The sequence below is a fragment of the Trachemys scripta genome, chromosome 1 (assembly GCF_013100865.1).
Source record: "Trachemys scripta elegans isolate TJP31775 chromosome 1, CAS_Tse_1.0, whole genome shotgun sequence".
Classification (NCBI taxonomy): domain Eukaryota; kingdom Metazoa; phylum Chordata; order Testudines; family Emydidae; genus Trachemys; species Trachemys scripta.
The window spans coordinates 295808046-295952224 of record NC_048298.1 but is presented as its reverse complement, the minus strand read 5'-3'; the positions used below and the strand labels follow the sequence as shown (position 1 = coordinate 295952224).

General features: G+C 42.6%; 2 protein-coding genes across 7 annotated transcripts; both read right to left on the bottom strand.

Annotated features, from left to right (window-relative positions):
* Positions 1–28716: 28716 nt before the first annotated feature.
* On the bottom strand, positions 28717–74301 carry LOC117871035 (coiled-coil domain-containing protein 169-like). 3 transcript variants are annotated; one of them, XM_034758609.1, is made up of 8 exons: positions 74092–74301; positions 64043–64125; positions 60917–61027; positions 60764–60825; positions 40734–40832; positions 40479–40532; positions 33248–33324; positions 28717–30128 (listed from the first exon to the last, which is right to left on the bottom strand). In XM_034758609.1, the coding sequence occupies exons 1-8, from the start codon at positions 74166–74168 to the stop codon at positions 30026–30028; spliced, it is 666 nt and encodes a 221-aa protein (XP_034614500.1). In that variant the 5' UTR covers positions 74169–74301; the 3' UTR covers positions 28717–30025. The 3 variants fall into 3 exon arrangements, with proteins under 3 accessions (XP_034614500.1, XP_034614501.1, XP_034614502.1); XM_034758610.1 differs by having other exon boundaries at positions 28717–30125; XM_034758611.1 differs by having other exon boundaries at positions 60764–60804.
* Positions 74302–78916: 4615 nt separating this feature from the next.
* SPART (spartin) lies at positions 78917–102547 on the bottom strand. 4 transcript variants are annotated; one of them, XM_034758607.1, is made up of 11 exons: positions 102470–102547; positions 97324–97440; positions 95147–95979; positions 93787–93984; positions 92636–92740; positions 88746–88875; positions 86718–86912; positions 85670–85828; positions 85487–85577; positions 82563–82623; positions 80649–80788 (listed from the first exon to the last, which is right to left on the bottom strand). In XM_034758607.1, the coding sequence occupies exons 3-10, from the start codon at positions 95975–95977 to the stop codon at positions 82563–82565; spliced, it is 1770 nt and encodes a 589-aa protein (XP_034614498.1). In that variant the 5' UTR covers positions 95978–95979; positions 97324–97440; positions 102470–102547; the 3' UTR covers positions 80649–80788. The 4 variants fall into 4 exon arrangements, with proteins under 4 accessions (XP_034614495.1, XP_034614496.1, XP_034614497.1 ...); XM_034758604.1 differs by lacking the exon at positions 82563–82623 and having other exon boundaries at positions 78917–80788; XM_034758605.1 differs by lacking the exon at positions 82563–82623 and having other exon boundaries at positions 78917–80788; positions 102410–102522.
* Between the last annotated feature and the right edge of the window lie 41632 nt (positions 102548–144179).

The window sequence follows — 144179 nt, the reverse complement described above, 5'->3', positions numbered from 1 at the left end:
TTCACTTTTATAGGTCTTAGCCCGCTTTCCTCCGGCCACCTCAGCTGAAAATCTAGATGCCATTTAAAATTAAGCAGTATGCTAAAACATACTTTGTGTCCTCTTATATGTTTTTTTCTTACAAATTAGGGATTTAAAAATCTGGAGTGATCACTACTTATTTATTTCAATATTCTGGATTAAATATAAACCTGTGTAACTGGTATTTAGAGATTTAGCAAAGAGCACTAACAGCTAAACTAATTACAAGTTTGTAATCCTTAATCCTTCACCCTAAATGCTCTAGTCGATTGTGTAGTGTCAATTATTCTCTACAAGCGACCAATTACCATCATATGAGAATTTTTCATCACCTCCTTCTGGAGTCTTAAATGCTTATATATTTGAGGTACACTGTCTCTGAAAACCAAAGTTTTGTACCAAGTTCAAATACGAGTGCTGATTTACATGACAGTGCTACAAAAGTATTTGAAGACACCGTGAAAGAGCATAAAACTGAACAGCGTTTCTATTCACTCCTTCTTACACAAAAAGGAGACATTCAATTAAATAGAGACACTGTACATTTAAAATAAATAAAGGGAAATACTTTCCTGTAACACACAATTGACCTGTGAAACTTCTTGTCATAAATATTGTTGGGACAAAGACCATAGCAGATTTTTAAAAAAGGATTGGACATTTGGGTGGATGAGGAGAACAACCAGAGTTATACAACTGTAAACATTTTTAAAAGTGCACCATTTTTGGAGGGGATATAAACCCTCACACTTCAGGACATACACCAACTCTTACTGGAATTAGAAAGAAGTTGCTCACTATAGGGCTTCTTAAACATTCTTCTAACCACCCAGAAATGACTGCTGTCAGAGATCAGACACAGGACTAAGCAGGCAACTGGTCTGATCTGGTATGGCAATTCTGACGCTTCTACGTTCCCCTTTGCAGGAAATTTTGTTTAAATAGAAGAGGATAGTTTCTTTATAAAATAGAATGGTGGTCTGAAATATTTTTTCTTGCTTATTTTAAACCACAGAAATGTCCTGTCTTCCCAGATTTTGCTGAAGGATTCTAGATGGGAGCTTTCTTGCCCTTAATTGCAGGAGTGAAAAAGAGTTAAGAGAAACAATCCTTGTGAGACATGTTAAACAAAATAACAACAAAAACCTAGCTTTAAAAACAGACTTAAAAATTCCTCTGCCTCAGTTGTTCAAATTTTGTTGTTCTATATGATGTCAATTCTAATAATCTTATTAGTTTTTTCAGTCACTCCCAAAATCTTCCCGGAAAAACAAGGTGGTTCAGATCAGAGTTTCTTTTAAAAAGAAAAATAAACATATATTTTTTGGGGGGGAGGGACACACTTATTTAAAAAACAAAAATAATTAATAAAAAAAATCCAAAAAACTTCTTCCTTTGCAACTTACCTCTAAGCACAAAACATGAAAAGCCACTCTGACCTGCAGCTATAACTGCACCAGATGTTCTAGTGTATAACAGTCAGAAATGAGACAGAACAATAAATGTGCTATAAACGGGAAGTCAGGGAGCTCATTTGTTTTAAGTCTGATACAAGGAATTAATTCAGTATCCTGTAGCCCTTATTTCTGCTTCCCTGGAGAAATGTAAGATACTGGATCAACTTCTATTTCTTGCATTAATTTAAAACATGAAACTTATAATGGCTACTCCTGTGATATCAAGAGGAAAGAGTAAATGCTGTTCATGTATTTTTTTTCCTTTCTGGGTTGAAGGCTGCCTATTTAATAACCCATTTTCTGAGGAACCGGGGTGGGGGAGGGCATTCTTGTGAAATTAAGAAAGCATAGCACTTAGCGCTGCAGACACTCTTGTATTGAATATATATAGGATCTTCATACCGTTACATGGAGTCTATCACCAATACCTTGTTCCCAAAGGTCCCATTGAAGTCAATGGGCCTACTAATGTGCTAGAAGTTAAGTATGTCTGAAAGTGCTTTACTGAATCAAGGACCAAAATGGAGATCCTGTTTTAATAATAAATATGTGGGAAATTCAGCAGGTATATGAGTAGTAAGATTACCACCTCCAGTTCACACCTGCTCATTTGGGAGGGAAGGGACGAGTCTGGTTTTTCACAATACTTATTCAGTTTGTTCCTACACATTCATACGTGTGTCTCTCTCTCACACACACAAAAACCTCAGGAGTCTAACTCTAACCAAAAGAAGTTTCTTGTTGAACTACCACATAAACCGCATTCTTTCACACACACACACACACACACGATGTTGGCTTTTTTCCAAACCAGCACTTAGGTGAGTGGCAGAGTATTATTCAGAACTGTACAGCACTCATTAAACTAGAGCAGTCTCTGAACTTGTATGGGCACCAGATATCTACTTTCCATTTTAAAATACAGGGGTGGGCCGGAGTAAAGACAAATAACTAACCAACGGATCTTGGTACAGTTGTACTTCATGCTTGAATTACAAGACTGCCCTAGTGGCAGGTTATGATATCCTAAGTTTCCATTCTCATCTAAAAGCAGAAGAAGGAAAAAGTTGTAAGCTGATTAAAAAAAAAGAAAGAAATTAAAGGAATTCTGGAGGAACCAACATTAACAAAATATTTGGGAAGTGAATTGGGGCAGTTTACTCAACATATTAGAATAAAAAAGGTTGGTTTTTTTACCTAATTAGCAAAATAAATGAAGGAGGACAGAGGATGCAATCATCTTGATCAGGCAGAGGAATTCAAATCCAGGAGTACAAAGGCATGAGGGATTTGCTTCTTACCGGGTAACCTTTGGATGGTGCAGTCATGGTACATAAACCCCTTGCATATGTGCACCAAGAAAATCCAACTCCATGATCCTGGGGCCTTTTTTAGGGTGGTGGTGGAGGTGAAGAATAGAGAAAGGAGAACAAAATAGAAAAGACATTTCATAGGTATTTATTTATTTCATCTCTTTTTGAAATCATAACTGCTTTCACAGTTTTGTATTGACAGCTTTAAAGATATTGAAGTATGGTTCTACTCTAAGTAACTATGCAAAATTGGCACCTTCATACACTGACATGCTCTCTGTCTATTCAGAGCCATATCTGTTCACGTTAACAGAAAAATAAAAGATTTTTAAACTGTTTTTTATTCTAATGAGTCCAGTAGAAAACAATCAACACAGCTAAGAGAAAGCGAACTGTATTCTGTTGCTTCATGTGACTCAATTATACCTGTTGTATAATGTGTTGTCATTAGCCTCAATGAGGACAAAATTTGGCCTGTGGAATCTTTATTACTGGCAATATGCAAGATGACTGATAGCAAGCTGAGTGTGCAAAACTGGAAACTAGGAGGGGAAATTAAAAGCTTCTATTTGAGAAATGAGTGCAAATGATACAGAAGTTATCGAAACACACAGATACAGTCCTATGCCTTTTCCTTTAAAATAAAAAGTCACTTTTCAGAGTTGTACCATGCTTAACGCTTATTCAGGTGAACAGGATATTTGCAGTGTGCATATACAGTATCTTTAAAAAAAGTCAAGTCACTATAGTTTTTCCTCAAAATATTAAAAGGTCCTGATTTCTATTGAGGACTAATGTCCTTTAGAGATTTGTTTACCCAAGGAACTCTCATCACATTGAGAGAAAGGCCTAAATTACATCTCTAAATAATAAATTCCTCCCTTACTGCCTTCATAAAAAAAGACTTAAAAGATGGTTTTTGTAAGACTAATTTTCTCTTAGTTCTGAAAGTATGTGCTAATTGATAACTATATTAGAAAAACACTCAAGATGAAAACTGAGGGTTTACCTGTATTAAATTATTACATTTTTTAAAGGTCTAGATTATTTTTCACTGTTTGTGCTGGTTGCTTTTGCACTTCACTCTGTTTAGACAAAGAAACTAGATAAATTAATTTCACTTTCTGAGTCTCATGCACAAAAACAAAGTAAAAAAAAAAATCACATTTCTCCCTCAAGGGTTTTTCTTGTGTCTACTATTGTAAGAAATAGACTATCTAAAGAATACTATAAATGGGAGAGATTAGAAGGGGAAAAAAGTTTATTTCCATCAGTGTGCTTATTTTGTGCATCTGACAGCACTGTGTGTGTGTGTGTGTGTCCAATCAAGTCAGTTTCATTTCCCTTTTTGTTTGTGAGGCTTTCTCAAAGCAAAAATAGAAGAAAAAGAAAACATATAAAAGATAGGACAGGGTTTCAATATAACAAAATTTGGCAGGGGGATTCTGGCAGTTTAAGTTCCCCAAACTGGCAGATGAGGTAAAAAAGAAGTCTCAATTTAAATTAACAAGAATCTAACAAAAAACTCTTCAAAAGCCAATATATTACCCATAGTTTGGATACAAGAAGGAATCAAGAGACTGAAGAATCCACATGCTGCAGACAATATGTAGAAACCAAAACATACGTGCACCTGGGATGAGAATCCCATTCCAGTAACTCTTCATTTAAAAAACCAAAAAGTCAAATATACAAGCTGAAGGAGGAGCCTCCTGATTTAGTCCCATGCAGGTGGACCCCTGCACTCACACAGTGTTCCTCTTTGAAGTAATGGATCTGCCCAGGCAGTTCTTAGTGCAGAATCAGGAACTGAGCTGATAGCAGTATCAGTTCTCTCATCCTTTCTAGAGGGCAATATCACACACGCACTGTACATTACAGCCATCAGAAAGTTTAACAATCTCTTGCCAATGTCCCTGAAAAAGTTGGAATGAGGGTTATTTCTCTAACAGGTTTTAATAGAACATCATAGATTCTTAGGAATTAGTGGAAATCTCAAAGCTACCTAGATGATCAATAGTTATCTAGTTTTATAATCAATACAAAAGTGTCAAATCTTGCTGATACTATAGCTAAATATTGCTATTATGCTATAAATTGAATTTTTATTCACCACTATCTCAGAAAGAGGATGTCCAGCATTTGCCTACAATATCCAGTTTACTTGTTGTGAATGGTTCAATTAAAATAATATCAGCTCCATGTCTTGAAACACAATCTAAGGAGACATCTGATTAAATATTGATCTTATACTTTTCACTTAGTGGGTAAGTGAACAGAAGGTGCACACACCTTCAAAATTCTCAGCAATTATAACAATGAACAGCAAGTTCATATTTCTCTTTTAGGTGAATCTGGAGAAGATTTGTTTCAGGCTAAAAAACAACTACTTTGACAATCAAGAATTAAAATGGCCAAGTTAAAGATGACCCACAAAAGGAAATAATATAGGTTTATTTTGCCTGTTTCTTTATGATGCACAAACACAGCCTGAAAGTTTTGTTGGTGGTTGTTTTTAAGTCTACCTTTGGTTTATAAACTTTTCACAAGTATATATCTGGCATTTGAGAGAAAGAGGTGTTAATGGAAACAAACAAAAACAAGTTTTTAAAGTGAATGAATGAATGTCACTTTTCCACTTAATCAGGTTTCACTGACTTGGTATCTACATTGTCCTAAAGTTACCAGACCTCCAGTTGTCCATGAGTCTTCCACAAAAAGAAGGGTAGACAAGAGAGCAAAATTTACCTTTTGGGAAAAGATAACCCACCTTTCAGATCTGCTTTATAGAAATAATCAACAAAACAAGACAAAGCAAAACAAAACAATAAAAAAAAAACATGCAAGCATCTAGCATCCTCTCCCCCAAATTTTCAGATCACCTTTTAAAAAAATTAGTTAGTGATAAACTAGCTGGCAACAGAAGAATGTTGTTTTACATAAAAACATACTAATTTAATGAGTTTATTTTTAAAAAAAATCAAAGTATATTCACAAGGTTGGCCACTTCATATGTGACAGACAATGTTGGAGATAATTTTCAGCAAGATATTTAAATAAAAAAACTATTTTAAATATTTTTCATATACAGTTCAAAGTTCACAACAAGAAATGTCTCTCAAAACAATGTAGCAAACAAAATGGCTAGCTCTTGTTAACAGAGGCAATATGACACTGTTAATTTCTCTTTCCCCAGCTCATATTTTTGTATATCAGTTCCTTTTTGATCATTTTCTCTCAAAGAATATTGTTACTCCTGACCTTTAAATGTCAATATCCACTTGACTGAGGCCTACTGTGAACTTTAATCATACACCACAATAATATATGCATAGCTCAAGTATATGAGAATCCAGTCACGTTTAGCAATGCACGGCTAAGCTTATGAATACAATTTATTATTCCTAATGCCTTCCACCAAAATACAAAAACAAAAAAGCACTCAGGAGAACAGTGATGGTCCTCGTGCATAGGGAGCATTGCCTAGTGGTGAGAGCTTAGGTACTTGTACCTGCAGAGGGGGTTTTGGTAGGGGAGCCCAGGCCCTCTCACTAAATAGGGCTCCAGCCCAGGGCCCTGTGAGAATGACAAAAGGGTCTGACACTAAGGAGTGCCTTAAGGCTGCCCTCCTTGGGCCACTTCCTTACCCCCCCCATTGTCCACAGTTCACAGTCTGTGCAGAAAAGCATAAAGAGGGTCAGCTCAGTGTGTGACACCTCTTCGTGGCCAGGTGTGGTGTGGTAATTCTTTCCCTCTTGGAGCAGCGGCTGCCTCCTCTTGTGCCTTAGCCCACCAGCCAGGTTAGTTCTGAATCTGTCCTTTTCCGGCGTAATCCATAAACGAAACACAGGGAATCAATGCAAATAAACTGGGTTAGTATGTGGGAGGGGGGAAATGCCTCCCTCTCAGGGTCTATCGGAAGCTGGCCCTTCCATCCCTCAGGGAGAGACCTTCAGGTATCTGTGGATAGAAGAGATCCACCCTTCCCTCAATCCTTTCTTCAGGAGCTGCAAAGTAAAGGTCCTTTCTCTTCCCTAGCCTGCCTCTAAGCAAGCTGTTCTGCTTCCTTTTCACTCCTTCTCCAACCTGTGCATCTCTTGCAGGTGTGTGGCAGGACAGGGCTGGCTGAGCCCAGAGCAGCTCCTTAACTCCTTGTTGCCCAGTGTGTTACCCCATCACAAGAACCTATTTCTCACCTTCAACCAACTGCCACAGTTTTAAAAAAAGAAATGGAGGGTTTATACAAGGCGTATGTGGGTGTTGATAGATATATAAGTAAAGTCTGCTAAATACTTCTCCAGCTAAGGGTCTCATTCTGCAAGCTGTTATGAGTGGGTGGAACCTTGCACCCACACAGAGAAGCTTGTAAGATTGGGACCTGAATAAGTAAATTTTAATCCATAAATTGTAACTTTTTACTTTAAAGGATGCTGTCAAATTAAGCATTTAAAATGTCAAGATTTCCTTACCAGTTGTAATCACCATTTTCTATTTGCTTTCTCTCACTTTCAGTGTTCAAGTACTTTTTACCTTTTATGTTTGTTTGTTTTTTGTGCTTCACTCAATTTGGTTGCCTGGTCTCTGTTCACCTCCATCCTCTGTCAATCTGCCAAGCTGACAATTGGCTATAGGTGCCCAGCACATCGACTATGGCCATTAGAAGAGGCCTTCCAGGCAATTAACTTTGAGGCCACAGCCTGCTAGTGCAGCGATAAACTCACTCGTAATCAGCTGAAATGAAAGTTCAATGTCCTGGCACTTTGCAATCACGAGGCTGTGACAGGTTCTGCCCGGGGTGCCACTTGGAACTTGAATATCACTGAACCCACCTGTCCCACCAGCCTGGGTTTCCCTTACTCTGCGCTCCTATGACAGGCTCTCAATCCCCTTTCCAGCACACACATGGGTAGGGACACGCCCAACTGTAGAATCACACAGAGTCTGTGATCAGCTCTCTGTGGGAGGACTCAGCTAGGGGATTGCCCAGCACCCCTTTGCACATACCCAAAATTGTATTGTCTTGCACTGCACAGAGAACTGTACAGCATAAGCTAATTGAAATTCACCCTCTTCCTCAATTTGGACAGAGATATGCACAGCTTCCCACCCCCTGAGTTATGAATTGCACAAACTGGGTTTTAGAAAACAAAACACGTTTATTAATTATAAAAGATGAATTTTAAATGATAATAAGGGATAGCAAACAGATAAAAGCAGATAACCTTAGTAAATAAACAAAAACCACAAACTGAGCTTATCACACTAGACAGGTAGGATATAAATTAGCAAATTCTCACCCTGAGTGATAAACAGGCTGGCAGATTCTTAAGGCACAAGTTGCCTTGGCTTTCCCAGGTTTTCATACACATGCTAAAGATCCTTCTAGCCTGGGACCATCACTTCCCACAGTTCAGTCCTTGCCCCTCAGATCTTTCCACGGGTGTGTTGTTGCAGAAGAGTTAGCACCTCTCAATATGTCATTTCCCTCCTTTTATATCTTCTCTCCACTTGCTGGAAAGCTCTTTTGCTGTGACCTGTGTAGTGCTATCTCTGAGAAGTTTCTATTGTACACAGTTCCTGGGGTAATCCTTGTGCTTGTGTGCATTTCCTCAATAAGTCATTAACATTGTTTGGCCTTTTGACTGTCCTACCTGAAAGGCTGCTTGTGGGTGTTTTCAACTCACTACATGTTTCAGTAACACATACATAGCCAAACTTCCTAACTTCACATAGGGCAATAGCACATACAGTCCAACGAAATATTACTGTCTAGCAGATCAGAAGGACACCTCACAAGACATACTTTGTACAAAACATATCATAATTACATGACAGTGGTGAATATTGGGGTATCAGGGTGTCACTGTGGCATATGAAGTTGAACTTGGCTTAGCCAGGGGAGATTTAAAGCTGGCATTCTGTGTGATCCGCAACCTCAGCGGTCAAGAGGTAGTTGCTACAAACAGCATCCTGAACGACTGCCAAGGCCGTCCAGGTAAATCAGATGATGACATCCTCTCATGCTGGGTGCAACATTATCACAAAGTCCTGAACCACTCTCTAGCCGCTGCTTGCCCAGAGCTGGCTGATTTGGCAGCCACTGAGGTTCCGGACCCAGACACATGTACTGACACATCAATGCTGGATGAAGCAAAGCACACCATTTGCAAATTGAAAAACAGAAGCACAACCGGTGCTGATGGCATCCTCCCTGGAGCTGCTAAAATGCACTTTTGACCCTGTGGTGAAATCACTTCTGGCATCTTTCACCTGGTATGGAGAACTGGAACCTTACCAACCGCCTGGAAGGACGATATTGTGATCTCATTTTATAAGGGCACTGCACTGCAAATGTAAGAGCTACAGGCTGATCACCTTGTTGTCCAGCCAGGGAAGGTGTTTGCGCATGTTCTGATGGTGTGTTTAGAGCCCGTTACATAGGAAGCATCGCCCCCAACAGTCAGGCTTTACCATGAACAGGTCCACATTAGATGCCATTTTGCCCTCTGCTTGTTGTTGCAGATACACCAGGAGTTCAAGAAGTCCCTCTCTGTAGCTTTTGTCGATCTTAAGGCTGTGTTTGATTCAGTTGACTGAGTTGCACTATGGAAGGCCTTAAAGGGTGTAGGTGTTCCAATCGCTCTGCTGGACTTGATTAGCGAGCTGCATAATGGAACCACTGCCCATGTACTTTTGGGGAATTGGATGTCGGCACCTTTTAAATCAGTATCTAATGTCATGCAGGGCTGCATCTTGGCCCCTGCACTCTTTTGTTGGGCAACAGATTTCATAATGCAGAATTCTGTCAGGTCCATAGGCATTAAGATCAGAGATTTCTCGCTCTCAGGCCTTGACTGTGCTGATGATGTTCTCGTACAGAGCCCTGACAAATATACAGGTTTTGCTATTTGGATTCTGTACTCACCAGTTCCTCCAACTCTCATACGGTGGTTCTTCATGGGATTGGCATTGCAGCATCTGCCATGGGTCATGTACGATGAATGTGGAATCAACATTATCTCGGCACGACAACCAAGTTCAGGAGCTACTCGAGCTGTATCCTCTCTGTACTGCTGTACGGTTGAAAAACATGGACAGTATGCCGCTTAGACTGGGCAAAGCTGGAGGCTTTCCACACAAAATGCCAACGTCATATATTGGGCATAAAGTGGAATGACTTCATTCGTAATGCAGAAGTTTATGGACATATTGCCAGAATGCCGCAAGACGTTCCGGTGAATGCTGTTCGTCACGTAGCTTGTAACATCTGGGATTCCACCAATCGAGGGGTGGAGGCATTATACATCTAGCAACAAGGAATGCAGGTTATACCTACACAATGGTGGATGTATCTTGGAAAGCAGTGACTCTAAAAAGGATTTAGCGGTCATAGTGGACAAGCAACTCAGCTGTATGATACTGTGGCAAAAACAGCTAATGCAATCCTGAGATGTATAACTGAGGAGGAGGAATAGGAGGTGATTTTACCTGAGTATACAGCATTAGTGAGAAAGACATTGGAATATTGTGTCCAGATTTTAAAAATTAGAGAGGATGCAAAAGAAAGCCGCAAAACTGATTTGAGATATGCTTACCTTAGTAAAAAGAAGACCGAGAGGTGACTTGATTACAATGTCTGAGTACTTTCATGGGGGGATAATACCAGGTACTCTAATGCTCTAATCTAGTGGAGAAAGACATAACAGGAATCAGCTTCCAGACATTAATAATTTAAATTACAACTAAGGCACAAGTTTAACACAGAAGGCAGTTACCCATAGGAGCAAACTATCAAAGAAAGTGATGGATTCTCAATCTCTTGGAATCTTCATCTCAAGACTGGATGCCTTTCCATAAGATATGTGTTAGCCAAACAAATTATTGTGCTCAATGCAGAGCTAACTAGGTGAAATTGATGCTGGCCTTTAACTCTATCAAATTTAATAAAATCTGTGAGTGACATACACCTGGCTATTTAACATTCTATTTTGAAAAAGGATGACATTTATCATTTTGCCATATAAACTGATGGGCTTTTTAGCCAGATGAATGATAGTATGGAAAGATCATACTGCAGAACAGGTTAAGAATATTTATGTCCCCCTTTTTTACCCTTCATACATTTGTAAAGAATTGTGAACAGCTATGTGTCATTCCAATAAGTTACAAGTATTCACTCAATCTTTGTTTCAGAAGAAGGTCTAAGCAAGTGACCCATTTTCAGGGTACTTTTTTTAATAATTCCATTTTCAACTTACAGTTTAAAAGAAATAACAGCTCAAATGTAAAATATCTTTTTTCCTCAAATGAATTAGAATCATTATATTAATCGGCAAAAACTGCTACACAAAGGTCAATGAATGCAATTTACCTGTATTCTAGAAGTGACTGCATTATATGAAGTATGGTATATATGCACTATTTTTGGAATTATTCTATGCTCTGGAGGTTAGCAAGAGCTAAACCTCTGAAGGCTTGTGGCCTAGTATTCTCAAATTTCAATTTTTGAATCATTCATGAAATGGTGACCACTTGTTCAAGAAGCTGTAATATTTTCTTCCAACATGGATGCAGTCTCTCCATTGCCATGATATTCTAGATTCCAGAGGGAAATCTTCATATACCTTCCATACCTGAAGCCGCATGATTTTTGACATGACTATATGCACTCACATCAAATTAGTGGTCAAATTAAGTGGATTATTTTGGGGGGTGGGAACAGAATTTTTGGGGCAGATGGAAGATAGGCAAGTTGAACTAAGGGTAAATGGATTTTGTTAGTGCTTGAACCATTTGCCAGAACCCGTACATTCAGACCCAACCACCTTCTCTCCCTTCATTCTCCAATATAAAGGACTATGTAGAATTTATAGCCTGAATCCTGGAGTATGTACAATAATTTTTTTTCAAAACTCAGATTCATTTTTCCTGATTAGAAACGGAACTTTTTATTTAGACTGAATTTCCATGTGACAAGCTCATCATAAAATTAGTATCATGATCTGTTTTCCATCTGCCAAAATACTTTGGGTCTTTTTGTAATACTATACAGTTCCTGTAGATTGTATATACGGAGGCGTATACTGTATAAACTGGAGACTAATATATTCCCCTCTACTTGGATGAATATTCTAAGGTCGTTTTGTTTTTAATATATTGCTGCTATTGACCTTGCCAATGTCTAATCTGCAAATATTGAAAAACAGAGACATGCGTTTTGGTAAACATCCTCTGGGAACCAAACCTTTTTTCCTCTGAATAATTTTGTTATACTTTTAGGTGTCAAGCTGGCTTAACATTCCTAACATTAAAAAAACCCATGTACTGGTGTATTGAGAGAAAGGCAGTGCATGATGCCTGATCTGCCTTCAATTGAGCTCTGCAAGCCTCACTAACTCATACTCTAGTAGACTAAATCCCACTTTTTAGTACAAATTGGTACTTTCTGTATTGTACTGCAGTGAAAAAATGTTTTAAGTACCAAAGTTTCCTTTCCTCTATGAGCCACAAATGCTGTTCTAACTCATCTTTGGTGCTTGTTTTGCCAAATAATGAACTAAACAAAATGATCATGAGTTTAAGTGTTTTTAATTTATAGTAGAACTATTTCAGCTACATAAAAAGAGGCAATAGTGCCACCATCCCCACTACAACTGTTCACACAAGCCTGCTGACTAGATGGCAATCACAATCCAATACATTTTGAAGCTAGTTTTAGACTGTCAGTAATTTGCTTCAAATTGCTGTAAGATTTTTGGTGCAATATTTATACCTAGCTGCTTTAGGAGGCATTGGGACAATTTAATCAGCAAATCTTGAATTTGCCATGAGCTTGTCAACCTACAATGTTGATTTTAAATCCAGCTACTCATCCATGACAACTATGACACTCCAAAAAGAGCAAGTACCAATGAGGCAAACTTTATGCAAAACAAGAGCACCTCATCCACACACACTGGCTTTTTTATGTTGTTTTTCTCCTATTTTCATAGCCGGAGATATTTGGGTTGCTTTGGACCGTGGCATAGGATAGGTTCTAAGGAAAAGCGGAGTGAGAATGGCTCCCTCGTCTCTTCCAAATCCCAAGCTGGAAGGTGAGTGGATTCAAGCCATTTATGAAAATGGGCACTTTGTGGTGATCCAGTGAAGGAGAATTCCCCCACCCCATTGCTCTTGGGGTTTCAAATAATTAGGTTCACTTAACCCATAGGAAAGGTTGTCCAGAGAGGACATCATTGTGTCCTGCCTCCAAGCAGGAAGAGTGGACAACATTGATTAGCCTGTTAACATTACTTTATGTCTTTATGAAACTGAAAGTATTATTAGCAATAAGAGAGCATCATGAGGCCCGAGTCAAGATCAGTGCAATAGGGCCCTGGAGACATGTATGGTCTCTGCCCTGAAAAGCTTACAGTCACTTAGCTCTAAAGCAACGTGGTTAATATTTCAACTCCTGCATTCTGCTGATCCAACCACCAAATTCATTCATTCAATTAATGTGATCTGAAGGCATGTACTGAATACAAGCACATGCCATTTGTGCCATCCATTCCACCTGTCTGCTCCATCCTTTTGGGGACACTGGCTCATTCATAGGTAGAACCTATGGTGCTCATCAGTGAAGGACCCAAACCCTCTAAAACATTACAAAAATATAAGCCTCGGAATGCCATAACCCCATACTTCATATGGGCATTGCAAGGATTACATTTCTTTAATGTTTTAGAGGTGTTTTATCTGTTTGACAGATGAGAAACTGATCATGACAATCTCATCTTCCGAAATCCAAGTTCGGTGTCCTTGCATCAAAACCATCTATTCAGAATCAACATAGTAATTAAAAGTCATTTTAGAGGAGAGATAAGTATGACCATAACTCAGATGTCATAATGGTTCAGACATGGTAAATATTTGTGTGGACAAGGCCTATAGATAGAAGATAATGTTTTCATCGCTTCTCAGCTATCTGTGAGCTGAGGGGTGAAAACATTATCTTCTATCTATAGGCCTTGTCCACACAAATATTTACCATGTCTGAACCATTATGACATCTGAGTTACAGGATGATCCAAAATGCTGACACCAACTCAGCAATCAGTGTAGATTAGGACAGGCTGTGTCAACAGTAACTTGATAAAGTGGCTCAACTCATAAGAAAGTAGATCATGACCATTTCCTCTACTGGGAACTTTTTGCCCCATCGCAGCAGACCAGACATTGCTGTAATCATCACAGTATGCTGGGTACACTCATGCAATACTATCAGTCACACAGGATGGTGAGTTGAAGTAAATCTACTTAGCAACCTAAGGACTCAATATGACTAATTGAGTGTATTTTAAAGAGACAATTTTTCAGCTGAATCACTCTACCTAACACCTTAAAAAAAAAAAAAAAAGGGTTTTCCATCATCCCTGTTCAAAAAGAATATAGTGCAGAGTGCAGGGAGAGTGCAAGATGCACATAAAGCAAAAGAAAGTTGGTACAATTCTATAGGTAGCAGCCTGAATAACTAAGGCCAGAAGAAAATAAAAGCCTATATAAAAGCTTTCAGTGAGTTACAGATATTACACCTTTAGAATAAAATTACAAGAATTTTAGAGGATTTTGTTTTTACTTAATTAGCCCGACAGCGTCCTATTCCTCTGCAGTTGGTAAAGAATTCATCTTTAAAAAGACCACACTGAACGTGTACTCATCCAAGAAAACTGCTGCATTATCAATACTGCTAATCATGATGACAACAGAAATAATTTTGCTCTATAATCTCTACTGTACTCTCAACAGCAGCATCTCCTCCAACTAATAAGATGGCTATTTTCACCTGAAAAACAAAACAAAACAAAAAAGCCAAACAGAGAAACTGTTATGGTAATGACCACTAAAAGTTATAGTCATTAAAAGACTTTGTATCAAAAGTTAGAAGTCTTTTGCACAGATTCTAAGGGTTAACAAAACCTGACTAGTATTCTCTTTTTAAATATTTATTTATAATCCCCAAATAGCAATCATTTTGTGCCAGATACCTGTTGCATTTCCAATATTCCTTTAGCCACCAGCTCTGACTTTACACCGTAGAAGCTGAATTTTTTTGTATGGCAAGTTTCCTCTAATTTTGTTCTGAACGTAGAAAATGAGCAAATAAGTAAAGCAGTCAGCTTTCAAGGGATGACCTCTGTGCTTTCTATTTATGTGTTTCTGCCACCTAAGAACCATACACCTGCAGTAGCTTTAGCATCAGACCACTGCACTGTAGAAAAAGCATGTGTAGAAAAAGAAATGGCTTACATTAAAACAATACCAAATTTAGGGAAAAAGTAGCATTATTTCTGTACACATTGAGTCTTGCTGCATGAAAACCTTCAAGAGTTGCCGGCTTTTCTAATTGATTTTAGTGCAGAATGTTTCCATTGATCACCATTGTATAAATGGCAGCCTGAGGTCCTTTAATTTTTTTTGCATTAGAGGTTAAAGACCTAGTCTATTTAAGACCAGCTTACATAATTTTGTAATTTTCTGCTGGGCATGAACACACACACACTCTCCAGACATAGCCGGAGTCAAAGCACTTTGTACATTTTGTCTTTATACTCCTTTACATGTTCCTAAAGTGCTCTGAACACTTTCGGTTCTCTATACACGTAATAATAAATAGAAAGGCAGAAATAACATGCAAACAGGACTATTCATGGAGGCATACATATTGGAATAGTTATTTTCTCCAAATTGCAAATAGTTAATAGGTTATTCAGGCCCCTTCTTCTATATTTGACATTTCTCAGTGAAAAGGCCTTTTGATTTCACTTAATTCTGAATGCTTTCTCCCTCCTTCAATGTTTTTCTATTTCAATGTTAATATAAAGAGGTATCAGGGGAAACCTATTTTATACAAGTGGTAGGATAAGATTCTTCTATTGTCAAACACCAAAACAATGAAACAGAAACAAACCATTAATGTCACTGCACTATGTCTCCATAACACTAATGGTTCATTTCTACTTCATATAGAGCTCCCCATTTACAAGGCTTCAGACAGCAAGAAAGGCTATAGATCATTGAAATACTCCAGGGTAGCAGAGGGTTATGGAACTTCCCTTTTGCTGATTGGGCAGTAGTTCAGCCTTAGTGTCACATGGCTATAAAACCACAAAGGCACACAAGAAACATCTCCAAATGGAAACTGTGATTTTCTTCTCAGACACAGACAGGGTGAGAGTAAGGTGAGAAAACTGCTTGATCCATATACTGCCTAGTGCAGGGGTGGGCAAACTACAGGCCGCGGGCCAGATCCGGCCCCTCAGGGCTTTGGATCCGGCCCATGGCACTGACGGCACCACATCCCTGTGGCCCCCGGGTGTGGGGTCAGAGGGCTCCATGTGTTGCTCTTGCTTCCAGGCACCGCCCCCTGCAGCTCCCATTGGCTGGGAACCGCAGCCAATGGGAGGTTTGGGGGAAGTACCTGGAGGCGCGGCAAGGGCAGCACACACAGAGCCCTCACCCCCCTCCCCCGCCCCAGGGGCCGCAGCGCTTCCGGGAGCGGCGCAGGGCCAGGTTCAGGGCAGGCATGCAGGGAGCCTGCCCTGGCCCCGGTGCGTGCCACTGCCACCCTGGAGCCGCTTTAGGTAAGCGGCGCCAGGCCGGAGCCCGAACCCCCCCTGTACCCCACCTCCCAACTCCCTGCCCTAAGCCCCCTGCCTGTGCCTCGCACTCCTCCTGCACCCCAACCCCCTGCCCTGAGCCCCCTCATATACCCCGCACCCCTCCTTTACCCCACCCCCTGTCCTGAGCCCCCTCATGCACCCCGTACCTCTCCTCTGCCCCAATCCCTTGCCCTGAGCCCCCTCGTATACCCCACACCCCTTCTTCACCCCAACCCCCTGCCTTGAGCTCCCTGCTGCACCCTGCACCCCTGTGCACCCCAACCCCCTGCCCTGAGCCCCCTGTCGCACCCTGCACCCCTGCTGCATTCCAACCCCCTGCCCTGAGCCCCCTCCTGCAGTCTGCACCCCTCCTGCACCCCTGCCCTGAGCCCCCTCCTGCACTCCACACCCCTCCTGCACCCCAACCCCTTTCCCTGAACCCCCTCATATATCCTGCACCCTTCCTCTGCCCCAATCCCTTGCCCTGAGCTCCTTCCTGCACACCGCACCCCCTCCCACACCCCACACTCCCTCCCGCACCCCAACCCCCTGCCCCGGCCCTGCATACAATTTCCCTACCCAGATGTGGCCCTCGGCCCAAACAGTTTGCCCACCCCTGACCTAGTGTAATAAGGTTTAAGATCAGGAGTACTTGTGGGACCTTAGAGGCTAACAAATTTTATTAGATTGCACTTACCTTTTATTTTCTTTGGTAACTATCTCTGACCCTTTTTTGCCTCCCACTTATCATAACTGAAAATCTAGCTTTCTGGATAATAAATCTCTTTTATATTTTACCTAAAACTGTGCGGTTTGGTAGAAATGTTGGGAAATCTCAGCTCAGGTTACAAAGGCTTGTGTATGTCCTCTCCACATTGAGGGAGGGGTGGACTGGGTAATAAACTTACAGTGGTCAGGCAGATGCAAGGCTGGGGGCTTGGAAGAATTGGCTGGTGCCTCTGTGTGATTCATGAGTGGCTCTGGGAGCATTCATGCAATCTAGCTGGGTGTGGGGCTCCACATGCTGTTGTGCTGAGTGATAACAGCGCCCAGAGGGCTTTGCTGCTTGTCACTAGAAAAGCATTGTGAGAGATAGCACAGGGTGGAGAGTTAAGAGGCCACAGTAGTACCCCAGTCCAGGTTGTACCTTGGGGATCCCGTCACAATAAATTCTCCCTAAACAAGTCAAAAGCAGAAATTTATTCTTTGCCTCCAACGGTTTTTGACTTAAAATAGTCCTGAAAAATGTATTGCTTAAGGAAACCTTTGCAGATACTGTTCTATAGGACAACTTATTGGAATCTGTCTCAATTTCTCCAGAACGAACAAAAGTGTTCCTGTAAAATGCATTACTCTTCCCCCAAAACTTCAAGACAAAGATTCTGTAGGCCAGATCTTGCCCCAAATACATATGTGCAAACCCATTATCTTACATAGATTTGAACAGGAATAATTGAGTGACTTTGTTATAACATGATCAAAAATTTTAGAGTGGGTGGGACATAGGTAAATCCCGGCCACATTTTGACCATGTTGTAATTGAGTTGGAGTAAACCATTTATAGCTTTAATGTAGACACGGTCTAAAAAAAAATCAATTTTCAACTTTTGTTTCCACTTTCCACAGAAGGATTTTCTGTCAAACAACCTTGGCTGGAAATAAACTGAGGTTCTTTCTGTTCTTTTACTTCTTAGGAGGTTTTCCTTTCCATTTCCCAGCTTTCCTTCCTCTGCAGCAATTCCAAAGCAAGCTCTTTGGGGCAGCCGGCTTTCCTATCTAATAAGCACTTAGGACACAGTGGGCATCATCATAAACGGTGCTTGGATGAGCACAGAGCTCTTGGGAAAAAAAAAAAGAGGTGCTACAGGCTCCTGTACATATTTGGCCAGGAGGTACTGAGGAGTCACAAGGTCAGTGCTCAAACTCAGAGACATGCCATTAAATCTTCCTTAAGGCTCAGACTTTTAAGTAACATAAGAAGCAAAAAGAGTTTAAATGAAATGGTTTAAGTACCATAAAACTGTAAAATATTAAGGAGAGATGGAAATTGGTTAGGGCACAAAGAGGTATTGCAGTAATGGAATGAAACTAGGAAAAAAAAGGATTGTCTTGATCAGCACAAAACCAATTTTATAGCAAGACATGTGGAACAGCCTCCTAAGAGAAGTGGTGGAACCCCATTTTTGCAATCGAAGCATTGTGGAATGGAACACAGGAAAAAATTCTTCATTAGCAAGGCCATGCGCTAAAGGACATAACATCTTTTCCATCTCTACCTTCTTTTACAACTTTTTCAGGACATGCTTGTTATACTGCACCCCATAATCTTCAAAGTGATATAATTATGATACAATTATGACAGTTATGATGTATTTTATGCAAGATAAGTCATGTGAGATGTCATTGGAAAGGGTATGATTTGCTGAATATGCTTATCCTAGTTGTATGCATGTTTCATTTTTGTATCTGAAGATATGAATATTGGCTATGTATCTATTTCACATGTAGCTATTCCTTGGCAACATCCACTAGGCAAAAGGCTCTCAGTCTAGATGGCTGTCTGGGAAGTGCCCATTCAAGTTAATGAGCCATTAGAGAGAACAATAGCCTTTGGAGAAGCTTATCTACCACCTGGGGAGCTTTCCTAAGGATGCTATAAACAGCCTCGAATAATGGCTTCTGTGACACTACAGGGACATGTGACCAGGTCACCTGGTTCTGGACTCCATCTTGGGATATCAGTATTTTTCCACTGACTGGCATAACCAAGCTTTGAAACAGAGGGTTCCCGCCCTATGTAAAAGCTATATGAGGCAGGGGAATGACATCAAAGTTCTTCACTGACTCTTCACCCAAAGAGACTCTTAGAAACACCAGAGGAACAAGGACTGAACTGGGGGAAGTGCTGGACCCAGGCTAAAGGAATTTTTAGCCTGTGAATGGAATACCTGGAGATTCTAAGCTGTAAACAAGTGCACCTTTCCCCTTAAGAATCTGCAGCCTGCTTGTGTCATCACTTAGGGTGAGGATCTGCTATTCATATCCAATCTCTTTAGTATATTAAGTTTAATTTGCATTTTTTGTTTATTTGCTAGGTAATCTGCTTTGATCTGTTTGCTATCCCTTATAATCACTTAAAATCTATCTTTTGTCGTTAATAAACTTGTTTTTGCTTTGTCTAAACCCCCGCGTGTGGGGCAGAAAGCTGTTGTGTATTCCTCTCCACATTGAGGGAGGGGGCGAATTTCATGAGCTTACACTGTACAGTTCCTTGTGCAGCGCAAGACGGTATCATCTTGGGTTTACACTCCAGAGGGGGTGGGTGCCTGAGTAGCTGGGAAGTTCCCTAGCCTTCCCATGCAGGGGCTGGTCACAGTGTCCACATGTAACTGCAGCTGGGTGTGTGCTGGCGAAAGTGCAGGCTCAAGCCTGGAGAGGGCTTGGCAGCTTGTCACAGCAGTACAATGAAAAGGTAGCCCAGGCTGGTGGGTCAGGAGGGCTCAGTGGTACCCAAGTTCCAGGTGGCACCCCAGGGAGATCCCATCACAGTGCTAATTATGACTCTGCATAATAAAATAAATCAGTGTCTGAAAAAAGGCTTTTATCGATTGCATTAACTATTTGAAATCTAAATCTGCAGTCAATGTGGATGTTAAACATGTAGATTGCTATAATTTCTGCCTTTCTACTAATTATTCCATTTCCTATCCCATATCCGAAGTTAGTAGCTTCAACTCAAAAGTAAAATCTTAAAAATTAAGGGATTGACAGGTCAGAAAGGAGACAGAATAGCTAAGGGAATCCACCACTGAAAGGTAGCATGTAGACAGTACTCCTCATGCTACAACCTGGAGCATGGTAATCCCGTAATTAGTAACAGCAGGTGCTAAAGTGCTTAAAATAAATCACGTCTGCATTTTAGTGAGTTGTTGTTCATGTCAGCGTTATCCACCAGAACAGATCTGACAGGATTGGTGACAGCTGATGACCTCTGTTTCAGAGCAATTTTTGGACTCTGGTTTGCCAAATCCCATAGACGTTAGACATTTAGTGTCAGAGAAGGCTATAGTGCATTTTACACATCTCCAAATGCAGATGTTAAGGGCAGGGATGGTTGTAGAAACATTAACCCTTCCCACATACACAATTTTGTTAGTGTGGCAACAGGTTTAGAAGTTCCAAACAAGACCCCAATCAAATTATTTGAAAGTTTATGAACACATGGATACAGAGGAATGCATTGTGGTATGGAAGTTATAACTGGAGAAGTAGATGTGACATTGTGTAGTCTATATGGTTTTATAAAAACATGATGATAAGTGAATATAATGTAACTGGGATAGTTTTATAAAGCTTTGATAATAAGTGAATATAATGCAACTGGGATATGCTTCATGCAAAAGGTCTCTTGTAAGGTATCATTACAAAGCTCATAATCTACTGAGTGTGATCATCCTATTTGTAGAAATGTACCACTCTTGTATCTAAAACTAGAAATATAAAACATAACTCTGAGGGCCTATTGTAATTATGTAAAGTGTGGGCCATTAATGATGGTTTGGAATCTTGATGACTCCCATTAACCAGGACCATTGTCTGCAGATGGCTGTGTTTACCTGTTAGTCTTCCTGTATATGTGTGTGCTGGCAAGTGGGCAATGAAGTCTTGCAGTGACATGTGATCATGTCACCTGAACTGGAATCCATCTTTAACCTGGTGCTTTTCCAGTGAGGGGGGGTGGAAACCCAGAGGGACAAAGGGTTCCCGCCTTATGCAAAAGATATATAAAGGGGTGGAAGAGAACAGAGGGGGGGAGGAGCCATCATGAAGAATCCCCTAGCTATCACCTGAGCTGGAACAAGAACTGTACCGGGGAAAGAATTGTGCCCAGGCCTGGAAGGTGTCCAGTCTGAGAAAAACTTACTGAAGTATCTCTGAGGGTGAGATTATCTGTATTCAGTTTGATTAGGCATAGATTTGTGCATTTTATTTTATTTTACTTGGTAACTTACCTTGTTCTGTCTGTTACTACTTGGAACTACTTAAATCCGATTTTCTGTATGTAATAAAATCACTTTTTATTTAGTAATTTACTCAGAGTATGTATTAATACCTGGGGGAGCAAACAACTGTGCATATCTCTCTATCAGTGTTATAGAGGGCGAACAATTTATGAGTTTTCCCTGCATAAGCTTTATGCAGGGTAAAACGGATTTATTTGGGTTTAGACCCCATTGGGAGTTGAGCATCTGAGTGCTAAAGACAAGCACACTTCTGTGAGCTGTTTTCAGGTAAACTTGCAGCTTTGGGGCAAGTGATTCAGACCCTGGGTCTGTGTTGGAGCAGACGGGAGTGTCTGGCTCAGCAAGACAAGGTGCTGGAGTCCTGAGCTGGCAAGGAAAACAGGAGCAGAGGTAGTCTTGGCACATCGGGTGGCAGCTCCCAAGGGGGTTTCTGTGATCCAACCCGTCACAGTAGGATTAAAAACAAACCACCACCACCAAACCAGACACAAACATTTAGGCTGTAAGGATAAGCTTCTTGCAAGAACCTGCAAAACGAATCCTCAGTATAACCAAGGATGCCACATTGCATGAGACATTTAAAAACAAAAGAAGATTGGACACAGCTTTAGAAATATATACTATACGGACGATCTTGTACTGGATGATCTAATCCATGCTTAGAATTTACTTCTTCTGCTTAGATGTTGCAGTTTAGGCTTCCAGTTTCGGTACTGTTGTTTTCTCCCAACTGAAGCTTATTAGTTTCTATCTATCTAACAGAGCATAAGCTTTTCAGTGCGGGGACCTCATCTTTCCAAGCACCATATACGTCTCAGAAGGCAGGGCAGGGTGTGCTGGATCTCCACGTGCTGAGAGACTCGGTGTCTCTGCACTGAGGGCAGGATGGATCTCGCTGGCTCACCTCAAGTCTCCCCGCACTGAGGGGGTTCATGTTTCTTGAGCAGCCGCTGTCTGGACTCAGACTGTGAGACGGAGCAGGAGGCTCAGCTCAGATTTTTGTCCTACTGGGAGAGGGGACTGAGTGGTCTCCTTTCACCTAGTGCCTTCCACCCTCGGGTAACTTGATTCTCCGGCCTGGTCTGTGCTGGAGATTTCAGCCATCAGTGCAAAGCCCTAGTGGACCAAGGCAAAACACTCCATTTGCTCCAGTGTAGTTTACCAACTAGGATAAGTTTTGTACCAGTTCAAATGGCAGATTTGTGCCTTGCCCTAGAGAGCTGCAAATTGCACCCCTGTAATTATGCTGGTGGCACTGGTGCCGGAACCAGGGGACCATGTCCTCCCCCCACCTCCCGCTTTTAACAAAAGGAACATAAGTGCAGATTTCATGTCCCCTGCAGATTTTTTTTCCCCAGCAGAATAATAGTTTGCCAGGGTGGTGCTGCAATTACACTTTTTGCCAACCATGGTCTGCTACGGCACCAGAAGAGAGGGCAGCTGCGGAGAAAAGGAGGGCACTTTGGCCTCTGTCAAGGCTGGATCCCCACTTTGAACTTTAGGGTACAAATGTAGGGGCCTGCATGAAAACTTCTAAGCTTAACTACCAGCTTAGCTCTGGTTCCGCTGCCACCATTTCAATGGATTCCCTCCCTGGGAAGCCTTGAAAAACCTTCACCAATTCCCTGGTGAATACAGATCCAAACCCCTTGGATTTTAAAACAAGGAGAAATTAACCATTCCCCCTCCTTCCTCCCACCAACTCCTGGTGAATACAGTTCCAACCCCCCTGGGATCTACAACAGGGAGAAATTAACCATCCCCCCTCCTTCCTCCCACCAACTCCTGGTGAATCAAGATCCAAACCCCTTGGATCTTAAAACAAGGAAAAATCAATCAGGTTCTAAAAAGAAAGCTTTTAATTAAAGAAAAAGGTAAAAATCATCTCTGTAAAATCAGTATGGAAATGAACCTTACAGGGTAATCAAACTTAAAGAGCTCAGAGGACTCCCCTCTAGTCTCAGGTTCAAAGTACAGCAAACAAAGATAAACACTCTAGTAAAAGGTACATTTACAAGTTGAGAAAACAAAGGAAAACTAACATGCCTTGCCTGGCTATTTACCTACAAGTTTGAAATAGGAGAGACTTGTTTAGAAAGACGTGGAGAACCTGGATTGATGTCTGGTCCCTCTCAGTCCCGAGAACGAACGCACTCCCAAACAAAGAACACAAACAAAAGCCTTCCCCCTGCCCCAAGATTTGAAAGTATCTTGTCCCCTTATTGGTCCTTTAGGTCAGATGCCAGCCAGGTTACCCGAGCTTCTTAACCCTTTACAGGGAAAAGGATTTTGGAGTCGCTGGCCAGGAGGGATTTTATAGTACTGTACACAGGACAGCTGTTACCCTTCCCTTTATAGTTATGACAGCCTCAGTCCCCCAATTTCTGCAAAGGTTCTGGTGCCCTTGGCTAGTTAGTTGATCAATGATGGCTGAAACTGGGCAGGTCCCTAGTGAAGAGCAGGCCTCAGCTTGACTGTCCGCTGTCAAAGTTGACACGGAACAGTGAATGTCCCAGATGACACATGCCGCACACTGAGGTCTTGTCTACACTGAGGTCTTTCTGAAAATCTTCCACCGCTATCACAACACCACTGCTAGCAGAGGCTAGCCACCAGCATTTTTACCACCATATTATCCAGGCCCATTCTGAGCATGTTTAGACAGCACTGGTAAAGATACCAGTAAACTCTGGCATTCCCATTGTTTCTTGCTATAGCAGAGCTGCATTGATGAGATTGCAACACGGGGAGACTTTCAGAAAACTTCAGTGTGCACACAACCTTAGCTATAGTTCCCTGCTCGGGGCAAGGTTAATAGAAGTTACAGTATAAGCAAGGCATAGATTTATTTATTTATTTTTACTGCCTTGTCATCACTGTTGTCATACCTACATGGCACCTTCCACTATTGCTGCTCCCAATGGAGCTGCATCAAGATGAATTATACATCTAATTTTTCCTAATGTAGATACGACCTTGGAGAAATTGGGGAAGTAGGAGGGGAATGACACATGCATCTCTTTACTGATTTGTACAGTGAGCCCATCTTCAAACTAAGTCCACAAACAATTAAATATCTTGCCTGTTGCTAAGAATAGCCTCAGTACGCATATAGTTATAACTAGGGTCTCTGGATTCTGCGTTCTGTGGCAGTGTTAATTGATTACATAATCAGTTCCCCAGTCACTAGCTAACCCTTTTCATGCACCATGATGTTCATATTTTTTATGTTATAGAAGACGCATACAGTGTTGCCAAGAAAGCACTAAAAATGAGTCAGGCCCCATAAAATCATAATTTGAAAATTAATAAACTTGGTTTATTTGCCTTCTGGTGTTTGAGCCTTTGGTTCATGTTGTAAAGCTTTTCTCTGCAACCACGAGGCTATCTACTTTGAAAGCTTTCTCACAATCACGACTCCAATTTTCATCACCGCTATACAGAAAGGATGTAGAGAAACTGGAAAGAATCCAGAGGAGAGTGATAAAAATGATCAAAGGGTTGGAATGCAAGCCATACCACCAAAGGCTGAAGGAACTGGGTGTTTAATTTGGAAAAGAGGTGATTAAGGGGGGACATGATAGTGGTCTTCAAATACTTGAAAGGCTGCCATAAGAAAGATGGAGAAATAGTCTCAGAGTAGCAGCCGTGTTACTCTGTATACGCAAAAAGAACAGGAGTACTTGTGGCACCTTAGAGACTAAAAAATTTATTTGAGCATAAGCTTTCGTGGGCTACAGCCCACTTCATCAGCTGTATAGAATGGAATATATAGTCAGAAGATATATATACATACAGAGAACATGAAAAGGTGGAAGTTGCCCTACCAACTCTAAGAGGCTAATTAATTAAGATGATCTATTAGCAGCAGGAGAGAAAAAAAACTTTTGTAGTGAAAAAAAAGTCTTCTCTCTTGCCACAGAGGGCAGGGCAAGAGGCAACAGATTTAACCTACAGCATAGCAGATTTAGATTAAATCTCAGGAAAAACTTCCAAACTGTAAAAACAGTAGGACAATGGACCAGACTGCCTAGGAATGGAATCTCCATCACTAGAGGTTTTCAAAAGGAGGCTGGATAGCCATCTGTCTTGGATCATTTAGGCACAACAAATCCTGAATCTTGGCAGAGGGTTAGACTAGATGATCCTTGCAGTCCCTTCTAACCCTATGGTTCTGATTCCAAGAGCTGCAGCTTTAAGAAAAACCCCAAATTAAAAACCTGGGGCAGGTATTACCAAAAACCCCCTTTGTTTACCCCCTCCAGAAATCTGAAGTGACAATGACACCTCTATAAAGCTAAAAAGATGAAGACGGGGCCTGAGACTGTGCTCAGTACACTGGTGCTAATCAGAGTCATTCCACTGAAGCCAGTGGAGTTACTTCTATGTAATACTGGGCTAAGGGAGTCAGGAAATCTAACTTGGTACTTGATCCTTGGTACTACCTGGGTTACCTTCTGTTAGTGGATCAGAATAGTTATGTTTGGGGATCCAATTCCACTCTGTAATGCAGACAAAACTTTAACTAGGTTCAAGCCTTGGACTCTGATCCTGACTTTCTCTGTAGCCTCAGCTTAACTCGTTCTCTCATCATAGCATCAGATTCAGAATCCAGTGGCCTCTTCTGCATCTTCAGAGTGTCCAAAGCTTTAGCTAAACCCTAAGCTTAAATTCCACAGTGATGGAACCCTCCTTAGGCTTGTTACACCACAAAATAGAACTATAATTGGGTCAGTGCACAACAGTATTGTAAACCAGACTGTATTTTTGTTTTATCCTTAGTGTAAATGGGTCCTGAATCACTGCTTCAGTTTTCCATGTGTAAAATGGGGCTAATAGAGAAGTATGGGGTATATTGCAGGAATTAATTAATGTTTAAATTCCTTGAAATCCTCATATGAAAGATGCAATACAAGTACAAATACTACTCATTAATTCAAATGTGAGCAAAACCATTTTAATCCAGATAAAAATATTAAAAAGGAAAGTCACACAGAAGAGTTGGACAGTATGGGAAGAATAAATCATACAAAATAAACCAAGAAAATTTAAAACCCCAAAATAATGCCCCTTCTCTCCCCGGCCAACAAACAAAACACCATAGCACAGGAAAGCTGTTAAAAAAAAAATATAACAGTACAGGAGTTAAATTCAAGTAAAAAGAAAAAACCCAACGCAGCCAGAAATAAAAGGAACCCTCTTTTTACACAGAAACAATATTTTCTTTTCTAGTCCCTCATATTGCTCTTAGGTCCGAAAGGACTGGGAGAAGAAATGGAAACTCAAAGACGCATATCTGCTGAGAGTAAAGTGTGTGTTTTTATCTATCAGTTTCGCAAACAACAGTTTATAGATAAAGAAAGAACCTGCTAAAACCCCAATGTTTTAAGGCTTAAATAAGCAGCTTAATCATAGAATCATCGGACTGGAAGGGACCTCAAGAGGTCATCTAGTCCTCTCCCCTGCACTCATGGAAGAACTAAGCATTATCTAGACCATCCCTGACAGGTGTTTGTCTAACCTGCTCTTAAAAATCTCCAATGATGGAGATTCCGCAACCTCCCTAGGCAATTTATTCCAGTGCTTAACCACCCTGACAGTTACAAAGTTTTTCCTAATGTCCAACCTAAACTGCCCTTGCTGCAATTTAAGCCCCTTACTTCCTGTCCTATCCTCGGAGGTTAAGGAGAACAATTTTTCTCCCTCCTCCTTGTAACAACTTTTTATACTTGAAAACTGCTATGTTAGATTTAAAATGTTAGATTTTGTTTCTGTTTTTAGCTTCCGCCTCCCTGGCTGGTTGATACAGTGTTCTACTCTGCTACTCCTCCACATCATCAGAACAGGCAGAAAACTAAATAAATGATTGACCTTTAAAACTTCCAATGTATGTCCTCAGTGAGGACCAGTCACATGGTACATGTGAAAAAAATCTGTGCTATGAATGTCTGAGTCATCACTAACAGCTGTTCCGCCTGTATCAGTGTGCAAGGTTCTAGTTCCTTCAAGCCTATTAAAATGATCACAATTGACTATGCTGACAGCCACCTGATACAGACAAAAGAGTATGCCCCTTTGTTGAATGTATCCAAGAATGGGATCACCTTCACTATAGCAGATGTTCTTTAACTTTTATGCTAATGGGAGCATTATGTTACTCTTCCCTCCCTCCTCCCCCTTTCTCACTAATGACAAATGCCAGAACAATCAGAATCTGAAAACTTTCCATATGGAAAAACTGGAACAGAATGATGTTAACCTAATCATCGGTGCTAGGCTTTCAACTGTTGTTGGGGGCTAAAACGGTTCAGACAGAGCAGTCTGCTTGTTAAAGAACCATACCAGCTGTATCATGGAAACGGCATAAATATCTTATAAATCTCAATCTAGATGAGGAAATGGTGTTTCCATAATGAATATTCTGTATATCATTACAGTTCTTGTTTTCTTGCATTTTAGCAATGACATCATGTTCTTTCTGTATGAGTTTAATTGCAGCCTCACTTTAATGCTGCCAGTGATAAGAAACTATGCTATTAGCACTGCTCTTAAAGAGACAAAAAGCTTTAATGAATACCATGAAGAGCTACAGAAGCTCTTAAAATAAAAGGAGTCCATCAATCAGATTTATTCTGAAGAGTGCTTTTTAAATCTAACCTAGAAGGTTGAATTTTAAATACCAAAACATTCTCTTCACTGTTCTGCAGTTTAAAAAAAAAAAAGAAAAAGAAAGAAAAGGGCCTGCCAAAGTTCAATTACTGAAATATTGTTGGCAAAGAAACTGCAATGACAATTGCATGCTTAAGATTGAAGATATAATTCAAAATACTTCAAATAATCCCTCAGCAGTGATTTACAGGGCAGGAATTTAAAAGGATGGTACTACTTAGGCCCCAAATCTGCAATGATACGTGGGAGCAGTCCCACTGAAGCACACTGGAAGTCTTTGCAGGATTGGGGCCTTAGATGGAAACATCAGTTTGTAAGTTTAGATTTCATATACTAAAATACATACACCAGCAAACAAGAAATATACATAGGATTTGAAGATAGAACCCTTCATTCACAATAGGTACACTCTGAAGAATCTTTACATAACAATATTTGTTTGGGGACATTCGCAAAACATTGAAACTTTGGTTTACACAGTAAGGGCCCTACCCAGCTGAAAACAGCAGTGGAATTCCAAGCCATGCAAACTACTGAAGGCTGTGGATACTAGCAGTGCAGAAGCCATCCTTTTAGCATGGCCATTTACATCTGTCTTCCCTGCCAAAGCCAGGCAGTTCATGGAACATAGCACAGCCCTAAGGGTAGAGGAACTGTGCTGCATAGCCCTGGGAGGATGAGACTGACTCCAAGCTTGGCCTCTAGCAGGCAGAGCTTTTTTTAAAGGGATACCTGAGAGTTAAGAAACCAGGGGTGCAACAAAGGGGGGCCCAGGTCCCCCAGCTTAGCCCTTGACCAGAGTTGGGTGGCATAATAGTGGAGCCCCTTCCCTGCTGGTGTGACAAAGGAGTGGGCAGGCCAAATTTGAGGGGTCTTGCTACCCCATGTACCAGGTCACAGAATCAGGCAAGTTTGGCCTAGCTGCCTCTCTGTCATGCCAGCAGGGAAGAGACTCCACTGTTACGCCACCCAGCTCTGCCTCCCTAATGCCATAGGTGTGCCCTGTCCCCAGCCCACTGCTGGGAACCTGACCCAGAACCTGACTGGCTCTCAGCTTGCAAAGAATCAGCCAAAGGGGAGGCAGTATCTCAGACAGGAAATAGGCATAAATGTTTAACAGAGTAATTAGCCATTGGGACAAGTTACCAAGAGTTATGGTGGATTCTCCCTCACCAGCAATTTTTAAATCAAGATTGAATGCTTTGCTGTAGGAATTATTCTGGGGAAGTTCTCTGGCCTGTGGTACACAGATCAAACTAGACGGTCACAGTGGTCCCTTCTAGCCTTGGAATCTGAAAATTGTGGTTGTCTTCCTAGAAAGAACCATCTGTTTTCCCATCCTCTAGTAATCAAGGGAGTTTCCCCAGTAGCTTGTGTGCTAAGTGGCTATTCCTAATGGGGTATTACTCTTTTCTTCTGGTATAGGTAGTGGGGTTACTCTTCAGGTCACATCCTCCTCTCTTCTTCTCCTCCCTCAGTGAGCTCTAAAAACAAACCCTTTAAATTTTTTTCAATGACTGGCTGTGGAGTCAAAGTGGGGAAGAAACTGCCTAGCATAAGGCATTTAAGTGATTCCCTGAGTCACCCAACTTGATTCCTATGATTCCTTGATTCAGTTTTTACATCTGGCGATCAGGCCGGGAAGGATCAGACTTCACCAGCATTAAAAGGGCACCCAGGAACTGCCCAATAAACTATTCCACAGGATTACAGAGGGCTACTTTTCCCTCAGAATAGGGAGTCTCTGAAGCTGCCAGGAGGCACAGATCTTCATGAGTAGCTATTGTTATTGGAATGTGTCTTAAATCAATGTGGTACATACATTTTTCTTCAGAAACATTTAGTTAAATATATAGAAACAAGAATAAAAGTGATTGGAAGTTCTTGTTAAGAATATTAAGTCAGTGCTTTAATTTTGGAAGTTGTTTCACTCCTGCAGTCTTTTTAATTGGTCCTTTTTTTGGATCCAGAATCCTTTGATTTTCTGGAACATTATGTCTTCTTCTGAAATAAAGTCAGAAAGGTTAGTCATTACATGTCACTTACATGATGATGCTCCGGAAACTTGAACTGCTGGAAATAGGCATGCTTTTTATATAAAAATAACTGATTATTATGGTTAATTAATAAACAGTTTCTTTCTGGGTGTGAGGTTAACAGAACATTTAATTATTCTGTGTACAAATCCTAATCCTCATCTCATCATTCCTGAATAACTTTATATTATTTAAATGATGAACTTTTAAAGGAACATGAAGAGAATATTAAATATTTGTATAAACAGGAAGGCAGCAGGCTGGGGAGACATTTTCACCAATTATATGCTCCCGATCAAGACACGGAAATTACTGTCTGCACCTGTAATTAGAGCTCTCTGCAGGCAGTATGCTCTAGAGAGCCATGCTCTTAAGTCCCATGCCCTTATATATAAAACTTTGGTAGCTGACTAACAAGTTTACATTCACTTCATGGGAATAACTCCCCTAATTTTTATAAAGTGTTATTTATTTTCTTTTGGATCAAAGTTTAATTTATAGGACTATAGAACAGAATTTCCAAGGGAAGAAAGGTGACTAAGTAAATCCACAAAGCCATTCTCAGGAGGTTGCAGGCAGCATCTCTCTACTATTATGCAAAACAGCTAAGTATCTCTCCATTCATCCTTGCAGTATCTGAGCATTTTATATAGTCTAACATACAAGGTTTCAGTTTCTCTCTCACCCAGTTGAGAAAGGAGGAAGGGAATATATATCAATTGCATACATGTGTCTGTGCACTGATGATTGGAGAAATATTCTGCATATTGTTCGATGGTGAAAGTTGCGGTCATTTCATATGTTCTGGGAATGAGTTGCAGGTTTCTGGGCAAGCTGCCAAGAAAGCACGATCTCCAGTGCTCTCTAGTTTCACTTTTGAGGTTGCCAAGTTCCATTGTTCTAACTATCATGAGCAGTATATGAGGCCTGCTTCCATTTAAAGCTTTGAAGATCAGGGCCAAAGTCTTGAATCTGACTCAGTAATCAATAAGGAGCTGTTGCAGAGCTGAGTAGACAGACAGATCAATCTCTCCCCACCCTCCAGTTCCCATGTTTTTCTACTGTCGTGCAAGTGTCTAAAGCCCCATCTGACCTGACCCAGGAACCATGGTAAGAATCGCTATTTAAACTGGGTTCTAATTCAGCCAAAATGTACCAGCAACCATGATTAAACAAAGTTTAGATATTGATTATTAACCTGATTTGAAACCCAGGGAAGACAAAGCTTTGAAATATCGGTTGAAATTAGACGAGAAGCTGCTGGAGGAAATTATGAGGTTATTCTCAAGGCCTGAATTTATTGCATAGTTTTACTCTGGAATTTAAATGGAATTACTTCTAATTTGCATCAGTGAGTGAGAGCAGATTCAGGCCCCGAGTCTTTAAAGTCATTAGAGTAGTATTTATGGAGGAATAATGACAATAGCTCTCTGTTAAATTCTCCATACATTGAAGGAGTTCCTCACTTGTGCTTGCTACTTCCTGATGATACACACTGTGACATATCACCACTCTTTGGTATAAGCTGCCACGTGAGATCAAGGTGGGGAGTCACCAGGCTCAAAGTTCTAAGCAGTTGGCTACAGGGATAGCTCAGTGGTTTGAGCATTGGCCTACTAAACCTAGGGTTGTAAGCTCAATCCTTAAGGGGGGCATTTAGGGATCTGCGGCAAATATCTGTCTGGGGATTGGTCCTGCTTTGAGCAGGGGGTTGGACTAGATGACCTCCTGAGATTCCTTCCAACCGTGGTATTATATGAGTCTAAGCAAAAGGTGAAGCAATCCCATCATGTGTGTAAAGTCATTTGAAAAGTGCTGACTAAGGTTACAAAACCATCAACTTTGACAGGAGGAGGTGAGGCAGTGGTAATCTGTCACAACATGTATCTTTCCAGAACAACAACTACAGGAAAGTATTTTTTGTCTAATGTAAAAAGAATTAAAGACAGCAACGGTCACAATACTCCCAAATAAATACTGGTCTAAAACCCACAGATCAGTGCTACTATTCAGCTGGTACTCAAAGTCTGGCTGTTGCTGGCTTCCTTAGTCCCTCCAGAGGGAGTAAGGGAGAAACATGCTGGCTCTGCCCTCTCTGGCCACCTCCACAGGAGCTATATAAAAACACAGCCAGAGCCAGAAACTGCCTATGGGCTGCATATTAAGTATTTAAGAGCCACACAATACTTGTCTGATCTTAAGAATCCTTAGTAGCAGACATTAAACCTTACTCTAATAACCGTAATCTACTGAACTCTCACCATGAGACCAAAGAGTGGGAATCAGTGAATATAGTTAACATTGCAGAATATATCTTATTCACGTCCTGAGTGAGAGGTTAAAATAGAAAACAGGTGGGAAAACTATTTCATATCAATTATCTTTTATAATCTAATGATGGGACAGCTGTTCTCAATTTGTATCATGGCTCAATTGCAATGATATAGTTAAGAATTTGTTAGTGTTTCCATTTTCAGTAAAGAATCAGCTTCAATTTGAAACTTGGTTTATCAGAGCTCAGCCCAGACACACATTTTTATGTTCTAAATTCCCCCAAACAGCTTCGTGCTCTTCACATTTAAAAATTTTGGGGAAACTCTTTTGCACCTGTGTAACTAAAAACTGGCTTTGATTTATTAAGCAATTAGGTCTTTATATGAGTTCATCTAAAATTACTCACCTTCTCATCCACTAGACAGCTGTACACACTCTATTGACTGAGAAGAACCAGGCTGAACATTTAATTACATTACTGTTAATGGACTGGAGAATGTAAGAGCAGACTTAGCAAAAAGGCCTATTTTTTTTTTTTTTGACTGAGATTTATATGCAAGGATGCCAAAACCTTCTGTTAGGTTCCACAAAGGCCACTTACATTGTATGAGTACTGTACTATCATTCTGTAATAGTCTATGTTAGGTGATAAGCTGATTTTAAATCAGTACCAAGAGTGATATGGACATCAATATTTTGTCAGTAAGATTATCTGCAGCAATCTTTATCTTGGCTAGAGGGCTATGATAGTCAAGGGAGAGTATTTAGATAAATGTATTAAATCAGAAAATGGAGGGAATATGAAAGAGTTACCTCAGTATTTGGTTTTTCCTCTTGATCTGCACTGCATCTGTTTTCTGCCTCTCAGCAATTTTAAGTGTAGCTGATGTCTGCAATGGTCAAATTTTTACAAAGCAAGTTATCCTCCAAGTATATATATTGTTAGGAAAGCAAAAATTCTCCTCACGTTGATTTTGAAAAAGACAAGCACTATGACCCTGATTCAGCAAAGAATTTAAGCCCATACTTAAGGTTATGTCCCATTGAAATCAACAAGACCTAATCACATGTTTAAGTCCTCCGCTGAATCAAAAACTATATTACTTGAATCCATTTATTACTAATTAGGAAAGGAATCCCGTATTTTCCATCTGCAAGCAATTTTCCCCTATGTATTGTCCTGTATGGAAAAGATAGAATAATGACAGTTTTAGTGATTTTGTTGTGCTGTTGGAATTATGAAATTATTAAGTGAGAAGAATGCAGCATTTATATCTTCCCTGCTGCCTCTAGAGAGCATTACTACAATACTGTGATATATAAAATCCAAGAAGCAGTTATAAAACTTTGGTAATAAAAAGCAAAAATGTGGGGAGAACTTAAACTGTCTCTCTTGTCCCTTGGCTCACAGATCCCCTTGATGCAGAGCTCCTCCAGGCTCATGTCCAACTGTCACCCCAGAAACATCCTCTTGTAGGAATTTCCATAGACTGGAGGGGGAAGCAACGAAAAATGCTTCAGGCTAACTTTGCAGTAATTTAGTGCTTCCATGGCTGGTGGGCTGGGATGTGCTTGTTGAAAACTGACACAATCCTGCCAACTTCCCAGATCCACAGAGCCCCCATAGAGGGGCTTTGTGGGAGCATAAGGCAAGGCAAGACAGCTGGCCACACTAGGGAGCCATAGATGACTTTTTCTAAAAGCGCGGAGCCATGGATCTCTTTGATGCCATTTAAACAAAGCACATGGTTTGGATTATTTTTAAATCTTAATGTTATACTTTAAAATGTATGGGAATGCATTCTCCACGAGAGGGGAAAGAACCTAGCACAGCAAGGAACCACATCTGTGATTGGTTATAACAAATACACTGGTTTCTAGTGTGCTTCCATGTATGTACTGCATTAGACAACTACTCTCACTAACACTGTACTAGCAAAGCCTACTATAATTCATACGAAGACACTTTCAAAGAATATATGTGTAAAGACAGAGTAAGAGCTGCCTGGATTTAATTTATGGAAAGCACTGTTAAATTGTCTGCTTTCAGGGAGTTCTACTAAAGACATTGACTTATGAGAAATAATTTTTGAAGTTTTTTTTTTAATTCTGTGTACCACTTTAAGAAAAAGGTTCTCTTAAAGACCTATCGCATTTCCCCACTGCTTGGTTCTCAAAATATTGCATTCTGCAAGCCACAAGGAAAGTTCCACTGACCATCAATGTTCCATAGTGTGTGATCTGAGAACCAGTCTTTTATGATGAAAAAAAAAGTAATGCCTTTTGGATGAATACTAAATTTTGTGAAACCTTTACATTTATTTTAACTGTATCACTTAAAAAAAGATTAGCACCTTATGGAACCGGACAACATAAACACACTTAGAAGATGAAAATACTTTGAAAAAAAAAAACACAAGGTAACAAGAAAAAGATATTTAAAATAAATTATTTTTCTGAACCACAGCCTTTCCTTCCCCCTCCACTCCCACTAAAGGTTACAGGGGTGATCTCAAACAAGGAATAAAAAAATTCTCAGGAAATGCATTCATTATGCTGATATTTTAAATAACTTAATAAGAAAAAAAAAGGTTCTATTGCATTTGATTTACTAAGCGTACAGGAGAAGGCTAATAAGATAGGAAAAATAACAAAATGGAATAATCTATAGCTATATAGTTAAGAGAGAATATCTATGGAATAGATTGTTGTCAGAGAACAATGGTTCTCCTGCTGCTACATTTGCCTCAATACATATGGAAATATTGCTTAGTCAACCATGAGTGGTAATTCCCCCTTCACCTTAGCCTCTGCCAACTTAATAAGACAGATCTAAGACAGTGGGCTGTTTAATAAAATTGGGGGGAAAAAAAAAATAAAAAAAAAAAATAAAAAACACATGTGCCAGATTCTTCCACCCATGACTGATTTTGACATCAGTGGAATTACTCAAAAAGTAAGCACAGCACGGGTGGCAGAATCTATTTCCAGTGTCTCAATTCACCAAAGTATTTAAGCATATGCTTAACTTGAAGCAATGGAATTACCATGTGCTTAAAGTTAGGCATGTGTTAAGTGCCTTGCTGAACAGTGGCCTAAATTATTTAAGTACAAAAGAACACACCACACTCATTAGCTATGTTCAGACATAACAACACTATTTCCTAACTTACTACTGTCTTCCTCCCAGTGTCTTCATGTTACCAGCCCCAGATTCATCAACATTTACTGGTCTAACACTGCAAATTTGTTTTCAGCAATTTTCCTCCATTCCCTAAGGCAGCAATGACTACACACAGTGAACCACTTGCCTGCAGTGCAAACACATGGAAACATTGCTAATTACAACCTTTCACCCAAGTTAGCTATACTGGCAATTCAATGACCGTCACTTCATTGCGCAGAGTTCTGGAGTATCATGTTAACCTACTACTTTTACACTATCTAAGACGTAAGATCTCTTTCAGAATAAGAGGTGCTATAACGTAAAGCTTTCAAGGTAACTTCCAGTTTGTATTACAGGCTCCTGTGTATTCCACAGCCACATAATTTGTGGCAGAATAAATCCAACTATGCTATAACATCTAATCTTTCATTTTATAAAACAGTAAGACCTAGCCCTTACTACTGTGAACCTCTTTGGAATGTGAACTGTATTGTCATCCTGAACTTGCAGACATATGGCAACAATAACTCTGAAAGGTGTGAAATGGCCAATTTATCTCAAAGGGAAGTTAATGCTGAAGCCTATGGTCGATACTGTTCACTATTTTGCTCTGTTCATTTCAGCAGAAACAACCAATTGCAACAACATGGTAATCTCATCCATGTTGGATGCAATAATGAATAACAGAGCAGGGATAATAGGTAGACCTGGGTAGGAAACTGTTTTCCTGTCCCACAAAGATTTTTAAAGAATCTGAAATATTTTCCCCATCTTGATTCAAGATGAAGAGCAGAAATCTTGAAAATATTCACAAACCAACCCCCCCCAACCAAACCATTCCCCCCCCCCAACCAATCGAAACGTTTGGTTTCAATTTCAACCTTTTTTCTTAACCTTTTTTCATTCTAATGACTTACATTTAATAACAAAAAATCATTTCAAACCAGAACCAGAATTTTTCATTTGAAAAAAAAAAAAAAAACAAAAAAAAAACCAAAACAAAACAAAACAAAAAAAAAGTTAAAACTAAACATTTCAACAATTTTGAAATATTGTTTCTCTACTTTGTTTGAGTTGGGAAATTTGTCAAACCTGAGCAGGTTTTGCAAACAGTTTCTGTTTGATGAATCAGCATTTTTCAACAAAAAGAAGATTGAATCGAAAAATTCCCGGCCAGCTCTAATAGCATGAATTCTGGTTTCCATCAAGGGTTGTTGGAGTCGGGTCTAGGGTGAGTATGCCAAACCTGTTGCCAGAGGCGTAGCGAGCGCCCTCCGTGCCCTCCGACCGGAGGGGGCCCCGCAAGGAAGGGGGCCCCTAAAAGTGGCAAAATAAATACTGCATTCCAGTTTCTGCATTGTAAGGGGCCCCGCCCGGACATATGTTCGGAGGGGGCCACGTTCGGAGGGGGCCACGTTCTTTGTTGCTACGGCCCTGCCTGTTGCCCAAAGTTAAGCTCTTAAATCTATAATTAGTCAACAAAGTAAAAGTGGCCTCACTTTACAGGTGCTGATCATCTGCAATTCCCATTAACTTTAATCATATTTCTGGGCGCTCAGTACTTCCAAAAATCAGAATCAGGACATTTTAATTGAGGTGTTTAAATATGGCTTCAGAAGCCTAAATTTTGACATCCATGTTTTAAAATCTTGACCTAGGAGTTTAAGCTTCTCCTGTCCCCTCAAAATGTGAAGTCAGCACCATCCTTGGCATGAGGGAGTGGTGAAGAGATGCAGTGTTTCACTTTTTCCTTGGTGTTAGTGCTTCAACTATCCCCATAAGGTGCCAATACCCCAAACCATCTTCTATCGCTTCTCAGGTATCAAATGTCTCAAATTTTCACTACCTTGCTATCATAACCTTCCCATGACAAATTTTACAACTTGTTACATCTACCAAGAGACAAGGAGGATGAGGGAATATCTTTATCACCAAGAGAAGTTGGTCCAATAAAAGATATTACCTCACCACCTTGTCTCTCTAATATCCTGGGACTGACACAGCTACAACACTGCATACATCTACCAAGGCATAAAATCAGTAGAAAACAAAAAACTGAAGATTAGATATCATCAAATTAAATACTATATTTAACTGTTTAGTGACAGTTCTGGGTGTAACAGGACATACCCCATTCACCCAAACCTTACAAGTATGAAAATAAGAAGTTAAAGGAAAGTATCCTGCATTCTTTTCCACCTTCATGTTGTCTACAATGATGTCAACAACATGCTCCAGTGCTCCATAAGGTACTCCTGAGGGAATTCTGTGCCAAAAAAAATAAAAATTATGCGCACAGTATTTTAAAATTCTGCAAATTTTGTCAATAAATAAATGTGGGTCCAGCATGGCAGTAGGAAGCACAGGCCACTGGCTGCAATGAGGTGGGAGATCACCCTGAAGCCCCCACCTCCCTCAGTACAGGGATTTGGCAGTGAGGCTACACCCAACCCTAAACAGTGCAAGGGCAGGGCCTGTCCCAGAAACACCCCGGGGCCCTGCCCCTTTGCGCCCGGGGCCCTGCCCCTTTGCACCAGGTGTGAGTGGGCAGGCTCAGCCCAGCAGGATCCAAGTGTGGAGGGGCTTAGTGTGGGGGATCTAGGTGTGGGGTGAGAGGTTTCTGTGTGGGGCAATCTGGGTGCGGATTGCTCAGTGGGAGATCTGGATGCACAAGGGCTCAGCGGGGGGGTCTGGATGTGGGGAGATGGGACTCAGTGGAGGGGTTCTGGGTCTGGGGGGCTCAGTGTGGGGGTCCAGTTGCTGGGGGAGTGGGGCTTGATGGGATGGGAGTCCAGGTGCAGGTGGTTGGGATTCAGTAGGGTGGGAGTCTGGGTGTAGGGAGCTTGTCGAGGGGGGTCCAGGTGTGTGGGGGGATAGGGCTTATCGGGTGAGGGTTCGATGGGCCTGCTTAACAGGAGAGCTCCAGCTGCTGCCGAGGGGACACCGTATGTTAGGCTCCGGCTTCCCCCCACGATTCCTCTATCCCCTTCTCTTCCCCATCTCATCCCCTTCTCCCACTGCCTTATGCCTCATCTCCCTCCCCTCACTCCCATATTACCCTACCCTGTCCTATTCAACCCCTCTCCTTCCTCACTGCCTCTTCCCTCCAACCCCTCCCTGCATTTCCCTTACCCCCCCTTAATCAGCCCCACTGCGGGCACTCACTGTTGCACAGAAAACAGGAACATAGAAGGGGAGCACGACTGGCACTAGGACTCAGGAGGCAGCCTTCAGCTGCAGAGTCAGCAGAGCCAAGACACAGTCTCCTTCAGCTGGGCAGCTCTGCGCTTGCAGAAATGTGGGGAGGGGGAAGTGGCATGTAACTCTGTGCACCCTCCCATGCCTTGCCTCTGTTTGCAGGGGAATCGCCTCCCCAAAACCTGTGCTCATGGTCTTCCCCATGCCCGTGCCCCCGCCCTTTCCCCCTGCCCAGCTTCCCTGCCGTTTTCTGCAGGGAGCACAGGAATTCTGCAGGAGGGGGGCATTTTCTGCAGGCACGCAGAATTCCCCCAGGAGTAATAAGGCTCTTGTTCTTGGGTATCTAATGGAGATGGAAGCAATATGTACTCCAACTTCAAACTTGCATACTAATGCAAAACCTTAACAGTGATCTAATATGCTTTTATGTAAATCAACAGATCAGCACATCCAGCTGTCACACACGCTGTGCATTTGGAAGTTATTTTGTCTTTGCACTGCTGAGGTGATCCCTAATGTAGATAGGGACAGTGGTGTGTAAAAGTGTTCGGTGGCTGTGTTCATGGTCAATCCTAGACAAACCAATCCAATGCTCCGAACAGAATTAGATGGCACCGTGGTCCCCTAGTGTGGACTATGACCAGTTAATATGACATTATCAACAATGAGTGGCACAGCAGCGCTTGTCTTCTAATAAAGGTTGGAAAAACCTGTATTCAGCACATTTAGGGAAACTTTCATGTGGTCTCAAGTAATGTAATGGTGATGGTGATCTCTTATACCATACAGGGTGACCCTTGTCACCTTGTCATTGTTACCCTTGTCGGGATTGTTTCCCTAGCCTCTGTTAGCCAGAAGCTGGGATGGATCACTTGATGATTATCTGTTCTGTTCATTCCCTCTGGGGCAACTGGCATTGGCCACTGTCAGAAGACAGGTTACTGGGCTACATGGACCTTTGGTCTGACCCAGGATGGCTGTTCTTATATTTAGCCAAAACAATGTTTTGGCTGAACATGCATTATTACATTTAAAAAAAAAAAAAGTTGAAGTCAGATTGAGAACCATCTTAAGAACTGCACAGCATGCTACAATACAGGAATCTGAGTCTATAAAACCTGAGCTTAGTTCTTTACACCTGTGCCAGCAGGGACTAGATGCTGTATAGGGGCAGTGTAGTCAGCCCTTTGACAGGATGTATACACTGGACTTTTATTCTTAAGACTTTCCACCACTGTTGCCATCAGCTCAATTCCACCCAGGGGATGTGCAGGTATAGACTGTCCACTAGAATTTTAACCTCTGTGCCATTCACTCTGCTCAGAGCAGGGCTAGAGGGTACAATGGTTAAAGCTCCAGTAGCCATCATGCCTTGTCTACTTTAGTGCTCCCTCCAGCAATATAATGGGTGGGAAATTTTAAGACAAGAAGTCTGGTGTAAACAATGGCAGAGAGAGAGATGACAGACAGACAGACTTCCATCACTTTCTAGCAATCGCTCCAGCTAACTGAGGCTTGGCTCTGACGGGAACTATGCCTGGCTTTCCTTGGCTGGAATAAAACTCAGATTTGTATGAAGGAGAAAAAATAAAGAAAAATAAAGAGTTAAACAGTAATGATCCTTCCAGTACCAGCTTGGGAGGAAAAAGATGATTAGGTTGCAAAGTTTTTGTTACTTACCTGTGAGATCTCTGCTAGGTACATGCGCCGTTCATCATTAGCCTTATGGTAAGCCTACATTTTAAAATAATGGGTAAATGGTTACAATCAAACAAAACAATTAGCATGGTTAATCAAAAGGGAAGGAACAAACATACGTACCACCCCAGGACTGTTTCATGGAATCATTACATTCTCTGCACCAATGCTTTAGACATTCAGACAGCATAACAGCTTCTAGAAAGGGCTGATCAGATAGATATGGCAGTAACAGACCTTTGCTTCTTGTTCCAGTCTAAGCTCATAATCCTTCAGTTGGTTCTGGAGACTTTTCTTTTCCTCTTCTAGTTGTTTAAGAAGCTGGTTTAAGGAACCCTGCAGTTGTATACAAAATAAAATCAATAGGTTACAAATATTCCTGTTCTGAACAATGATAGAAGTTGTTATTACAATCTAGATTCTGAGTTACAATCTTCAAGGTCTGTGTGCTTATGCTTAGGGCTACGGTTTTGTCACGGACGTGGTGGAAATCATGGAATCTGTGACTTCCAAAGACCTCCGTGACTTCAGCCCTGGCGGCTGGGAACTGCAAGGTCCCATTGCCTCCTGCAGCGGCAGGGAGTTATAAGATAGCCCCGCTGCCGGAGGCAGTGGGCACCCAAGCTCTCAGCCACCATGGGCAGCAGAGGTACCCTGCAGCTCCCCGCTGCTGTGGGGGACATGGGAAACCACAGAGCTACCCACCACCCGCGGTGGCAGGGGAACCCTGGCAGGTCCCTGGCTGCCGCAGGCAGGGGGTGGTGCAGAGGGACCCCCGCAGTCCCCAGCCACCATGGGGGCTAGGGAGACCCCCACAGCTCCCCACTGTGGTGGTGGCAGGGGGATTCCCATAGCGCTCCCTGCTGCTGGGGAGGGGGCAGAGGGACCCTGCAATTCCCCTCCGCTGCTGGTGGCAGGGGGACCCTGGAGCTCTGAGCCCCAAAAGGTGGTGGGGGGCCCAGAGATCCCAGCATAAGACCGAGCTACAAGGGAGTTTGGTTGTCCCATTACCAGAAAGCTGGCTCCCAGTATGTGACAGTAGAGAGTCCATGGATGGAGCCTCTATAGGAAGCAGTGTTATAGACAACGTATGGAAGTAATTCCCCCATAATTTGGTCTGTCCTATCCTTGAGTTATGGTGTCACAGCAGGCAAACAGTTTAGATTGACAAGGACTCTCTTTTGGGCACAGTAATGTTGTTAATAAAGCTGCATCCCTTCTTTTCCACAAAAACATTCCTGGATGCTATTAAGTTTTCCCTGTGAACAATTTTCATTAGAGTCAAGAATTTATAATGGGTTTGGCTGAAGGTGAAGTGCTGTTAAAAGCTGCCACACGCTGAAATAACCCTTCCTGCTGATTTTAATAAACAGAAATTGACAGCAGAGCCATGGCTTTCAAGAATGCTTCACCCATGGCTGAGCTGCTATTAACTTTCGTTTTCTATTATGACAGATACATTGGAGAAGACATGAAAAGCCATTGTTTTTAAATTAAAATTAGAAATCAGAACACCCTAGCTGCAGCTGAAACTCTGTTGCATATTACAAACCTCTCCCTATTATAGGATCTACGAGCCTACAGAGTGTTTACATTCAGCCCATTTGAAAAGAGAAAGAAATGGACAGAATGAGGAGGTCATTTGGCTAAATCCAACTAGTGCCATATTCTACTTCATTATTACATCTGTGTCCCCACAGAATCAAAGAAGGAAGAGAAAGAAAAAGCTTTAACTCTGTCAACTCTAGGAGACTGAATTTTGGTTGAAAGAAAGTTTTACTAGCCATCTCTACCTGACAGCATTTTGGAGAGTGTAACCACCTGACATACAGTAACTCCTCACTTAACGTTGTAGTTATGTTCCTGAAAAATGCGACTTTAAGCGAAACGATGCTAAGCGAATCCAATTTCCCATAAGATTTAATGTAAATGAGCGGGTTAGGTTCCAGGGAAATTTTTTTCACCAGACAAAAGACTATATATATACATACACACACACACACACACACACACACACACACACNAATTTTTTTCACCAGACAAAAGACTATATATATACATACACACACACACACATACACACTGTGTGTATATATATATATATATATATATATATATATATATACACACACACACACACACACACACACACACAGTATAAGTTTTAAACAAACAATTTAATACTGATACACAGTGATGATGATTGTGAAGCTTGGTTGATGTGGAGCAGACAGAGGGTGGGATATTTCGCAGGGAATGCCTTACTGCTAAATGATGAACTAGCATTTGCCTGAGCCCTCAAGGGTTAACTCATTGTTAATGTAGCCTCACTCTACAAGGCAGCAGGCAGAGACAGAGAGACACACCATGTGTGTGTGAGAGAGAAATGCACATTTCCCCTTTAAGTAGCTCACCCCATTCTTAAGTACACTGCCTTGTTAATTAGATCAGTTTGCTGAGACCGCAGCTACTGCCTGGAAGCTCCCTCCATCCTGAACCCTGTCGTGTGTCCCCCACTGCTCTATGGAAATGGGGTAAGTGGGATGCAGGAGCAGGGGGGAGGGGACACCCTGACATTAGCCCCCCACTTCCTCCCTCTCCCCCTACAGCAAGCAGGAGTATCTGGGAGCAGCTCCAAGGCAGAGGGCAGGAGCAGCACATGGCAGTGGGGGGAGGGACAGCTGAATGCCGGCAATTGATAGCCTGCTGGGCAGCTATAGCACAGGGAACTTAGGGGAGCGGGGAACTGATAGGGGGGCTGCCAGTCCACCCTGATTCCAAGCCCCCACCACCTAGTTCCAACGGGCTGCTCTTCCTGCAAGCAGTGGACAAAGCAGATGGCTACCAAACGACGTTAGAAGGGAGCAATGCACAACTTTAAACGAGCATGTTCCCTAATTGATCAGCAACGTAACAACAAAACAACGTTAACTGGGATGACTTTAAGTGAGGAGTTACTGTACTTGTAACACACTGTTTGTGTCCCACACAAAACTCCTCCCAACAGTAGATGGGAGTTCATGCTACTGTTTTAATTGTTCAGAGCAAGTCCAAGCATCACCACATGCCCCTGCACTGGATCATTCTACAGCGCTGGTGTTGCAGCTATAGCTGCAGCAGAGCAACTGAGTAACTTTTTAGTGGCTCTTCTGGTCAAATTTCTAAACTCTGTGGCCACTTGACCCTAGGGATTAAGTCTTCTAGAAGTCCCTCACTGAACACAATGACATGTACATACCTCTAGTCTCAGAGCAGGCACTTTTTAAGCCAAAATCATCTTCAAGATCACTGTGTTCCTGTACTCAGTTTGCTTTTGGATCTGGGATAATTTCTTCTCAGAAGTTATCCTACAGCTGTGCAGCAGTTGACCCAAGGTAGATGCCAGGACACGCACTGAACAATGGTTAGATCCAATCCCAGCTAACCTAGACTATTTAGCACACCATTGCTTTTGACAGGTGAATGCATATCTGGCCCAGCAGTGCAAAGAGAAAACTAAAGGCTTGAAGGTGCATCAAAACAAGGCTGGTAGCTGCACCTTCACATGTGTTTGAACAGATGCTAGTTCCTGGGTGTTTATGGAGACTCAAATGATCCTTGACAACAGTAAAGCCCAAAGCGGAAGGAGAGGGCACCTATGTCACAGGCAGTATTAGAGGGAACCATCTACACAAGGTATGTATTAAGCTATGTATTATTTGTACTTTTCTGCATGGCCGAGGGCTACACCAACATGAACACTGCCATTGCTATTAAGGAACAGCAGACAGTCCCAAGTGAGGGCAGAAGTCCCTCTCTTACTTCAACTCAGTCACTTGAACAGACACTGCAGGACCCTTCCTCACATCCCCTGATGCGATAGACAAAAAAAAAAAAAAAAAAAAAAAAAAAAAAATCAAATGGCCTGCCCTCTGCCAAGCCCCCACCAGCATCCAAAGTCAGTTACCATCATGGGAAGTGGATTCTGCTGGAGCGTCTCCCCAGGAGTGGCAAAATAAAGTCTGTTCTGGCTCTCTGGTGACCTTGGTGCTCTGCTGAAATACGAACTATCACCACCTTCAAACTTCTGCAGACAGCTAGGTCTGCATTTTCAGCTCTTCAAGAACAAATCTGGCTCTCTGAACAAACAGAAAATGCCCTGAACCTCCAGTGCACTCTCTGTTTTGGGATAAAATGCCAAAACAGACTGCAGTTGTCAGTGAGTTATAGGATTTGACCCCATCTCCCATAATTCCTTTAGACAATCCGAACACCTTGCACAATTTCCCACAAAGTATCACTTCCAGGGCCTGAGGAATAGGTAGCTCATAGACAGCAGTGCATCTAGTGCAGGGGAGAACTACACCCAAACCAGAAGGGTTAGTGTTGATGCACTGCACTGTTGAGTTGCAACGCTTCAGTTCCCAAGTGTAAACAAGGCAGAGTTAAGGTTTCACAAGCAAATTTTATTTGAGCATTTCCTTACTTTTGGGCAGTCCACTCTGCATTCGTGTAACATGCTTTCTGAAGGGATTTGACTCATCTGCATGGTCTTAAATCATTTTCAAACACCAGCTCAAAGTAATTTGCTGAAAATAATTTTCCAAAATGGTTCAGTTTCCTAGTATAACTCTAGCTCATACCTCTGGTAGTACCCTAATTCCTATGTTTTCTACCAGAAAAAAGGTCTAGAAAAAAATTCTATAATATATCTGAAGTATTTATATGGCCCTCATCACTGTAGTATCTGAGCATCTCACAATCTAATGTATTTATCTTCACAATTCTTCAGTAAGGTAGAGAAGTACTATTAGCCCCATTTTGCAGATGGAGAAATGAACCAGAGAGGCTAAATGACTTGCCCAAGGACACACATGGAATCTGTGGAAGAGCAGAGACTTGAACCCAAGTCCTAAGCTAACGGTCTAACAACGGGATCATCCTTCTTCCATAATAAGGAACTATTTGCTAAACAAAACACTTATGTACTGCACACAATGAACACTGAATGAGGCAAGCTCTGCTGCAGAGCTCTTCCTTCTTGAGCACATACTTTGGGTATTAGATGAAGCACGGAACCAATATAGACTACACATGTTTACTTATGTGAAAAACCTCTCTAGATATTCAAACACTGGAGTAAGAGATGAAACAATGTTTCAGAAAATGGACTGAAGAAAATTTAAACCAGTAAAACTTCAAAGATATTCTAAGCACTAACTCTGCTAGGGCAGATCATAAGTTACCTTCAACTCTTATCACATAAGCAGTAACTGAAGAATCAACTGAGACCTTATCTATGGTGCATCTAGCCACAAGTGTAGCTGCACAAAGCAAGAATCCAGCCAAGCTGAATCCAGCCAAACCCCTAAGGGGTATGTTCACCTTCCATTAACTCTCTGAGAAAGGAGGGGATAAAAACTCATTGAAACAGATGTAACTCAAGAGGCTTATAGCAACGTGAGCAGCTTTCTGTACAAAGACGGGAAACAGCACAAAAGAAGAAGCTCACAGCAAACAGCTCAAAGAACACAGACACACAGCACAGACAAGTCTCAGCTAAAAACAAGGACTAGCAAGAGCCCACAGGAGAATTAACCCTCTGAAGGGGATAGAAACCCAGCCTACCTATGTCAGACTCCACTTAGGAGAATAAAATAACCCAGATCCACCTGTGGATAGTAAATTGCTTAAGTAGCTGGGTGGCAGCTCATTAGGTAAGGAGCACCTGGGCCTAAATAAAGACTTATGAGGACTCATTTACTAGGCCCCAGAATAGGAGTATTTCTCAGGGGGGCTGATTAGAGAACTTGCCAGACAAGGAGAACTAGGAAAGGTGTTTCTGGAGGGATCAAGTTCCCCAAGGAGCGATGCCATAGAGAGGCTTGATTCCAGCAAAAGGATCTTACCAGACAGCGGTCAAAGGTCTAGGTCACTGGGGAAATACAAGCCGCTCCAGTGAAGAACTGGAGTAGTTTAACCTATGCAGGAGCTGTGACTCCAGAGACAGAACCCTTCACCAGGTGATGCCTGGAGAGCTGAATCCTGATGAGGTTCCTGACCTAAGAGGGCCTTACTGGTGAAGAGGCTGGATGGAGGGCCTTAGGTGGGGGGCTGACTAAGATTAGCTTGCTAGAACACTGGAGTGAAGGCTAATTTGACCATTAATGACTGCTTCTTGGAGCAGGTAGGCCTGGAACCCACAAGGGGAGAGGCATTTCTTGATTTAGTCTTAAATGGAGCACAGAATCTGGTCCAAGAGGTGAATATAACTGAACTGCTTGGTAATAGTGACTATAATGTAATTCAATTTTACATCCTTGTAGGGGGGAGGAGGAAAATACCACCACAGTAGTATTTTACTTCAGATAAGGGAACTCATAAGAACGGCCGTACCGGGTCAGACCAAAGGTCCATCTAGCCCAGTATCCTGTCTACAGACAGTGGCCAATGTCAGGTGCCCCAGAGGGAGTGGACCAACAGGCAATGATCAAGTGATCTCTCTCCTGCCATCCATCTCCATCCTCTGACAAACAGAGGCTAGGGACACCATTCCTTACCCATCCTGGCTAATAGCCATTAATTGACTTAACCACCATGAATTTATCCAGTTCTCTTTTAAATGCTGTTATAGTCCTAGCCTTCACAATCTCCTCATGAAAATGAAGAAGCTAGTTAGACTCAAATTAAAAGGAACAGTCACAAAAGTGAAATGTCTGCAAGCTGCATGGAAATTTTTAAAAACACCATAAGACTGGTTCAAATTAAATGTATACCCCAGATTAAAAATAATAGTAAGAGAACCAAAAAAATGCCATCATGGCTAAACAACAGAATAAAAGAAGCGGTTAGAGGTAAAAAAGCATCCTTTAAAAACTGGAAGTCAAATCCTACTGAGGAAAATAGAAAGGAGCATAAACTGTCAAGTGTAAAAGTATAATTAGGCAGACCAAAAAAGAATTTGATGAGCAACTAGCAAAAGATTCAAACTAATAGAAATAATTTAAATACATCAGAAGCAGGAAGTCTGCCAAACAATCAGTGGGGTCACTGGATGATCAAGGTGCTAAATCAAAGGAGCACTTAAGGAATACAAGGGCATTGTAGAGAAGCTAAATTAATTCTTTGTATTAGTCTTCACTGCAAAGGATCTGAGGGAGATTCCCACACCCGAGCCATTCTTTTTAGGTCCAAATCTGAGGAACTGCCCCAGATTGAGGTGTCAATACAGGAGGTTTTGGAACAAACTGATAAATTAAATAGTATTAAGTAAGGCTGTCAAGCTATTAAAAAAATTGATCGCACTGTTAAACAATAATAGAATACCATTTATTTAAATATTTTCAGATGTTTTCTACATTTTCAAATATATTGATTTCAATTACAACACAGAATACAAAGTGTACAGTGCTCACTTTATATTTATTTTTGATTACCAGTATTTGCACTATTAAAAAAAAAAGGAATAGTATTTTTCAGCTCACCTAATATAAGTACTGTAATGCAATATCTTTATCAGGAAAGTTGAACTTACAAATGCAGAATTATGTAAAAAAAAAAAAACAACCTGCATTAAAAATAAAACAATGTAAAATTTTAGAGCCTGCAAGTCTATTCACTCCTACTTCTTGTTCAGCCATCACTCAGACAAACAAGTTTGTTTGCATTTACAGGACATAATTCTACCCTCTTCTTATTTACAGTGTCACCTGAAAGTGAACAGGCATTTGTATGGCACTGTTGTAGCCAGCTGTGATGAACTGGGAATGTTCTCAATGTGTTCTTTGAATACTGATGGGGGAGTATTGACCTGGGAAGGTTGCAGGGGAGTTTTGCTGGGACTGTCTGCACTGGGAGATGGGAGACTTTCCTTGATGGAAGATACCTGAGCATGTAGCATGAGAACCCAGGAAGGGGGTTGGAGGCCAGGTGACACCTCTGCCCAGGAAACTGGACAAAAGGCAGGGGGAGGAGCCGGGGGGAGGCTGAGTGACATGGCTGGAGGGAGTTTCAGTTTGGAGCTGGCTGGGAAAATGGAGGGGAGCCCAGATGGGGCTCTGGCCTCCCTGGGGCCCCCCAAGATGGACCTAACTGAGGGGGTCCGGTTGTCTGTACCTGCAAGACCTGTTTTGGACTGTGTTCCTGTCATCTAAATAAACCTTCTGTTTTCCTGGCTGGCTGAGAGTCATAGTGAATCGCAGGAAGCTGGGGGTGCAGGGCCTTGTCTCCCCCACCCTCAGTGACACCAGCGTAGCAAGATATTTACGTGCCAGATGCACTAAAGATTAATATGTCCCTTCATGCTTCAACCACCATTCCAGGGGACATGCTTCCATGCTGATGACAGGTTCTGCTTGATAACAATCCAAACCAGTGCGGATGGACGCATGTTCATTTTCATTATCCGAGTCAGATGCCACCAGTAGAAGGTTGATTTTCTTTTCTGGTGGTTCGGGTTCTGTAGTTTCCGCCCTGGAGTGTTGCTCTCTTATGACTTCTGAAAGCATGCTCTACACCTTGTCCTTGTCAGATTTTGGAAAGCACATCAGATTCTTAAACCTTGGGTCGAGTGCTGTAGCTATCTTTAGAAATCTCACATTGGTACAGTCTTTGCATTTTGTCAAATCTGAAGTGAAAGTGTTCTAAAAATGAACATGTGCTGGGTCATCATCCAACACTGTTATAACATGAAATATATGACAGAATGTGGGTAAAACAGAGCAGGGCGGGGACATACAATTCTCCCCCAAGGAGTTCAGTCACAAATTTAATTAACGCATTATTTTTTTTAACACGTGTCAGCTGCATGGAAGCATGTCCTCTGGAATGGTGGCTGAAGCAGGAAGGGGCATACGAATGTTTAGCATATCTGGCATGTAAATACCTTGCAATGCCGCGACAAAAGTGCCATGCAAATGCCTGGTCTCATGTTCTGGTGACATTGTAAATAAGAAGAGGGCAGCATTATCGCCTGTAAATGTAAACAAACTTGTTTGTCTTAGCCATTGGCTGAACAAGAAGTAGGACTGAGTGGACTTGTAGGCTCTGAAGTTTTACATTGTTTTGTTTTTGAGTGCAGTTATGTAACAAAAAAATCTACATTTGTAAGTTTCACTTTCACGATAAAGAGATTTCACTACAGTACTTGTGTGAGATAAATTGAAAAATACAATTTCTTTTATCATTTTTACAGTGCAAATATTTGTAATAAAAATAATATACACTTTGATTTCTATTACAACACAGAATACAATATATATGAAAATGTAGAAGAACATCCAAAATATTTAATACATTTCAATTGTTATTCTATTTCAATTGTTATTCAATTGTTTAACAGTGTGATTAAAACTGTGATTAATTGTGATTAACTTTTTAATCGTGATTAATTTTGTTTAGTTAATCGCGTGAGTTAACTGAGATTAATCGACAGCCCTACTATTAAGTTACCAGGACCTGAAGGTATTTACCCAAGAGTTCTGCAGTTTCATATTTTAGTTCCTTCAGAACTACTCTCTGTGGTATGTAACCTATCACTTAAATCATCTTCTGTATCAGATAGCTGGAGGATAGCTAATGTGACAAGCTTTTTTAAAAGGCTTCAGAGGCGATCCTAGCAATAACGAAGGTAAGCCTAACTTCAGTATCAGGCAAACTGGTTGAAACTATAGTAAAGCACAGAATTATCAGACACATAGATGGGGAAGAGTCAGCATGGCTATTGTAAAGGGAAATCATGCCTCACCAATCTGTTAGAATTCCTTGAGGGGGTCAAAAACATATGGAGAAGGGTGACCCAGTTAGGGTTGCCTGTGTCCGGTTTTCGACTGGAACAGTTGACAAGGGGTCCTGGTGGGCTCCGGTCAGCACCACTGACCAGGTTGCTAAAAGTCCGGTTGGCGGCGCAGTGGGGCTAAGGCAGAATCCCTGCCTGCCCTGGCTCCATGCGGCTTCCAGAAGTGGATGGCATGTCCCTGTGGCCCCTAGATGCAGGGGTGGCCAGGGAGGCTCTGCGCGCTGCCCCGGCCCCGAGTGCTGCCCATCATTGGCTGGGAACCATGGCCAATGGGAGCTGCAGGGGCAGTGCCTGCAGGCGCGGGCAGCACGCAGAACCGCCTGGCTGCCCCTGTGCCTAGGAGCTGGATATGCCAGCCGTTTCTGCGAGCCACTTCACGTAAGTGCTGCCCGGCTGGAGCCCACACCATGAATCCCTCCCACACCCCAATCCCCGGCCCCAGCCCTAGCCCTGAGCCCCATCCTGCACCCAAACTCCCTCCCAGAGCTTGCACCCCACACCCTCTCCCGCACCCCAACCCCCTGCCCCAATCTGGAGCCCCCTCCTGCACCCTGAACCCCTTATTTCTGGCCCCACCCCAGGGCCCCCAGTCAGAGCACTCACCCCCTCCCATACTCCAACCCCCTCCCCATCCCAGTGAAAGTGAGTGAGGGTGGAGGAGAGCAAGCAACTAAGAGGGGGGGATGGAGTGAGCGAGGGTGGGGCCTCGGAGAAGGGGTGGGGCAGGGCCTCAAGGCAGGGCAGGGTGTTTGGTTTTGTGCGATTAGAAAGTTGTCAACCCTAGATCCAGTGGATATAGTGTACTTGCACCTTCAGAAACCTTTGGCAAGGTGCCTCACCAAAGGCTTTAAAGCAAAGTAAGCAGTCATGGGATAAGGGGGAAGGTCTTCTCATGGATTGGTATCTGGTTAAAAGATAGGAAACAAAAGGTGAAGAATAAATGGTCAGTTTTCAGACTGGAGAAAGATAAATAACGGTGTCCCCCAGGATCTGTACTGGGACCCAGGGTTGGATTTAGGAGCAGGCGACCCAAGTGACCCAGGGGTGCTGTTTTTGTTTTTAGTGAAAAAAAGGAAAACAGAATGTTTGGAACATGTTTCAGGTATTCCATATGTGGATTCGTTTTTCACTAACCTCCTAGGATGTTCTGGACCTTTGTGGAATCTTGTGGAAACTTCCAGACTTTCTGAGAACAACATTTTCCTTGAATTTTCTAGAATGTTGTCAGCCATGCCATCATGGGTGTATACGGAATGGGGCATCTCCAGTCAGTCAGTGAGAATGAAGTGAAGTGAGAGCGCAGCTGCGATATTGTGAACCTTGTTTTATTGTGTAATTGTGAAATGTACTTGTGTTTTAAGACTTGAAGAGTGTAAGTAGTGACTAATAAAGGACATATTTAATGAGACACCAGAGATATTTATTGAACCCCTATCTAACCAACAATATAAAAGAAATACTGTTACTTCTTTTGCCAACATGTAATGTTTGATGAGTTTCTAAGATTGCGGAACATAGCCTTTTGCTCTCCATGATACTGTCTATTTTCCCGCATAGAAAATAAAAGATGCCCCCAAAGAAGCCTTCAGGAGTTCAGTATAGGAAGCAAAAAGCTCCATTGCAATCTAGTTTGCAGCAAAGGGAAAACGTGATTGGAAAATATCTGAAACAGAATAATATAGACCGAGCATTAGGCAGTAGCAATTGTCTCAGCGCAGAAGAAATTGTGGAGCGAAGCGTAAATGATGGAAGTCCTAATACTAAGGAATTAGCAGATTTACCTGAAGATAAGGAATGGAGATGTGAGGAAAGTAACGGAGAATCATCCAGTTTTCCTTGTGCCATAAAGGAGAGTGATGATAAAGAAGAATGTGACTCACATGAAAAGGAGAATAAAAACAAAGAAAAATCTGGTTTACATGAAAAGGAGAGAAACGATAAAGAAGAATCAGCCTTGCATGATGACAGAAACAGCAGTGAGAAAAATTGCACACCACAAATTGATACATCAGATCCCGTCTTTACGGCCGGCGATCCTAAACTGTGCCGATATTGATAATACAATTTTGAACAGGCCAGGCAAAATCGAGGATATGACGTTTCCAGTAAATAAGCAGAAGTGCCACTTCTCAAAGTCACACTGCGACAGAGTGCTTGAGAATGTGAGAAACTGAATTGGCATTGGCTAGTTTACTCAAAATCAATTGACAAGGTGTTCTGTTTTTGTAGCAAAATATTTGACAAGAATGCCAAATTGTTGCTTGCACTTTCCAGGTACAATTACTGGCATAACTTAGCTGACGCTCTAAAGCTACACGAAAATTCACCTAGCCATTTTACAGCCTACTCCAAATGGATGGAGTCTACTCCAGGCTCAAGCAGAATACATGCATAGACACATAAAAACAGTGAATTGAGGAATGTGCTTGAGCATCTTATCTCAATTACTCTCTTCCTTGCAGAGAGTAATTTGGCTTTCCGGGGCTTGTTGGATAAGTTGCTCACTGAACATAACAGTAATTTCCTTGGTTTGGTAGAGCTCCTTGGGAAATACAATGATGTCATGCGTGAGCACCTACATTGAGTAGTTTGTAAAGAAGCTTCATTACTGCAGGCTTATGACGCCCTGATGGAACCGATGCAGTCGAGTAAAGCTGAGGCCGGAATCTGACATGAGGAGTAAACCAGTTGTGGTTTGGCATGATATCCTGTTCCAAGTAAATGTTGTAAGCAAGGCATTAAAAACTCAATCAATGGACATCGCGACTGCTTCTACTTTGATGAGAAGCTGCCTTGACTTCATTGTGGCCTACAGAGAGAATGGATTTGAAGATGCCATCTCTGCTGCCAGAGAAATGGTGGAAAACTTAGGAGTTGATTCTGTCTTCAAGGAAACTTGGATTCATTGGAAAAATATACATTTAGGTTGCGAGGGCAGAGATGAGGTGATGGGAAGCTCAGAAGAAAAATTCAAGAGGGAGGGTTTTTTGCTCTCTTGTTGACACTGCTTGAATGTCTATTAAAGAAAGGTTTGGACAAATGAAGTACCACAAAAAGACCTCGGTTTTTTTGTATGACCTTAGTAAGCTGCCGGAGGATATGTAAACACTCTTGAACAGTTGTATGGACCTTCACTGGACAGAGACATGGGGAATGTTCAGATGTCAATGATTAAGACCTCTACGTTGAATTGGACAACATCTGTCACATTTGGCACATGGGAAGCACTCTTCACTTCAAGTTCTCCAATTGATTCATGATGCAGAGCTGAAGGACATTTTGTCTAATGTATGGATAGCTTTGAGGATTCTGTTCATGCTGCCAGTCACAGTCGCGAGTGGTGAGCACAGCTTTTCGAAGCTCAGACTCATTAAAATATATCTTCTATCGACCGACCATGGCCAACGAGAGACTGACATGGTTTTCTATTTTATCGCTTGAAAAGGCCACTGGCCAGTCTTTGGATCTCTCTGATGCTGTGCTTCATTTTGCGAGAGCAAAGGCAAGAAAAACGACCTTTTGAACTAAAGGACTAGGGTTAGAGTGACCAGAGAGCAAGTGTAAAAAATCGGGATGGGGTGGGGGGTAATAGGTGTCTATATAAGAAAAAGCCCCCAAAATCGGGACTGTCCCTATAAAATCAGGACATCTGGTCACCCTAACTAGGGTTGACATTCTAAGGCTGTCACCTACTGTAACACTATTTAATGCTTGTCCACCCAGTGTTGGTGCACAGTTCAATTTCTTGATGTTAGTACATTTCAGTTATTCTTAAAATTAAAGTTTCTATACGCTTAGACAAAATTATTTTTTTTAATTTGCTTATATATGACATGAATAAATACAGATTTACAGATCCTAGTGGGCAAATTTATCGTCTTATATGACAGGGATAAATCATACATGCAAATTGTGCATCAAAGTCGTGAAATGGACTACAAATGCAATAAAAATAAGGTATTCAAAAGTTTAACAAATACACTGCTTGCCTGGGGTGCTATTTGGTTTAAGACCAGCCCTGCTGGGAGCAGTGCTAGTCAACATATTCAGAAATGACTGGAAAAAGGGGTAAATAATGAGGTGGCAAAATTTGCAGATAATACAAAACTATTCAAGATAGTTAAGTCTACAGCAGACTGCGAAGAGCTACAAAGGGATCTCACAAAACTGGGTGACTGGATGACAAAATGGCAGATGAAGTTCAATACTGATGAATGCAAAGTACAGCACATTGGAAAACATAATCCCAACTATATATACAAAATGATGGGGTCCAATTAGCTGTTACCACTCAAGAAAGAGATCTTGGGGTCGTTGTGGATAGTTCTCTGAAAACATCCGCTCAATGTGCAGTAGCAGTCAAAAAAAACTAACAATGTTAGGAACCATTAGGAAAGGTATAGATAATAAGACAGAAAATATCATTATGCTACTATATAAATCCATGGTATGCTCACATCTTGAATACTCCGTGCATTTCTGGTTGCCCCATCTCAAAAAAAAAGATATATTTTAAATGGAAGAGGTACAGAGAAGGGAAAAACCATGATTAAGGATACAGAACAGCTTCCATATGAGGAGAGATTGAAAAGACTGGGACTGTTCAGCTTAGAAAAGACATGACTAAGGGGGGATATGAAAGAGAGCTATACAATCATGATGGTGTGGAGAAAGTGAATAAGGAAGTGTTATTTATCCCTTCACATAACACAGGAACCATCTGTCACCCAATGAAATTAATAGGCAGCAGGTTTAAAACAAAACAAAGAAGAACTTCTTCACACAATGTACAGTCAACCTGTGGAACTCATTGCCAAGGATGCTGTGAAGGCCAAAACTATAACTGGGTTCAAAAAAGAATTAGATAAGTTCATGGAGGATAGGTCCATCAATGGCTATTAGCCTATGGTAAGGTAAGCAATGGTAAGGTAAGCAATCCCATGCTGTAGGTGTACCTAAGCCTCTGACTGTCAGAAGCTGGGACTGGACAACAGGGGATAGATCACTTGATAATTGCACTGTTCTGTTTATTCCCTCTGAAGCATCTGGCATAGACCACTGTCGGAAGATAGGATATTGGGCTAGATGAACCATTGGTCCAGCCCAGTGTGGCTATTCTTATGTTAATTTCCATACTATGTTCAGACTTTGGTTAAATAAACTGGACTCCTGAAAGGGCAACGTTCACTATATGTGGGCCTTACTGAACTAATTGATAGCCCAAAAAAAGGAAACTGAGGCAGGGACTCACCTGTGGTGTTGTGACTGACTGCAGGGGGTGCACCAGAGTGACCACCACACCATTATCTCCCTGACTTTATCCAGTACTGACCTGTGAGAATATGCTGCCACCTAGCCTCAAGATTGAGTGGGTGGGATAAATTCTGATCTAAACCCTGAAAAAGTCAGGATAACTTTATTGCTGAAATTGGTTTAATTAAATATTGTCATTCTTGTAAATTAAGGTTTATTAACAGCTTCTTCTGCTAAACCCTGAATAGCCGGACAATGTATTCCTGGAAAGGAGACATAAGCTGACTAAGGGATTTAAAATTCTTAGTTTTCATTAAACTGCCTGTCAAGTCACTCTGAGTGAGTTGATGGGCTAAAAGACATGCTGCAATTTTAAAATAATACCTTGAGAGACTTCTTTACATAACTGAATTCTTCACTAGCAAATATGTTATTAGCCAAATGATCCATCAAGTCTAGTTTCCAGCAGTGACCAATATCCAAAGCTTCACAGTAAAGGGAACCCCCCCCCAATTAATCTTTTCTGCATTTATCCCCACGCTTTTTCTTTTTTTATTCCCTCCGAAGTATGCTGTTGACTTAACACCTGCCAGCAAATGAAATTATGCAGATTTATATTACAGTTGGATTTTAAAACCACCCACACAAGCTGTTTTCACAGTGGATTTTTCAGTGTATTGCTTCCACTAGGAATGCAGATGACAATTTCCATCAATCACTCCTCCATATCCACGGTGACAAACAGGTGACATCGTCAACGTAGAAAACTTACTTTCACCAGAGACTGACTTGAGCTGTCTAATGGTCTAGCGGCAATTCACTCCAGCCTTAATCCTCTTCGATTTTCCTCTACCAGGTAGCCACATAAGCAATACATTTGTTTGGCACGTTAAAAAAAAAACCATGAAGCCTCTACAATCTATTCTACTTGACATTTGAAATCACATGTAGTTTCACCCAGAAAATAAACTCTTTTCCTTCCAACACTAGGAGGTATGTCTATCAGCTGAAGTAATTAAATCTAAAACCTAGTGCAAAAAGTAATGCTGCATCTTTCATGTTACTGAAATTGAACTCCATTTTTAGCTCTATTGATAAACTGTCACTAATTTCCTACTGTAATAATTACTGTGACAAAATGAAATATTAAAGTTCTTTAGCAAAGCATGTTTCTGCGTATACTGTACACGTGAGATTTTGTGCACTGAACACTAAAGGTTTCAGTATAGCTGAACCCAGGAGGGCTATGCATATTTAAATACCAAGTGCCCCCTTGTGGCTAATATAATAATTCACATTAAAGCTATATTAAAAAATAATATGAAGATTATGACAGGCTGCATGAACTCTGCCGGGGTCAGTTTGTTTGGCTCAGGGGCTGGCACAGACTGGTTCAGGTTCTACATGAACATCAAGTTCCAAGGAGCACCCTCTTTCCCGAGCCAACCCAGGAGATGCTAGGGAACCACCAGTGTTTCTGCCCAGCCACAAGCTAGGGAACAGAAGACCTATAATCCCCAGTTGTATAGCTATAAGAAGGGCTGGTAGCAGGATTTTCCTCTGCTCCTATTGCCTTGCTGAGAAAAAGCAGGTGTTTCCTGCCCCACTGAAGACCATATAAAGACAAGGAAAGTAACCACTTGGTGTGACCAAAGATATCAAAGGAAGAACATCCCATACCAGGATGGCAATGAGGCAGGGGAAGCTAGGTTAACAGGGGTCTCCTGGACACATAAGGTGTGTTGTAGAGGTCTAGAGCAGTATTTCTCAACCTTTTTGATACCAGGGACCAGCTTGCTGCCTTCCTAAACTGTATCAGGGACATCTCAGGGACCGGTGCAGACTCTTTTCCAAGCTGGTATTTGAAGTTTGCAAACAGAAGGAAACTCAGACACACTTTTCACACACCCCTATTTGAGACTTAAGCAAACAAGGTCAGTGAAGTTCAGTGAAAGGTGACCCGCTAAGGGAATTGTCAAAATTTCCTCCACCTTGGCAAAGTGCTGATGTCCCCCACACAAAGGCTCAGAGAACAATTTCAACATACGTCTTCTTAGGATCCAGATACCCAGTCTTTGTTGTGTTTTCAGCTCTTTCTCCAATGTGACACCATCGCACACACTTTGCTAGTGGTGTAACATCAATTGCAGAACCCCAGTAAGGCACAGGGATGGCCTGTATGTGGCTAATACGTATCCAGCATTTTTACTACAATGCAGTTTTGCAAAGCAAATGCCTGAACAATAATTTCTGAATTTCCTCAATCATGATGCTGGACAATGCTGAACACAGTGATTTATAATAGAAACCCTGGTTCCACAGCTAATCTTAACTAGAGCGTTGCTAAGGCAATGCTATCTGAAGTGTGTTCTTCTGAACTGATTCTGCAGTATGCCTTCCTCTATTTGCATAATAAAGCCTCTGTCTAGGGAGGCTTTCTTGCAGTAACTATAAGGAGAGAAAAAAAATATGAATATTTTTGTCTCCTAGCATGGAAATGATATTTAGGAGACAGCCTATGTATATTTCACATTATATTGCTTAACAAAAAAGAAGTGAACAAATGCTAACTGGTTTATCTAACGAGGAAGTAAAATTCGCATTGGGCTAGGTTTCAAAGGAACTGCTTTTCAATTTCTTCATAATTATTGCTGAATTACAGTACAGCTTGTGTATTATTCACTGGGGCACAAAGGAAGTTATGACTAACAGTCTTCACTATAGAAATTCTATTTCAGAGCTTTTCAACATCCAAACTCAACATGCAGAAATGATTTTCTAATCTCCACTTATAAAGAAGTAAAGGTTTGTATTATTGGTTCTATATTATTGTGCTATTTGAAGGGGATGACACCATCATCACTTTTGGAAACAAATGAACAAACAGGAAATTTCAAATCAAAATGAGATCATCAAAATAATACCTGTGTGTTTAAACATGAATGAACTACACAATTTCCAAAGCAAGGAAAAATTCCTCAGCAATATTCCAAGTCCTACAGCCAATGGTATTGACCTTTGAAAGCAATTATTTCAATTTCTGGGTATGGAAAATCCAGTGTGCTTCCTTATCCACCATCCAAGAGTTTGCCGTGGTGTAAACTATTCCATTCTATTTAGATGCTTATAACTTGCTCATTGCCGTGGTACCTGAGTGCTTATTTTTGTCATTTCCCTGTTGGTGCTCAAAACAAGACCTGTAGCTTTTAAAAGCAGAGAGTGGAATGTGGAGAAAGTAGACTTTTGCCAGACAATGTGTTGTGGGTGTCTGGCAAACATATACATGATATTTGCTTATAATTACTGGCATCAATTTGCTCTCTGGGTCGTCTTGGTCTGTGTTTGTACAGGACTAGCTCAATGGGGTTCATACATGCTACTTACAAATAAATAAAAAATAATATGAAACAAAGGTAATTTGTTTGCATTCATTCCATCTTCTCTAGTCAAAAAAGAGTTCTCTTACCAGTACCTAACTTTTTAGGTTTATCACAGTCTTTCAATCCCATAAATTCTTAAACTCCTGAAGGTGTTTTAAAAATAACATAATGATGACAAGAACTAATAGACTTTATCATTCTACAATGTTCCAGAAAGGAATCCATTATCCAGTATTGGGACACTGTAGAAATGACATGATATCGACTGGAAGCGTTATTTAGCTCATAAGGCCAGAAGAGACCACTGTGATCATCTACTCTGACCTTGTATAACACAGGCCATAAAACTTCCCTGAATTAATTTCTGTTTGAACTAGAGCATATCATTTAGAAAAAAACATTATATGGATGTCTTCATAGGATCTCATATGTAATGGCAGGTCTGGGACTTTGAAGTTTTAATAAATAACATTAAAAATACTGAACATAAGTAGGATGATGGCTAGCTGCTGATCTCCCTGCTCCTGTCCATTAAGAAATGTCAGTTTCTCATTCTAATCCTCAAAGGGCTAAATATTTCCATTTTCTCACAGATAAACTTACAGGAGCAAAAAAAAAAGGTTTGGATAAATCTGCAAGCCTGAACACCTGCAGTTCCTGAGGAATAAGAGTGAGGGAGGCCTCATGGACAGGGCAGGGGCATACCCTGGGAACCCAGAAGTTTCTTAGATACTAATGAAAAAGTGCAGGCCCCTCTATGCTCCTTTTTCGATTCCTCCTCTGTCTTCTGGCAGAACAGATCCCTTAGAAATTGTGCTGTTATTGGTTTCCTTCATCATAGATGTGCCCAAACCTCCATCTAAGGGGGTCAGAGCTATAGAGAGAATTTAATTGTGCTTGGAGCAGTATTAATTCCAAAACACACACTTCCATTTGGAAATGAACTGGGTTGGGAAGAGAGCTTACTATACAATGCAGCTACATCCTGGCTCAACCTCCTTCCATCCAATCTGGAAAGCCTGAACCACTCAGAGTTTTTCCAGTGAGCTCCCAAGCTGGAAGGAACATTTCACAGTGTCACATTGCCGTACTTTGTATTACTTCTGCCTATATTACATTGATTCTCTATTTCTTAGTCCCCCGATGGACAACAGAATGGGAGGAGCAAAGGGCCTTAAAGTAAGAGTATCTGGAGCTTGAGAGGTTAAAAAACAAAAGAAAAATATAGAATTCAACTTTGTTTTCACTCTGCCCCCTTGTGCACCCACATTATGGGTGAAGGTCTCTGTGGTTCCCGAGTGCCATTCCCTAACCAGCCTCATTCATACTGGTCAATTTTTCGGTCTTTGGGTGAATGTGAAGTCTGCATGGCTTTGGAGGAAGTGAAGTTAAAGAAATTAAAATGCTTAAGCCATTTTGTATTGTACAAATATAACATTTATTCTACAGTGAGGATTTCCCCATAAATATGTTGTGTACAATGTATTTGTAATAGTACTAAATGCATCGAGAATATACATTATATAAATTATGAATTGAAACTGTCCAGGTTTGACTCATGATTTAGCACCCAATCATGCAGTCTTTACTCAGTAAAAACTCCCACTGTAATATGTAAAATAATATATCCCAGGATTCATGCCTTATGTATCCCCTATTTACTTGTTTTACTATAGGTCTTACAAGTTTATAAACAATTGCAGAGGTGAAACAATGAAAAATAAATGGGTTGATTTTTGTGGCTTCTGGATAGAGTCACTGATTTTTTTCTGGGCTGCAAATGGCTGAAATTATTTAATAATTTCCTTAGCTACAATGAATTGTTAGATGCTTATGCAATTAAACACCAATCTACTCACCACAGGCATTTGATCAAAGGAGCGAATAGAAGACAATCTATCTGTAATAGAAGACAATCTATCTGTAAATAAGCAAAATATGTGATCCCTTGATATTTTTCTCTAGCATTCATAAAATTATACATTAATATATCTATGAATACACATTTCTACCTGTTGGAGTCCCACAAATATGTTCCATCTTTTCTTGAAGAAGACCAGTTTGCCTTTCTAGTTGTCTGTTCAATTCTACTTGTGTCTCATACCTGGTTTTCCATTCATTACCTCAAAAGAAGCACAAAGTTACTATATTTATTTCCAAAATTTAATTCATACCACTAGAATTAGAAATTGCCTTTTTCAGAATGACTCCACCTCCTTTTGGAGCCTGGCACCCCACATTTGTGTAACCAAGAAAGTGTCCATTTACAAACAAGGGAACTTGAAAAAGATACTAGGTGAAATACTGGCCCCCTGGAAGTCAATGGGAGTTTTGCAATTTACTTCTGTGGGTGCGCCTACACTGCAATGTAAACCCAGGATTAGTGGAACTCGAGTCAGCTGACCCGTGTCCAGGAACCCCTGGGCTTGAGCATCTACATTGCATTTTAACCCTAAATTAAGAATTTCATGACCTGTGCTGGTCTGTAAGGCTCTGGCATCCACACTGCAGTCAGTGGGCAGACCCGAGTCACAGTAACCATATCCCAGAACCCCTAGCTCGCCCCCTGCCCTCTGAAATGAGACCCACTCTAGCTCTAGAAATGTGGTGCACTGTGGGAAAACTTTACTGCCTGCTCTGCACATTACCAGGAAGCAGCTCACTCTGCAAAAGGCTTGATCGGTTTGCTCTGCATTACAAACCCAGGGGAAGCTCTCTGATAGTATGTCTGCAGATCAGCAATCAGAACAGAATGGGTTAACACTGACCTGAGCTGCTGCCCTTTCCCAGGGGAAGGGGTGTTTCTGTTTTCAATAGAGTAGATTGCAAATTGTTGGGATAGAGAGGACTAAAGAAGTTGTCCCATGGAATTGTGGGATACTCCGGATGACTCTGGGGACCTGAGTCAAATGGGGCTGTGGCTACACTGCAAAGCAATAAGGCTCGGACCCTGGGTCCCAGCTTGATTTCAACTTGGACCTGATAGCCCTGCAGGGTCCTGGAACCTTGGGTCTATGCTCTTGGTTAGCGCAATTGCAGTGTAGATACAAAGGGGTGGGGACAAACACGGTCTTACACTGCAGTGTAGACATACCCAGTGAGGTCAGGATTTCATTCAGTAACTGAAACTTATGTTTTTTATATTTTTCATTCATGATATGTGAAATAATACAAAATACATGGCTAATGTACTTTTGTAGTCTTTATTATGACTTTATTTTACATCTTCAAGATTCATAGATTCCAAGGCCAAAAGGGACCATTATGATCATCTAGTCCAGCGGTTCTCAAACTTTAGCAACCAGAGGATCCCCATTTTGATTTAAAATTTTTCGGGGACCCCCAAGCCCCCCTGCTCAGCCCCAGGCCTCACCCCCAATCCACCCCTTCCCCCAAGGTCCCACCCTCTCCCCACCTTTTCCCTTCCCCCGCTAACTCCATCCCCCCTCCCTCCATCGCTCACTCTCCCCCACCCTCACTCATTTTCACCAGGCTGAGGCAGGGGGTTGGGGTGCAGGGGAGGGTGAGGGGTTCAGGCTGTGGGAGGGAGTTTGGGTGCATGAGGGGGTGTGGGCTCTGGAAGGGAGTTTGGATGCAGTAGGGGGTGAGGGGTGCAGGCTCTGGGAGGGAGTTTGGGTGCGGGGTGTGGGCTCTGGGCTGTGGCAGAGTATTGGGGTACGGGAGGGGGTGAGGGGTGCAGACTCAGGTCAGGTGATGCTTACCTCAGGCGGCTCCAAAAAGTGACTGCCACATCTCTCTGGCAGCAGCTCTTGGGTGGGGGTCCAGCGAGTCTCCGGGCGCTGCCCCTGCCTGCTGACACTGCCCCCATAGCTCCCAATGGCCACAGTTCCTGGCCAATGGGAGCTGTGGAGTCGGCACTTGGGGTGTGGGGAGTGCGCGGAAACCTCCCTGCCTCCCCCAGCGGCCGCAGGGACGTGCCGGCCATTTTTGGGAACGGTGCAGAGCAAGGGCAGGTAGGGAGCCTGCCTTAGCCCCGCTGCACCGCTGGACTTTTACCACCTAAAATTTCCTGGTTTGGCTTCAGTAGCCTCCTGGAAATAGAGGAAGGGGGAGGAGTTGAGGGACGGTGGGGGAGGAGTTGATCAGTGGGGCCACGGACCCCCTGGAATACCTTTGGGGTCCCCCAGGGGTCCGTGGACCCCAGTTTGAGAAACACTGATCTAGTCCCACCTCCTGTATAGCACAGGCCATAGAATTTCCCAAAAATAATTCCTAGAGCATCTTTTAGAAAAAAAATCTAGTCTTGATTTCAAAATTGTTTGTGATAGCGAATCCACCATGACCATTGGTAAATTGTTCCAGTGGTTAATTACTCTCATTGTTAAAATGTATGTCTGTACATACTATAAAAGCAGTTCCTGGCTGGGGAGGGCTGGAGAGCAAGCAAATTGGAACATGACTGCAGAGCTGCAGAGAACTCCCTTGCATGGCCAGTGACACTAGATTCCTGCAGGCAAAAGGTGCAGAGAAGGCTGTGGTCCTGGAGAGGAAGAGCAGAGAGCCCTGGCCAGGGTCAGGAGGATGACAAATCCCCTGGCTACAGGAAAGGCCACCACGCTGCTGAATGGCTCCTGCCCAGAAACGGAGCCATTCAGCAGCAGGGTGGCCTCCTCTGAGGCCAGGGACGACAGTCTCCTCTCCTGCTCCTTGCAGTCTTGACCAGAGGTCTCTGCTCTGACAGCCCCACTCTCATTACAGCGGAGCTGCAGAGAGCTCCCTGCACAACCGCTGGGCCAGTGACACTGATCCCTGCAGGCACAAGATGTGGAGAAGACTGCAGTACTGGCATGGCAAACCAGAGATCTCCGGCACTCCCAGGTGGTGAGTGCAGAGCCATTCAGCAAACGGTAGCCACCCCTGCAGCGGGGAGCTTTTCCTCTCCTTCTCCATGCAGTCCTAGCAGGAGTCTCTGCTCACCCCTGCCAGGACCACAGCCCCCGCAACCCAGCATACAGGGATCAGGTGTCACTACCTTGAGGCAGCACAGGGAGCTCTCTACAGCTGTGCTGTCAGGGACCCACTCACTCACTCCAGTCAGTGTGTCAGCTGAAATCCACATTTACTGACAGTTTTCGATTAAAATCGAATCCTGCCGAGATTAATTATTATTCACTTACCTTCATCCTCAACACTGCTAAGTCTTTTTTCAAGTTCTGTTATCGTGTTTCTCAATTCAAATATTGAGAGTTCAAGCATTTCCCTGTGATAGAGAAGTTAATTAAATGGTTATATAATTAATCTTCTTACTAACAACAAAATCTAACTTTTTAACTAATTTTATGTACAGATGAAGTGTCCTTGTGCTTATATTCCATTATCTACACTGGAGAGATTGAGGCCAGAAGGGACCACCGGACCCCCTGCACATAGGCTTCTAAACCCTACTCAGTTGCCCTGTAGTAAATCCAGTAACTGGATTAGACTAAAATATTACAGCCTTCAGAAGACTAAACTACTGTGTGCCACAGACAGGGAATAGGAGGGACTGAGGTGCACGAATGCCTGAGGCCCCTGCAATGGCAGGGAAAGGATTTGGTGAGACATACGTAGATGATCCTAGCAAGTGAGCTAGAATCATGCTGCAGAGAAAGGTGAAAAACAAAAACAAACCCCCCCCAAAACAAACCAAAAATCCCGAGGTCCCTGCCAATCTAACTTGGGAAGAGAATTCTTTCCCAATCCCCAAAATGGTGATCAGTGTGACTCTGAACATGTAAGCAAGATCCGCTAGCCATGCATCTTAAAGAGAATTCTCTGTACCACCTCAGAGCACCAGTGCACTCTGTCCAATGTCCCATCATTACAATATTTTTCTCTAGGGTTGCTACAGTGCTTTACAAAGATAGAGGCATTTCTGAAATTTTGTAGTTGGAGACATTTTCATAAGAAGATAAAATATACTATCTTTAGATATCAGTACTTGTCTGGCAAGACATCCTGTGTTAAGCTAATGAACTAACGATTATCTTAGTTCTTGATACATACAAGTACACCTGAGAAAAGTGCTATTGGAAATTTTGATCTTAGTTTAACTCAGAACTCACTGCTTAGAGCCTAATAATCATTCTTCTAGATACTTTTTGGCCACATATGACAATGACATAGATTTCATTCTTCAGAAACTAATTATCAAAGTATATAATAACTAGCAGCTAAACCCAGGGTCTGAAATAGTATATAGCTAGGGCCCTACCAAATTTACAGTCCATTTTGGTCAATTTCACGGTCACAGGATTTTAAAAATAGTAAATTTGATGATTTCAGCTATTTAAATCTGAAATTTCACGGTGTTGTAATTGTAGGGGTCCTAACCCAAAAAGGAGTTGTGTGTGTGTGGGGGGTGTCGCAAGGTTAATGTGTGTGGGGGTTGTATTGTAGGGGATATGGTACTACTACCCTTACTTCTGCGCTGCTACTGGTGGCGGTGCTGCCTTCAGAAGTGGACAGCTGGAGAGCAGCGACTGCTGGCCAGGAGCCCAGCTCTGAAGGCAGAGACGCTGCCAGCAGCAGCGCAGAAGTAAGGATGGCAGGGTATGGTATTGCCACCCTTACTTCTGTGCTGCTGCTTGCAGAGATGGGCCCTTAGTCAGCAGCTGCCATTCTCCAGCCACCCAGCTCTGAAGACAGCAGCGCAGAAGTAAGGGTGGAATAATATGGCATTGCCACCCTTACTTCTGCACTTCTGCTAGCGGGGTGCTGTCTTCAGAGCTGGGTGTCCAGCCAATAGTCGCTACTCTCCAGCCACTGAGCTCTGAAGGCAGTGCAGAAGTAAGGGTGGCAATACCCCCTAAAATAACCTTGTGACCCCCCCTGCAGCTCCCTTTTGGGCAGGACCCCCAATTTGAGAAATGCTGCTCTCCCCCGTGAAATCTGTATAGTATAGGATAAAAGCACACAAAGAACCAGATTTCATGGGGCAGACCAGATTTCATGGTCCATGAGGCGTTTTTCATGGCCGTGAATTTGGTAGGGCCCTATATATAACAAATAGAAATTTCCCCCTAGAAATATAGCAGCTAAGTCACTATTATGTTCATTACTTAAACTTTAATTTGAAAAAAAAAAGTTTAGAGCTTTAGAGTGTGAAATGTCTTCAAAATATACAAACTGTCAATTGTATTGGAAATTTAAGCTTTGATTAAATCAAGCATTTGACAGTGGAAGGAGCCACTGAGAACTGCCATCATTTTTGCATTTCCACCCATTCAGGTATCTAGTCAGTGTTAGTGAGATATGCTTTCCATGATGCTTTAATACCAGGTTAAATGGACAAAATGATTAATATTGCAGCAGAAAGCCTAAATATTAAACTCCACAATTATCTTTCTGATAATTATTTATTACAGACACTCCCCCACTTATGCAAGCATTCTGTTCCGGAACGCCTTGCGTAACTCAAATTTTGCATAAGTCGGAAACGTATACCCGACAATTACGCAAAAAAACTCCAAAACAAACAAACAAAAAACCCTCCTATGTCTAGCTTACGGAACTTTTTCTGTAAGTGCGGATTTGTGTAAGTCGGGTTTGCGTAACCCGGGGGCGTCTGTATTTAAAATCATATATTCCTCTATATAAATCTTGGCACTTTAGAAACACAGCTTAAGACACATTCCCCATTCAGTTTACAATCTAAGGTCCTGATCATTAAGAACATAAAAACGGCCATAGTTGGTCAGAACAAAGGTCCATCTAGCCCAGTGTCCTGTCTTCCGACAGTGGCCAATGCCAGGTGTCCCCAGAGGGAATGAACAGAACAGGTAATCCTCAAATGATCCATTCAGTGTTGCCCAATCCCAGCTTCTGGCAAACAGAAGCTAGGGACACCATCCCGGCCCATCCTGGCTAATAGCCATTGATGGACCTATTCTCCATGAACTTATCTAATTCTTTTTTGAACCCTGTTATAGTCTTGGCCTTCACAACATCCTCTGGCAAGGAGTTCTACAGGTTGACTGTGCGTTGTGTGAAAAAATACTTCCTTTTGTTTTAAACTTGCCGCCTATTAATTTCATTTGGTGAACCCTAGTTCTTGTGTCCTGAAAAGGAGTAAATAACACTTCCTTATCTACTTTCTCTACACCAGTCATAATTTTATAGACCTCTATCGTATCTGCTCTTAGTTGTCTCTTTTCCAAGCTGAAAAGTCCCAGTCTTATTAATCTCTCTTCATACTGAAGCTATTCCATACCCCTAATAATTTTTATTGCCCTTTTATGAACCTTTTCCAATTCCAATATATCTTTTTTGAGATGTGGCGACCACAGCTGCGTGCAGTATTCAAGATGCGGGTGTAACATGGATTTATATAGAGGCAATATGATATTTTCTGTCTTATTATCAATCCCTTTCTTAATGAGTCCCAACATTCTGTTCGCATTTTAACTGCCACGGTAGATTGAGTGGATGTTTTCAGAGAACTATCCACAATGACTCCAAGATCTCTTTATTGAGTGGTAATAGCTAATTTAGACCCCATCATTTTATATGTATAGTTGGGATTATGTTTTCCATGTGCATTACTTTGCATTTATCAACATTAAATTTCATCTGCCATTTTAAGTATCAGAGGGGTAGCCGTGTTAGTCTGGATCTGTAAAAAGCAACAAAGAGTTCTGTGGCACCTTATAGATAACAGATGTATGTCTATAAGGTGCCACAGGACTCTTTGCTGATTTTTGCATCTGCCATTTTGTTACCCAATCATCAGTTTTGTGAGATCTTTTTGTAGCTCTTCACCGTCTGCTTAGGACTTAACTATCTTGAGTAGTTTTGTATTACCTGCAAATTTTGACACTTCACTGTTTACCCCTTTTTCCAGATCATTTATGAATATGTTGAATAGGACTGGTCCCAGTACAGACCTCAGGGAGACATCACCATTTACCTCTCTCCCTTCTGAAAACTGACCACTTACTCCTACCCTTTGTTTCCTATATTTGAACCAGTTACCAATCCACGAGAGGACCTTCCCTCTTATTCGATGATAGCTACTTTGCTTAAGAGCCTTTGGTGAGGGACCTTGTCAAAGGCTTTCTGAAAATATCGATATCCACTGGATCCCTCTTGTCCACTTGCTTGTTGACCCCCTCAAAGAAATCTAGTAGATTGGTGAGGCATGATTTCCCTTTACAAAAATTATGTTGACTCTTCCCCCACAGATTATATTCATCTATGTGTCTGACAATTCTGTTCCTTACTATAGCTTCAACCAATTTGCTCGGTACTGAAGTCAGGCTTACTGGCCTATAATTGCCGAGGTCACCTCTGGAGTCCTTTTTTAAAAATTGGTGTCACATTAGCTATCCTCCAGGCATTTGGTACAGAAACTGATTTAAATGATACATTACAAACTAGTTAGTAGTTCTGCAATTTCACATTTGAGTTCCTTCAGAACTCTTGGGTGAATACCATCCGGTCCTGGTGACTTATTACTCTTTAGTTTATCAATTATTCCAAAAACCTCCTCTAATGACAGCTCAATCTGCGACTGTTCCTCAGATTTGTCCCCTAATAAGAATGGCTCAGATTTGGGAATTTCCCTCACATCCTCAACCATGAAGACCAAAGCAAAGAATTCATTTAGTTTCTCTGCAATGGCCTTATCATCCTTGAGTGTTCCTTTAGCATCTCGATTGTCCAGTGGCCCCACTGGTTGTTTACAGGCTTCCTGTTTCTGATCTATTTAAAAAAAATTGCTATTACTTTTTGAGTCTTTGGCTTGCTGTTCTTCAAATTCTTTTTTTGGCCTTCCTAATTATATTTTTACACTTCATTTGCCAGAGTTTATGCTTCTTTCTATTTTCCTCACCAGGATTTAACTTCCACTTTTTAAAGGGTGCCTTTTTGTCTCTCACTGCTTCTTTTACTTTGTTGTTTAGCCCCAGTGGCACATTTTTGGTTCTCTTACTATGTTTTTTAATTTGGGGTACACATTTAAGTTGAGCCTCTATTATGGTGTCTTTAAAAAGTTTCTATGCAGCTTGCAGGGATTTCACTTTTGGCACCGTACCTTTTAATTTCTGTTTAACTAACTTCCTCATTTTTGTGTAGTTCCCCTTTTTGAAATTAAATGTTACAGTGCTGGGCCGCTGTGGTGTTTTCCCCGCCACAGGGATGTTAAATTTAATTATATTATGGCCACTATTATCAAACAGTCCAGCTATATTCACCTCTTGGATCAGATCCTGTGCTCCACTGAGGACTAAATCAAGAACTGCCTCTCCTCTTGTGGGTTCCAAGGCTAGCTGCTCCAAGAAGCAGTCATTTAAGGTGTCAAGAAACTTTATCTCTGCATCCCGTCCTGAGGTGATATGTACTCAAGTCAATATGGGGACAGTTGAAATCCCCATTATTGAGTTTTTTATTTTTATAGCCACTCTAATCAAACTGAGCATTTCACAGTCACTATCACCATACTAGTCAAGTGGTCGGTAATATATGGCTACGGCTATATTCTTGTTATTTGACCATGGAATTATTATCCTTAGCGATTCTATGATACAGTTTGGTTCATTTAAGATTTTTACTTCATTTGATTCTATGATTTCTTTCAAACTTATTGCCACTCCTCCCACCAGCATGACCTGTTCTGTCCTTCCGATATATTTTGTACCCTGGTAGTACTGTGTCCCACTGATTATCCTCATTCCACCAAGTTTCTGCAATGCTTATTACATCAATATCCTCATTTAATACAAGGCACTCTAGTTCACACATCTTATTATGTAGTATTTGTGTACAAGCACTTTAAAAACTTGTCACTACTTATCTGTCTGCCATTACATGATATAATTGAATGGGACTCTTTTTTATTTGACTGTTTCTCATCAGATCCTACCCATATTTTATCACCTTCCATCCTCTCCTCCTTATTAGGACACAGAGAATCTCCATTAATAAATCCTCCCCTCAGAGATGTCTCTGTCCGAACCATGTATGCTGCTGTACCTGTCGGCTTTCCCCCAGCCCTTACTTTAAAAACTGCTCTATGATCTTTTTAATTTTAAGTGCCAGCAATCTGGTTCCATTTTGGTTTAGGTGGAGCCCATCCTTCTTGTATAGGCTCCCCCTTTCCCAAAAGTTTCCCCAGTTCCTAATAAATCTAAACCCCTCCTCCCTACCCTACACCATCATCTAATCCACACATTGAGACCTTGCAGTTCTGCCTGTCTAACTGGCCCTGCATGTGAAACTGGAAGCATTTCAGAGAATGCTACCATGGAGTCCTGGACTTCAGTCTCTTACCTAGCAGCCTAAATTTGGCCTCTAGGACCTTTCTCCTATCCTTCCCTATGTCACTGTACATGTACCATGACCACCAGCTCCTCCCTAGCACTACACATAAGTCTATCTAGATATCTTGAGAGCCGCAACCTTTGCACCAGGCAAGCAAGTCACCATGCAATTCTTCTGGTCATCGTAAACCCAACTATATATGTTTCTAATGATCAAATCCCTCATAACTATTACCTGTCTCTTCCTAATAACTGGAGTTCCCTCTCTCGGAGAGGTATCCTCAGTGCGAGAGGATACCACAACTTTATCTGGAAGGAAGGTCCCAACTATGGTATCGTTTTCCTTTGCTCCAGTTGGATATTCTCCTTCCCTGAGACTTTCATCCTCCTCAATAGCACAGAGGCTGTCAGCCACTCTGGTCTCCAAAGCCCGTACATGGTTTCTGAGGGACAGGAGCTCCTTGCACCGAATGCATGTATATGCCACCTGCCCATAGGGCAGGTAATAATACATGCTACATTGGGTGCAATAAACTGGATAGCCCCCATTCTGTTGCTGAACTTTCGCCTGCATTCTCTTTTTACTCCTGCAGCTCGTTCCTTTGTTGATGTTTTGTTTTTATCAGGGGGTGTTTTTGGCTTTAAATTTAAAGAACGTTGAGTGTATCTAGCCCCACCTCAAACTCCCCCTCAAAACTCCAGTGTTAGCTGCTACCTCGTCCGGTCACTTCGGAGCGCACTTTTTAAAGCCCTGGTCTTCATGAGTATCTCTGTCCCCTAGTTAAGGGATCAACGCCTCATTAAGAAGCTCTCAGCCTTGCATAGCAGGCCATTAGGCTCAGTACACAGTCCCCCAAATAAACAGACTGAGCCATGCAGGTGGACTCTTAAATTTGCAAAGACACCACCAGTTTGCGCAGACATGATTGCAGGACTGGAGCCTAAAGTGAACAAAAACACTGGATTAACAGGAATGTAAGGTAAGGAAAAAGGATTACAGATGAGAAAAAGATAGAAAGGGCACTGGAAAAGTGAGGTTTAAGGAGAGGAAGAGAATGAGGGATATGGGTGAACAAGAAAATGGCAACTGTTCCAAGTATAGGATACAACATGACAGAATACGTGAAGCCCAGAGTGGGAGAAAAAGAGGACTCAAGCAGCATCTCCAGGACTACCATATTGCTGGTACCAGAAATGACATCAGTTTTCAATAAAATGACAGCATCTAAACAACCAAATCAATGATCAGAGAAGCAGGAAGGCAAAGAGGGGATGGGAAGCTGATATATCAGGGAAGAGATAGGGAAGAAACCAATTGTGGGGAAGCTGGTGCCTGCAAATGTCAAGGGTTTCAAAGGAAGCCCTCAGTCCAAGAGGAGGTTGGGCCAGATAACCCAAGGAGGCTGGAAGTCACCAGGGGGAAGGGGAGAGTGGAGAGAAGTCCTAATTTACTCCTTGCTCCAGTCACTCTTTGTCCCCATCCACTTCAGATTTGGGAGGAGGGGCACAGGGGCAGGAGGGTAACAAAACAGTTGCTGGTTTGAACAGAAAACACCAACAGGAAGGGAGAAAGTCAGAGAGTTAGCATACTGCAAGGAAAGCATGAGGAGGATGGAGAGAGTTGAGATAAATGCATGAGAGGGCAGGGTTAGAGGCAAGAAGATCATGAGGGTATCCGGCGACTGCTGCTCCCACCCCAAAAGAAGGAGCCAGTGGGTTTCAGAGATATTTTACTCCTGGGGGAATTCTGCACCAAAAAAATTACAAGTTATGCACACAATATTTTAAAATTCTACAAAATTCTGCATATTTTATTTGTCAACATAACACAATATGATCATGCCAGTTTCAATTATTTTGGTAATTTATTTCAAAATATTGTCAGCAAGTATGTCCATAACAATACAGACAAAAAAAGATTCAGGATTTTTTTTTTTTTTGACAAATGGATTCCTTACTAGGCATATTAATATAGAACTCTGAGTAATTCATTTAAACTACAACTCAGAAACGTATTTCCCACATCCCTCCGAAGCGGTGCAAAGGCTTGGGGGAGTCAGAGGTAACAGAGGAGCTGAGGAAGAGGGAAGGAACCTGGAGGGTTGTTGGTGTGGGTGGGAGAAGTATGGAACAGTTTCTTTTGGACGGGGAGGGATTGTTAGAGAGTTGGCGAGCTTCCTCCATAGAGACCCTGACTGACACCTAACCTCTACCATTCAATCAGGCACATCTGCCCCCAACCCTGTGTGTCCCTGCACCCCCCCATCCCCATGTGTCCCAGAGCACTCCTCCCATTCATACACTGGCTCAGTGTTATCACCCCACTAACTCCTGAGCCCATGCCCAAGTCTATCCCCCCCCACTAGCCCTTCTGAACCCCTGTCTGTGACCACCCCCCTCCCCACAGCCCTGTGTGCCCCACTGTGCCTCCTAACCTGGCTCCATTGGCAAGCTGGCTGCTCTGACTAAAGCAGCCTGCTGTGAGTGCCAGCCAGCGGGCTGTTCTGGCGCCACAGCAGCCTCTGGTGGGTGAAAGGCGGAACTGCAGCACTTCTTCCACAGAATGTATTTTCTGCAGAAAAAATAATTCTGCATCCAACAAGAAGTGTGCATGTGTGCAGTGGCACACAATTCCCCCAGGAGTAATATTTGCTGACAGCAGAAGGATGGTGAGACTCAGGAATCTGGGGTTCCATTCCAGACTCTGGAAGGGAGTGTGTTCTAGTGGGCACAGAGTTGTCTACCCATTTTCCTCAAGCTTGACCCTTTCTGCCTCAGGCCCTTCAATGTGTCCTAGTCCTGGCTCTTCCTCACCCCTGGCTTCTTGTCCCACTTGCCTCACCTAGGCAGTCCAGTCTCCACTCCTCAGGCTTCTCATCCCCCTTTTAGTCTCTTTGCCCAGCAAATCTTAATTTCACCTCTCCAGACTTCCCATCCCAGTCCCAGTTTCCTTGCCTACTATTCCCAATTCCACTCCTCCCACTCTCTTTGCCCAATCTGCCTCCTAAAGCCTCATTCAGTCTCAGTCTCCTCCAACCTAGTGACTCCCAAGTCCTCCCCCATTTCCCTTCCTAACTCCCAGTTTCATTTGCCAGCCAGTTCCAGTCTCCTCCCACCTCAACTCCCTCTACCACGAAAGCCTCCAATCCCAGCTTCTTCCCCCCAAGCTCTGTGTGCCATCTACTTCCCCCAGACCATGTAGCTCTTGCCCTCTCTGCATGCATCAGGCAGCTTCCTTCTCCAGGCTATCAGTAGGTCACTTGGAGCACAGACAAACAAAACAAGGCTCCCTGCTCTCAATTCAAGTACCCAGACGACCCCTCATAGTCTGCAGCAGCCCTGAGCTGTGAGCGCTGGAGCATGCCCAGCGCAGATGGAATCTTTGGGGAATTTAGCTGCTAAAATCTATGAGCATGTGCATATTTTTCAAAGGCTTAGAACTTGGTTAAATCGGTGTGAACTTCCTGGGGGTGGCAAGAGGCACATCCCGAGCACAAAGGCCACCCCTGGCCAAATGTCAAGCTCCTGCTTCAAAGCAGGTGGGCGCTAGAGCATCTCAAAGCAAAGATTGTGAGAACATCGTAGCAAAGAGAAAACATTTCCTCAGCCTCATTCTCTAAAACAGCTGGAGTTCCTTGGCTGACCTTTTCCCAAAACAACTCAGCCCCAGGCAGACACCAGCCTGGGGAAGTTCAGCCCCAGTGCTCAAGGGAAGGCAAAGCTAGAAGCACCTGACAGCAGGGTGTTACAATGGAAAGCACTAGGCAACCTTATACCAGGCAGGCCCTAGTCTTGACCTCCTCTCTAGCGCGCTAGGAGCCTTTCCCCGGCGTACCCCGCAGCACGCCCCACGCTGACTCCCAGGCACTGCTGCAGGCACCGAGCGCGGCCCCTTTCCCCACCGCTCTGGGACTGGAATTGGAACTCACTTCATCTGCTTCTCCTGCCCCAGCTCCAGCCGCAGCTGCTCAGAGCTCAGGGCACTGGAGTCCCCGCCTTCTCCCATCGCTGCCCGCAGCAGCCCCGAGACCCTGCCTGCTACGGGGCATGTGTGTGCGCGTGCCCATCTCCATGGAGAGGAGGAAGGATAAAGGGGGCGGGGGAGGAGAGAGGGGAGCAGCCACGCTAGCCACAGATCAAAGGGCCCATCCCGGACACGTGACAGCCACTCCAGGAGGGGGCAGGTCACATGAGTGGCGCTGGGTCACATGACAGCGGGCTAGGGAACGAGTCTCGAGGGCGCTGGTGGGAAGGCGCGCGCGACTTAAGCCTCTGACTGTTGGGCTGGGCGAGCATGGCTGCGAGCGCGCCCCAGTGTCTCGCCTCCGACGCGGCGTACGGGCGGATGGCGGCTGCGCTAGGTAACGGGAGGGGCCGCGCGGGGCAGCCGCTCTGCACAGCCCAGCCGCGGCGCGTGGGGCAGCCTCCCGGTGCTCCCTACGCTCCGCTCCCCGCTCCGGTCACGCGGGCGAGCTCCGCGCGTGGGGCAGCGCCCCTGTCTGCCAGGCCTGTCGCGCCTTGCCCCTGCACCCCGGCCGCGGAGCCCGGCCCCCCTCCCGTCACAGCGGCCGCCCGCGGAGTTAAACGTCGCTGGCACCGTGTTGGTTTCACGCTGCGCCTGCAGCGCAGCTGCCAGGGCAGGGGCCGGGGGCGAAGCAGCGGCACAGATTGACTGACTGAACGGAGTCAGCTACCACAGGGGGAACTTCCCGACTCAAGCCAAATAGATTGACGTGTCTCGGCCTAAGGGGCTGCAATAGTTTTAAGTAACACACGAGGGAAGCTTTGCAACCAGTTTCTGCCTCTGTGGGAGGCAGCAGAGCGCGACAGTACAGTGTGTCCTGCAGCACATGGGAACTTTAAACTTCCCATGGAAGCTTAACCTGTCATGGCACAGGCTAGACAGTACTTTTTCCATGGCAGAAATGGACCCGTCCTCTCCTACAGTTATAGACTAGACGAGAGCTAAAGAGACTACGCAAAGAGTGTAATAGAAGGGAGTTGTGCTCTGCTGCCAGCTACATATGCTCTAGTACAGTGGTGACCCCTTTTACATAGCAAGCCTCGATGTGTGACCCCCCTTTTTAAATTAAAAACACTTTTTTACATATTTAACACCATTATAAATGCTGGAGGCAAAGTGGGGTTTGGGGTGGAGGCTGACAGCTCACAACCCTCTGAGGGGTTCTGAGCCCTAGTTTGAGAACCCCTACTCTAGTAGTTCCTCCATAGCCGTTCTCTTTAATACTGTTGCCACAGAGGTGGGAGGATTTTATAAGAGTACAATGTGAGGTCAGGTTTGAAGGCACCAAACAGAATGAAGCACTGCATTTTACTCTGCAGACTTGTTTATGGTATGAAAACTTGACTGGAACTTATTTTGCAAATAAATGTAACCTATTACAGAGTTTGCTCAACTATTGCTTTAATGGCCACATATCTGATGCCTCGCCTACTTTGCTTTGTCTAGAGAAACTCACAAAGGAAGCAGACAGCTTGGCAGAATACCAGAAACTAATGAAAAAGCATGATATTGCTTTGACCCAGTTAAACAAGAGTTTTGACCAGGTAGGATAAGCTAACTGTTGTCTAAACCACCTTGACCTGTGAAGTGTTGTAGTAGATAAACAAAGGGCTAAAAATTCATTGCATAATTATTTAGCCTTACAGAAACAATTAACACTTAGATTGTCTGGTCTTTAGGGCAGGGACCGTTGCTGTGTTGCATGGACAGGGCCTCGCACAGTGGGCCTTGGTGCTTAGTTGAGGCCTGTAAACACTACTGCAATACCAATATTAGTAATCAGCACTGTGGCAGTTGATTTAGCGGGTCTAGTGAAGACCCGCTTAATCGACCGCAGATCACTCTCCTGTTGACTCCTGTACTCCACTGTATCGAGAAGAGTAGCGTGGACCCCTTCGTAAGTAGATCTAAGTACGTCGACTTCAGCTACGTTATTCAGGTAACTGAAGTTGTGTAATTTAGCTCAATCTTCCCCTGTAGTGTAGACAAGGCCTAAGTCAATCTAAGCTATGCAAAAAGTCAATCTAAGCTATGCAATTTAAGTTAAGTGAGTAGCATAATTCAAATTGACATAGCTTAAATCTACATACCGCAGGGTCCACACTACGCTATGTCGATGGGAGACACTCTCACATCGACTCCCGTTACTCTTCTCGATCCAGTGGAGTACAAGAGTTGATGGGAGAGTGATCTGTGGTCGATTTAGTGGGACTTCACTAGACCCGCTAAATTGACTGCCGATGTATTGATTGCTGCTCAACGATTCCACAGTAAGTATAGACAAGCCCTAATTCGTTAAACCAATCAGGACTGAAGAGCCCAAAACACCTAACATTAACAGCCACTAGTCTAATCTGATATGTATTGGGTAGTATTTTTAAAAATTGTACTGGATTCAGTTAGAAACATCTGACATGGCTTTAGATCACACAAGCATTTTTGCACTGGCTCTTGGTTCTCTTTTCCAGGTAGCTGTGGGCATAATTCCCTCTTATGCTGTACAAGAAGAGCGAGGAACTAGATTCTCTTTTATGTGTATTGTAGTTCCTGTAACGTGTGAAGGGCTGGCAGTGTGGCACATTAAAAGTGACAAAAGAGAAAAATAAAAGCAACAATGTTTTCAATGAATACAAACTGGTCTGGTACCCAAATGACTGTTAGCTTGGGTCTTGGAGTTGAAAGTCAGTTAATTTGGTGAAAACATCTGGGCAGAAGGTGGTTTTGACAGTGTTAGTAAGTTATAACTGATGCTGCTATTCTCCTCAGTGAATTATCTGAGATGCTAATGAATTGCAGAACTGTCTAAAATCCTCCATCAGTAACATACATTTAGACAAATTGTACAGCCACTGCTTTTAAAAACAGTTGTTCCTGCTATCATACATTGAGAATCCATTGAACATTAGATTTTTAAATGGGAGAGAACAGTGGACAAAAAAAAATCAATAATTTTAAGTATAACTAGTAATGACTCAGCCCTAATTAACTGTGTCAGGATTCACTGTAGCAGAGACCTTAAATAGGGCAGTAGTCTGACTCTTCCTTTTAGACTCAAACCAGCTAATATGAGAAATATGGCAATATAACTGTAGAACTACTAAGCTAGCTCTAGTACTTGTATTATTATTTTGAAAGGGACTACATCTTTAACATACCTAGGGCCCTATCAAATTCATAGCTATGAAAAATGGGTCACAGACTGTGAAATCTGGCTAGCGTAGGGGAGACCAGATTGCACAGAGTTGGGCAGCAGCTGCTTGTTGGGAGACCACCATTGAAGGCAGCAGCAGCGCAGAAGTGAGGTGGCCTGGTATGGGGCAGAGGTTGTCACTTTGAAGGGGGGGAGGGGGTAGAGCTGGCCTTACAGGTGAGCAAGTGGGCAACTGCTTAGGGCCCTGTGGGCACTCTCCTGCCCCTACTACAGCCAGACCAAGGCCCCTTTAACTCCCAAGCACCAGGTTCCAGCTGCTAGTCCTGGGGAGGGACAGGACTTTCTTTGCACATGCCATTCCTGAGGCTGGGTCAGACATCTCTGGGAACCTCCCCTGGCTGCAGGAAGTGCTATGGCTGCTGGCTGGGAGTCCAGCTCTGAAGGCAGTGCTGCTGCATGCAGGAGCATGGCATAGCATGATATTGCCAGCTTTACTTCTGCACTGCTGCTGGTGGTGGTGATGCTGTCTTCAGAGCTGGCTGCCTGCTCACCGCTGAAGGCAGCGGCACAGAAGAGTGGGCTTACTGCAACCCCCACCCACACCCCTCTTTTGGGTTGAGAACCCCTCTGGTTACACTACTGTGAAGTTTCAGATTTCAATATCTAAAATTGAAATTTAGAATTTTTAAAATCCTATGATTGTGAAATTGACCAAAATGGACTGAATGTGGTAGTGGTCTACTTGTACCCATTAGTATTAAAGATATGAATCTTAATCCTACAAGGCTGGTTCTGAAAGAGAATAAAACTTGTATATTATGCTTCCAGCTTACATGGTATGTGGGAAGAAAATGAACTTAGCTATACAGAGAATTGAGTCTAAAAATTAGGGTACAACCTTGTTGCAGGTGTCCCTAAACCTCCAACTGCCAGAAGTTGCGACTGAATGAAAGGGATGGATCACTTGAAATTGCCTTGTTCTGTTCATTCCCTTTGAAGCATCTGGCACTGACCACTGTCAAGGCAGCTTACTGGGCTAAATGGACCATTGGTCAGATGCAGTATGGGTGTTTAATACTGCTGCTTGAGAACACTTTGGGTTATAGCAAACTCAAAGGGATCCTGTTCTCCTTTCTGAGCATTACAGGATTGGCAACTTAAATAATGTTTTGCCTGCTCCTGAAGCAGCAGATAGTAGGTAGAGACAGAAGCAGGTTACAAGACTAAGGCCTAGTCTACACTAGAAAGGATTTATCAATATAGCTATACCAGTAAGCAAGCCTTTAGTGGAGGCATACCTTATACTGGTCCAGTGAGCAAAATGAACTAGCCACAAAATCTCTTATGCCTGTATAACTGCAGCTAGAGCAGGGTATTTGCCCGTATAGAAATCTTGCCAAAACACCCCCATAACCCTAACAGACACTGCTATACCAGTAAAAGGTGCTAGTGTAGATCTGGGTGAAGGTTATGATCTGGACTGTCACTTCAGGAAAAAATCCTAGATTTTTACTTTTCTCACAACAGAAAATTCACACAGTAGCTCTGCATCTACAATAATGCTAAGCACACAGGTCAGTTAGTTTTATTTATAATTTCAATTCCACAAGACATTCCAGGAATTGTGTGTCAAGTTGTTATGCTCTTAGCCTCATGCGTCTCACCATCACCAGTTGCAGGCATGTAATAGCCAAGCTAACACACTACTTTCTATTAATCCATTAGTATAGACTTTGATTGCATTTATTTGTGAGTCTGAGCCAGTCACACCGTTAAGTCATTTTCTGCAATTAATGTTAAAGACAGTTTGTAAGTAAGTGTCATTTTGTTTCCACTACAGGTTCAATCAAGACTGGAACGGATAGCAGCTGTGAAGCCCAGTAATGAATTTTTGAGCCAGTAGCAGAGAATGACCTGAGTTTTTCATATGTACTGCACTCCTGTGGTCTACAACAGCTTTGTGTAGTACATAAGTGTACAAGAAACATCAGGACAGTTCATGTCTGAGTAGAAAGTGGGCAAAAACTATTTACAAAAGCAGCATGTATATTACATTCAGTGGGATGATTTTCAGAATTTAATTTTTCATTGTGTTTATGCCCATGAAGTCATGCCCTTACCACGACTGAAAGCTCATTTTAATAACTGTTGGAATTTAATGCTAGATACTGAAGTAGACAGAAACAAAAACTTAACATTTCAAATACCCTGATATTCCATTAGAGGGCAGTAATACCCAATGTTACAATACATTACAAATCTTTCTAAAGACATTGCAGTTACAGTAGATGGATTGTGAAACACATGCAGTGTAAAAGGTCAGTGAAAGCTTTTCTATAGAACAATTTTTTCCTGGATAGAGTCTCACCCTGATGGTTACAGAAAAAAAGTTTTTTTTTTTTTTTTTTTTTTTTTTTTTAAATAATACTGAGTTAGTTCTTCCCCACCCCCCCAAAAATCAGATTGCACAGAATTACTGAATTCTCTTTTTTTACTGCCAATTTGTGAGTATTCTGATTATTTTTGAGTTGGTTCTCTTGTACAGAGAGTACTTGTCACCCTAACAAACAGTGTGGTTTAAGTCTTTGGTTTATATAAATATTTGTTCTGAAAAGCATTTAACTTTAAAAGGAGGGAGGCTACCAGAGGCTCTTTCATTTCTTTTAATAGGACTTTGGTCATTAGCTCAGCTGCTATTTAAATGTTAATTGTCCTAAAGGAATCTCTCTAGTCTTTGGAAACTAAAGAATGGAATCCAAAACTAATCTTAGTGCATATAATTAGATAAGACAATTCTGCCTTGGCAAACTCATTTCAACTATAATAATTAAAAGGGGAATTAAACTATAAACCCTATTAGATTTATTCAGAGTACCAACCCTTTTTCTTTACAAACAGCATTACAAAAATACTCAAGACAAATTCATATTTCTATTCATGTTACTGTTCCATTTTATATTTTGAAAAATAGTGTTTTTGAATTAATAGATTATGGAGTTTTTTTTCTGACTGTACTACATGTAATTCTGAATCCATATCCTTCCAGTGGTCAGACTGATACCTGATGCAGAAGTGCTGAATGAAGGGTACTTTCAACCCAGAGAAAATGACTAGTTTTATGCCTTCAATTTTCTCAAGTATGTAAAGAATTAGTTTTCATAAAGACAATTATAAAAATAAATACTTACGTTATGTTAGCATTATCCCATTACTTTAAAATAGCAAGTTACATCCATACTGTAAGGCTTTGGGAAATTAACTGTTTTATCTTCCATCCTTTTTCTCCTTTTCTAGTACTTTATATTCATCCAGCACAGCATAACCAGTCTCTTTTGCAGTTTTCTTCACTATAGCTTTGATACCAATGTTGTCAATGTTAAATGCTGTCACACCAACATTGATTGCAGAATTCATAGCGTTGTCTGTAGCATGGCCTGCATCATCCCCATACCTTAAGGAACATCATATTTGTAGATATGAAAATACATTTTAAACTTTAATACAAGTGAGGTCATCTGTTCATTCAGTTTTTCTTATGTGCAAACCCTTGCTCCCCCCATGCCCCCATGGTTGTAAATCTGTTTCAGTATGGGGTCTTCACAAGACTACAGCTACTATGGATTGTAGCAATTCACCCCTCTTGAAATCTTCACTCCCAAAGCAAGAGTTTAGGCATAGCACAAAGAAAATGAAAGAACCCAGATCAAGTTTGACCAGACCTCATTTAAATATTTAAACATCAAAATTAAAAATTGCTAAAATAATTCATATCCATTATGGCTGCTAATCTGTCACAAGGCTTATTAATTCCATAACTTTCTTTTCAAGTGTCAGAATACCAACTACTGCTCTGTTCTTTTCTACAGGAGTTAGGTGTAAATGGTATTGGGGGATGAAAATCTGACTGTTCCCTTACAGGTGTGAATAAAGGAAATGAGATGAACTGGAGACAGAACAATGGTAAGAGAGTAGTTCTACTAATTGGAAAGCCTCAGTCAGTAGTGTCCTGGTATCAGAAGATCCTGGCAAGGGGAGGTATTAGTCCAACATACTCAAACATAGGTCTCAGTCCTGGGCTGTGGTTCCAGCCTCTTTACACTGCTTCTATAGCCTAAGGGGGCAGGTAAGCAACCAGATCTCCCCATTTAGGAATTTCTCCAGCAATGTAGGGCCAGCATAACATCCTTGTATTGGACCAGCACAGGGGAATGGCCAGAGCACTCAGCAATCCAGCTGTTCCAAGTTGCCACACAGCCCCTTCAGACACATTGTAGCCATGCATAAATAAGAGCAGGCCAGAAACAGTCTTGGTGATCTGAGGATCCCAACAGTGCTAAACCAACTTTGCTTCACCATCCGGGCTGAGCCTCCTGCAAGACCCAGCTCAGAGTCAGGGCCATAATTTTTTTGCTGCTTTTTTTTTTTTAAAAGAAAAGAAGGTGGAGGTAATGTATTATGCTAGGAGAACAAAAGTCTAGATCCTTATCTAATACTAGAAGAGCAGCCCTGGCTACTGAGGGCTGAACCAAGCATGGAAACTAAATGAGGAAAAAAAAAATTAATATTCTCTGTTGATAGAGTAGCAGCCTTAATCATGATAATGGTCTAATTTGCAGATCACAGAATTAGTGGACAGCAAGAAGGAGTAAATATTTGCCAGTTAGATTAGTTATTTCCTCCATTGATACACTAAATAAAAGTTTGCTGCAGCATCACTGCAACAGGTAGCTGCACTGATTATGGTATATCCAATGCCAAAGTGTATAGTAAATTTTGTTTTCTTCCCAAGTCCTATTACAAGATTTGATAAATTGATTCTTCACCCCAGCTCAAAATCTGAGTGCCTCAACTGAGAGGGTTTTTGTTTTTAAATGTGTCAAGATGGACTCAGATACTAGAATGAGGGACACCAGTATAAGAACCCAAGTAGTTAGAGGCCACTTACTTCACTTGAACCCAAACAGAGCTAGTAGTGCTGCAGCTACATTCAAGTCCAGAACACTTGTAGCTTGGTGGAAACCTGACAGTGTTCCTTTAATGTACATAATGCTGATTTTTACAGTTTTATAGAAAATTGTGTTCTGCCCACCTAAATCGAAACCAGCTTAAAAAGATCTCTTGTAGGACTTTAACACATGTTTGGATAGAGCCAAATGCAAGAGATGGGGGGAAAATCCTCAATTATCAAATACTGTAAGTTTTAGTTAACTGCAAAATTTAGTTACTTATTGCTTGTCACTCTTAGTGGCTGTTGATAGCTGATCTCCATGTTTCCTATTTTTATATCTAAAATAAAAACAAACATTAATATGATTTTAAATGGCAGCAGAGTACTAATACAGCTCCTCCAGCCACTTCCTATTAAAAATAAATATGACAGTTCATTAGGCGTAAGATACCATTAGACAGCCAGGTAACAGTGATTCAGTTTTGACTAGTCAGACTTTTTTTTTTTTTTTTTTTTTTTTTTTTAAGAACAGACATATGGAACAAAACACAATAAAGCCCTGATAAGACTGATGATTACTCCCACCTTTAAGCATGTTTCTCAGACATGCCCAGTCTATAGCTCTGTAAATAGCAATATCTGCTAATATTTCCACCAAAGCTCTTGGAGATATTTATAAACAAATTACTTCATCCTACAGGGTGGGGAGTACAGAAAAGCTAGATTTAAAAAAAAAAAAAAAAAAAAAAAAAAGAAATGTCATTATATCCAGGGTGTAAGACTAATGAATTTCTTTCCATGCCACCTGCAGGCATTATGCCCAGCCTACCATAAGCCTTAATGTATTTCTTGCAGCTACCTATAAAAGACCCATCACCAACCTGCTTGCCATCTCCCCAAAATGCATTCCAGGAGTACATTCACAGCCTCCAGTCTGAAATGCACAACCACAGAACTTGAACTTTTCCCACCAGTGACCTCTACTCTGTATTGTTTGTCTACTCATTGTCTTACCTGCTTCTTTGTGCTCTTCTGATCTGTTTGCATTTACATGTACCACTTTGACCTGGCTGCTGCTAGACCATCTGTCACTGACTCCATTGTTACCCAAGTGTCTATTGAACCTCCCAGTTCTGATCATGCCTATTGTATTGTTTTCCAGATCAACACTTGCACCCTTTCACCTTAGTCATCATCTTTCCAACATTCCTTTTCATATCTCCCAGTTGGTAATTTTCTCAACTCTTCAGATGATCTCTACCATCATCTTTCTTCCCATCACCGTAGTACCACATGCTCCTAAGTCCCCCTATCACTTGTCTCTGGCAACATCTGTATTTATGTCCACTCTAACTTTAAATGCTCTGCTCAATCTCTCTACTGCTGAGGCCTATGCTTTAAGTTTCCTTCACTCCCCTTTTATGTCCTCCTTTGCACCTACTTGTAGCTGAAACTCCTTCCTTGTACTCCAGATTATCTCATCTTCATCTGAATTTTTGTTAAACTTTGGTAAACCAAAACAGTGAAGACTCAACCAGAGTTAGAAGTGACTCAAAGTTAGAAGTATTTTAGCTAGACAGGGTTGTGTGTTTTTTAAATAAAAATGGTGTTGAAATACACACATCAAATTGTGAATAGGATTTCTACCTACATCTCTCAAAGTTGTACTAAATTTAGACTACAGAGCTAAAAATAAGGCCATTAGGGCAGCATTTTTCAAATGGGTCACGGCATGTCAGGCACTGGGTTGCTCTGGTCAACACTGCCAACTGGGATGTTAGAAGTCCCATTGGCGGTGCTGCACAGCTAAGGCAGGCTACTGCCTACTTGTTTCGACACCGCACTGTACCCTGGAAGCGGCCAGCAGCTGGTCCGGCTTCTAGGCAGGGGGGCCATAGGGCTCCGTGCACTGCCTGCATCCTGAGAACCGGCTCTGCATTCCCATTGGCCGGCAACAGGCCAATGGGAACTGTGGGGGGAGTGGGGCGGTGCCTGCGGGCAAGAGTCGTGCGAAGCCGCTTGCACACCTCTGCCTAGGAGCAGGACCTGCTGCTAGCTGCTTCTGTGGCGCAGCGCGGTCCACGGCGCCAGGGCAGATGGGAAGCCTGCCTCAGCACCCTGGCTGCACTGCTGACACGGGAGCTGCTCAAGGTAAGTCTGCACCCCAATCCCCTGCCCCAGCCCTGAGACCCCCCCCAAACCTGGAACCCCTCCTGCACCCCAAACCCCTCATCCTTTGCCCCACCCCAGAGCCTGCATCGCCAGCCCAGAGCCCTGACCCCCTCCCACGCCCCAATCCCCTGCCCCAGCTCAGAGCCCCGTCCTACACCCTGAACCCCTCATTCCCACACCACAGCCCTCACCCCTGCACCCCAACCATTTGCCCCTCCTACACCTCTTATCTTCAGCTCTGTTGGGTTGCAAGCATCAACAAATTTTCTTCAACTGGGTCCCCAGAAAAGTTTGAAAACCCACTGTATTAGGGACATTTACTCAGTTACATACCGTATGTACTCATTCATTAGCCCGTTCGTTTATAAGCCGACCCCCCTTCCCCCAAGATGGATAAGTAAAAATAGCAAAAACTGTATGACCCTTTCATAAGCCAACCCTATATTTCAGGGGTTGGAAAACTTTGGCTCCCAGCCAGTCAGGGTAAGCTGCTGGCGGGTTGGGACGTTTTATTTACCTGGAGCATTCACAAGCATGGAGCCCCTCAGCTCCCAATGGCCACGGTTTGCCATCCCACAGCTCCCATTGGCTGGGAATGGCGAACCGCGGCCACCGGGAGATGAGGGGCTCCGTGCCTCTGAACGCTCCAGGTAAACAAAATAATAATGTATTAGATATTCATTTCAATGATTCCATAGAGTTTAAAATCAAATTTTGGTGTAGGCCCGTTTATAAGCTGACCCCCACTCTCTGATGCGTCACTTTTTACCAAAAATATTCCGCTTATGAACGAGTATATACAGTAATCAGATTTAGGTAGAGAGCAAGCCTGTCACTATTCACTTACAAGAAAGTCATTTACTGTATACCTAGTGCAAAGAGATTTTATCCTGTATAGTAAGATTAGCTATAATTTTGTAAAATCTAGAAGATTAATAAGGAGGCATATATGTTGGCCATTGTTCATACATAATCCTAGTTTATTATAGGAGACAAACTAGTTGCTAAACAGATAAAAATGTAACTTACTTGTGCTGGACAGTCTGAACAGTCTCGGTTGAAACACTAGTAGCAATGCATTTTGCTGCACTTTCCAAACCTTGCCATACTGTTGAAAACCCTATAAATATCAAATGGTTTATTTTAAGCCAACGCATTGCAAAATGAGAGTTATGTAGCTTGCAGCATGCATTTAGAATTCTTTTTTGTTACCTTGAACTCCACTTGCTGCTACAACCATGGCACCATCAAAAGTGGACTTTCCATCTTTGTCTTTCTTAAGCGACTCAGGAACAAATTTGCTCCCATGCTTCTTCACATGTGGGGCTAACTCTTTTCCAATACTGCTTGCGATTGAACATACCCCTTCAACTAACACACAAAAAAAGTATTCAGATTGAGTCTCAAAGTTCTTGTTAAATGGCAGAAAACAACATGTTTGGTTCACTGAATTAAAAGTTCTACTAAAATCTAAAATGTTGCAATTTTATTCCATTCATGAGAAAGAGGCTTCTAAATTCATATTTAGGCACCTAAATAGAAGTGGCCTGATTTTCAGAGATGCTGAGCAGCCCCAGGTCCCATTAAAAGAGGAAGGATGATCTTGTGGTTAAGGCACTGGACTTGAAATCAAGATCTAGGTTAGTTTCTTAGTTCTGTCATAGGGCAGGTCTACACTTAGCACTTATGTTGATATAACTTATGTCGCTCAGGGGTGTGAAAAAGCCACTCCTTCCAAGCGAGACAAGTTACCCCAATCAAAGCACCAGTGTGGACAGTGCTATGTTGGCAGGAGACGCTCTTCTATCGACATAGCTACCACTCTTGTGGAGGTGGAGTAGTTATGCTGACAGGAGAGCTGTCTCCCGTCAGCATAGAGCATCTTCACCAGACATAGTGCAGCTGCGCCAATGTAGCACTTCTAGTGTAGACTAGTCCATAAACTCAATCTGGGGCAATTCTCTGTGACTCAGTTTCCCATCTGAAAATTGGGGATAATACCTCCTTGCCTTTTTTCGGCCTTGTTTAAATAGATGTAAGCTGGTCAGGGGGGCAAATACGGTCTCTTACTTTAACTAGCTCCTCCAGGTTACTCTATAATACCCAACTCACAGAGCCCTCCGAGATTGGTGGCCAGGACCCAGGCAGTGTGAGTGCCACTGAAAATCAGCTCGTGTGCTGCCTTTGGCATGTGTGCCATAGGTTGCCTACCCCTACAATACTGCATCTGAATTCTGCAAAAAGATGTTGAACATCTTACCCAAAAACCGGCTGACTTTTACAGCTCCTCCAGTAGCTTGTTTTGCTACATGAAGCCCCTTGGCTACAGTTGGATTGACTTCCAAAGGTTTTTCTTCTGGTTGAATGTGTTCTCGCAATTTGGAAGCTCCTTTGTGGATTGCTTTGCCAGTATATTCTGCTCCCTTGACCAAACCCCAACTCAACCAAGATGCTCCTTCAAAACAAATTAATTAACTTATGATGTGTAGTATTTACAGACTGGACTTCTGGCAGTATTTTCTCCTCCCTCCTAACAACATACCTAAATTACACACCTGTATTGCAAATGGCAGCTGTACTTCCTCAGTCAGAGGTGCTAGCATGAATGAATTTCCACAACTCTTCTTTTGGCTTCCTCCCCAACCACCAAATTATCTCCAACTTGTCTGATTTCAGTCACACCTAGCTAACCCTCATCCAAGCCTCAATTTCATCATATAGACTCCGATCCAGCATGGTTAAGTGTGAGACAGAGCGAGCTGGGTGTCATTAGCATTCTGGATGTAACACAGTCCGTATCTCTTCATTAACCCTCCCACCAGGGTCACACACTGAACAGGAGGCGTGATCAGCAGGAGAGAACCCTGGGAGCAAAGGAACAATTACCCACAACTACTCTCTGCACTCTCTTAGAAAAAGCAGTACTGAGTCATTCAAGGGCAGCTTAGTTTGCTCCCATTAGCCCACGAGCAAGCACAACACAAGAAATGCAGGCCTAATGTACTGGAAACAGGATTCTATAAAACAGACAAATTTATTCTTCTGTCACCACATACCTGGAGTACAGAACCATTACAGAATGCTTATCTTTAAAGAAAAGATCAGATGCCTGTTTTCTCTAATATAAGCATAAAGGACTAAAACCATTTCATTTCAGTGGCTTGAATCATTTAGGGCTAGATTCACAAAGGGATTTAGGCACTTAAGTCCAACATTTAGATTCTCAGAACCCCCACTCAGATGCCATCTAACCCTGTAGGTGTCCAAGTTTCTGCTGGTGGCTGGCATGCACATAGCTGTCTAAATCCTGACACCAGGTGCCTAACTCATGGTGGTATCTCAGATTAGGTGTTCCCCACCAATCTCACCTCAGAAACAGTCTTAGGGCATGCTTACTGGATCAAGCACTACACAAAACAGTGGAGATGGTGGTGCCCCTTATACTGTATATCTGAGTAGTTAGAGCACTCACTCAGGATGTGGGAGATCCAGGTTCAAATCCCCACTCTTCCAGAGAGGAGCAGGGACTGTAACCTAGGTCCCCCTGCTCTCAGGTGTGCGCCCTAACCACTTGGCTATGCAGTAGTCTGGAGTGGGGCACTCTCAGCTTCTGCAGCTGTTCCACTTTATATAAAATAAATATGCATTGGTTCAGAGAGATCGACTCTACAGCCCAGAGATTAGGGCACTCACCTGGAGAAGTGGAAGACCAGGGTTCAAGTCTCTGCTCTAGTTTAGGCAGAGTGGGCATTGAACCTGGTGGATGCTCTAACCACCTGACTATTGCATGTAAGAAGGGAGAGGGCACCACCTTCTCCTCCGTTTTTGTGAGAAAGGACTGACCTGGCTTAGACACCTTTGTCCAAGAGAGAATTCAAGGCAGTGAATCCTGAGTGAAGGGAGGCGCCTCCCTCTGACCCAGACTTAAGTGCCTAACTCCTTTTAATGAGCTTGATTGCGGTCATACCTCTCCTCAAATTTCCTATTGGCTAGTTTAGGTGGCTCCCCCACTCTGTGCTATCTATAGTGAATCCCAATTTTTAGGCATCTAACTCTCCCCATGCATTGTACAGGAAATCTAGGTGCCTTACTCAAGGCTATGGATTCAATTAGGTGGCTGGGTGCCTAAAGTTGGGCATTGCAACAGAGCTTAAGTAATCTTTGTGGATCTAGCTCCCCTGCCCCACAAAGTGTTCATCAGCAACAATGCCTTTAAATCAAAATATAGTGTTTAAACACTACTAGCAGGACAATTATATTAAACATAAATCCCTGATTCCGGTAGTACCTGACAAGATTCCATGAGCTACTTTCTCACTCCACTCAGGTAACTCTCTTTCTCCCTCTCCTCCTTCAGGCTCTGGTTGGATGCGTACAGTCTGGGCCAGGTTAATCACATCACTTGATGCTTCCAAAGGCTAAGGGATGAAATACACATTCATGAAAATAAAGTATTTAGCAAGCTACCAAGTTATCTTATTTAGGTACTTAGATGGTCTCCATTAACCACAGTAGCTGAGATCAAGATTTTTAAAGGTCTTTAGGTGTTACTCCACTCAGTGTTATAAAGCTGAAGCGACTTAGGAGCCAAAGCCTCATTTTCAAAAGTGACAGGCTCCTACATCCTGTTGATCTTTTAATGAGACTTAGGCATTGCAACGCTGAGCAGAGCAATGTCTAAATATCTTTAAAAAACTGGGATTAAGTTCCTTATTTCTGAGGTAAATTAGCAGAGAATGGATGAAAGCCTGTGTGTTGCTATGGGACAAGGAAGAGATTCAGTGACTTTTTCACAGCAATATTGTTTTAGAAACTTTTCTAATAAGCATTTTAAAACAAAAATTGTAGACTGGTCTAATTAGAGTGGAAACTTACTTACTAACAGGAGTGTTTGGTCAATTAACAGAGCCGAGAACTCTATTTTGGGGGTTTAATGTAAGAAAAAATAGAAACACGTCCATCTTTCCATTTTATTTTTAAGAGGGAAGACAATGCTTTGCTGCTGTTCAGTATGGGAGCTGCAGCCCCATCTGTTCTCTCTTTGCCCAGAGAGTCCAGCTGCAACAACAAAACACAGCTTTGCTGGGAATTTGCTCCCTCTTCTCTTCCCCTCCCAAATTTATAAATAAAAGGAAATTTATTCACGCCGTGTGCTGCTAGAGCTTTTACAGACTGGCACAGCCAGGAACACTACAGAGTGGTGTATGATGCTGCCTTCTCTTCAGGCCAAGGGGGACTATTTTACCTGCCTTCATCTCTAACATTCTAAAGCCTTTGAATTAGACTGCAATGTTTGTTAAGCTACGTTTGTCAATGTCAGAGGTAGCAGTGGCAAAGACCAGACTGGCTACTATTTTTCATAAAGCAATTTTGTTGCAATTAATATGATTTTAGTATGTAATGGACTTTACTTTGACCCTCCTGGTATTTAACTTGTACTTGTATTATTTACTGTTGAAATTAAGTAGAGTTAAAACTCGCCTTAAATTTTCTCTGCCCTCTTTAGCTAGAAGTAATCTATAGAGGTGAAAAGAGGATTGATTAAAGTTCTGAAAGAAAAAAAGATTTGTCTAGGACCAATGGAAAAGAATGGTTATAATTATGATCCAGGAACAAAGATATCAAATAAGGGACAAAAATACAAAACAAAATACTAGACGGGAGAATCAGAAGAAGTGTATTTCAATAAATATTTTCAGAAAATAAAGTAAAATAGGGGCATGGAACAGGACTGTTACAGTAGGAGAAAGGTGAACAGAGAGGAAGTCCAAAAATAGATGAGCTCTTTCTTAGTTTTCTGTTGAACAGCCAGAGATACTAAATAATGTGCTACTGGAAGATGAACACTGCAACATAATCTGTATGATTTGCATGCAGAGATTCACCTCCAATATTGCCCTACTATTCTGATGTCAGTGACTTTAGTATATTAGTCACAACTCCAAGAAAAATGACCAATTATTGTTTGATAACAGTATAGGATCCCATTTTTGAATGTGTACACAGTCTTGTATGTAAACAATTAAAATACCTGTTAGGTAAAAATCCTTAACACATACAGCTGGACCCAGATAAGTTACTTTATAGTATGTATCATTGACTAATCCTCTACACTGTAAGCTCCTTAAGTGAGTCATTATAAAGCAAAAATAGATTGTTTTGCAATGTAGAGTAAAACTCATGTCATTTTGTTAGACATGACATATAGTTGCTAATTATGTCCTCATCAGTACTGTATATAAAAAAAAACCACAACAATTTAGCTAAACATTCAGAAGCCAACAAAGGCAGCTCTGTAATGCTTCCCACCCCTCCCCCCCTTCGTAAATGCCACTAAAAGTTTAGATGTTGATTTCTAGAATCTTTTAAAATTAGACAAGGCAGTATGAATGTTTATTTTGGATTTGAAAAAACAAACACTCTTTAAAATGGTCTTAAAAGTTGGTTGCCAACACAGAGCAACTTTAAAGATAAGCTTTTTTTTTAGAAGAGCATTTCAGTCAAATCCTATTTCAGCATATTGCTCAGAATTCTTGAAACTGAAAAGCACTGTCTCCTCAATGAAAGAAATAACTTAGAACTTTGTGATAGCTCATAAGTATGGTCATTACAGAAAGCCAAGAAATACTCACAACTCCTCCATGATTTTATTATAACACTATAATAGTCTCAACATTAGGTGACTTGGTTAGTAGAAAGAGGAAGGGAGAAAGTATTTTGCAAGGTCAGGGAGTGGGATTTACTGATCATGGACATGGATGATAAAAATACCTCTGGTAAAATACACAATATATAGTGAATACCATATATTTTTAGTATTAAAATCAAGACTACCAGTTTATGAAGTACTTTAAAAAGAAAAGAAAAACAAAGTTTTACTTTCCTAGTAAATACTGAATGTTTGCAATTCAAAAATTACTGAATCCAAATGTACATGCTATTCCAAGAGGAAATATCCCTTCATGAATCTGCGTACATCTCAGATCTGTCTCTTGCTGTGTTTCCCTTTTGGGCCTCTGTTCTATGATTTACACCAGGCTTCATGTCCCATTGGTCTCCTTCCAAACCCTTTCCCATGCATTTCTCCATGTTGCTCGCTAAGGAAAGCCACCACACCTACTACTTTCATGTCACAGCAGTAGTGACTTTCTAATTAGTATCCATCAGTAGCTTGAGGGGTATACACAGGAGGAGCTTCATGTGGTAGAGAGTGAGCTTTTGGAGATGAAGGACTCATAGCTGGAAGTTGCCCTTTGCTTGTAGTTGCAACATTTTCATTTGCTGCAGGAGGCCCAGATGGTGGAATCAGGATTGGAAGGAACCTCAGGAGGTCATCTAGTCCAATCCCTTGCTCCAAGAACCACCAATCCCTGGACAGATTTTTGCTCCAGATCTCTAACTGGCCCCCTCAAGGATTGAGGTAACAACCTTGGGTTTAGCAGGCCAATGCTCAAACCACTGAGCTATCCCTCCCCACAATACTCTCCAGAGCAAACAACAATTTGGTAACATATTTTGAGTTTACAGACATCTGGCAGCTGGTTCTACCAATATTAGAACTTTTACAGAAATACTTGTTAGAAGGCTGACAATTTTGAGAAAAATTAAACTACCGTAAATGGCGTTTTACATAGAACACATAATTGAGGGAATCTATTTCCTCTTTCTTAATTGTGATATTTTTAATAAGTTAGATCATATTTCTTTAAAATTTCTAAAAATATTTCCCCACTCATCCTCTTCTCCAGTGGTCCTTTGCATCCAAGCAGGCTGACTCACTGTCAGCACTAAACAAATAATAATCCACAGCAGAGCCTTGGTAATTTCCCCAACTCACTGTTGCCAGCACCCTTCTAGCTAATGTTGTTGAGATGATACTCAATGCTATCATGTAATCACAAGCATACTGATTACAGAATGGGGTTGGGATGTTTTGTTAACTAGAAGGAACTCCCTCCCAAGGGGTAAGATCTGCAGCATTTCAAAACCCTTTTAGATTAAGGGGCGAGACCAGAACAAGAATTCACCTTTGCATTTCCTTTGTGGCAGAGCACTCCACCACCACAAGCTACCATAGATGCCAATTTGACAGTTTTAAATACTATAAAGTTACACTTGTTACTCAATGACAATTTGCATTTTTTATCCTTGGTTTAAAATTACTGCCCTAGAATTTACCTGGACTCTGAGGTCAGACATCTGTTTTAACATATCCTCATAATGTTCTCTGTCAGCTGCTGCAAGTTCTGAAGATAATCCTACTCCCTCATGGGATCTTGGCACCTGCATCATCATATCAGGGCAAATTAATAGATTCATGGCATATTAAGGCCATTAAAGGACCACTATGAATATCTAGTCTGAATTCCTGCATAACACAGACCACAGAATTTCACCAAGTAATTCCTGTACTGGAGGAAATTATTTTTCCCTGCTAAGTAATGCCTCAATCCTGCAATGCCTTGCATACAGGATCCTGTGCCAACATAGTGCTGCACTGAGGTTAACAGGATTTTACATTGGCCAAAGGGGGCTCCTTGGACATAAAACACTGCAGGACTGGGTCCTTCATGAACACTACTGAGTTTGGGTGGTAAAAGAAGAGCATATCTTTTAGAAAGGCAACCAGTCTTGATTTACAGCCTTTAAGTGATGCTTAATTACCCTCACTGTTAAGAATTTTCATCTTCTTTTGAATTAGAATTTTTCTAAACTTCAACTTCCAGCCACTGGATCTTGTTATTCCTTTGTCTGCTAAATTAAAGAGTCCTCTAATATCAGATATCTTTTCCCTGTGTAGCTGCTTATAGACTGGTCAAATGACCTCTTAACCTTCTCTGCAGTAAGCTAAGTAGATTCAGCTCTTTAAAAAAAAAAAAAAAAAAAAAAAGCTTCTGTTCAAGCATGCTTTCCAGCTCTCTAATCATTTTTGAAGTTCTACTCAAACTGCCTTTTTTTAAAATGTAAACCAAATTGGACACAGTAGTCAAGCAATGGTCTCGCCACTGCTAGATAATAGTGCCCTTCTACTCAATATTTCCCTGGAGAATCATATTAGCCTTTTTTTGGAAACTCACATTCAGTTGAATATCCTCTTTCAAGTCCCTGCTTTTCATGATATAGTCCCCCATCCTTAAATACTGCCTACAATAGTTTTTTCTAAAATGTATGACCTTTGCATTTGGCTGTATTAAAATGCATATTACTCTGCCCAGCTTACCAAGTGATCGAGATCACTCTTATGTAAGACCCCAAAGTTATGCCTGTTATGCAGTTACAATTTGTTGTATCTTTTATCCTTGGTTTAAAACTATTGCCCTAGAATTTACCTGGACTCTGAGGTCAGACATCTGTTTTAACAGATCTTCAAAAAGCTCTCTGTCAGCTGCTGGGAGTTCTGAAGACAGCACTACTCCCACGTGGGATCCTGGCACCTGCGACATCAGATCTGGGAACATGTAGACTCCAGTATTACAGCACAGAACAGGAGAATGGTTGCACATAAGGGGATACAGCCAATCACAAACCTGAAAATGACAAATACATTCATTTGTATAAGTTAAAGAATCATGCTTTTTCACTACGCCAAATGTAATGTCAGTTGAAGGGTAAAGGATCTGTACAGATTAGCATCACAGACTCCAAGGTTCCTATGTAGTTTTATTAAAAAAGCCTCAAATGATCCTGAAAAGTGTATTGTTGGGATATATCATTCTCAATAGATTGCCACCAAAGTTAAATAAGGAACAAATAAAATTCTCTTTCACAGGGCTGTCATATAGCACAGCAGCCTTTTACTGAGACCCAGGAAAACCAGCTTCAGCAGTAGAGGGAGCCTAATGCCAAACAGGTGCTGGATTTACAGTCCCTATGCCATTCTGCTCCACTCAGAGCAGGTTTACATGACACAGTGTAAAGAATGGGCATGGCGGCCAATGAGCTGTCTAGAGCTTCTAGTGCTGCTAACACTTGTGGAGCTGAACCAACGGTGGGAATACGTCCCCCTTGTAGACAAGGATAAGAAGATCCAAACAAACAAGCTCTCAAAAGAGGAGACTGAAGTTGGAAGCCAGGCTGGAAAAACAGTACTAAATGTACACAAGGAAACAATGCTGCACTGGCAAGAAGATGGACTAGATAACCTAAAAAGTCTGTTTCATCCCTAGTTTACAGCAGTAGGTTGGACATACAACACAAATTCAGAACTGCGGTTATCCAAGTAAACCATACTGGCATGTTCAGCTAGAAAGTTAAATACTTAAGTCCATTTTAAATGGACCCTTTATACACAGATTCAGTTGATGGCAATATATCATTCAATAGGTCAAATTTATCTGAGGAAAGGAAAAACGAGTTCTAGAAGATCAAAAAAAAGTGTTAAAAGCCAACCCATTCCAAAAAAGCAATTCATTGAAACGTTTGGTGTTCTGGAACTCTCAGACAGACAAAAGAGCTATTTCTTCACAGAGACAATAGCACGTTTTAGTGGCATCTATGCCTACAATAAATGTACAGAGAACTATTCCTTCACTAGCTACAGGGTCTTTCAAAGTAACACAAGAGAAGCAGGTTTTGGCTCAGAAGACGTGCAAGAGGCAAAATGGCTCAGATTACAAAGTTCTAGCAGGTATGCAAAAATTGATAACAGACACAATGTATTCTAAAGTTAAACACCACACCAACTGTTACCTGAAGAAACGCAGGGGGACGATTCTGGGCCATTGCACCATCAGTGTCCAAGAACTTCACAATGCGCAGGTATCCAGGATACGAAGGAGCACTAACCTGCCCATCAGGACTCACAAAGAATATCTGTACTCCTTGGGGAATCAGGATCAATTCATCTGCATCTACTCCTAGACTTTCAAGGGGAGGTGGCTGAGTACATTTTGTGTAGTAGTCCTCTCCAACTGATGAGAACTCCCCAGAGTCTGTACCGTAAGATACAGTATAGTGTCCATCAGTAGCTTGAGGAGTATACACAGGAGGAGCTTCATGTGTTAGAGAGTGAGCTTTTGGAGATGAAGGACTCATAGCTGGAAGTTGCCCTTTGCTTGTAGCTGCAACATTTTCATTTGCTGCAGGAGGCCCAGAAGGTGGAATCAGAGAATACGGTGCAGGGGGCCTTTCTGGCTTTTCATTAGTGGGAATCACTGGGTATAACTTGGGCACCCCTAGAGGCACATTCATTGTGGTGGCATTAGTTTGCATAGCAGGGGTATTTTGTTCTAGAATATTCAGTCGAGTTCTAACATTTTGTAAAGTCTCTTGCATCTTTTGCTGCATTTGTCTGGCAGAGTCCCACTGGGATCCTGTACATTCAGGACCTTGTGATGGAATGCTAACTCCCCTAAGCAAGTGGTCAAGTCCTTGCTTATAGTAGTTCCTTGCTTCTTCCTTTTGACCCAATTCATCTGTATTCAGTCCTTTATTGACAAAGATAAAGGCTTTCTTGAACTCTTCTTGAATAGCTTTAATGTTTGCATCTTCTAGAATAGCAGGATCCGGTTCTTGTTCCATGACTGCAAATTGGAACACAGTGTTAACATGACTAAGTGTAGGCATACCTTCCTGATCCTTATAGGCATCCAGTAAGAACTGTTTGCAGTCAATTAAAAGACACTTCTTATAAGATAAAACTTGTTTTGTTCAAACCAGTATAATAAATTTTACAGAGCACTCTACATCGTCTTAGCTCCAAAAGTATCTATCTGCATGGTGCAAGGTCTGGTTTGTTCTATTACACATTTCTGGTTAACCTTTGGATTAGAAAATAAGATTCCAGCTCATTGAGAACTCTCACCCTGTATTAATCAGATCTGATTAATCCAGAATGAGGAGCTTACACCACAGAGGTGTTTACTTATTAAAAGAGAGAAAAAGCTGTGGAAAGGGTTTATGTTCCAGAATATTTTATAATGACAGAAGTGTCTTTCCAATAGATATATATGCACAGACTCTCCATTACTAAAAATTTATGATGGTTCCCTATCTTCATTTACATGAACTCAGCACTTCTTGGTAAGTGCAGAAAGATACAAAAACAAAGAAATGAAACTCAAAAACAGAATGCAACACTGTATATTGCAGATATTGTTCAAAATGTATTTTCTAAAACTAGTTTCATTTCTCTTGCTGATAGGTTTAGTATTCTGACAAATACTGTTTTATTTTATAAGAAGTTTTTACGTGTCCAATTCTGATTGATCTTGTTCAGAATATTATATTTGTTCATTTTGTACTTCACATTAAAATGTTTCTTTATACTGTAACTACACCCTCAGTTTTTACACTAATCAACTGTTTAAGATAGTTAATGTGTGACCTTGCAAGGTGCTGCGCACCCTCGTCATTCAGAGAACTCAGAGGTTTGGAGGGTCCTGCTGGGTTTCAGTTCCTGCAATTGTAAATAGTCTATGTCAATTATTACTGGTCTAAATATCCAGCATCAGGAGAGAGCACAGACTCCCGATACTACACTTGGGTGTCTTAAAAAGCCTTAACAGCAGCAACAAGCAGGATGAGTTTTTTAAATTAAAAATCTGGATTTTTATCTAAAAAATCTATTTTAAGTTAAGTATTTATTTTAAAAACAAAATGTATTTAAAATTAAATTTTAATTGACAGCAACTTAGGTGAAGGCCTACACTCACTCTACTTTATTAAATACTTCAGACATAAAAAAAAAAAATGATGACCTGAATTAATGAGTTCTCCTCATAAAGTTTAAGGAGTTAAAGACTATTTTTAAATATAATGGATCGGGGAAGAACATTTAACATTTGAGGTCAAGCTTTATAACTATGGCACTAAAAGTCATCTATTTCATTTTCATTCTTTATAATGGAGGAAAACTTGGTCTTTACCTTTTTCCAAATGGCAGTGTCTTTCAGTCTCTGTTGTGCTTTTGGGTTAATGACTTTTATTTTCAGTTTTGCAGATTATTCATCAATCATCTAGCATTCTTCGGAGTGTACCCTCTCCTGTAAATTTCAACAATTAGAGATTAAATGAAACTACCAGATTTTTCCCAACCAATAAAAATACTTAAAATGCTGGTTTTGTTCTTTTTAAATTGAATTCCATTTTCCATCCAAATTCAGCTGGACACAAATCATGAATAAAAAGTTCATTATCTAGTAAATAAGAAATACAAGATGCACCATTTTAATAGAATGAAAAAAAATAGAAATAAGAATCTAAATTATACATTTATTTAAGCAATTACATAGCTTAAATAAATGTATAAAGTTGTAGTTAATCCTCCTGGTTAACAAAAGAGTACCACATCTAACATCCATGCTACAGTTAGTTTAAATAATCAAATCAATATGTTTTAATGGTTATATCAACCAGTGACAATGAACTTTTCTTTGGAAAATTAATTTAATACACAAATTGGAAACAATTATAATTATTTAAATAAATGTGTTCTGCTTGCTGATGTAAATCCACCATGAGTGAAGGGGGAGGGAACAGATCAGGAGACTCGTAGAAGGGGGACAAAAGAAATGAATGGGAGGATGGAGTGGAGGGAGAGAAATTGCGCACGAGGATGTTCTATTTCCTTTAGGTCAAAATTGTTGTGACTGTGCCTCTGATTTTACAATGAGACCCATTCTGAGGTCAGTGGGGTTCCATGTGAGTATGACTGACTGGATTCACATGCAGGGCCACCGCCTGTTATGAGATTTTTTGTGTATCTTTCAGTTTTTACTTTTCTCTTTTATGCTAATGATTGTTAACTGAGAAAAGGCATAAAATAAAATCCCGAAGCAGTAGTTAAACTGAAATAAATGAATAATATAACCCAGTATTTTTTAATCAGCTCTCTAACTTGTCTAGGTGAGTACAGCACTAGCACCACAACACTACTGCTGCCTCTTTATTGCAAATAGATCTGCAGGAAAAACTGCAATGTCAACAAGAGCACTGTTTACACAGCAGCTGATGCACATACTTGTGCAGCAACAGGGCCACAACAGCAGGCTCAGTGATTCCAGCCAGTGCTATACACTGTGATACTAGTTAGAAATGTTTTATTCATGGTGTTAATGTGAATAGTCAATTGATTTTATATTTTGAATCTATTGTCGGCAGCAGTGCATTCTCTGGTGTGCAGTCACACAATTTGAAACTGGGGGCACCAGAGGCTCAGTAGAAAGCCATTCTGCTGGATGCCTTCTGAAGACATCTTAGGTAGTTTGAGGAGGGAGAAATTCAGAGATTAGGCAAACAAAACGATGACTTGCTGGAAATGTCATAAGGCCAAAGGATACAATTTAGTGCCTGTACTTCCAGATGTATACATATATACTGTCTATCTCAGGAAGCTGCATCTTACTGTGTGCTTAAAATCATTTAAAAACATCCCTAATATAATACCTCAATCTAGTAGGTGGGTCTAGTAAACAGTTTGGATTTTAAACTAAGCATGAACTAAAAATCATTTTGAGGAATGGGATCCAATTTCCTTAGGATGACTATTTCATTTTCACTTTGCTGACAAGGGAGTTAACAAGTTTTTGTAAGAGGATGGTTAATTTGGGCCAGAGATTTATTCATGAAGATGCATGGAAGCTTTTCCATGTAAGGAGATATTGAAAAGATTGGGCCTGTTTAGTTTAAAGAGGAAATGAGTACATGGGGATATGATAGAGATACTTAAAATAATGAATATTATAGAGAAGGTAAAAATCAGGTGCTTCTGCTTACTCAAGAAAAAAGAAGCCGTCAATGAAAGTGGAAGGCAGCAAACTTAAGGAATAGCCTGCTCATATGAGGTTAGGTTCTAGGGTCTGTCTATTTATCATACATACGTATCAGCACAGTATCTGAGCACCTCACAATCTTTAATATATTTATTCTCACAACACCTTTGTGATGTAGGGAAGTGCTGTTATCTTCATTTTACAGAAGGGGAAAATGAACCACAAAGAGGCTAAAGTGACCTGATCAAGGTCACATAGGAAGTCTGCGGTGGAGCATGGAATCGAACTCAGGTCTCCTCAGATCCTAACCTAGTACCCAACAACTGTTACACAACCTCCCTGGAGCAACAAACTTAAAACCAGCACACAATTAACATGTGGAATTCATTATCAGAAGATATCCCTGTTAAACATAATCCCAACTATATATACAAAATGATGGGGTCTAAATTAGCTGTTACCGCTCAAGAAAGATCTTGGAGTCACTATGGATAGTTCTCTGAAAACATCTGCTCAGAGTGCAATGGTAGTAAAAAAAAAAAAAAAAAAAAAAAAACTAACACAATGTTAGGAAATATTAGGAAAGGGACAGATAAGAGAAAAATATCATAATGCCACAATATAAATCCATAGTACACCCACACCTTGAATACTGCATGCAACTCTGGTCGCCCTACCTCAAAAAAAAAATACTGGAATTGGAAAGCAGGTTTAAAACAAACATAAGGAAGCACTTCTTCACACAATGCACAATCAACCTGTGGAACTCGTTGCTAGTGGATGTTATGAAGGCCAAAAGAATAACTGAATTTAAAAAAGAATTCAGTAAATTCATTAATAGCTATTAGCCAAGATGGTCAGGGACACAAACCCATACTGTGGGTGCCCCTACACTTCTGACTACCAGAAATTGGGTCTGGACAATAGGGGATGGATTACTTGATAATTTCCCTGTTCTGTTCATTCCTGCTGAAGCATCTGGCACTGGACCACTTGTCTGACCCAGTAGAGTCATTCTTTATGTTATCTTTGAAGCCAAGAGGTTAGTAAGATTTTAAAAAGTTTGTCCAATCTATGACTGAGAACATCCAGTTTTACATTAGACAGGACATTAGACGCAATTACATTAGGTAGACAGTTAATAAGGGATTTAAACCCTCATGTTCCAAGGTATAAACCAATCACTAAGTGACAGGGGCTAGGAAGAAACTTTTCCTATGGGCAGGTTAAGCTTTAATTGTCCATTGTAGGATTTCTTTCAGCTTCCTCTGATGCTTCTAATACTAGACACCGTCAGGGACTGGACAAGATGGACCACTGGACTGATTGGGTAGGGTAATCATACAAATACAAACTTTAAGGCTTCCAATATAATTGACATCTGACAGTTTACAATCTGGCTCATGCCTAAATAATTTCTTTACACCACCTCCCTCCCAACCCTCACATTCCACCCAAGCGGCATGATGACTAATACACCCCCTTGTGTCCTATTACTCCTATTCTCCAGGCTTTTCCCATGCTGTCCCATTATCTGGAATTCTCTCCTGACCCAGTGGGCCATAGCTCCACCCTTTCCTCCCAATTCCTCCTCAAAACATACTATTTCTAGGAGGCTTTTAAATCCTAGTCCATCTCCCACTTTCCATCACAATTTGGGATTTCCTTAAAAAGGGGGGAGGAAAATTAAAACCATAGAATCAATAATGACATGACTCACTTCACTTCCTTTGCACTGTCTTTAGTAGGATCCAAACCCCCTTTACCTACGTGTTGTCTATTTAGAAAGTAAATACAGCCCAATATAAAAAACTGCCATCAAATTTGTCTATCATGGAAAGAAGTTACAGAATAAACATCATTAATATTCTCTCTTTTGTTAGCAGCAAGTCTGACAGATAAATATGAACCACTCCCACTCCAAAGTGCAAAGCACAGATCTAAAAAACAATTTTCAAAAATCAAACCATTCTGAGAAGCGCTCTCATTCTAGATTAACTATGAAGCTGTAGCTCATTTTAGTTAACTTACTGTGTTTCAGTGAAATACTCTATTCATTTAGTTTCAGAGTAGCAGCCGTGTTAGTCTGTATCCGCAAAAAGTCTCTAAGGTGCCACAAGTACTCCTGTTATTCATTTAGTGTCAGTTTGATAGCAGTGAAAAACATATTTAACACAGCTGATACAGACCCTAGATTTCCAATCATCTCTATGGTTCAATGCAATTCAGTATGAATATACTCCCAACACCTACATGAGGTAGATCAATTTTACTATTCCCATTATTACTAAAGCAGAAGTGTATACAGTCAAGTTTTCAGAAGCGTTTACTAATTTTTGGATACCCAGCTTTGGATAACTTGGCTTTCTGCAGTGCCGAGGCATCACAACTCCTGTGGGGACACTTAGGAGAAAAGTCTGGCAAAGTCACTTAAGCCAAAACAAGGGATCAGTATTAGTGGGGAATTTAAGACCTGTGCTGTGTAAGTAAAACTGCAAGATTATTTTTCTAAACAATTGTTTCATTATTCTGGTATAAATTTCCAAATCATACAGGTACTTTTAAACATGTCAGTTGTATTTGCAGACCTTTTGGGAATGGGTGAAAAAAGCTAAAAAATGAACCTGTGTTAACAACCAGAAACTGTAGAACTTCAAAGTTACTTTAAAATTTTCCTGTACTATGGGGCTATTTTATATATATAATTGGCTTTATTAACTTTTTGTTCTGTGTTTCATGTCAATAAAAATTTTGGCAATGTCAGTTAATAAAGTGACTTGCAGATTTCTTTTGTGGTGTGTGGGGGTACAGAAATGTCAACATCCCCTTGTAGACTCAGGTACCAGTTTGTTGTCCTGATGTTTATAAAATAGGTGACCACCGCCACAAGTCTCTGGGTGGCTGTGTCTACCACTTCCAATGTTAATCCGTGTGTTCTGGGGCTGGCAGTGGAGGGGTGACAAGTTAGCAGGAGGGAGCTGGTCCGTGACCACAATGGCACCTAGGGGCTCCCAACTCCAGCGTCACAAATGTGGGGGGCTGACCCCCAGCTCCACTGGGGCCTCAGCTAGAAACCGCCTCCCACAAACAAATGCAGGGTCTGCCCAGGGATGAGCCCCCACAGCCGAAGAGAACGACACCTCACCAGCCCCACAACACAAGAGAGTCCCCAGCCAGACACAGGGGGGCGGGGCCCCTTCTCCCCAGCCAGGCACAGAGGACCCTTCACCCCGCTCCATACCCGCAGGCGAGCTCGCCCCTTGCCCAGCCGAACTCAGGCCCGCTCCAACCCGGCACTCACAGAACTGGAGCCGCCCGCCGGCAACCTGCTCCCTCTGCGCCACTATCTCGGCGATCCCAGCTGCCCTGCGAATCACGTGACCACCTGTCAGCTGTTCCCGTCCCTCACGCGGAGGCTTTTGGGCGCTGAGCAGGGCGCGCCCTCTGCACGCGCTGCGCCCCCCAGCCCGGAGCGAGGCTGCACCGCCGCGGCGCGGGCCCGGGCTGTCACGGGTGTGGTCGCCATCGGGGTGCGGCAGGCGAGCCCGGGCTGCGGCGTGCCTATGTTATCCTCTCGCATGACATCACAATGCTTTGTGACATCACTGCATCACAACCGCAGGGCATGGTGTTGCCGCTGCAGTGACATCTCAGGACAATCGGATGTCGTCGTCACAACAGGAGACGACAGCGTTGTGTGGTGACATAGCTGTGTGGTACTGAAATGTGATTGCAGGTTCTGTTGAAAGGCTGGGAGGGATTGTTGGGGTTCACATGTTGAATCTGTGCAAGGATGCGATACACAACAAGCGTATCCTTGTTTGTGGTTATGTCTGATACTTCACACGTCCCCATTTGTGATTGTGAAACTTCCCATGAAATTTTCTGTGCTACATAACTAAGCAGTTATCAACTTCAGTGAGTTTCGTTCAAAGGAACAAATTCAGCCATCCTCTCCTCAGATCAGGGTAGTTGAACGCTGTGACACAGAACAGTCACAGAGATCATCCTGCTATGTCAAACATCAATGTCAGCACAACACAAGGGTATATCAGTATAGTGCCGTACAACTAATCTTTATGGCACTACAACACAATGTGGTGATCGTGACATTAAGGGGGATATTGTAATACTTATAGAAATCACAGGGATTTAGTGGAATAATTCCAGCACCACAGGCAAGACTTTCCCCAATCAGATAACAATTTAACACTAAGATAAAGATACTACACCTATGGATGGAGGGGCTGTCTACACTGATCATTACAATTTATCTCTGTCAACTTATGAATTCCGTTTAGGTTTGTGAATGCCATCTTGTATTTCAACTTCCATTTTGAATGTAATCTTTAATGTGGCGTTGTGCATTCATTCTGTAGCAGGAACTTTATAGCTAGTCGACAGACTATGTCTGGGAAGCTGTGTCAGACCAATCAAGGGCCTTCAACACTAAATGGTTCTACCCCTGTGGGATAATAGGTTTTCTACCATCAGGGCCATTGATTTTGAACAACTCTCTGCACAGAAGCTTTTTAATTTCCAGAAGCAAGATGGGTAGGCCAAGAAGGCCAGAAGGGTTGTATGGCCTACAGGAACTGGACCAACCCAAGACTCACAGAGGTAGTGAAGACAGAGAGGAATTGCATTCAGCGGTTGTTTTCCTAAAATCTGTAGCTCTCTTGTGGTTTTTAAGAGTAAAGTGTGTGTATTTAAAAAATTCCTATGCTAAGCCTGTGGTTCCTTGTTTTACTGCCATCTTGTCCATGAATTGGTTAAACTAGAAGCCCAAAGCTCACACAGCCAGGTATACTCCAGATGAACATGTCTAATCAAATGGTGTCTCAGAAGGGTAGGGGCACTGGTTCTGAGGTCTAGGTGGCAGGACTATGGGGTCCTACTGCCCAATACAGGTGTCAGACACAGGAGAGCACCTGAAAGGCCCAGAGCTAGGAACAGTGATCAGTCATTATCAAGACACAGGGAGCTAAGAAGCACGTGGGATTCAGCAGTTGGATCCTGTCACCACAGACAGGTATCCATCTGTCCATCCAGACTGTGGCAAAGATATTTTGCAGTATGCCCCCCAAAATTATCTCAGGACCCATGAACATTTCACAAATCCCATTTGTGAAGCTGTTAAAAATTAGACAATCTTGGAGCTACCAGGCTAGGTAGCAACCCTAACCCTAAAACTCTGTAAAGTGAAGTCAGTAGTTTGTATTTATAGTGAAACTGTTCAATGAAATATTGCTGATCTTGGGAGTTCACAAATTAATCTGTAGACTCCACAAAAATTATGAGATTGGTTTAAAATCATGATATTTTTAAAAAGAACAGGCGTACTTATGGCACCTTAGAGACTAACAAATTTATTAGAGCATAAGTTTTCGCGAAATAAATTTGTTAGTCTCTAAGGTGCCACAAGTACTCCTTTTCTTTTTGCGGATACAGACTAACATGGCTGCTACTCTGAAACCTGATATTTTTTAAAATGTCTCAGTTCTGTTTTAGTCTTTCTAGAAATGTGTTCAGCTCTTTTGGGGAGGGAAGATTCTACCTCAACGGTATACAGAATGCACACAGAGGAATGGGGGTTTTCAGTGCTCCTCTTTCCTGGCAGATGGAAGAGCCACACTCTCCCCAACACCCTTCCATGCTCACAAAGTACCTATGGGCACTGTCAAGACCCTCCTCAGCTTTCAGCCCAGCAATATTACCTGCCAACCCTAAGCACTGTTTTTTGCTTCTCCCCTGGATGCTGTTTCCTGATCTTCTCTCTATGCACTGGCCCTTGCGCTGATAACCATCGCCCTGTATCCTCCCTGAATGCCCCACTGTACTAATGAGACTTGTCCTCCCTTTCCCCTGCCATCTAGGGCCTTGACACCTTCCCCTATCTCCACTACCTTTCCACCTCATGGGCACTGGCCTCCTCCCTCTGCTCTTGTGGACACTATCACCCCGTGCTTCTTTACACTTAGCCAGATTTTGGTGGATTTTCAAGGGCATAACAGAAAGCACATTCCTGGTACAACAATGACCCCTCTACTGAATGTCAAACACCTGCTTTAAAACCTGGAGGTGCCAGAGTTTCTCAATGAGTCGGTTGTACAAAATTTTTAATATGACCAAGCAGAATTTCCCCCCATTCTTGTTAACAGAAACAGCTGAACCATTTTTGCTGAAACTTAAAAAAGCAAAAACAAATCCTGTGACAGACACCCAGAATAGGAAAGTTTATCCCAAATGGTTTAAGTGTGGCAAAGTTATAAGCAACTGAAAACAGTTTTATCATGGAAAGTATTAGGCAACCTTAAATGGGGGTGGCATTTGCCACCTATATATTTTGTGTGTGTGTGTGAGTGAGTGAGAGAGAGAAAGTTAATATGTAGAAAGTTTGCCATCTAGTGGCAGATAAAAATAAATATATCATCTGAGCCAGATCATAGAATATCAGGGTTGGAAGGGACCTCAGAAGGTCATCTAGTCCAACCCCCTGCTCAAAGCAGGACCTAATCCCAACTAAATCATCCCAGCCAGGGCTTTGTCAAGCCTGACCTTAAAAACCTCTAAGGAAGGAGATTTCACCACCTCCCTAGGTAACCCATTCCAGTGCTTCACCACCGTCCCAGTGAAAAAGTTTTTCCTAATATCCAACCTAAATCTCCCCCACTGCAACTTGAGACCATTACTCCTTGTTCTGTCATCTGGTACCACTGAGAACAGTCTAGAGCCATCCTCTTTGGAACCCCCCTTCAGGTAGTTGAAAGCAGCTATCGAATCCCCCCTCATTCTTCTCTTCTGCAGACTAAACAATCCCAGTTCCCTCAGCCTCTCCTCATAAGTCATGTGCTCCAGCCCCCTAATCATTTTTGTTGCCCTCCGCTGGACTCTTTCCAATTTTTCCACATCCTTCTTGTAGTGTGGGGCCCAAAACTGGACACAGTACTCCAGGTGAGGCCTCACCAATGTTGAATAGAGGGGAACGATCATGTCCCTCAATCTGATGGCAATGCCCCTACTTATACAGCCCAAAATGCCTTTAGCCTTCTTGGCAACAAGGGCACACTGTCGATTCATATCCAGCTTCTCGTCCACTGTAAGCCCTAGGTCTTTTTCTGCAGAACTGCTGCCTAGCCACTCAGTCCCTAGTCTGTAACAGTGAATGGGATTCTTCTATCCTAAGTGCAGGACTCTGCACTTGTCCTTGTTGAACCTCATCAGGTTTCTTTTGGCCCAATCCTCTAATTTGTCTAGGTCCCTCTGTATCCTATCCCTACCCNTCTGTCCTAAGTGCAGGACTCTGCACTTGTCCTTGTTGAACCTCATCAAGTTTCTTTTGGCCCAATCCTCTAATTTGTCTAGGTCCCTCTGTTTCCTATCCCCCCCCCCCCCCCACGATGCTGAAAAGATAGGCCAAGCCTTGTCATTTTTAAGTGGTTAGGTACTGGCCCACTTTTCTCCTTGGTGTCTGATCAGTGCTAAGAGGCTGCCTGTGGAGAGTTTCCAAGAAAGTCTGATAATGGAAGAACTAGGGCTGGCTAACTGAGAGTCTTCAACACTTTCCTGGAGCTCACCACCTTGTAAAAACAGTCCCTAAGTAATCTATTTTATCAATCATCATCATCACCACCACTTCCAGTTACACAACTTACCATGATCTTCAATTTTAATTATTTCAATCCATTTTTACCTGTGTTTTACTGAGAAAGTTGTTCCCCCCCAACTCTCTCATGAGTTTTTAGTTATGTTTTTGATAGACCAATGTATACTTTTCTGAATGAACTGTACCCTAAAATGTGTCAAAATGCACTGAAATGTTATTCATAGAATAAAATATGTCTTGGTTTCCCAAACTGGATTTCCAGGGGACTTTAGTGTACACTGACACATAAAGTAATTTTACACCACCATATTAATCATTCTGCTTCTTTAGTGTATAGGAATTGGGTAGTAACCCTTAAAGTAGTTTATGAGTCTGTTAATGGCCCTCACTGTCTTCTGTGTTTCATAAGCCATCAGAACCCTGTCAGTGCAGCAGTGTGTATATGTAGTTAGGCCATGCATGTTATATAGATAATGAATAAACACAAAGTGAATGTTAAATGCTGGCTTTCTGAGATGGATGAGTTTACATTCACTTTGGACAAGTGTAAATGATTACACAAGGGGAAAGGCAGGAGAGAATTGGGCCTATTTTCTGTCATCTCAATTTCAACATTCCTGTTAATAATTCAGAGCAGTGAAAGTGAGATACCACAGGACCAGTCTAAAATTGAGTGACAATTGAGAGGCACATTGTAAGTGTGGACAAAGTAATTGCAGTGTTTAATTTGTAATGAAAGAGGTGCCGGGGTTTAATCAATTAGGTGCTGGGGCTCAAGCAATTTTTTTTAAATTTCAAAACTGATGCAGCAAGTTCGGAGGTGCCGGAGCTATGAACCGCCAAGTCTAGAGGTGCCAGGGCTCAGCCCTAGCACAGATTAGGCACTGAGTAATTGAATCTATTCAATATGTTATAGGAGTCTCGCTGTCACAGAGATAGATGCCTTAGATATACCAGACTCAGATAGCTGATCAATTAGATTAGACTGGCTGGAAGTTCAACTGGATAACTCAGTGGTATGTAACAGAAGTCATCAGCTCCCATAACAACAGTGTCCAGAACTAGAGCTGGACAACTTTTTTCATCTGAAACTTTTTTTCACCAAAAAATGCTGATTCAGGTCAACCATACCATTTTGAGACTTTCTGGCAATTTTGGGGAACTCTTTCAATAAATAAAGAAATAAAATCAGGAATATCAAAATGGTGCATTGTAACATTTTTAAGTGAAATATTTTGATTGTTCCAGCTAGATTCACAACAGGTTTTAGATGCCATTCACAAAACTGAGGAGGTTGTGCCTCCCCCCACAATACCCAATAGTCCAGTGGTTAGGTGCTTACCTTGGATGTGGGAAAATCAGGTGGGAATCCCCAGTCTAATGCAGGGACTTGAAAGTAAGTTTTCCCTCTTCCCTAGATGAGCATCTTAACCACCTGGCTATTGGCTATCTTGAGGTAGGTCTCTCTCAATTTTCCATGTAGTAGCTGTTCTAGGTTGTATGAATAATTAATTGAAGCAAGAACTGGAAACTGAGCGTGTCCCCCTCCATGTGAGTGCCCTAACCACCAGGCTGTATAGTAATTCTAACTCTCTCGCCCTTTGGCCCACTGACGCCTCAGTTTTGTGAATGGCACCTAAGGCGCCTTTTGAATCTGGCCCCTTGTTTCCAGATTTCCTGCTTTTATATAAAAAAAAGGTTAAAAATTTGTGAAATCAAAATGAAACATTTTGTTCTGGGTCAAATGAAATGTTTCTGTCAATCTGAAATGGATTTTTTTTTTCAGAATTTTCAATTAATCAAAAATTCAGATTTTTTTCTATTTTTGGCACTGCCAATGAACCAAAACAATCAGCTATTTGCACAGCTCTGTTCCAAACAGCATTCTGCCAGAAAAATGCTGGCCTCTTTAAAAACCAGCTATTCTCTTGGCTCTCTTTACAGATAGAAGATCCCTGTAGTGATATGCCACAGCAAGGCTGAGCATCGCTGAACTGTGTTTAGTTAAACCTCTTGATTACAGCAGCAGGGTGCTTCTTACTTAGTTCAGGAATGACAGAAATTAAAATGCTAATGGAGTATTATACTGTGCATCTGTATGGCAATTGGAAGTGAGGCTACTTTATTAAAAACTAACCAAGCATTTTCTAGTCAGAAAATTGGGCTGTAGCAGAAAAAGCCAAAGGAATCTCAAGACTTTGCACCCCTATTCGGTTGTGGAGGCCCATTGTGGAGATTATGTCTTCCCCTGCTTACTGGCCAAATAATGGTTGACTCATAAAAACAATAGTATGTTTCTGAATGGAGAAAAACAGAAGAGGGAAGCAGCAGTCCAAGAATGCTCCATATTCTATACTTGGTTCCATCAGTGTAAATTCAGATTAATTCCATCAAATTCAATATAATTATTCCAGACTAACACCCCTGAAATGAGATCAGAATCTGGCCCTTTGTTAGTAAAGTATTGTAGATGATAGTAATAGTACTTTGCACATATAATACAGTATGTCTTTCATCCAAGGATCTCAAAGCCCTTTACAAACTGTAATTAAGCCTCACAACACTCTTTCCCATTGTATGGGGCGGGGGGGGGGGGAGAACAGGGTATGTCTACACTTCAATTAGACACCTGTGGCTGGCCTGTGCCAGTTGACTTGGGCTTGCGGGGCTTGAGGCTGTTTAATTGCACTGTAAATGTTTCAGCTCAGGATGCAGCCCAAGCTCCCATCTCTCAGGGTCCTCGAGCCTGGCCTCCAGCCCAAGCCTGAATGTTTACATCCCATTAAACAGCCCCTTAGCCAGAGCCCCTGAGTCCAAGTCAGCTGGCACAGGTCTAACTGCAGTGTAGACATACTCACAGAGGCCCAGAGGTGAAATGACTTGCTTTAGGTGATGCAGCAAGCCAGTATGAGGAGTTTTAATTTCCCTTCTCCTGCATTATCTAATAGACCCTACTGAAAAAATATATTTTCAGTAATCTGAAGAGCTGACTTGAGGGGCAATTAGATTGAAGAAAAGTGCAACAAACAAGCTAAGGTGTTGAAGTTTATTTCTTTTTGTTCTAACAATGTGTCAGACTAATGTGTCAGAAAAGAGAACTTCCAGGGGAAAGTTCTTTACTTTTTACATGCCTGGAGGCGAATCCCCACAATCTTTAGTCATGTGAGCAATCCTTAATTATGCATGTTGTCCTATTAACTTCAGTGGGACTACGCAGATGAGTGAAAGGTGCAGGATCAGATGCCTGGAAAGCAATGTCTCACACAATAGCTATAATTAAAAACTGCTTATTTCACACTCTTAATTGTTGGGAGAAATGAGTCTGCATGCTGACTTCATTTCACCATAAACTGCCTTTGTTGAGAACATGAAATATCAGCACTTTGTCTTCTGGCTTATTCTAGCTGATTCCTGGCCCCATCAGTCAGCCACTAGAAAATAACACTGAACAGTATGCAAAGTCCCCGTGACATAAGGTATTGTTATTTTATTTCTATTGTTTCTGACTGACTTAAAAAGCTTCAGCATTTGTGATAAGTTGAGTTAGGCATATTGGTTTCTGTTGTCTCTGCCAACAGCAATGCTCTTACTAACATTGATTCAACTGTGGGTGCGTGCATGCACGCACGCACACACAAGCTCACTCTGACATTCACAACATACTGGCTACGCAGTTTCAGAAATGGTGTTGGCAGGCTTAGTGTCTCCTGAAATACCATAAATAAGAACTAAGGGTAAACACTCTTGGGTGTTTTTTAGCAGTGTAGTGAAGAGGGAATGAGGGAATTTTTATTTTTCTTATTGTTTGTAGGAAGTAGGCTGGAGCCCTGAGTGTGAGAGTTCCGTTTAGGGTTTTTTGTTGAGGCAAAGCCCTTTTTGTGAGTACTAGATATTCTAAAACTCTCATTATTCAGAGAATAAGCCAACCACTAGCTGTGCAGGTGTCATAACTATAAAGGGAAGGATAACAGCCCCCCTGTGTACAATACTATAAAATCCCTCCTGGCCAGAGACTCCAAAATCCTTTTACCTGTAAAGGGTTAAGAAGTTCAAGTAACCTGGCTGACACCTGACCCAAAGGACCAATAAGGGGACAAGATACTTTCAAATCTTGGTGGGGGGAAGGCTNCTGACCCAAAGGACCAATAAGGGGACAAGATACTTTCAAATCTTGGTGGGGGGAAGGCTTTTGTTTGTGCTCTTTGTTTTGGAGGTTGTTCGCTCTTGGGACTGAGAGGGACCAGACATCAATCCAGGCTCTCCAAATCTTTCTGAACAAGTCTCTCATATTTCAAACTTGTAAGTAAACAGCCAGGCAAGGCGTGTTAGTTTTTATCTTTGTTCTCTCAACTTGTAAATGTACCTTTTTGCTAGAGTGTTTATCTCTGTTTGCTGTAACTTTGAACCTAAGGCTAGAGGGGATTCCTCTGGGCTCTTTAAGTTTGATTACCGTGTAAAGTTAGTTTCCATCCTGATTTTACAGAGATGATTTTTACCTTTTTCTTTAATTAAAAGCCTTCTTTTTAAGAACCTGATTGATTTTTCCTTGTTTTTAAGATCCAAGGGGGTTGGATCTTGATCCACCAGGAGTTGGTGGGAGAAAGGAGGGGGATGGTTAATTTCTCCTTGTTTTAAGATCCAAGGGGTTTGGATCTGTATTCACCAGGGAATTGGTGAAGAGTCTCTCAAAGCTACCCAGGGAAGGGAATTAGCACATTGGGAGTGGTGGCAGCGGACCAGATCTAAGCTGGTAGTTAAGCTTAGAAGTTTTCATGCAGGGCCCCACATTTGTACCCTAAAGTTCAAAGTGGGGAAGCAGCCTTGACAGCAGGTTAGGATGAAACTTTCCCTGTGGGCAGGTGTGATGGTTTCGGGGTACCCAGGACTGTGAATTTCTTTGTGGGGAGTCTTGCCTGTGGTAACTGGGTGTTAGCTCCCGAAAAGCACCAGCCTCTCAGCCACTCAAGCACTTTCCTGTGATATCCAGCCCCTGACACTGACTAATCCCAGATCCTCTTCCCAAAGGAACAGTGTACTCCAATTTAGCAGTTTTACCCTAAACCACTGCTTCTATATAACACAAAGCACTTGTGATACAATGATACGAAAGGTTTATTTCAGAAAGAATAGAGATTCCGCTAGAAACAACAGAAAGTGATAGAAACAAACGGTTATAATACAAAACAAAATTATAAAATGCGGACTAATGCCTATACTTCTCAATAGTTACCTTTCCTATCTAATAAAGTAGGTTTTCCTCCAAAGTTCAATCCATTGCAGAGCTGACTGGCTCCATAGGAACCAGGATCCCATTGTGCATGAAAAATACCTGCTCTGCAAGATGTCTCCTCAGTGATTGGATCCAGAGTGCCTCTCCCCACTCTGTGTTATGTTGAAACAGTCTTTTGTCTCTGTTCATTGACAGGGCCATCCCCTGTCTGTTGTAATGGTCCTTTTTTTTACCTCCAAGTGGTTTGATTGTTTGCATTTGTCTTTGATGATTTTCCATTGACTGTTTTGTATTGGAGCAATGGTAGACAACTGAGCCTTGCATTATCTCACTGGCTAAACAGAGAGGGTGGCAGCTCCCTCCTGCATGGACAGGTTGTCACCAAGTCATATCACTCTCTGGTGACTGCTTTTAACCTTAAAGACTATATGGTCATTGTTAGGATTCCCTCTGAGACCTCTTTCTACTCAGCTTCCTTTGTCACTCAGGTATCTTTATTTGGCATACAGAACGCTACACTGAGTTGATCAGACTCAAATACAGGGGGGATGGATGCAGGTACAACATAGCTCCAAAGTTATACAGAAACTCTCTTTATATACATTTACACAACTCATTGCATTCACTGTACATTGTATCATACATTTTAAGATTGGCTTGGTTACTTAGCAGGAACCAATCCCTGTACTACATGCTTTGTCCACATGATGTCCATGTTTCGACTTCTTTATCTCATTTCTGTATTTCTAACTTACTTTGTCCCTTGTTATCTAGTTCGTAGTCAGTAGTTCCCTGGGTGTCCTCCCTCTTATCTTAGCTGGCTCAGACATTCTGTCTTTTTAGCCTACTTATTTACTTATCTGATTTAGCACAGATGTCCTGTTTTCAGCCTGATGATTCATTTTCCTCCCTAATCCTTACTTACAAAGAAAGAGGCCTCCCTCATATGTTAAGTATCAGAGGGGTAGCCGTGTTAGTCTGAATCTGTAAAAAGCAACAGAGGGTCCTGTGGCACCTTTGAGACTAACAGAAGTATTGGGAGCATAAGCTTTCGTGGGTAAGAACCTCACTTCTTCAGATGCAAGTCCTCATATGTTAATTACTCATGTCAAGTCAGGCCTCAGCTACAGGCATAAACTTCAACAGAGTTACATTATTCCTTAAATATTACCCATACACACATCACACCATAATTAGGAGTATCAAGAAGTCTCAAGCTTTTAATAGAGACCTTACATGTTACCCTTTATGGACAAATACCCTGTAAGCAATGTATTTGATGTAGTGAGTTTGCCAGGTTTGAGATGAGAATTGTTTGCAAAGAACAGGGGACCAAAAGGACACATCTTCAAGATTTTTAAGCATCTGAGGGAAATTGTTGGGCCTCAGACTCCCCATGAACAGATGAAAGAGTTTTATTCTCTGACTCAAAAAGCCACCAACATGCTAAATGAGTTTGCCCCCAGCTTCCAACTGACCTCCAAGCACTGGGTGGGCAAATTTCCCCCTAGCCTAAATGAGTATGTACTATCTACAAATGGTGAAACTGAGACAGAGAAGATAAGTGACTTGATCTAGGCCACATAGTGGGACATATAGAGACAAGATTAAAATGCAGGGATTCCTTACTTGTCCTGTGCTCAGTGCCCTAACCCACAGTGCCATGATACTCAGATGAAGCCTTAGCACAGGGAAACTTTTATAAACTAATTTAAAAAGAAACATTTCTGAGCAAGGATTTCCTTGTGGAATTAGGATTATGTCACCTTGGCTGAGCTAAATGGTAAACAAGAAAGAATCCATGCATAGCATAATCGAGTTCCTCAATTAAAAATACACCATGGACTGTACAGTGTTGAGTGAAGCTTGCTTTTAAGTAGCAAGGTAGAAGAGAACAATTCTTCCTTCGACCTCCCAGCCATATTTAAAAGTAGAAAAACCAGTTGCATGAAACTGTTGCAACGCTTCAGTGAAATGAACATGTTTGCAGGGACATTTATACTTGTTGGGACTTTTTGTAGCAAGCATGACAATGCCTCTGTTCATATTGAATTGTGTTCCTTGGATCCGGTTCCATTGTAAATGGCCCTAAAACTACTGTAATTTACCCTGAGTGCTGGACTGGCTCCTGGATAGATGAGAATTAAAACCTCCTTTGTGCACGCACACACACACACCTGAGCACTCCTCAACCATAGCTTAGAATTTAGGTTCCTTTCTTTCTTGAGCTCCATTTTGTGTTGGATTCTGAACTGATTGTGTAGCATGGGGTAATTTCCCAGTTACCTCTATAGTGTCAAGAATTGCAGGAAATGTTAAACCCTGACTATAGTAGACTTTTTGCATGGAGCCATCCTTTTTGAAGTGATACCTCTTCCTAGAAACTAAGGTATTATGCAGAGCTGGCTGGATGATTCGGGAATAGTTGGTTGAATTAGTCTCTAGGGTTTGAATCAGCTTGTTCATTCTTCATGATTAGTTGTTTGTGAATGTTCATATAATCAAAGTTTTGTTAACTTTGAAACAATGATCACAGAAAAAGATTTTCAGGCTTGTAGGAGAGATTCATTTAATTAAGAAACAAAATTTGTTTTGTGACTAGATGAACTTTGTTTTGAGTGGAAGTGGACATCCAGTTTTAAAGGTCATCCAATAAGGTAACCGGCACAATATCACATGGCTTAGGTGGCCAGTGATAAAGCTCAAAGAGTGAATTCTGAATGTTGAATAATCAATTGAATATTACACTACAATCAGTTTCTGAACTACTCACAGTGCAATATATAATAGTAAAATTATTAAACAATTTCAAACAAGCCCCTTTGCAAAAATACTAATCTGTTTGGGGACAAATCTTGAACAGAAAAAAGGGCTATGGCTCCAACTTGCAAACACACATGCCTGTAACTTTACACGCACGACTAGTGCCTTTAAATTGAAGGCACAAATATAAATCTTGGCAGGATAAGGCCCTAAATTTGTAGAATAAATTCTTCATAAAGAATAGCTTAACCAGCTCTAGCATTACGGTTCTGACCTTTTGAGTCATCTGTCAAAATCATCTTCCACATATGGTCCTTGACCATTTTTTAATTAACACAAATATAGTTGGAGTTTGTAAAGTTATTTTTTTTCAAACAACTGGGCCTTAACTCTACACATAGCAGAGTTTGACTGGAGATATAATATTGCTGCAGCGCTAGATGGCAGTGTTCTCATTGTTTTTGAGCAACGCCAGAATTACTGGCCATATTTTCAGAGGAACTTGGTTCCTATTTAGACATCTAAATGATATCGCCAGTTTTGAAAAGTGCTCAGTGAGAATTGCTGGATGCTGCACACTTCAATCTGCCGAAGCAGGAGCTGAGCTTCTGCCAGCATCCTCAGCGTCTACACTAGGCAGTTATGCCAGCAGAGCTATGCAGACATAGGCTCTGTCATGTATATTGGGTCAGTATAAGACTAGACAACAGATAGATACAGACAGACCAATGGCGAGTACAAGGAAGCAGTGAGACTACTTAGTACTGGATTCAGCCATTGTGCAGTATCTTAAGCCACATAAAACCCCACTGAAATCAAAAGGTTGGTATAGTCAGCTCTACACAAGCCCTACAGGAGCCAGTGTATGAAGCATATCAGGGGCCTGTTGTAGGGCAGGCTGGGCTAGGGAGGGAAGAGGCAAGCCAAGGCCTTTCTACACCCTGGCTATCCCCAGCTGCTGAAACAACCACAGGAGCCATTGTGGCTATGACACAAGTCAGGGCATCTAACCTGCCCTGGGGGCCAAATTAGATATCAGCAGCTCCAAGATCAGGGAGGCACATTGCCTTCCCTGTCAGCCCCTGCTTCAGGTCCTTATTAGAGCTGGAGTATTGACTGGCTTTGGTACCATCATACTTTGGCACTGGGGATACTTCCGTGCTGCACACTAAACTTTCTTCCCTCCACTTTATGCATCAACATAGCAGAAAGCAGGATTAAGCCCTGTATTAGCGGCAGGCAGGCAGGTATGTATACAAGTAGTTCTGTACTGTAAGTCAATGAACCATAGAAATGTAGGGCTGGCAGGGATCTCAAGAGGTCATCTAGTCCAGCCCCCTGCGCTGAGGCAGGAGCATCCCTAACAGGTGTTTGTCTAACCTGCTCTTAAAAATCTCCAATAACAGGGACTCCACAACTCCCTTGGTTAATTTATTTAACTATTCTTATAGTTGAAAAGTTTTTCCTAATATCTAACTTAAATCTCCCTTGCTGCAGATTAAGCCCATTATTTGGCCTGGTCTACACTGGGGGGGGGGGGGGGGGATCAATCTAAGATACGCCAACTTCAGCTCGGGAATAGCATAGCCTAAAGTTGCGTATCTTAGATCGAATTAAAATTACTTCGCATCCTCGCAGCGCTGGATCGATGGCCGCAGCTCTCCTGTCGACTTTGCTTCCGCCTCTTGCACTGCTGGAGTTCACCAGTCAACGGGAGAGCAATCGGGGATCGATTTATCATGTCTACACTATTGATCCCCAATAGATAGATCACTACCCGCCAATCCGGTGGGTAGTGTAGACGTACCCTTGTCGTACCTTGGGTGGATGTGGAGAACAATTGATCAACGTCCTCTTTATAACAAGCCCTTACCAGGTTCCTCCTCAGCCTTCTTTTCTCAAGACTAAACATACCTGGTTTTTTAACCTTTCCTCATAGGTCAGCTTTTCTAAACCTTTTATTATTGTTGCAGCTCTCGTCTGGACTCTCCAGTTTATCCACATCTTCCTTAAAGTGTGGTGCGCAAAACTAGAAACAGTACTCCAACTGAAGCTTGGGGTGCTGTTTTTGTTAGTGACAAAAGGGCAAATAGAATGTTTGGAGTAAAATGTTTCAGGTATTCCATACGTAGATTCATTTTTCATTATCCTCCTAGAATGTTCAGGACCTTCATAGAATTTCATGGAACCTTCCAGACTTTCTGAGAACTACATTTCCTTAAACCTCCTAGAATGTTGTCAGCCATGCTCTTGCAGCTATATAAGGGGCGGGGCATTTCCAATCAGTCTTATATGACAGGGATCAATCATGTATGCAGATCATGCATCAAAGTCATGAAAGGGCTACAAATCCAATAAAAACTGAGGGATTCAAAAGTTTAACAAATGGGGGGACTGAAGATGTTCCTCACCTCGGGCGTCATTTGGTCTAGGGCTGACTCTGCTTGTTGTAATTTCACATAGACCGTATTTCCCTCATTTGCTTGTGAGAATGTTAAGTGGAGCTGTGTCAAAAGCCTGACTAAAATCAAGATATATCACACCTACTGCTTTCCCTCATATCTGAGGCCAATAACCCTGTCAGGGAAAGTAATAAGGTTGGTTTGGCATGATTTGTTTTGACAAATCCATGTTGGCTATTCCTTATCACACTATTATTCTCAAGATATCTTCATTTAGTAAATCACAGTGCAGAGTTTTGAAACGTTAATTTATTAGTAAAACTATTATGTTATTATTCAATAATTTTAACTCAACAACCCCCCTCTTGTAGCCTGTTTTACTATTACCCAATAAGCTGTGGGCTTTTTGAATTTATTTTTTCACTATAGCTCCTCAATGTCTCTGCTTCTTAGTTTGCAGGATTGATTTTCCATGTAGCAGATAAATGAAAGAAAGCTGCTATCAGCCCCTGAAAGTGAAGCCATGAAGTTTTCCTGGAGGTAAAACACTGACTAAGGTCAGCAGTTCATTAAATCTCATTGAAAGCTATAACATCTGGGTAAAGAATGCACCTGGGAATTAGCCACAGTTTCATCATTTACCAACATGCTTTAAGAAATGGCTCAGCCTTGAATATTCAGAATGCCACACTCTGAAATACAATTATCTCTAGGGCTGCTTGATTTTTAAACTCACCATTATATAAAACAATATTAGGCCATCATCATGCAGACACATAAATCTTATGCACTGCCTAAAGTCAATGGAACTACTCACATATATAAATTAAATATGTGTGCAACCTTCTGCAGGATCAATGCCTGAGTGATTGTAACCAAAACCTGACATTCCTCAGCCTGGTTGGCTCTCCATACACCTGCACTGGCCTGTGCCACTTTTCTTCCAGCAGTGTTCAGTGATCACAAATCCTTTGGTCCTCAACAAAGTGTCCATGACATTACGTCACTCGGGAGTCAACCTGTGTTGTGGTCAGAAGTCTGTTTCCTATCCTCAGAGATGCCCAGTGTCATGGAGTGTGGGGGAGTTAGGGCCCTGCACCTCCCTTCCTGCAATTCACCATGACTCTCAGCCAGCCAGTAAAACAGAAGGTTTATTTAGATGCCAGGAACACAGTCCAAAACAGGTTTTGCAGGTACAGACAACAGGACCCCCTCAGTCAGGTCCATCTTGGAGGGCCCCAGGGAGGCCAGAGCCTAGTCTGGGTTCCCCTCCATTTCCCAGCCAGCTCCAAACTGAAACTCCCTCCAGCCGTCTCACTCAGCCTCCCCCCGGCTCCTCCCCCAGCCTTTAGTCCATTTCCCGGGCAGAGGTGTCACCTGGCCTCCAACCCCCCTCCTGGTTCTCATGTTACATGCTCAAGGAAAGTCTCCCATCCCCCATGCAGACAGTCCCAGCAAAACTCCCCTGCAACCTTCCCAGGTCAATACTCCCTTCTCCCTGCTGCATCACAGGCACCCATATAGTAATCAAAGAACACATTAAGAACATTCCCAGTTCGTCACACCCAGTCACTGCTCCTTCTTTGCAGTCACCATATCTGAGTAACTGGAGGATCTGCAAAGCTTGAAATTATATGGCAGCCTCATTTTTTGTGTGTGTACGTAACCCACACACCTCCTGGGTGTGGTGTTCTGTCCCATCTAGTGGCACCGAGACCACACAGAGAGAGGCCTATAATAATACATAAGGCCTATAATACAGTAACCTTAGATGTGTTACAATGTAGCATACAAGCACTCCATGCATATGCATAAAAGAGTGTTACAATATAGCATTAAACAAACATGAAACAATTAACAATTACAATTCTGCAAGCAGTGGCTGGCTGCTTACAGGATGGGGTGGGGCAGTTCTCACTCAGCAGCAGGCATCCAGCTTTATTGACAAGCATACACACAAGCGGTCTTCCCAATATAAGCAAAAATCAGACTAACACTCTGTGATGCTCTGTACCTACACTCCATGTTCATCCTTATAATATGGTTGTGTGGTATCCAATGCAAAGTTTGTCATGTTGGGTGTCTTCAGAAGGCTCATGATCCATGGAGCATTGTTGTTATAGTGATGTTATAGTAATGTTATAGGTTGTAATTTCATGTATATAGTTATGAGGCTGAAAATGTATCCTCATGGCTTAAAACAGGCCCAGGCAAAAACTCTCCAAGAGCAGAGGGGCCGTTCACACCTCATCAGGGCATGTATGGGCCAAACCCAGCCCAGCCTCACAGGAACAAAGGACACTGGCCTAGGCAACAACAAAGGACTCTCAAGTGTGTCCTTCCTTTGGTCAGTTTGGGATTGCAATGAGGTAATGTTCACTTGACTGTGAAAGGGGGGAGGGGGCAAAGCCAAGAGGGAAGAAAGAACATGATAAAAGGGAGAGACATTTGCCATGCTCTTCCTCTCTCTCTTCCACCTACCTCTACAGACACCACACCAAGTGACTAAAGCACTGATCAAAGGGGAGAGCTTGGCTGAAGAGCAACCAGCCAGCCTGTGGTGAGAAGCACCTAAGTTTGTAAGGGCATTGAAAGTGTTAAGATCAGCTTAGAATGTGTCTTGCTTTTATTTCAGTTGACCAAATCTGACTTGTTATGCTTTGACTTATAATCACTTAAAATCTATCTTTATAGTTAATAAATCTGTTTGTTTATTGTACCTGAAGCAGTGTGTTTGGTTTAAAGTGTGTCAGAGAATCCCCTTGGGATAACAAGACTGGTGCATATCAATTTCTTTGTTAAATTGATGAACACATATAAGCTTTCAGTGTCCAGCGGGCATAAGTGGACACTGCAAGATGGAGGTTCCTAGGGTTGTGTCTGCGACCGGAGATATTGGCAAGTGCCATTCGGTTGCACAATCCAAGGAGCAGCTTACATGCCAGAGGGTAAGCTCTCACAGCAGAGCAGGGTAAGGCTGGCTCCCAGAGTCAAGGATTGGAGTGACCTAGCAGATCACCGGTCCAGATAACACCAGAGGGGAACATCACACACTCCTTTTCTCAATCCCTCTGACTCATCTTTAGGTCCTTCTGCTCTGTCACTCTTTCACACTCTCCAATCTCTGATCTTTTCTTTCTTTCTCTGATCTCTCTCGTCTTCTTCTGCTGCTGCTTCTTCGTCTCGATGATCTTCTCCTTCTCCTACCACACACCTTCTAGCTTGCCAGTCATCTCCTTATATTCAGTTCTCTGATCTTTTATGATTGGTTGACCTTTCAAGCTGCCTGCTCGTTTATCCCACAGTATTCTTGCCAGCAAGTTCACGAAGTATGGGCTGGATGAATGGACTATAAGGTGGATAGAAAGGTGGCTAGATCGTCGGGCTCAACGGATAGTGATCAATGGCTCCATGTCTAGTTGGCAGCCGGTATCAAGTGGAGTGCCCCGAGAGTCGGTCCTGGGGCCGGTTTTGTTCAGTATCTTCATTAATGATCTGGAGGATGGCGTGGACTGTACCCTCAGCAAGTTTGCAGATTACACTAAACTGGGAGGAGTGGTAGATAAGTTGGAGGGTAGGGATAGCATACAGAGGGACCTAGACAAATTAGAGGATTGGGCCAAAAGAAATCTGATGAGGTTCAACAAGGACAAATTCAGAGTCCTGCATTTAGGATTTAAGAATCCCATGCACTGCTACAGACTAGGGACCGAATAGCTAGGCAGCAGTTCTGCAGAAAAGTACCTAGGGGGTTACAGTGGACGAGAAGCTGGATATGAGTCGACAGTGTGCCCTTGTTCCCAAGAAGGCTAATAGCATTTTGGGCTGTATAAGTAGAGGCATTGCCAGCAGATCGAGGGACGTGATCATTCCCCTCTATTTGACATTGGTGAGGCCTCATCTGGAGTACTGTGTCCAGTTTTGGGCCACGCACTACAAGAAGGTTGTGGAAAAATTGGTAAGAGTCCAGCGGAGGGCAACAAAAATGATTAGGGGGCTGGAGCACATGACTTATGAGGAGAGGTTGAGGGAACTGGGATTGTTTAGTCTGCAGAAGAGAAGAATGGGGGTGGGATTTGATAGCTGTTCTCAACTACCTGAAAGGGGATGGATCTAGACCGTTCTCAGTGGTAGCAGATGACAGAACAAGAAGTAATGGTCTCAAGTTGCAGTGGGGGAGGTTTAGGTTGGCTATTAGGAAAAACTTTTTCACTAGGAGGACGGTGAAGCACTGGAATGGGTTGCCTAGGGAGGTGGTGGAATCTCCTTCTTTAGAGGGTTTTAAGGTCAGGCTTGACAAAGCCCTCACTGGGATGATTTAGTTGGGGATTGGTCCTGCTTTGAGCAGAGGGTTGGACTAGATGACCTCCTGAGGTCCCTTCCAACCCGGATATTCTATGATTCTGTCTATCCAGCATTTTCGTAATCCAGTGAGTTCAATTAACATAGGGTCTTGTCCAGAGCAGACTCAAGGCTTTCCTTTGCCAGAAACCGAGCCATCATATCTTCATATTGGTACAATCCCTCATCACCCTCGATTCTCATTTTGGTTACGCTCCTTGGGGTGTCATAATAATTCCTTTTCAGGTAGGGGATCTGCATGTACTTTAGCTGTTTGAATTTTCACTTCATCCAGAATATCAGGATAATAAGCATAATTATCATTAGAATTTGGAATGCTAAGAGCATCACAGTGGGATGTAAAGCTATATTAAAGAATCTCATTTCTGTGGGGGACCATCCTAAAAACACTTCCCACCATCTAGGTTTAGTATCACTTCTTATACGCTCAATTACTTGCTCGATTTTCTAGTGGAATGGTGGACAGTGATCATAACGTTCTGTGCATTCTCCTGAGCCTTTTGTAATTTTCTTTGCAATTCAGGATGAGTCATTAATTGCCTAACTAAATTTATGTTTAATCCTAAAGGGATTGGGTTAATTCTCTCATATATCTGATACTGATCTTTAATTTCCTCATTCTCAATTTCGGGTCATGCAAACTTGAAATCACAACCAATCACTGAGGTAATATTACATAAGCACTTGTTTTCATAAAGGTTATGGGTTACATTGCATATGTAATTTACTTCAAATAATGTGCACCAACTTCTAATACATACACATTTTCTTCCAACATATACAACAACTGAATCATTAAATGGAAAAGGATCTAATTGGTAATGGCATTTTCCTCTTTCTTCATTTAAACATATGTCATAAGGTTGAATCGCATCATTACTACAAATATATCCAATTCCTCGTTCTTCCATACAAGCCTCAAGTTCCAGTTTTCCATGTCTGATTCTGCTTTATTGTCCAAAGTTTATGTTGAATTGGTTGCATTACACTTGTGTTAATATTTAACTCAAGTGATACAATCAGAGATATCCATTCAATATGGGCTGTAGACATCATAATTATGAACGTGGTTGCTTGATTCCATTAAGGATCGTATGTGATGTTTACCATTCTCCACCAAGAGTACAATCTTTTCTCAGCTTCTGAGGCATGTTTCCACATAATACTTCTTATTTCAAGAGAGAAAATACCACTCATTCCATCTCTTATAATATCCTTTACCACATCATTTGTCCAAGTTTGTGCCTGTATACTTGCTAAAGCTAAGGATACATTGTCTTGCAATACCTCTACTGTCTTTAGAATAGTCAAATGATCTTTTATTTGTAATTTTTCCCAGCCAGGAAGTAAATTTGTGATAAACTGGTGACTAACATTCATATCATTCAGAGATGTTGTTAAAGGTTTTGAGATTGCTCCCAAATGTTGCCCCACTGAATTTAATTTATTGACAATACCTCGGTATCTATGCTGTTTAATACACCTACGTCTGTACCCATTCCTCCCAATATTGTACCCATCAAATCTCTTCTCATTCTCTTGGTTGGAGTTCTCAGCTGAAGTTGAGTTTCCCTCCACTTTTTCCAGCCCTCAAATAATGGGTTAGTATACTTTTTGCACTCTGGATTTTGATGGAAAATATTCATATGGTGTAGATCTATTATTATTTTCTTTAGAGAATAGGCGGGATCTATCATCAACTGTTTCTTGATATCCTCTTTCACAACATGGGGACCAATGCTCGTTGACTCTGGTTTAGATAGCCATGTAAAAGAGAAAGAATAACTTAAGTGAGGACCATTAATTCTCCAACTACCACTTCCTCATCTTCTAGTTATATTTACAGTACCTTTATACCAATAATGAAATAAAAGTTGACCCGAATTTCCTCGTTCGCACTTATCACCTTCTATCATATGTGCATACCATTGTATCTGTAATTTCATCTTTTATATATAATTTCAACTCGTAATTCACTCCGAACATCTATTCTACTGATCTTCCTTGCTGGTCTATAATTTGAAAGAGTTTCTGTCAAATTAACAAAATTATGATACCACTGTCTGAGTATTGCTTTTGAACTCTCCCTTACTCCATGCTGTGATGGCACAGAAAGAATTCTTATTCGGATATATGATTAAATTATCTGATCGTGCCATTACATTTGGTCCTTCTATTATGGCACATTGCCATTGTCCCGCTCTTACTACTTTCCCATATATTTTACCTGTATTATCAGTAGCATCCCAATCACAATTTGATGGCTTTGGTGCGGTATGATAATCTGGATGGGTCATTAAGTGTCTCCGTCCTTGAGAGGCATACACAGTAGAACACTTCTGAGCATCGTAATAGGTTGTAACAAATTTCCAGCTCCTGTCTTCCACACTTTGTTCTATGGCTTTTATAGGACCCATGATAATGGTTATTGCTTTTGCCCTATCATTCTTTCAAATTGTGAACTCGCACCCTTAAATAGTTGCTGTATTCGGTTTGATCCACTGTACTGCTGTTTCTGTGTTTGCCTTTATTGTTCTTTTCATAACCATCTTCTGGGGTTTAATTGTGAGTTCTATACCTGAATCCACCCTCTCTTCCGTACTTACTAATACATTTGATGAGCATGCAATTATTTTTAATCCTTCTAGTAGTGCACACTGCTATGGTCCAAACCTAACTACTTTACCACGTATGGTTCCTATTCCTTCCTCCAATTTCCATGTACAATTTGAAGGTTGTGGTGATTTCTCATCTGACCTTTGCCACATCAATACTCTCTTTCCTTGATCTCTGAATAAAATACTAAATTTGTGGGCATCATCTGTGATGAGTACCTTACCCATATAATTTTCTGCCATAAACTCTATCATTCAAACAGGTCCCATTACTACTTTTATTACTGTATTCCTTAATTTAGGAATTGTGAAAACACATTCTTCTATATTATTAGCCAAGACATTATCATTGGGATGGGATTTGGCCCATCGAATCGTTGGTGTTGTGTCCAAATTCACACCACCATAGTAGAATCCCATAGACACAAATACCCATAACAGCCCAAATGAATAGAACTGCATCTTCTACCATTTGGCTTCCCCTTCTGAAAGATATAAAGAAAATGAAAGACTCTTTCCTTTTCAAAACAAGCTTGATTTTTACTTGAACAATATATAACTTTTGGTGAAAACTTTTAACCGTAAAACAAAATTCCTTTGAATTTATTTTAACAAATTGTAAAAATTTAATCTTAAAAATAATAAGTGTAATATTTTACTAACAATTATATATAAAACCTTTAACACAACTATTTCTAAAACCTCTTTCATCAATTATTTTAAGAACATTAATTATGAGACCATAATACCAGTGCTTCTACATCAATCAAGCAATTAAAAAGGTGTATTACATATATTCCAACAATGCCATACCTGTTAACCCCTCTATCCATTAACCCAACTCTGAGATTAGTCATTCTTCTGCGCCCAATGTCAATGCTAGTTGGTTGACTTACAGGTATCAGAATTTGGTTTTCCAACCCCTATATTTATGGCGAATAACTCCCCTGAGGTGTATGCCATTAGGTTGACATTTGCAGTGTTTAATATTGTCATAGGTGATCCAGAGTCCAAATGACACAGGGCTCCTACTCCCATGCTCCCTAAATTTATGACAATAGGTACTAATGGCGGGCTGCGAGATGCTTTGTTTACCTGAGTGTACGCACTCACAGCTCCCAGTGGCCACGGTTCACCATTCCCGGCCAATGGGAGCTGTGAGAAGTGGTGGCCTGGCCCGCACCACTTCCCGCAGCTCCCATTGGCCAGGAATGGTGAACCACGGCCACTGGGAGCTGCGAGCAGCCCATACCTGCTGACGCTCAGGTAAACAAAGCATCTCGCAGCCCACCCTTACCATGAACAAGCTGCAAACCAAGTTTGGGAACCTCTGCTCTAGGGGTTCGGTGCCCGACCTCAACCTCATGCACAGAGCTGCCCTACTCTAGCCTAGCTATTTCGTTGCCACGAAGCTAGAAAAAAAAAATAAACTGCTGGTTGGATTCCCTAGCTTGGCAGGCTGAATCCTTTTTGTGCCTGTTCCCCCTCAGGCAGCAAAGAAAAAAAACTCCCTGACTTTGCAGGCTGTCAAAAGGGAAAATGTGTCCTTTTAAAATCCTGAGGAATGTGCTTCTGGTTCAGAATGAACCCACCACTCTGCTACCATGTCAAGGATGATTCCCCATTCTGGCACTTCGAGTGCAGAAGGTGGGAGCCTGCAAGGATTCTAAAAATTAATACTTTTAAAAGGCCACTCCAAGCTTATATTAAACTCCCAAGGTTACAGCTTCTCTCTGACCTTGGATGGGTAGATGCTGCCACCATCCAAGTTCAAAAAAACCCTTTGAAAACCCAGGAAAGTGCAATTGGGAATTCCTCCCTGTGCGGTACCTTCAAGCCCTTCAACCCCTCTCTGGGGAAGAGCTGAGGAAGAAAACAAAGAAAATCAGCTGTTGCCACCAGCTAATTAAACAACATGTGCACAAACCTCTTAGGACACAAAAACCCAATCCTGTTCTTAAAAAAGGTAAATTTTATTAAAAACAAAAAAAGAAAGAAAATACATCTGGAACTTAGGCTATTGCTAGATTTAAAAAGAGCAAATATAATAAGCATCAAGAATGGTTTTCTTGAGGTCCAGCTTAATGGTTACAAGCAAAACAAAAGCATTAGGGGTTAGCACAGAGGAGTCTACAATCCATAAAAAAATAAAAAGAGATAAACTTAACTGCGTCTTCCTAGACATTTCCTGATCTACTTACATATCTGGGGGTTCAAATGTGTAGTTTCTAGGTATGATCTGATGATTTTCATACCTGGCCCAAAGCTTTTTACAGCATAGTTTCAGCCCTGTCTCGCCTCTCTGGGTGAGGGAAAGTTTTTTCCCCAATTTTAAAAAGTTCTAGCCTTCCGATTGGCTCTTTTGGTCAGGTGCTCACTCCCTTCCTTTTACCTATGGACTTTTTAACCCTTTACAGGTAAAGCAAGTAGAGAACATCTACTAACAGGGATTTTATAGATAACTGGCTGGCTGGGGGTCCATAAAAGGGAGCTACTTCCCCCTTCATTTATCACATCTCCCTTCCCCTTTTTCAACTTTGATTAATGAAACCATTTTGACACCTCTTTCCTTGTCGAATATCCAATTGATACACTGTAGGGCCTGCTTTATTGATTATTCTAACTGGTCCTTACCAAATAGAGCTTTGGACATGGCCTTTTTCTTTTATGTGTTTCTACATCACCATATTACTGATCTGCCATTCCTAAGCATGCAAGATTGGTCCCATTTTCCTATCCATTGCTGAACCTTTGCTTTTGTAAGCAGAGTCAGGATGAGCTCTACCCTGACATCTGGTGGTGAATTATGGCGAGCGTGGAAAAGAACTCCAGGGGCTGATCTTGTTTGCATAGGCACACCCACTCGCCTGGCATGAAACAACAGCAACTCAAAGTGGTTACTTTGGCTGGTGTGGGATCCCCAGTCTTCTCTGTTATTGGGGCAGGAAGAATAAAGTTTTGTTACCCTGATTCTGTGAATCAAAGGCAGTGAAACTGTTGTATGACAGAAGGACTGAGTGAGTCCTTCACCATTACCTAAGTAGCACTTGCTTGACAACGGGCATGGGTTACAAAACCCAGTGAAGGGAGAGAGGATGGGACAGGTATTTGTACCTGATGGTATGGGCCCCTCTCTGAGGGGTTGAAACACCAATTGCACTACCTCCTCTCTCCACTGTTGAATATCAGAGCTAACTTTGATTCCATTAGAAGTCTAGTTACAGACTGCTGAGCTGAATTCACTTTGGGCCAATGGTGCACTAGCACTAGGGCTCCCCTACTATGAGCTGAAATTGCTAAGAGCTGAAATCACAAAAGAGCTGAGATCACTGAGGCTGTGTTAACTAGTGGGGGAGCCTGAAGCTATATTGCTAAGCGGCTGGCGGAGCAGCTAGCAGAGTGGAGCCTTGCGGGACAGTTGGAGTGGAGCTGAGCGACTCACAGGTCAGTGAGCGGAGCGGAGTGGCTGGAGGAGCAGCGAGCAGAGCGGAGCCTTGTGGGAGCGGCCCAAGGGACGGCTGAAGTGGAGCAGAGCTGAGCGGCATCACAGGTCGGTGAGCAGAGTGGAGCAGCTGCCAGAGCAGTTCGTGGGACGGCGGGAGCAGCTCACGGGACAGCTGGTGGAGTGGAGCGGCTCGTGGTGAAGGCTGTGGTGGAACCCCGTCGGCCTCAGATCACGTAAGGTGCCCCTTAACACCCTGCGTGCCCCCCCCCCGAACTCTGGGGCTGCACTGACCAGGGACAGAGACTTTTGGGGGTTGTTGGACTTTTGGGACTTTGGTGATCCTTGGGTTGCTGGTTTCAAGAACCCAAGGGAAAGGACACAGCCCAACTTGCTGGGGTGGGTTTTTTGCTCATGGTTTGTGTTATGAATCCTCTTTGTGGTGTTTTTCCAATTTAATGCTGATGTCATTTACCTCACGTTACTAAACATTTTCTGTTACACTCAGACTCCGTGCTTGCGAGAGGGGAAGTATTGCCTCTTAGAGGCACCCAGGGGGTGGTATGTAATTGTCCCAGGTCACTGGGTGGGGGCTCGAGCCGGTTTTGCATTGTGTTATTGAAACGGAACCCCTAGATACAGAACCCGGCCCTTGTTGCTGCCAACTTAGATTGGCAGAAGGGTTACACTTTAAGTGCTATCGCTACTTGTTTATGCATTTCAGCAATAGATTATAGTAATTTCTGCATCCATTGGTCTATTAACACCCTAGGCTGAAATCCATCTCAGGGTGTACCAATTACCCACCATTGTTCAGGCAACCTCATATCTCTTCCTGAGATAGTTTAAACGGAGTTACACCATGCAATGCTATAGTTCTCCTAATAATCGATATTAATGGTAGTTTCTGATCCCAATCTTTACCCAGTTGATTTACCACTTTCCTTAGAGCAGTTTTTATTGTTCTATTGGTCCTTTCTACCTGTCCTGAGTTCTGAGGATGCCCAGCTGTATGTAACCTTTGTTTAATGCCAAAAGCCTGGCACAATCCTTTTGTAATTTCTCCTATAAAGTGAGGTCCCTGCTCTGAATCTATTTCTTTAGGGATACCCCATCTCGTAATAACTTGATCCACCAGAACTCTAGCTGCAGTTAGCTCCTTGTGGGGATTGCCTCCACCCATTTAGTAAAAGGATTCACTATTACCTAACAATACTGGTTTCCTTTTTCAGTTTTTGCCAATAGACCGATAAAATCAATATGCAACCTAGCCCATAGACCCTCTATTCTCTGATGTCCTAGTGGTCCTTTTGTTATTTTAGTATCTGCGTTATTTGCTGCACAAGGTAAACAATTATTTACATATTATTCTACATCTGCCCTCACATTTGGCCACCAATCTACCATTTGCAGTCTATCAAGGATTGTATCTGTTCCTATATGTCCATTATCGTGGACCAGTGAGATCATTTTAGTTCTAATTTATTTTGGAACTATCCATACAGACATATCCTCTTCTGTTTTGGTTGCCAATCCTAATCCTGTTTCATGTTGCCAGATTTTTCATCCTCGATGTCTTTCTTTTGACACCAATTTTTGTACCTCAGGGTCTTTTCTTTGTAAAGCTACTAAATCAATCTGTTCTATTCTCTCTCCTTCTATCTTAGCTACTGGGATCGCAGTTGCCATACTATGCCCTCCTTAGCTCCTTTAGCTTGTTCATCTGCCTTCTTATTCCACTGAGCCCCCCATTTTTCTTATGGGCTTTTACTTTTCCCATTAATACTGGTTGTGTCCTTTGCTGTGCCAATTCCCACAAGTATATCAACTTTTCAGCATGAGCAACGTATTTACCATCTGCTGATTTCGTGCCCCTCTTTTGCCATTGAGGCATCCAATCTACAATAGCCCTCAAGACCCATTCAGAATCTGTGAAAATAGCAACAGTTTCATCTGTTGGCGTATTTTCCAATGCTACTGTTACAGCTACAATTTCAGCAGCCTGTACCAAATGAGGTAAACATGCTCCCTTGACCTCTTCTTCATTAGATATCTTTACAGCTGTGTATCTGTGTCTCCTTACGCTGGGCCAGGAAGCACTTATCAAAGCTCTTTGCAGTCTTGGGTCCCCCCTCGCTCACCGCAGCCGGGGCCCCACTGCTCCTCAGCCTGGCCAGTTCCAGCTCATGCTGACATTGTTTCTCCTTCTCTTCCCGCTCATGCTGACGTTGTTTCTCCTCATGCTGACGTTGTTTCTCCTTCTCTTCCCGCTACTGCTTCAGTTCTTGCTTCCTTAACTCAAGCTCTTCTTGTCTTATCTCCCATTCACGTTCCAGCTGCACCCGTTCCAGGGACGGGGAGCTCCGCCGGGACGATCCCCTGCTGGCCGCCGGGGTCAGGGTGCCCTCAGTATTTGCTGGGCTTCCCCCAACCCTTCCCCTAGGCACAGATAGGCAGGGTCTCGGGATGTCCTCGGCAGCAGTCTGCCCCCTCCCAGCCATGTCAGTCCCCGGGTCCCACGCTGCATCCGCCGGGTGGCTTCCCTCAGGGACAAGGCTGTTCATCCAAGCGATCCCTGTCCTCCAGCTGGACAATTAACTGTTCTTTGGTGGACCTCCCAATGCGCAGCCCCCTCTGCCTGCACAGCTCCACCAGGTCACTCTTAAGGCGTTTCGCATACATCCTCCTGCTGGCCACTCGCCGGCCTGTATTCTCCGCTTTCCACCGTTCCCGGGAGACCCCTAGTGTGCCAGCCCTTCTTCAGGTCACCACCTCTCTGTCAGGGTCGATCTGCAGACTCCTCCGCCCCTGGGACCGCTTGCTGCAATCCCCCGGGGGACCCTGTTACTGCAAAAGTCCTTCTCGCTGGTCACACACTCCCAGAGGTTAATCGCCTCCTGAAACCGTCTCTCTCTGACTCTTCAGCCCACCTGGTCCCCATTGATTCCCCTTCATTTTATTGCTCCCCAGTCACTTACTGCAGGAAGCACCATCCACGGGATGCAGTAGATCCCACCTCTGCCACCAGTTGTCACAGAGTGTGGGGGGACTCAGGGCCCTGCACCCCCGGCTTCCTGCGATTTGCTATGACTCTCAGCCAGCCAGTAAAGCAGAAGGTTTATTTAGATGACCGGAACACAGTCCAAGACAGGTCTTGCAGCACAGACAACAGGATCCCCCCTCAGTTAGGTCCATCTTGGGGTCCTCGGGCACCCCAGCCCCCTTGGGAGGTCAGAGCTCCGTCTGCCTCCCAGCCATATCGCCAGCGAGCTCTTGAAAACTCTCCCTTCAGTGACCCCTCCCACAGCCTTTGTTCAGTTTCCCGGGCAAAGGTGTCACCTGGCCTCTAACCCCTTCCTGGGTTCTCATGTTACATGCTCAGGTATTCTCCGTTGGTCAGTCTCCCATCCCCCAGTGCGGACTATCCTAGCCACACTCCCCTGTCAGCATTCAAAGACCACAGTAAGAACAGTCCCAGTTCGTCACACGGGTGACTATTGCAATCTGGAAGCTGGCAACTCCAGACAGCTACCGATCGGTCACTAACCAGTCTGGAGTGGGAAAGTCGATGGTTGGAATTGTGTTGATGCAAGTTTGCATTCTCCACAGGAGTTCGTCCTGGAAGATATCTCGCTGCTGAGGGTGACCAGGGACACAAGGGAGGGTCTTCTCCTACAATGCGGCTTCCACCCTGGCCCATACGCAGCTTGCCTGTGTGCAGGAATGGTCCCCCCGCCCCTCACGGCACAGTGGCGCGGACACGTTAGCCTGACTGGGACAAGAACCACTCTGGCTCTCCCAATAGACCTGCGCAGGCGCATTGCCCACGTTCTAGCTGAGACTTTTGAAGAGATCACCGATGCCAATTATCACGATGTGATAGACCACATCAATGCACTATTCCACATCTAGGTATGCATGCAGCCCTTACCCTCCTCGCCCAAAAAGCCCGAACCTAAAAGCTTCCTTCCCGAAAAGAAAGCCGCTTACCAGGAACCTCCTCTGTTGTTTGTCCTTCCCCAAGCACCAGATGCCGCAACTGGCTGCCTTCTTCCTGGCTCGAGAAGAGCTCCTGGCTGCATGCATCTAGGGATTCCGGGGTGTCTCCCCCCCACCTCAGCACCATTGCTCACGCTTTCCTCCTCCTCCTCCTCCCCCCCGCTGTGCTGGTCTTTGAAGTATCCATGGTGGTCGTTGCCGTGGAGGTGGGATCACCCCCAAGTATTGCGTCCAGCTCTTTGTAAAATTTGCACGTCATGGGGGAAGCACCGGAGCGGGCGTTTGCCTCGCGGGCTTTGCGGTAGGCATTCCACAGCTCCTTTACTTTAACCTGACACTGCATCGCATCCCGGTCATGGCCCCTGTCCATCATTGCCCTTGATATGTGCCCAAAGGTATCGTAATTCCTATGGCTGGAGCGCAGCTGGGACTACACAGCTTCCTCCCCGCAAACACTGATGAGGTCCAGCACCTCACCATTGCTCCATGCTGGGGATTGCCTGCGCGTGGAGGCATGGCCACCTGGAAAGATGCGCTGAGAGCACTCCACACTTGGCTGAGCAAACAGGAAGGGGATTTTCAAAATTCCCAGGGAATTTAAAGGGCGGGTCTGATGCTTGGTCACCTGAGGACAGGGCAGCAGAGTTCAAAAGTGATTACAAGAGTGGCTAGAAGAGGTATTGTGGGACACTTCCGGAGGCCAATCAGAGCGCATTAGGTCTCCACACTGGCGCCGCGGCGCTCCAGCGAGAGTGCAACAAACATTATTCCTCTCGGGGAGGTGGAGTACCAGGAGCGCTCCAGCCGCGGAGTCAGAGCGCTCTACGTGTCTTGCCAGTGTGGACGGGGAGTGAGGTAGAGCACTCTTGGCGGCTCTTTTGCACTATAACATGCAAGTGTAGCCAAGGCCTCAGATTCTGTGCTTGTGAGAGGGGAAGTATCCAGGGGGTGGTGTGTAATTGTCCCAGGTCACTGGGTGGGGACTCGAGACAGTTGTGTTGTATTGTTGAAAAGGAAGCCCTAGATACTGAACCTTGCCCTTGTTGCTGCTGGCTGCACCTGGAAGAAGGGTTACATGTATAACCCTATGTACTCTAACATTACATACAGTTAAACATGTGGCCTATTTTTGGAGCAGTGTATAGCTAAAATATAGTACAATTCTTGTTCTTATTCTTCATCTCACTTCTTGGAGGAAAGAGTAATTTGCATTACTTTCTGAGCATGGAGCTCTTCATATGAACTAGAGGTTTTTTGAGCTCTAGCCCATATATTAGATTGTTAAATTATTTTTAGAGGTAATACTTAATATGTTTATATAGCATTCAGGGATTAATAGGGAAACCCCCCTGAAGCTAATTTAACACATATTAAGCCCAATAGCTAGTACTGAAAAACTCCTTTAGTCTAGTGGCTAAACTGTCTATATTATATTGAAAATGTAAGCAGCAAGTTCAAATCCTGAGGGTTGTATATTTATGAGAAATTCTTCAGATCTTTTGTTCTCCCAGGGCATTATTCATTATTACATTCTGACACATCTGTTTTTATCCTCCCCTAGTGGCCTATATATATTAAAATATGAAGAAAAAAAAACTTATACAGTATAATTAAATTCAGTTTTTCTCATTTATATCTTGGCCTGTGCTAGTGAATGCCCTTTGTTTGAAAACTGCAGCTCTAGGCTCAAATTCGCCTTTCATTTGCACCACTGCCACCCCACTGAAGTAATTCTTATTCAAGGCTGAAGTTCGCTTCATACAGAGTCCAGATATTCAGGCCTAATGCCAGAGGAGTGTGTAACATTGCACTCCATATGATTTTATAAAAATATGCTAATGAGTGTGAATATAATGTAACTGGAATATGCTTCATACAAAAGATCTCTTGTAAGGTATCATTACAAAGCTTATAATCTACTGAATGTGTTCATCCTATTTACATGAATGTATCATTCTTGTATCTGAAACTAGAAATATGAAATATAACTCTGATGTCCTATTGTAATTATGCAAAGTGTGGGCTATTAATGGTGGTTTGGAATCTTGATGCCTCCCATTAACCAGGACAATTGGTTGTAAATGCCTCTGTTTACTTGCAAGCCTTCCTGTGAGTCAGGCCAGGAAGAATGAAGGCTTGGGGTCTCACAGGACATGTGACCAAGTCTCACAGGACACCTGGCCATCTTAAACCTGGTGCTTTTCTGTTTAGAAGGAGGGATGGGGACCCAGAGAGACAAAAGATTCCCGCGTTGTGCAAAGCTATAAGGGGGTGGAAAAGAACAAAGGAGGCTGCAGTCATGAGAAATCCCCTATCTGCCACCTGAGCTGGAACAAGTACTGTACCTGGGGGAAGGATTGGGACCAGGCTAGAAAGGAGTCTAGTCTGTGAAAGAAGTTTATTGGAACATCTGAAGGTGAGATGTATCTGTAATCAGTTTCTTAATGTATTAGGCTTAGACTTGCATGTTTTTATTTTGCTTGGTAACTTATTTTGTTCTGTCTGTTATTACTTGGAACCACTTAAATCCTACTTTTTTATATTTAATAAAATAACTTTTGCTTATAAATTAACCCAGAGTAAGTAATTAATTCCTGGGGGAGCAAACAGCTGTGCCTATCTCTCTATCAGTGTTATAGAGGGAGGACAATTTATGAGTTTACTCTGTATAAGCTTTATACAGAGTAAAATGGATTTATTTGGGGTTTGGATCCCATTGGGAACTGGGTATCTGAGTGCTAGAGACAGGAGCACCTCTTAAGCTGTTTTAAGTTAAGTCTGCAGCTTTTGGGGGATGTGGTTCAGACCTGGGTCTGTGTTTGCAGCAGGCTAGCGTGTCTGGCTCAACAAGACAGAGTACTGAAGTCCCAAGCTGGCAGAGAAAATGGGCTCAGAGGTAATCTCTGCACAACAGGTGGCAGTCCCAAGGAGGTCTCTGTGACCCAACCCATCACAGAGTGAAGGGAGGCTGAAGAGTTGAAATCCACTCTCTAGGCCACTTCTAAGGTATGAAGCTGCTACACAGTTCCCCCTCCCCTTGACAGGTGCTATCCCAGCCCGTGAAATAGTGACCACTGCCTCTGTGCTCTTAGCATGGGTGTTGGGCCACTGGTTCTGCAAAAAGACTGATGTTCAGCCCCTTTCCTGGTCCACCCTAGAACCACCCTGGCCTGCCCTCCCCAAAGTGATTTTCTTTGCCAGCAGGTGAAGAGCAGGGTGCAGACACTCTTGCTTTTATTTGCCGTGGTAGCATGCAGACATCCTTATGCAGCTACTGACCTCCAGCTGGGCAGCCCCTACTTCAGAATTAGGGGGTGTAGGGGAATTTGAGTAGCAGTGTGTGAAATGTTCCTAAGAAAATGCAAAACTATTTGTAAATCTAGTCTCTTTATGAACACAAATGGGCACACACAGAAAATGTATCTATAATTTCTATTAGGTACTAGAAGTCCCAATTGGGATCAGGACTCCATTGTGCTAAGGGTTGTACAGATAGAAAGGGAAAGACTAGCCCCACCTAGAAAAGCTTACCAACTAATTATATAGTGCAATTTTTGTTTATTAATTTTTTGTTGTTGCAAAAATAGCCCTATTTTCTACTAAAAATGGGTTGCTTTTTTAGCATGTTAGCCCCATTTCTTGAGTGAATCTGGTCTTTACATGGAAAACAATGCAAAAACAACAGTTTGGTGAAATTGCAAATGGACTAATATTTAGGTAGCATGGAGTCATGAGCAATGAAAGAGCAGGGGGAAAGTGTGCAAATCTCTGCAAGACAAAAATATTTAATTTTGTCCAGTTCTTGGGTGGAAGGAATTGTCATGAGATGAATGTAGCAGGCATTTTTTGTCTCCAAGGTAGATCAATGGAAGAGAGCCAGGGAGGGCTTCGGTAGCTGGTGGACAAGGGCTGGATCTAGGTGGATGTCAGTGTGGGGCCATTGAGAATTGGCCCTCCTATGGTCCTCCAAACCCTGACATGTGTACTCAATTTGACTACAGTGGGACTACTCATATCTTTAACTCTCAATTTGTTAAAGTCCAAATAGGGGCCACAAGAGTTTTATTCGTGCAGGAAATTTTTTAATTTAAAGAACACATTCTGTAGCTTGTATCAGAGGGGTACCCGTGTTAGTCTGTATCCACAAAAACAACTGGGAGTCCAGTGGCACCTTAAAGACTAATCGATTTATTTCGTGGGTAAAAAAACCCACTTCTTCAGATGCATGGAGTTTTTTTGTTGCATTTTTTTGTTCTGTAACTTAAGTTTTAAGATTCTTTATTTCTGATTTTAGAGTTGGAAATTATTTCCAACACTAAAAATAAGGGGACATCCAATTTGTGTGGAAAGTAGCTAACTTTCTGAGTGAAATGAGTGACATCCCTTGGAAAGAGGGACTTTTGAGAAGTGTGCTCATATGCACAAAGCACTTGCATAATTGCACGATTGAGCCCTTACATGATCAAGTAAAACAATACTTAGTCCTCTTCCACCTTCCTTGTTTAGATCTCATGTGTGAGTATATGAATCCTAGGACAGGGACTAAGTTCATCTGAATTACAAAGTGCCATGTTCATTTTGGCTATTCAAATGCCTATCCCATTTCTAATGTAGCTATTTTCACAGGAAACACCTGTATTTACTTGTGAAATGTTTTGGATCAAATAGATACTTACTCAGTGAACTGGAACAATTTCCCACTATTCTGGTCTATTGAGTAAATAATAAACATTTTAAAAAATGCCTAAGTAAAAATACAAATTATTAATAACAGTATGTTGTTTTCCTGGCTTGAAAGCCAGGAATTCATCAAACAGCATATACAGTTTTCTTGTGTTCTTTGAAACATTAATAGATAAATAATATTTGGGCATTTTGATATGGCAGACACAACATACTATTGAGTATATAATGCATTTTAAAAATACCATTAAACTGAAATTAATGGGCCAAACTCAACCTTTATTAGAGTTGAGCCATGTGGAATTTAGCTCAGTGTGTTTTTGCTAATTAAATTAATAGAATCATACAAATTGGATTATTTGAGGCAAGGAAGTTTATAACAGTAGGTCATGTTGTTCACACCTTTTCCAGGGACTGAAAAGAGCCAAAGAGCCAAAGAGCCAGCTGCAGCAGGAGTAGTCTCCTAGCAACACCCTGGACACAGCTGATCTTAATAGGAGCTGCCTGATTAACTGAACTTCCTAATTGGTGAAGGGGCAGAGCTAATTACTGTTTAATCCAGCAACAGCCAGAGCTCGCTGGCTGTGGCTGCTCTATGCGTTTTTGCCAGCAGCTGCGCTTGGTCCTGTTTCCGCTCCTGTTCTGCCTGCTTCTATGCCTCATTCAGCCCCTACTCTTCTCCATCCTTGACACCCTGGGCTCTGACCCCTGGCTCTACTTCCTGACCAAATCTCCAGGTCACCCATTGGGTCTGGCATTCAGCTTCTGGTCACCAGCTTTGACCTCTAGCTCCACACCCTGACCAAGTCTGGGACTCACCCATAGCTCTGGCTTCAGCTTCTGATCTCGGATTCTGACCCTCAGCTGTGCTTTCTATACCACCTCCAGGTGTCCTGTGACCCCGATCCTTGACTCCAGCTCGGCTTGGCTCTAACCTCCAGGCCTGTCTTCCCCCATGGCTCTGACCATTAGGCCCAACCTGCCCATGTCCGGTCGTGCCCTTGACCGTGAGATTTAAGGGGTGTATGGGCGTTGTTCTGACTCTCATCATAGAGATGAATTTCACCTCCCAGTGCAGGATTATTCCCTATGTGATTTTTCAGTCCTTGGGCCTATTTAGTTTTAAATGCTTCCAGTGATGACTGCATCCCCCCAGAGTGCTTCACACTGTAATATAGGAGTAACATGTTCATGGTGAAAGCTGATATCACTCATACCACCTCTGGCCCAGCTCCTGCTGCATCTGCCAGAAGTGCATCATCCAATATTGTCAATTATTGCTCTAATTTTTTCTGGGAGAAGACTATAGCCAGGAAAATCTGGCAATACTTAAAATCCTCAGATTTCCTTGACTCCTATCCATCTGATTTTAAGCCCAGTATAGTATGGAAACCACACTAGTCTCATCAGTCAATGATTTTCTTCCAACAATGGATGAAGACTGAGTATCCATGGAGATTCTTTTAGATTTAGCAGCTGCCTACATTACCAACAAACACTACCATCATCAACTTCCTGGACACCACGATCAGCTCCAACAATGGAACCTGTGACAAAGTTCCTCTTCTAGCTTGGTGGATCCTGCTCTTATTGGTGGATTTTCTTGCCTCAGAGATTCACCATGTGGGTTGGGGGAACAGCCCAGAGACCTTCCCCTCTGGAAGAACCCACAGTCCAGGTCAATTGAGAGGTTTGGGGGGAACCCAGGCCCACCCTCTACTCCAGGTTTCAGCCAGGGCCGGCTCTAGGCACCAGCAAACCAAGCACGTGCTTGGGGCGGCACATTTTCAAGGGCGGCATTCTGGCCATCTTTTTTTTTTCCCCCTGCTTCTGGCGGCAAAAGCCTAGAGCCGGCTCTGGCAGCAGCGCGTCATGCATGGGGGGCGCCCTGGGGCCGTTGCGGTTCGCACCACACCTTGTGGCTGGGCCGAGCAGGCTCTGAGCCGGGGACACTCGGGCTGGGGGCTGCCCCATGGGGCACATGGAGCCGCCTGCAGGTGCCGCAGGGCCGCCACCCCCCAGCGCCGCAGCCAGGGCTGGGCAAAGCGGCCCGAGCTGCCCAGGGACTGCAGCAGGGCGGCCAGAAGCAGCAGCAGCAGCGGGGCCATAGAGGACGGGGCACTGCCGTGTGGGGCCTGCGTCCCGCTCTCTGGGGCTCCGCTCCCTCTGGGGCTGCCCTGCCCCGGCTCCTCAGCCCCCTGCAGCGGTGATACTCCGGCTCTGCCCTCCCAGGTCCCAGCCGGTCCTGGAGGCGGGAGCCCTGGCTGGAGGGACCCTGGGCTGAGGCGTGGCCCAGGAGCCCAGCTGCTTACCCCGACCCTGCCAGCGCTGGACCGGCTGGAGGCGAGGGGGGAGCGAGCGGAGTCAGCACTGGTGGGGGGAGCCCAGGGCGGGGCGGCAGGTCAAGGAGCCCATGCAGACGAAAGACGCACACAAATAGAAGGGAGATGTTTGCTGTGGGCAGTTGGTCACAACGGATGAAGTGCTCTGTCTTAGTCTTAGCAGTCAGGATGGGTCCCAGAAAGGGCTTAGGGGCATGTGGGCGGAGCGGCAGTATGTACCCGTTCTTCACTTATGCAGTAGATTAGCAATGCAGACAGACAAATCTATGAATGTGGTTAAGTCCATGGAGCCTCCACCTGGTCCAGCTTATCTTTGACCTCTTCACTACCTGTCCTAAACTGGCAGAGCTGGGCTCCTTTGTTCTGTTTGGTGTCTGCACAGAATCAAGCAGCATTTATGATGGTGGGCCCTGGTCCTCTCCAGTGTTTCCAGTTGGTGACCTCAGCTGAGTGGGTATGGTGGGAGTCAAAGATGGTGGAGTAAGCTCTGAGGAAAGCATTCCAATTGGTGAGCACTTTTCTGTGCCCCTAAAGCCTCTCCCAATAGTAGGCTTATCATCAGAATATCCTCTGAGGAAAAAGTCCGGGATACACACTGAAACTATTAAAACTGTCTTCACCAAACAAGGACACTCCACCAGAGAAGTAGATTGCATCATGGAACGGGCCGCCCAAATACCCTGAGAAAACCTACTTCAATAGTAAAAAAGCCCCCAAACATTCCCTATAGACCACACACCCCTAGTTGTCACCTAACACCCCACACTGGAACCCATATGGGATATCATTAAACAGTTATGACCTGTACTTGATGAGTACCACATCCTGAAAGAAATCTTTCAAACCCACTCTTCTGGTGTTTAAACAACCCCTTATCCTCTCCATGCACATCAGATGCAAGCTCCACACAGACCAGAATCCACCAACTCAAAGCAGCACCAGACCTTGCCATAACAACATATGCAAAACCTGGCAACATAACTCCACTGCTACAATGATCCCCCCTCTCCAAAATGCCTTTCAAGAGCCAGGGGTCCCATACATGCCTATCACAACATGTGGTGTGCCTCATCTAGTGCAGTAAATTGGCCAATAACAACTATGTGGGAGAAACAGGACAATCAACTATGCTCCTAAATGAGCTCTCACAGAAAAATAATAGAAGACAAAAAACACCATATCACCAGTGTGCAAACACTTTTCACAAAATGATCACTCTATATCTGACCTCTCAATTCTTGTCCTCAAAGGAAGCCTGCACAACACCTCCAAAAGTTGAGGCTGTGATCTTAAATTCATAACCTTGCTTGATGCTAAAATCCCTGGCCTTAATAAAGACACTGGATTTATGGCTCATTATAACAACATGTAACCCACTAACCAGCCTTTGTCTTATATCTGCAGAGGTATTACCATGTTGCAAGTTACAATTCAAATTGAAGTGGACAGTTAACACTTTATGTTTAACAATCTGTTCCACCTGGTATTTAGTTGTGACAAATTGGTTGTCTTTTCCAGACCTGAAGAAGAGCTCTGTGTAAGCTTGAAAGCTTGTCTTTTTCACTAAGAGAAGTTGTTCCAATAAAAGATATTACTTCACCCACCTTGTCTCTCTAATATCTTGGGACCAATATGGCTACTACAAATACTGCAAACACAGAGTGGGTTATGTCAGTATCAGCTGATGAACTGCATTTCGTGTTATGTGTTGAACATGTGTTTAAACCTTCTGCCACGGGGTGATGGCAGCAACAAGGGCTGGGTTCAATATCTAGGGTTTCCTCTTATCAATACAAAACAGAACCAGTTCAAGCCCCCCACAGTAATCTGGGAAAACTAAATACCACCCCAGGATGCCGCTAAGGGGCAATACTTTCCCACTCACAAGCACTGAGTCTGTGGATAACAAAAGAAATTTTTAATTAAAAGGGAACCCAGCATTAATTTGTGAAAACACCACAACCATGATTCAAAAAGCACGTAAATATAAGCAAACACCCACCCCACAGAATGTTGGGCAGCATCCTTTGCCTCAGTTTCCCTCCTTGCAGTGTGAAAGTCTGACAAATGGATGTCCCTTTAACACACCACGCCCCTTTCCCTTGACTGCACCCTCTCAATTGGCTGGCCTTGGTTAGCAGAGATGCAGAGTTCAGAGGTGTGTTCACGTGGGTTCACCTCCCACCCCTGAAAGTGGGGGTGGGGCATTGAGCAATGCCTCTGCTGCTGCCATGTGCCTCTGCAACTGGCTTATTGCTGCTGCTATATCTGTAGCTGTTTGCCACTGTTTTCTCTGCCACTGCTGGTAGCTTGCTGCCACTGGTATCTTTGCTGCTGCTTGCTGCTCACTGCCACTTCTGTGATGCCATGTTTTGAGGTTCCATCGCTTAGCCCTGCTGTCAGTGATTTCACTGGGTAGCAGGGAACATCATAGACAACTTGTGCGTCCCCATACTGAGACTCCAGCTCACTCGGCCCTTGTCCTTGGCAGCCTGGGCCTGGGCGGGGAGCGAAAGCTGCTGCCTCCCCAGCCAGTCTATCTCTCAGGTAGAATAGTGACCCAGAGCAGTCAGCTTCAGCTATGTTAGAAGTGGTTCAATCCCACTCCTTGCCTGGGCCCGACTGCCAGAGAGAGCAGCTGAACATGCCAGAGCACTGGCGCAGCGGGAGAAGGGAGCCAGTCTCCCTCCTCCCCGGGCAGACCAATCTGGGGGACACTTGACTCCGCATGCTTCCCACCCCATGCGTTGCCTCTGGGGAACCTCATTACTAGAGCAGCCTCTGCGTTGTCTTTCACTGCAACACTGTCCCCACATCAGGTCCCAGATTTAGCCCCTAGAGCTACTTATCAGTAATTCAGCTCTGGTAATCACTGAACAGAAACAATAGACTCTCAATTGAGTCTAATTAGTTGTGTTGTTAAACAGTGAAGAGGGGAGGGTCAAATGGTATCTAGCACTCTTTAAGCAGAGTCCACACCACCACATAGAAACACCAGTCCCCTCCCCATTTCCCTTTCACTGGGATTTGTCATGCTGGACTATATCGCAGGCTGCCAGGTTTTGGGAGGCCGTTGGGAGCATGGGATGAAAACCATAATTATCAAAGAAGGGACTTTGGCCTGTGAAGACATGGTCAGTGTTATATGCAAACTTGGTGCACAGGAGGACAGTGGACCTGTTATCCTGATGGTGGTTGGTGTAACATCACAAGTATTGTTTTACCACTTGGTTCACGCTCTCTGTTTGGATCTGGTATATTGATGAAAGCAGGTGCAGATGTCTAATGACTGGAGAACTTCACATCAAAAAATCAAAAAAAATTGGGATCCTCTGTCAGATATGGTCAAGGAGCCCATGCAGATGAAGGGGAATGTTTGCTGTGGGCAGTTGGTCACAAGGGATGAAGTGCTCTGTCTTAGTCTTAGCAGTCAGGATGGGTCCCAGAAAGGACTTGGGGGCATGTGGGCGGAGTGGCAGCATGTACCCGTTCTTCACTTATGCAGTAGATTAGCAATGCAGACAGACAAATCTATGAATGTGGTTAAGTCCATGGAGCCTCCACCTGGTCCAGCTTATCTTTGACCTCTTCACTGAGTCCTGTCCTAAACTGGCAGAGCTGGGCTGCTTTGTTCCGTTTGGTGTCTGCACAGAATCAAGCAGCATTTATGATGGTGGGCCCTGGTCCTCTCCAGTGTTTCCAGTTGGTGACCTCAGCTGAGTGGGTATGGTGGGAGTCAAAGATGGTGGAGTAAGCTCTGAGGAAAGCATTCCAATTGGTGAGCACTTTTCTGTGCCCCTAAAGCCTCTCCCAATAGTAGGCTTATCATCAGAATCACATTGGTCTGGTCCTTGGGGTAGGTCTGAGGTGGAGTATAAACAGCAGGCAGCACTGATTTAGGAAGCCTCTAAACTGCTGCTGGTCCCTGTCAAACCGTTTGGGCAAAGGCACAGTGGGGCCTTGTTCTGAGGTGGGGCAGCACCCTGAGCTTGGAACATGGTGCTTCCCATTTGCAAATGAGCTACCTGGTCATGAAAGATTCAATTTTTTTTCATCAGCTGCATCATTGGGCCCACAGAGCCTGATTCTCCTCCTGGATTTGATTGACCCACTCCTGCATGACCAGAGTCCCACCAAAATGCTGTCTTTCTCCTTTCCCTCGCTAGGGCATTGGATGAGGAGGGGTTAGGTGGTCTGTGGAAGCTGTCAGGACTGGGTCATGGATATTCAGCCTAGTGGCTAGAGCCAGGGCCAGACGTCAGGAATCAGACGTTTGTCAATCCAGCGTCAGGAACTAGATGTCAGAAGCAGAAAACAAGGCTAAGTCAGAAACCAGTTATCAGAGCCAGAAGACAAATGCTGAGGTCAGGGACCAGGAGTCAGAAGTAGAAGGTGAGTCAGAAACTGGGTATTAGACCAAAGAGATAAAGCCAAGGTGAGGAACCATAGATCAGGTGCAGCACGAAAAAGCAGGGTCTGTAGCAGCAGCTAGCTGAGGATCCATCTAGTTGTACAGACAAACTTCCTGTGGCCTCCCCAGGTTTAAGTAGTATGTCCAGACCAATCAATAGTTGGGAATATCCTGTCAGTCTGGCCCTCCATGGGTGGCCCCCGCTGTGGTTTGTGTGGGGCCCTGATGCTCATGACTTATTGAGTGGTTCTGCTACTAAAGCTGTTAGGTGGTGCTATTGAAGCAGTTGCTACCTAGAAAATCTGCAGACCTAAGTTCTAGACCTACTGCTCCTTACAGTACACCATTATCACATGTAAGAAGGAAGTGCAGGACAGAGAAGGTAGGAGGGACTCTGTCCTGTCTGAAATGCTGATGAACCACAAACTCACAGTAGAGGTGAGATCAGACTGTGGGAAGTGACATCTTGTTCTTTTCAAAGATCTGTAACTCTCGAGTGCTTTAAGAATAAAATTTCTGTGGTGAAGAAATTCCTTTGCAAAACCTGTGTTTCCTGGCTTTCCTGCCATGTTGTCCCTGAAGGGGTTAAATTAGAAGCCCAGAGCACCTGCAGTCTAGGTGAAGCTCTAGGGGCATGTACAGTCTCAGACACTGATTTCAGAGGCTAAGGTGGCCGGGCCAACTGACGTGTCAGACAAGCAATCTGGACACTCTTCCTACCATCAGGCAGAACATTCTCATCCCCTGAGGGAATAGCCACCAGATAAGAGCTGGTTTTACCCACCTCCACCCGTGGTAGCAAACTGCTTTGCCCGGTTGCAGAGGAATTAAAGAGACACTCTCCCATTTCCTCTGCAGTTTCTGTAGCTTTGCTCTTTCCCACAGGGGCTTCAGCACAAGATTCCTCCTTGCTACTGACAGACCCCTGGACAGCCTGAGCCACATCGAAAAAGTCATTACCCAGAAGAATTTGTGTAGGATTATGAGAGACTGCAGCAACGATTAATTCAGCTTGCAAATCTTAGTTTCCATGTGCACTTTAGCCCAAGGCTCAAGGATTTTGTGACCTACTATCAAAAGCTCTGCCATCAGTCCTGGCAGTATGTCTGTCTCCTGAACCAGGTCTCTCCTGACCACAGAGATTTCTGCATCAGTA

What these genes read in the sequence shown, in the direction of transcription:
- LOC117871035 (XM_034758609.1), bottom strand. Translation starts at nt 74,168, where the DNA reads ATGGGAGAAGGCGGGGACTCCAGTGCCCTGAGCTCTGAGCAGCTGCGG. An exon ending in TATTTGTGGGACTCCAACAG is followed by an intron (nt 60,826 to 60,916) that starts GTAGAAATGTGT and finishes GCTTATTTACAG; the next exon opens with ATAGATTGTCTTCTATTACA. An exon ending in CCTTTGATCAAATGCCTGTG is followed by an intron (nt 40,833 to 60,763) that starts GTGAGTAGATTG and finishes ATACAACTGCAG; the next exon opens with GGTTCCTTAAACCAGCTTCT.
- SPART (XM_034758604.1), bottom strand. Translation starts at nt 95,977, where the DNA reads ATGGAACAAGAACCGGATCCTGCTATTCTAGAAGATGCAAACATTAAA. An exon ending in AGCTCATGGAATCTTGTCAG is followed by an intron (nt 86,913 to 88,745) that starts GTACTACCGGAA and finishes TTTGTTTTGAAG; the next exon opens with GAGCATCTTGGTTGAGTTGG. An exon ending in AGCAGCAAGTGGAGTTCAAG is followed by an intron (nt 85,578 to 85,669) that starts GTAACAAAAAAG and finishes TGATATTTATAG; the next exon opens with GGTTTTCAACAGTATGGCAA.